The 136,918-nt window shown below is 43.6% G+C and overlaps 1 protein-coding gene across 4 annotated transcripts; it reads right to left on the bottom strand.

The window, feature by feature from the left end:
- Window positions 1-3,913: 3,913 nt before the first annotated feature.
- Window positions 3,914-88,958, bottom strand: ZFTA (zinc finger translocation associated). 4 transcript variants are annotated; one of them, XM_073605409.1, is made up of 6 exons: window positions 88,581-88,958; window positions 57,165-57,362; window positions 54,996-56,354; window positions 54,335-54,883; window positions 13,866-14,291; window positions 3,914-5,349 (listed from the first exon to the last, which is right to left on the bottom strand). In XM_073605409.1, exons 1-6 carry the CDS (start codon window positions 88,756-88,758, stop codon window positions 4,913-4,915), a joined length of 3,147 nt encoding a protein of 1,048 aa, XP_073461510.1. In that variant the 5' UTR covers window positions 88,759-88,958; the 3' UTR covers window positions 3,914-4,912. The 4 variants fall into 4 exon arrangements, with proteins under 4 accessions (XP_073461510.1, XP_073461508.1, XP_073461509.1 ...); XM_073605407.1 differs by having other exon boundaries at window positions 56,913-57,362; XM_073605408.1 differs by lacking the exon at window positions 88,581-88,958 and adding an exon at window positions 68,596-68,662 and having other exon boundaries at window positions 56,913-57,362.
- Between the last annotated feature and the right edge of the window lie 47,960 nt (window positions 88,959-136,918).

Consider the following 136,918-nt stretch of genomic DNA (forward strand, 5'->3'; position numbering starts at 1 on the left):
ACCAAGCATTAGGAGCATGGGATTGCAAGTGGGTGGTAGCTCTTATGCTTCGGCATATTTTTTTACTTTTTTCTGGCTGAGCTTTCTTCATCCACATTGATCAATGTGAATAAAGGAATCTGCTAGGCTCCTTTTTCTTGCAGCCCACAGACTGCATGAAAAAAAGAACATTACATGTATGCCCAACATTAGAAGAGTGAGTGGATGTGTGGCGGAAGCTCCTAATGTTGGGCAAAAAATGCCAGGACAGTTCAAACACCCCCAAAATGACCCCTTTTTGGAAAGTAGACACACCAAGGTATTTGCTGAGAGGCATGCCGAGTCAATGGAAGATTTTTCTGGCATGGCGGAAACCCGCCATGCTGGTCCCGGGTACGCCGATGGGCAAAGAACCTGGAAATCCAGTGGAGGAGAAGCCAACATCGCTAGTGGTGGATATCAGAAAAAAAAGTTCAGGGCTGCTCTGTGCAATACCACTGCCCAGAGAACATTAAGTATAACATGTTTGTTATTTTAATTAAAAAAAAACTTAACAACCGTTTAACTGGAAACAAACGTTTGCTCATCCTCTTGCCTTCTACACAGTGGAACCCACTATGTAGATTTGGGTTCACCGATGGGCACAGGAAGCCCAGAAAAAATGGTGATGGAGCATGTGGGGAGGGAACAGCATTTTCTGGGGCATGTGGAAGAGCTTGGGTGTAACTTTTTTTTTTTTTTTTTACACTTTGTTACATTTTACTTTCTAAACTCTTTTTTCCCATCACATGGTGACAAAAAGTCCCCTACATGATGCATTTTTGGTACAAGGTTCTCTTTAATGAGACATCAGTGGCGTTTTCCATGTCGCTACTGGGTCAGTAACAGGAAAGGGAGATCAGCAAACAGACTTTCGCTGATCTCCCTCCTGTCTACCCATAGCGTCCGCCATACTGGTTCAGGGTCTGGAAATCTGGATGAGGAGAAGCCACGATAACCATCAGGGAACCCCAGAACAGGGGGTTTGTCGCTTCCATGTGTGCATGTGGGGGGGGGGGTATGTGGTGGCGATCCAGCAGAAGAGTGGGTGCAACTTTAATTTTTTACACTTTTTCCATTTTTAGTAAAAAAAAAATTAATCGCATAAGCACAAAAAGTCCCCTATGTGATGCATTTTTGGTGACATGTTCTCTTTAAGGAGATCTCAGGGTCTAAAAGACCCCTGAAGTTCCATCTGCCCTCCGATGAAACTAAGAGAGTGTAGATCACACTCCATTCGATTCTTCCCCAGCTATATTGGCTGCAGAAAGTGACACCAGGACCTAGAAGTGATGTTTTACATTTGGACATTTGTTGATTTCCCTCCCATTTACCTAGCAGTACCCGCCATGTTGGTCCTGGGTTCATGGATGGGCATGAAGCATGGAAATCCAGCAGATGAGGAGCCAAGATCACTGGCGGGGGATCCCAGAAGAGGAGGTTCAGGGCTAGTCTTTGCAATATAATTGTACCCCTGATGTCTCACCTGCCCTCCAATAAAACCAACAGGGCAGAGCCTGCCCGCACATATATGCTGTCACACTTTAGCGTCAAGAAAGGAAAATTACCGCCAATATACAAATTTTCCATTTTGTGCTGGCCAGATTTGCATATTAGGCCAGTAATATTCAGGTTTGCCTTAATGGCACATAATAATGGCTCTAACATCAAGACAAAAATTGAGGCTGGGTTCACATATGAGCACGCGGAGGCTCACAGCAGGAGTCTGGTGCGTCCTCGTTCACCGTTTCAGGTCCGATTTTACCCCAAATTTTTGGCTGAATTTGGACCTGAAACAGACCAAAAGACGCACAGGGCTCCTGTGCAAATTGCATCGGAGATATGTGAACTGGCTCCATAGAGAGCCGGTCACAATCTCTTGCTGTGCGAGTTGGATGCGGGGAAACCTGCATCTAACTCGCACTAGTGTAAACCCATCCTAAGAGTGATTGAGGGCACCCCTGCCATGTGCTGTTGGAGACCGAAAAGGTTGGTTTAATTAATCCATATGGCGCCTATGCGGTGGAATGCACAGCGGAGATCCAACTTAGCAGGTGCGTACCTAGACCCATATAAATCCAATCCATATCCAATCTAAACTGGCATGTATTAAACACATGGTTTTTGCAGACCAGACGAGTGGTGGAATCATGTTTTCAGGCTCTCCATTATTTTGCACAGATGATTTGATCAGTTTCACGGCCTTAGTAATTCCCACAGCCATTTTATCTGAGGGAAATCCTGAAAACAGGACCTGTCGGGGCGCCTTGAGGACTGGAGTTGAGAAACACTGGCCTAAAACAATAGGAAACAGACCTCCACACAGACGTACCTCTTAGGTCTAGCTTGGACTAGGTCCAAAATTTTGACTTGACGTTTTGCTCATTCATCTACAGCAAATACAAGAAATCAAGTTATAAAATAATCACTGGGTGGTATAGCCCCCCAAAAATTCTACATTCCATATATCCGACTCATGTTACAGGTGCAATTGGTCTCAGACAGGCAGATATATTACTTATTCTGGTCTTGTCGCGCTTACAGACATTTTGGACCCAGATCAATGCCTTAATTCAAGGATCATGTCATCTCGAAGATGCCCAGATTCTTCCTTCTTTACCTCAATGACCTCTTCAAGATGTATAAAAGATTAGTCATAATCTACCTGGTTAATGCAACCCGCTCTTGCAAACTGATTTTATGGAAATCTTCCTCGCAACCTACTATCCAACAATGGCTGTGCTGAGTTGACGACATTCAACAAATGGAAGACTTAACTAGCTCCCTTAAAGGAACTAACTCAAAGGTCCGCACCACATGATTTCACTGGGTAGATTTGTTGGGAAATGATAAAAACAAAGTAGTTCCCTGCTTTTACTGCTCTTTCCCCTTCCTTATCCTAAGTTCAATTATTACTCCTGCAGTAAGCATCCAGTTGTACTTTCTGAGACAAGTAATTCCTTTATTTTACCAACTTTCCCATTACTCTAGCTAGATATCTTGAACCCAGTTTAGGATGTGTCCTACACAGTAAATAGCTCTTTACCACATGGGTTCAATGAGATGCACAGTAGAAGTATCCCTGCTTCATGCAATTTCAATGAGCGGGTGGGTCTTGGTCAATGATACTGCCATATATATATATATATATATATATATATATATATATATATATATATATATATATATATATATATAAAACTTGAACTACATACGTCATAGAAGCCTTTATTTTTCTCTGTTATATGTACTGCATGCCTCTTTTTATTGCAAGTGTTCATGAGACCTAGCGTTCTTGACAATCTTACTGTACACTTTTTTTTTTAAATTATTAAAAAAAATTTAAAAAAGGCCCAATGTTTGGATAGTGCGCTAATGGTAAACATATTGTTGTCCAAGTCTGGACCATAAGATTCAGTTGGATGCTAACTAGTTGTTCAATGAAACAAGACATTTTTTTTTTTTTTTTTTGATAGATCCTGTCCACATAACATTCATGAACACAGTTAGCCAAATTGTTTTAACAAGGTAAAGCCTAACCTCGGTGTAATCAGATTTCATGCTTGCAGGTGGATTACTGCTACCCCTTGCAACTTACTACTGGTTTATGGGGCCTCCTTCATATTAATGAGTCAAAAGTAAAGAGCAAGGTGGAGGAGGAAATGTACAGCCAGAGAACATGGAAGCTGTTTGCTTCTATTAGCCCTGGTTTTTGGGTCCTCTGGTGTTCCACAAGCCAAACTACCTTGCAGTAACCCAGTTCATTTAAGCTATAAGTACAATTTTACAGATTTGCTTATTGTTTTAGGAATAAACAATAGACTGCATGACTCCTGGGCCTACTGCAGTTTTGTCCCACAGTACACAGATATTGTGAGCGATTATAGAGACAACCTTTACAAGAATGCAAGATTTATTTACAGAATACAATACCTTGCTTCATTTATTTTATTGAGTACAGTTCAATTGTCTCAACCAAATAATATAATCAGGAAATTAAACTAAAAAGGTCCCCAAGTATGCTACCAAATTTTTGGTATGAAATCCAGTCCATGAAATGCAAGTTTACTGTGGAAAGCTTGTTTAGGCATATGAGCAAAGAAAACAGACTTGCTACAAATCCCTTTCCCAACTGTGTGAAATTCAGGTGCCATATACAATAGCTCTATTTTCCGCTTTATAAAGGACAGTTACATCTAAACACCAGGCATCAACTGTGATGCTTAAGACTTCCACAGGGGTGACATTCCCTGGTCTAGCAAAAATCAAAAAAAAAAAAAAAAAAAAAAAAAGAAGTAGTATGAGTGAGGAAAATACATGAAAACGATAAATTAAAAATTAAACTGCTTGCAATGCAGCTTTTTTCCTGCGATGTAATATCCATCATAGTTTTTCTTTAGCCAATAAAATCATTTGTTTCTGTTTAACAGAAAACCTGAAATAAGTTATCAAAGGACCACAATAGTCGTAATAAACAATTATAATATTTTTGGGGAAATTAAGCCTTACGGTTTAAATTACGGGTTATAAAACGATTGCAATTGCTCCTTTGTTTTCTCCAGAAGACAAAAACAGTTTTGTTGGTAGATGTAGTAATGGTAGATCACACAGATGAAACAGAGGTGCATAGTTACAGCCTGCTCAAAGAAGGTGGCTGAGACACAACTGATTAAGCAATGCGCGGTTAGTCTTTTAGCAAGGGCAAAAAGCAGTCTCAGTAAATGTCTCTGAGGAAGAGGAGGGAATCTGAACCTCTGCCAGTTTCAACATGGGAATGAATAGGATGAACAAAGACAATTTGAATGTGCAATGCACCACAGCTGTAGAAATACATTAGATTAGGCCACAGGGTATAGACAGTTCCCCCTATGTTTAAGTATAATTTAAAGTGACCTCATGCATCCTCCACTGCAGCTGCTTTTCTTTTACGGCCTTTTGCTTCCTCCTGGGGTTGGGCTTTAAAACACTCTTCTGAATGGATGTAATGTAGGGCCATTTCGCTGTAGGCCTCCAAAATCCTTTGACGCTCTTCAGGCGTGAAGTCTACAGAGTAAGGGTGCACCTGGACAATGTGGCGCTTAATTGTGCTGACCTTCAGGGTGGCCAGTGTACCACCACATACCATGCAGATAAGGCCCTGCCGACGACAGTCATAGTCCATCATGAATTCGGTGCGCCATCGGACCTGATAGCTCCGCTTGGCACTATTACATGGTGGAGGTAGAGAAGCAGTAGGCTTAGAAGGTTTGGAGATGGTTGGAAGAATTATTTCAGTACGTGGAGTGCAGGTTGCCGCACTGGTCCCATGTGATTCAGAGGTTGTCGAGTCTTCTGTGTTGAAAAAAATAAAGGAATATCAGAATAAGCAAAGTTGAATTCAAACTGGCATATGAAAACATAATCTCTTTACAACAGACTTAGCTGAGTGCTACAGAACAGCTGCACTAAAATAAAACCCACCCCTTGCTGTACAAAAGGCACTGATACCTTATACTCACTCTACCCTGGCTGCGACTTAGGTCATTGCTGGAGACTTCAGGGATGGTTAAGTATGGACACCAAATGATGCCTACTATAGAGCAAGGGGTTGAGTCTCGAGTTTGTAAGGAACACAAAGTTTATGTCAGGGCAAAATAAAATAAAAATGCAATACATGCACATTTCCCCCTAAAGTACAGAACATTATCTTTTGATGTGTCAAAAATATACTCACCTCCTAAGCCCTGTTAGGAGGTGAACAGCGTTTTTGTGCAGGGAATCATGTTAGCCCTGTCCAACTGTCTTTTGTCAAACTACTTAAAGCCTGAGTGCAGACAAAATAAAAAAAAAAAAAAAAAACAAGAAAATCAGCACAAGCAACTTACAGTCAATAGGATATGTCCCATGTGTTGATTCCTCTGCTATTAGTAAGAATTCTACTCTGTCCTGCCCCCTGCTGTAATCTTCAGGTATGCTGGGTGTTAACAAAACTAAAAGGCTGTCACAGATTCTCATCAAGGCTGCCCATCTATGCTCATCTTTTCTATCCAGCTCTGCCATTCCTATAAGCTGTAGTACAGTTACTATGAATAACGGAGCTGAGCGAAATGGGGCCAGCATAGTGCATCTTGGAGGCACAGATGTAGCGTCCAGCCCTGCTGCCTGAAGCCTGTCAAGTCTAAGCAGACCTAATTATGCTGTGGCTGGATGGGGCTGAATGCTGTACAGAGTGGGACCCGTGTTTAGGGCCCCATGCATTCAAGAAAGTATACATATAACAAAGAATACCTGTGTTATAGGCATACTTCCCTGAACACATATGGCACTAAACATGAGTGAAAGTACTCAGATCCATCTAGCCAAAGTGTATTTCAGCCTGCCATAGACTGAATCCTTGCTTTTTGGGGGTTGATAATTATCAAACTGCTGCTGCAGTGTTTGAAATGTTTTTGGCTCTCCGTTTTCTATGTAGTGTATTTTCTGAACCTGGTCCTACCCCACTGCCGCCATTTTACTTGCACAGCGCTGTTTTTTATCCATTCTCATGTGAGTGTATTTCCTTTTTTTAATAAATTTGGTACAAATTTTTTATACGGGATTACACTATGTGGCCTTTTTTTTGTTTCCCCCTGTCCAATGTAACCACCATTTACCACGGGCATCACCCCTGAGGCTCACACCGTTCCACAGATCATCCCTGGATCTCCTGCCATCTTCCATGGAACTTCATCAGCCGTTTATGACTCAAGCTTGTTTGACCCAATTGAACGTAGGTTTTATTGGGTTCAAACGTTCCGGTAAGCCTCCTTATTGTTGGTGGTGGTGTGTCTTCGGTCCTGATGTTTTCTGCATATCGACACGTTCTAATATGAAGTCATACACACATTGAGGACTATCATCCTATCATTTTTGCATGACACATCCTTTGAGGACTTTCAGGACTTTTATTATCTTTTGATACACTTTTTCATGTCCCCCCTTTTTATATTTCGGATTCGCGGATTTGAGGAACCTAATGGTCTTCATATTACAGAACATATGGTTGTTTCATATTAGCGCTACACTTTTTCTGTTATTTGGATATGTGAATGCTGATTGGGCCGGGGACTGCACAGACCGCAAAGTCACAAGTGGATTCATCTTCCAGTTGGTCAGGTTGGTCTAGTCGAAAGCAAACAACTGTTGATCTACCTTCAACTGAAGCAGAGTACATTGCAGCAGCATACACTTGTCAAGAAGCGATATGGATTTGTCAATTTTTTGCAGACATTGGGATAGACATGTCAAAACCAATTCCCATTTTTGAAGACAACCAGGGATGTATAAAGCTTACGCAATCAGAAAGGGTCAATCCTAGGACCAAACACATCAACGTCAAGTATCACCTACAGAGGGACAGTCAAGAGCAAGGTGTTATTGAGATTCAATACTGCCCATCAGTGGAGATGACTGCTGATGCACTCACCAAGCCTTTGTAGAAGGAATGTCATAATTATTTCCAGAAGAAGCTGAATACAATTTGACAAAGCACATACTGTTGAGAAGGGGTGCTGGAAGAACAACATGTAATGTAAAGCAGCTTTCTAATGTGACTATAAACTATACATACACACACACACACTATACCTTTCTATCCATCAGGTGGCACTGCAGTGTTATAATGTGTATTCTATTGGTAAGGTAACCGGAGGAAGAGTTTGTCTATCCTCTCTAGGGTTGGAACAACTAATTGATTAATCGACAACTAATCAATGAAAATAGTTGTCAACTATCGATTAATAATCAATCGATTAATCGGCCAGTTGGCCTGCATACAGAATGCATTTTTTGTTTAAATAGGAGAAAATACAGTGAAGCACACATACAGCTTAGTACACTGTTCATACATGTTAGTATACACAGTGCAGCACACATACAGCTCAGTACACTGTCCATACATGTCAGTAAGTGCCTGAGAACTTGTGAATGTGTTAGGAGCAATGCCTCATGGGACATGTAGTCTTGGGCAGAAAGTGAGTGGTTCTAAAGGCAGAGTTTTTTTTTACCTTGCTATAAGGGCACTTTATACTATACTTTGCAGCTTGCTATTGGGTCACTCTGAAGGCAGGAGGAGCCAGAAGCGTCAGTGGGGGACCCCAGAAGAGGAGAATCATGGCTACTCTTGTGCAAAACCATTACACAGAGCAGGTTAATATAACATGTTTAAAAAAAAAAAGAAAAAATCACTTTAAAAAGACTGTGTGCAGGGAAGATCAGCATCTGAACCCAGAGACTTTTACCAGTATTGTGCATTATATTTAAAATAAGTCTCAGCTTTTAGTACTACTGTAATATAAAAGATTTATATCTCCCTTCCACCCTTCATATAGTTTCATGCCTGACTCCTAGTTAAAATGCCCATATATCCTACTTCTGGGTGTATTTATTATTTTTAATATATATACACACACATAGAAACACTGAAGAAATGACACTTTGCTACAATGTAAAGTAGTGAGTGCACAGCTTGTATAACAGTGTACATTTGCCATCTCCTCAAAATAACTCAACACAGCCATTAATGTCTAAACCGCTGGCAACAAAAGTGAGTACACCCCTAAGTGAAAATGTGAAAATTGGGCCCAATTAGCCATTTTCCCTCCCCGGTGTCATGTGACGACCACTGCCTTGCTAAAGAAGCTGAGGGTAAAGGTGATGGACTGACCAAGCATGTCTCCAGACTTAAACCATATTGTGCATTTGTGGGGCATCTTCAAAGGGAAGGTGGAGGAGCACAAGGTCTCTAACATTTACCAGCACAGTGATGTTGCCATGTAGGAGTGGAAGAGGACTCCAGTGGCAACCTGTGAAGCCCTGGTAAACTCCATGCCCAAGAGGGTTAAGGCAGTGTTGGAAAATAATGGTGGCTACACACAATATTGACACTTTGGGCACAATTTGGACATTTTCACTTAGGGAGTCTGGGCTTACACTATGTGTAAGCCCAATGATTAGAGGAAAGGCGCCCCCCCCCCCCCCCCCCCCCCCACAGGCAAAGAACGAACATGCAGAGGCAAGCTCCCTGCTAATCTCCCTCTCCGACACAAATTTTCAGCTGCGTTCTCATGTGTCGGAGAACTTGTCAGAGGTGACTTTGCCGCACTTAAGAGTTTTGGAGAGAGATAAGCTTAGGTCAAATTTAATGAATAGGGTTTACAACCACTTTAAAGTCTGTTTATAAGGAATTTCCAGTAGTATGGGGAGGAAAGGCTTCCCCACTGCTAGGGCAGGGGAAGTGAACCACCAAGATAAGGAAGTTCATGCATGGCTGGATAGGAGCATGGGGAGGGAGGGAGGGAGGGAGGGAGAGAGGGAGAGGGAGAGGGAGGGGGAGAGGGAGGGGGAGAGGGAGGGGGAGAGGGAGGGGAAGAGGAAGAGGGAGAGGAAGAGGGAGAGGAAGAGGGAGAGGAAGAGGGAGAGGGAGAGAGAGATCACTCTGCACAACACTCAACCTCATCACTCTGAGGTTGAGTGTTGTATGGTCCCTAAGTAGAGCGAACACTCATCTGTGATTTTGAATTGGTTCTCTTTCGTCTGGTATCTGCCATAGCTACAGGTGAAGGTACTCCTCTGGAGGTACATACAAAGTAGAGTGCGATAAAACGGGTAAGCATGTCTAGAAGGAGTACACAATAACCCAGGTTCAGACAATACTGTAACGCATTCTTGTGGTAAAAGGGCTCTAGATGGAAGTGGCGTTTAAGTGTGCCACCAGTCACATGACGCAATACCTGGTCATCCACCTTAAACTGAGCTTAAATTTTAGTGCAAAGTTTAAAAAGTTCACACTGTGAAGTTACTCTGTTAGCTCCAGTTTTAACAGTCAGAGATCCAGGGTGACCCTCTTACCTGTCCACAATGCTGGACTGTACATAAAGTCCAGGCTATACCTGTCATAATGGGCATAACCCCAAAGGGATCTTCAGGGACTGGATTCCATAGCAATAGACCACAGCCTTGGACTTGCAAAGCACCCTGTGTGTGACTCAACACATTGCACCAAGTGCAAAGGTGGGTGTCCATGCAGGATCCAGTGACTGAAACATTACAGGCAGACCTCACAGTGCATAGTCTGGATACTGGTCCCAAGGTTTTACCAAGGTTACACTGGTCTGTATTACACTGCATCTGTGTGTGCCTTAGAAGACGGTGTCGTGTTGATTGATGAATTCAAAGAAAATAAGAAAAAGAATAATCTAGTGAAGCAGATTTCTCCATCACCTTCAGACACTAGCACAAAACTGAGGATTCATGAGAAAGGGTAGGGTTATAGGGGCATATCAAAAGCTGGCCAGTGTCCAATCATCTGAAGCTAAGCACCTATAACCTATGGTGTTTAAAAATATGTTGCCTGTGTTCTGTACTGCACAATTAAGATAGTTACTATTGCAAGTTTTTTTTTTTTTAAATCATCTGGTTAAAAAACTGGAACAAAAAAAGACTGTTGAAACTAAGTATCCTATTAGAGATAAATTAGAGCTGCACAATTCTGGATAAAATGAGAATCACTATTTTTTTCCTTAGACTAAAGATCACGATTCTCAGAGCAACATCATCTTTCCCCATATACAAAAAAATTGGGCTAACTTTACGGTTTAGTTTTTTAAAATTCATTGAAGTATATTTTTTCCTAAAAAAAATTCTTTCAAGACCGCTGCGCAAATACAGTGTGTCATAAAATATTGCAACGATCTCCATTTTATTCTCTAGGGTCTCTGCTAAAAAAATATATATAATGTTTGGGGGTTCTAAGTAATTTTCAAGCAAAAAATACAGATTTTAACATGTAAGCAACAAGTGTCAAAAAAGGTTTAGGTCTTTAAGTGGTTAAACTGACCTCGTTTACAGACGGAAGTGCATTCCTTTGAGCTAAGACCCCTTTCACACTGGAGACGTTTTTCAGGCGCTAAAGGGCTAAAAATGGCGCCTGTAAAGCGCCTGAAAAAATGCCTCCCCTGCAGCTCCAGTATGAGAGCCTGAGTGCTTTCAAACTGGATCGGTGCGCTTCCAGGACATTAGAAAAGTCCTGAAAGCAGCATGTTTGGAGCGGTGTATACACAGCTCCTCCACCGCCCCTGCCCATTGAAATGAATAGGCACCGCTGCCGAATCGCCTGCAAAGTGCTTCAGCAGCGGTGCTTTTCGGGCGCATTTAACTCTTTCTTTAACCGCCGCTAAAACGACAGTAAAGTGCTGCTAAAACTAGCGGCGCTTAACCGCTAACACGGCCGCGCTGTGAGTGTGAAAGGGGCAGGGCTTTTTTTCAGCGGGAACTCGGGGGAACGCAGTTCCGGCACCTCCACAACTGAATGTATTTTTTGGCAAGGATTGCTGGGGTGTGCTGGAGGGTCTATTGATGCTGGCTGTTGGGGATCTGTTGTCATTGTTGGGAGTCTATTTTTGTGTGGGGGGTCTATTGTTATTGGGCAGGTCTATTGTTGCTGGCAGGGGGTCTATTGTTGCTGGGAAAGATCTACTATTGAGGGAGAGGTCTACTGTTGCTGGCTGCTGGAGGATCTGTTGTTGCAGGTGGAGTCTATTGTTGTTAGGGTGGTATTTGGTTGCGGGGGGATGGTCTGTTGTTGTGTGGGGGATCTATTGTTGCTGGAGGGTCTACTGTTGCTGGGGTGGGGTCTTTCAAATCCCATACAAATTATTTAGTAGCACAAAATAATACTTGGTTTTGTATTCTCTAAAAGGGACGATTTTGGGAAGTGGGTAGGGGTTGGAGCCAAGAGACAGTGCTCAGAGGGGGCAGAGACGAAGGGTGACTCAGGAGGAGTTCCTGCACCTATTTTCTGAGAAAAAAGCCCTGGAAAGGGGTCTAAAAAAAACAAGAGATACTTTGTTTCTCATTATGGCTGTTGATAAACATTTGCCAGCTGAGGTTTTTTTCTCTCTTTTGACAGCTCTGCTCTGCACTTGTTTAACATGAAACAAACAAATGTCATATTGGGACACAGAGGCGGTGTCCATGCAGCCGCTGTCTCTTAATAGACATCAATAGTATTGCCTGCATGGAATTCTTGTGCACTCACATGCAGGTAAACACAGCCCTACACCGGCGTATGGTGTTTCAGCCCTCTGTGAACGCGGCCTTTATCTGAAACTAGTAGCTAAGAATTTTCCCTAAACCACAATGGCACAAAATCTACATCTCAGACTGCTTTAACCACTTGAAGACCAGGCTTTTTCTGGCACTTTTTGTTTACAAGTTTAAATCAGTATTTTTTGCTAGAAAATTACTTATAACCCCCAAACATACATTTTTTTAGCAGAAACCTTAGGGAAAAAAATGGCGATCATTGCAGTACATTCCAGGTGCATAAAAACCAAAAGGTGTTCAATGCCTTACAGTTCGTTTTCTTTCTAAAGTAGCCACAGACTGAGTAGAAAAGCCTGTAGTGTTTTTTCTCCCCACTGACAACGTCGCCAGCTGCTTCCTGGGCTGTCGCTCCGTCCTCCCACAGAGACAGGCTTTGTACCGTCCTGGCTTCCCCGCCAGACTGCGTTGTGTTTGGAGGCATCCCCTGGGAATCGCTAATTGCTTCTTTCCCCCTCTCCCATCTGGGATTATACGTGTCTGCTCTACATACCGCTCCTACATGTAAGTTGATACTTTGATTATATATTGGTGAATAAATGATTTTACTTAGTGGCTCTCCTCTCTTTTTGTTTTTTACCTGGATGGATCTGAGCTGACTTCTCTCTATAAGAAGAGCTGCCTTTTGTGAATCTGGCTACACAGTACCCCAGAAGAAAAGAAAAGTTTTACATCCGGTGTTTTGTTTATCTATGACTTATTCTCCAGGGACCTTCTCCTGCATTATAGACTGTTTCCTGGCTCCTGTCCAAGACTTCCAACACCATCCTGATTACACCATGATTGATCCAGCTTTAAAGACTTTATTATTTTATTAACTTTCATAGTCATTTGCCTTATAGCCTCTGAGCGCCAGCTTTTAGTTTAATCGTTTTTGAGTAGAAAAGCCTGTCCTGTACTAACATACTGTAGAATGTGCTCTCTATGCAGAGGTCTGATGCACTACCTGCTGAGTCAGACCCTATAGCACTGCAGTCACTTTAGGTTCACTTTAAGCAATGAACAATTACCTTCTTAAAATTAAATAATACAAAATAGCCAGCACTAATATCTGGATTTTGCATTGACCAAAAATGCAATTACATCTGAAAAAAAAAAAACAAGCATCTGGTACTTTGACTTTACCAGTTACTGGATTAAAGCGGAAATTCACCCAAAAGGGGACATGATTTTTTTTTGGGGGGGGGGGGGGGGTTTGTAGCGGGTACCTGGTTTTGCCCACTTAGATCGCCTAGGTATAAACAAATTGTGCATGTATGCATACTTGCTGATCTGTGTTACCTTTTGGATTATTCATATGCCATCTTGCCTAGTCTCTTCCTTTTAATTAGAGGAAGGTGATGAGGGTGGTGCCACCATCTAATGAAAGTAATAAATTAATTCCCACAAAGGAAGTTCTCTGTAGGAAAAAATTAAATTAATTATTTGCCAGCATCTGGAAGCAGGACAGGTTGTGTCTCTATCCCTACATATTCCTCCCTGTCTTCTTGCTCTCATCTCTGCGCTGGGCAGCCAAAGGCGCTAAAACCAGAGAATATCGTGTCCTGCACAGCAGCTGGGAAGAACCACAAAAAACACATAGGGGCTTTACAAATGTGCTATGTGCAATCTTGCAGGAATAGAACAAAAAAAAGGAAGCTGTAAAAAAAAAACTGTTAGGCTATAATATGTTGACTAGAGTGACAGAGTAAATGATAATGTACCTCTACACACGCACTCTCTCTCACCTTTTATTTCTATACAGATTTCATCATCTCCGGTTTGGTGACCTGATCCTTTCTTGCTAGCACTCAGTCTTTGCTCCCACTCTTCAATCACTACTGCCTTCTCTTGATCACTTAAGTAAATGGTATCCGGATGTTTCTGCTGGATGTGCATCTTCACAGTGCTGATTTTTGGGTTTATTAATGTCACTCCACATACCATACAGATCAAGCCATCCTTGCTTGGGGTGTAATCCATTAGGAATTCTAGTTTCCAACGGTCATGCTGGTACTTGCGTGGGTCCTTTGGAGCACTTCCTTGCACTCTGCCAAAAGCAAATTCCCAAGAAGCACCTTTCCCTTCTGACAATGCTCCAGCCCAGCTAGGTTCCTGCTCCTCATCCTCCACAGAATCACATTCAGGAACTTGTAATGGAGTTACTCCGGGATCTACAATGACGAGGGGGAGAAACAAATTCGGGAGAATTAACTGTAGACAATCTTCCAATTATTTCACAAAATGAATGTTCAAGGTCACCAAGTATTTTAAAACATGGAGAAAAATGTAAGTGGTTGTGCCCCATAGAAGACAAAAGAGGAATGAAAATCATTAGTTATAAAATATAACCGTTTAAGAGAATTTGCAATTTCTTCTTTTGCTTCACACCCAAATCCCATATGCCTTGTATTCACTGAAGCACATACCCTGCCAATATGCAATTCAAAGACCACTCCTTTACTATATAACCATTCCATTCATCAGAGAAGTCCACACTTCTTCATTTAAAAGGGTTTGTTAACCTATTTATATAAGACTATGCCAGCCCCTCTATTAGAGGCTGGCATAGCACACTGTAAGTAGTTTTCAAAAACGAGCGTTTTAAATACCGAATTTGAGCTGTCTTCAGGCCGGTCACATGACTCGCGGCTGCTGCTTTACAGCTCCGATGGATGTCTTCTGCGGGAGGAACCGAGATCTCCCTCTGACATCAGCCAGGAAGATCACGTGCCCGCTCGTCTCCTCTGCAGAAGCTCTGTCTCGTAGTTGTAAAGCGGCCACGGGTCACACGACCGGCCTGAAGAGGGGCTGGCAGTGACAATTGTACCTTTTTTTTTCCAAGAATAGAGGGGTGCAGATTCTTTAAGGGACCAGGATCTGCATATATATTTTTTGGGGTTAACAAACAAACACTTTAAAGGCCAACTATAGCCATTATTTTGTTTTGGATATAGTGGGGAATGGTAAGAACTTCCATCAGTTTTATTATTGCTGTATCCCCATATGAAATATTTTTTTATCATGTCATGTTCCTGGGAAACCAGAAAAAAAAAAAAAATGAGAACAAGTGTCACCAGGACAGGAAGACCGTGATCAATAAAAACATGACAGAAGTTTATTCTCTTCCACAAGTTTCTATCCTTCTACAGTCTAATTAAAAAAAAGGATTACTGAGATTCCCTATAATTTCCTGTCTCCTTAACACCACTGGAATGGGCACTGAGAAGAAATCGTATCCAGCAGGGACACTAGAAAGAAATACAAATCAAGCGGAGTATCTAACAGGTTTTTAATGTTTACAAAACCAAATTGATTTGACTGGAGTTGGGTTTAGGGTTATGTGAACAAGCCCTAATCCTAAAGGTCAAAAAAGTACAGCATCTTATGAAACAGCCCTGTCTGCATCCAGGGTCGATTATCCGTAAGGAATCACCGTATGTCGCTTAAATGCGAGTGGCAGCGGGTGCGGTCAGCCTCACATTGCATTGAATGGGGCTTCCTGCCCACAGTTGTTCACACGCTTGCTCAAACCTTGCTGGGTTACATACCGTATTTATTGGCATAATATAACACACACTTTTTTCCCCTGAAAACAGAGGGTAAACAGTGCCTGGGTGTTATACACCGATAACATGTTTTACCAACAAGGGGCGGGAATCGGGTGGTCTGCCCCAGGAGCCACCCATGGGGGGGGGGGTGTCAGGCCGGCCACCCCGCCTCTCCTGGCCCTGGGACAGCGCTGCCTGCATAGTCTAAAGTTGAGAAAAAAATCACTTGCCAGCCCCTTCTCCTGCACTGCTCCTCCTGTGTCAGTGTCATTGTAAAACGAAGTTTCTAAAGATCTCAATAGCTCAGTTTTTTCTTGCTGCTCTCCTCCTCCCGCTCCTCGTCCTCGTGTAGCTTTAGATTGGTGGAGGAGAGCAGTCACATGACTATCTATGTAATGTCAGAGGAGAGCAGTCATGTGACCAGGTCAGTGGAAAGAAAACGGCGCTAATGAGGTATATGGAGGCTTTGTTTTACAATGAGTGACACAGGAGGAGCAGTATAGAAGGGGCTGGCAGTGATTTTTTTCTTAACTGTAGAGTATGCTGGCACTGCTATCCCAGGAGACTGGGGGTCTCCTGGGAGTGCAGGGGGAGGGGGGCTGTGAACTGTGCAGGGGGCTGTATACTGGATGGGGGGGCTGTATACTGGATAGGGGGGTTGTGAACTGTGCAGGGGGCTGTATACTGGATGGAGGGCTGTGTATTAGATGGGGGCTGTGTATTGTGCAGGGGGCTGTATACTAGATGGGGGTTGTGAACTGTGCAGGGAGCTATGTATTGTGCAGGGGGCTCTGAACTGTGCAGGGGCTGTATACTGGATGAGGGGCTGTGTACTGTGCAGAGGGCTGTATACTAGATGGGGGGCTGTGTATTGTGCAGAGGGCTGTATACTGGATGGGAGGCTGTGTACTGTGCAGAGGGCTGTATACTGGATGGGGGGACTGTGTATTGTGCAGGGGGAGGGGGACTGTGTGGGGACTTCCTTAAACTTCCCTCTTGAATGAAGCCTTACATTCCACAGCCTGTACTTATCCCCATATAATGAAACTGCCACAGGGCAGCAAAACATAGAATGAGACATATTATATATATATATATATATATATATATATATATATATATATATATATATATATATATATATATATATATATACACACACACACACACACACACACACACATATATACATACACACACACACACATATACATATACATATATATATATATATATATATATATATATATATATATATATATATATATAAAAACCTGGGACCTAACTATTCTCTCAAAATATATTCCACACTACTGACCTAAGATCACTTCTGGACCTTCAACTGTTACAGCTCATGCTGACTCAATAGGCTCTTCTGTCCTCCCTCAGCCAACAGGTCCTGGTGTATTGCATATACAGTATCTCACAAAAGTGACTACACCCCTCACATTTTTGTAAATATTTTATTATATCTTCTCATGTGACAACGCTGCAAAAATAACACTTTGCTACAATGTAAAGTAGTGGGTGTACATCTTGTATAACAGTGTAAATTTTGCTTTCTCCTCAAAATAACTCAACACGCAGCCATTCATGTCTAAAGTGAAAATGTCCAAATTGGGCCCAATTAGCCATTTTCCCTCCCTGGTGTCATGTGACTTGTTAGTGTAATGCAGCGTACACACGGTCGGACTTTTCGCCCAGACTGGACTTTTTAATGAACGGACTTGCCTACACAAGATCACACCAAGTCCGACGGATTCGTACGTGATGACGTACACCGGACTAAAATAAGGAAGTTTATAGCCAATAGCTGCCCTAGCGTTGTTTTTTGTCCGTCGGACTAGCATACAGACGAGCGGATTTCTGGGTCCGGCGGAGTTACGACGTAAAGATTTGAAGCATGTTCCAAATCTAAAGTCCGTCAGATTTTCAACTGGAAGAGTCCGCTGAAGGTCCGATGAAGCCCACAAACGATCGGATTGTCCGTCGGACCAGTCCAGTCGAGAAGTCCGCCCGTGTGTACGCGGCTTTACAAGGTCTCAGGTGTGAATGGGGAGCAGGTGTGTTAAATTTGGTGTTATCGCTGTCACTCTGTCATACTGGTCACTGGAAGTTCAACATGGCACCTCATGGCAAAGAACTCTGAGGATCTGAAAAAGAATTGTCGCTCTACACTAAGATGGCCTAAACTATAAGAAGATTGCGAAGACCCTGAAACTGAGCTGCAGCACGGTGGCCAAGACCATACAGCGGTTTAACAGGACAGGTTCCACTCAGAACAGGCCTCGTCATGGTCGACCAAAGATGTTGAGTGCACATGCTCAGCATCATAACCAGAGGTTGTCTTTGGGAAATAGACATATGAGTGCTGCCAGCATTGCTGCAGCGTTTGAAGGGGTTGGGGGTCAGCTTGTCAGTGCTCAGACCATACGTCACACATTGCATCAAATTGGTCTGCATGGCTGTCATCCCAGAATGAAGCCTCTTCTAAAGATGATTCACAAGAAAGCCCGCAAACAGTCTGCTGAAGACAAGCAGACTAAGGACATGGATTACTGGAACCATTTCCTGTGGTCTGATGAAACCAAGATAAACTTATTTGGTTCAGATGATATCAAGCGTGTGTGGCGGCAACCAGGTGAGGAGTACAAAGACAAGTGTGTCTTGCCTACAGTCAAGCATGGTGGTGGGAGTGTCATGGTCTGGGGCTGCATGAGTGCTGCTGACACTGGGGAGCTACAGTTCATTGAGGGAACCATGAATGTCACCATGTACTGTGACATACTGAAGCAGAGCATGATCCCCTCCCTTCGGAGACTGGGCCGCAGTACTCCAACATAACAACCCCAAACACACCTCCAAGATGACCACTGCCTTGCTAAAGAAGCTGAGGGTAAAGGTGATGGACTGGCCAAGCATGTCTCCAGAGTTAATCCCTATTGAGAATCTGTGCGGCATCCTTAAACGGAAGGTGGAGGAGTGCAAGGTCTCTAACATCCACCAGCTCCGTGATGTCGTCAGAGGAGTGGAAGAGGACTCCAGTGGCAACCTGTGAAGCACTGGTGAACTTCATGCCCAAGAAGGTTAAGGCATTGCTGGAAAATAATGGTGGCCACACAAAATATTGACACTTTGTGCCTAATTTGGACATTTTCACTTAGGGGTATACTCACTTTTGATGCCAGCGGTTTAGATATTAATGGCTGTGTGTTAACTTATTTTGAGGGGACAGCAAATTTACACTGTTATACAAGCTGTACACTCACTACTTTACATTGTACAAAAGTGTAATTTCTTCAGTGTTGTCATATGAAAACATATAATAAAATATTTACAAAAATGTGAGGGGTGTACTCACTTTTGTGAGATACTGTAGAAGAGAACACATGAAACAGTGTTGCTGCAACTTGGACAAAGTCTAAGAGCCATGACTCATACACATAAACTCTAGAATTTTATTAAGACAAACTTCTGTGTTTTGCCAATCCATCTGAATAGATACATTCCATGGGAAATCAGGATAGGGAGCACTACTAGGAGGACTCAGTTTTCTAGGACATATGTCGTTGGAGAAGGAGAAGGAGGAGAGCTGTAGATGGGGGAGGGGAAATACAGATGTGGAAGAAAGAAGTGGTATAGGCATGAAGGTGGTGGAATGAAGGAGGAGCACTACAAGGAGATACAGTGGGGTGCACTAGAGAAGTGCAACAGAGGAAGCATCAAGGAGAGGAGCATTATGTAAGTGGATGAATGGATGGTACAAGTGGAGTTGTGCTTTAGAGAAAGGAGGGGAGCAGCACAAGGAAAGAGGGAACAGGTCAGGAAAAATAGACAAAGAAGATAGCGAACAGGCAAAAAAAACATAGGATGGAATTCTAGAAGAATATTTACAATTCAAATTCTTTGTTACATTCCCCATTATCCCTGTGCCCAAAAATTTAGATTTTTACTATTAGCACTATTAATAGCTGTACATATTCCAGATTTAGAATTCTGGTAGACAGCAAGCATGACAGTCTGCGGCTGTGCTCTTTTACACAAGTTTACAACAACATTTACAGCATTCTGAAAAGCAGTACACATCTATACATAATACTTTCCTATTTTCCAACATGCTAAAGTTTGAGTTCATGTGTGTTGTGCTGTATACCACAAAGATTTGTATGCTGGGTTGTGTACATACAACAGATCCCGCCAGTCTATACACTGTACTATATCTTAAATACTTCACAGCACTTTGTAGTCTCTTCTGTACATTAGAGCACATTCTGGAGTATGTATTCTGAACCATGTTAAAAGACCACTCTATCCTGGACATTAAAGTACAAAAAAGATTCCTGTATGGGACTTTGAAAGGAAGAAACTCCTTAGTAGTTACACAATATTGAAATTATATTCATATTTATTTGTAAAGTTAAAATCATGAAATTTAAACATGATAAAATCAAAAGTGGTAGCATATACAGCTGCGGTGCAATATCAACACATTATACAAGCAACCACTGGACTCTGTTGATATGTAGATGAGACAGAGAATGCCCAACACGTTTCAAGTCTGTAAAAATGAACCTCTTCTTCAGGGGGCTAGTAGTTTCAGTAATGAACATAAGTTGTCCATAATTGAAAAGAAAAAAAACAGTAAGCATTCATAATTGAAAAAAAAAACATACAACAGTATTGTATGCGGACACTAACCACATGTTTTAGATGATAAATCACCTGTATTGCATCCTAATTAAACACACAGGAAAAATTTGCTGCCAAATGTCACCTACATCCAGCCACACGGAGAAAAGAAACAGAGGATCCAAAGACAGGACCAGCCACAGGAGGGCACTCTGTGTCCACCCCAATTCTGTACGCACCACAGGGAAGCCAAGGACCAGGCCTAAGTCTAAGACATAAAGAGTAGGCGAAACAATTACCACACAGATTATTTATATATGCCTTTATGTTAAAAATTAGTACTAGTCACTCAAAAAAATGCACAAACCTTGTGGATAGCTGGTATAGCAGTGGCAAGGAGAAAGAGGGCAGATGATATACAGAAAACCAGATAAGTCACACCAGATCTCAAAAACAGGATGTTCCAAGAATGCTCACACCAGGCTTATGGTCTGATGTATACGGAGTCCAAACTGGCACACAGAAAAAGAGAGAAACCACCAAAAATGATAAAATTATTATAAGCCATATATAGTAAACCAATGCATATGATATATAGGTAAAAATTATCGAAACGCATAAAATATGGATAATATCTAGCTCATATGAGCTCTTCAATGTTGTAGCAAAAAAAATCTAGAAATGACCTGTAGTCTAGTGGACGCTTGCTCGGTCTGTATGACAGTATGAGACTGAGCTGAGAGATGTCTGTGTTTACGAAGGTTCCTTGTATCATTAACTTTACCCACTTCAGCTGTGGTTTGGGGAGGGGTGTATGTAAACATGAGGGAGTGCCCTCCGAGTCCCCGGCACGCAGGCCCGCCTCCCACAAGCATTGTCCCGGCCAAAGGGGCTGGGACAAGGAAACACCGCCGGGGAGCAGCGTCATGACGTCACCTGCCCAATGGAAAGGGGGCAGATATGATGTCCGGGCGATGGAAGTCCACGTCGGTGGCCCGCGGTGCACAAAGGCACCATGGCAACAGGGAGGATCTCCCCAGTCAACGGTGCTCAAATCAGATAGGCCGGCCGCGTCATAACTAATGATGCGGACGGCCCCCATGCACCGAATGGATCACTCTAACCGAATCCACCACATCCTGCCCCTAGTGGCTGATCGGGATACCGGCAAGCTGCAAAGACTTACCCAGATGTTAACAACAAAAGGTCTAAAAAAGGACAAAAAAATATTGGGTCAGAAATAGATGTGTATAATATCCATAAATCATGCATATATGTTAGAAGCATGGAGTATAAAGACATAACAAGTAATCATATTCTTGCAATATACAAAAGATGGTATGATAATAGAGAAAGTGTGCATTGCGAGAGACCGTACAGACATAAGAATGATAATTAAGGGGTTTGCATCATTTGGCTCCCATTCACATCCCCCTGACGTGAAACCTTCCAGAAAGGCCTAAAGGATATAGCCTAGTTTAGGCCGGGAGTTTGGTTGCGTTTAAGCGAAAAATCCATCTCTGTTCCGTTATGGATAGCAATTACATGTCTGCCAAGGGGGGAGACTTGGATTACATGTTTTCATAGATACAATATGTCTGTACGCTCGCTGCCAAAGTTCCTGCATTGTCTTTCCTACATAGTAGCACGCACAGTCGCACAGTAACATATAAACCACACCAGAGGTTAGATACTTTGCATAATGTTTAGGTTGATATTTTTCTCCATTTGGTAACCTGTTTTTTGATGTGTTCATAAATTGACAGTAGCCACACTGCCCACATCTATACGTCCCTGGTCGTTTACAGGGATCCCTCTTCCCACCTCACATGCCAATATTTTTCAACAATGTTTTTTATCGTTTTATGTTGATCTGTAAATTTGGTAATAATACGTATTGGGTTAGTTTTATTTTTAGAAGATGTAGGGTTGTATGAGAGATCATGTCGTGTTCTCACAACAGCCCTTTTAAAGGCTTTTTTCAAACATGTGGTAAAATATCCTCTTGCCAATAATCTTTCTTTCAAAAGATCTGCTTCCTTTTTGAAGATGTTATCATTTGAGCAATTCCTTCTATTCCGTAGGTATTGAATATATGGGATCAAGGAGATTAGGGGTTTTGGATGGAAGCTACTTGTGTGCCATACTGAATTACCGGCTGTTGGTGTGCGGTAAAGAGAACTAGTTAGTAAGCCATTTTTGTCCTTATGGATTGTTATATCCAAAAAGGTAATGGAGTTGTAGTCAAACATCATGGTAAAAGGTTAAATTGAATATGTTAATATTCAATTCTTGTAGGAAACATTGCAGACTGTCCGGCGGTCAATCCCACACAGAGGATGTCATCAATGTAACGATACCATATAAATACACTATTCATGTGTGGGAGCATAGTCTCTGATTGTGAGCATGCACTCCCATTCCCCCAGGTACAGGTTGGCATAGGACAGGGCACAAGAAGTCCCCATCGTTACCCCCTGCACCTGAAGGAAATGGGAGTCATTAAAAGGTAAAGTAGTTGTGGTGGAGTATAAAATCCAAAGCACCTATCAGAAATTCATTGTGGGCGCCCACATGTTTTGAACTTACCTAGCTATATAAAAGGATACCATGCACCTTATCTTATACAGATTATTGACAGGGTATATGTTCCACCGACTGTAATTCTTGTGGCGTTGGATGTAGAAGCCCTATATAGTTCAATACCACACGACAATGGGCTGTCATGCATTAAGCATTTTATATTGCAAAACAGTCTTTTTGAAAAAAAGAATTTCTGATAGGCACTTTGGACTTTTTACTCCACCACTACTTTACCTTTAATGGCTCCCATTTCCTCCAGGTGCAGGGGGTAGCGATCGGGGCTTCTTGTGCCCCGTCCTTTTTGGATATAACAATCCATGAGGACAAAAATGGCTTACTAACCAGTTCTCTTTATCACAAACCAACAGCCGGTAATTCAATATTGAACGCAAGTAGCTTCCATCCAAAAAGCCTAATCTCCTCAATCCCATATAGTCAATACCTACGGATTAGAAGGAATTGCTCAAACGATAACGTCTTCAAAAAGGAAGCAGATCTTTTGAAAGAAAGATTGGCAGGAGGATATTCAACCTCATGTTTGAAAAGAGACTTTAAAAGGGCTGTTGTGAGAACACAACAGGATCTCTTATACAACCCTAGGTCTTCTAAAAATAAAACTAACCCAATACATATTACCATATTTTTAGATCAACATAAAACTAACTATAACCTAAACATTATGCAAACCGTCGAACCTCTGGTGTGGTTTATATGTTACTGTGCATGCTACTATGTAGGAAAGAGTATGCAGGAACATTGGCAGCAAGAGTACAGACATATTGTATCTATGAAAACATGTAATCCAAGTCTCCCCCTTGGCAGACATGTAACTTCTATCCATGACAGAAATTTTCCAAAAATATTGTTTTTTAGTATTAGATCCCATACACCCCAGTATGCATAGAGTTGATTGGAATAAAATCCTCCTGCAACAAACAGAAATAGATTTTTCACTCAAACGTGACCAAATCTCTTGGCCTAAACAAGGCTATATACTTTAGGCCTTTTCTGGAAGGTTTTGCGTCAGGGGGATGTGAATAGGAGCCAAATGATGCGAACCCTTAATTGTCTTTTTTTATGTCTATACGTTCTTTCACAATACACACTGTCTGTATTATCATATCGTCCTTTCTATATTGCAAGAATATGATTACTTGTTATGTCTTTATACTCCATGCTTATAACATATATGCATGGTTTATGGATATTATACCATATCTATTTCTGACCCAATAATCCTTCTCATTTGTCTGCTGTGTATAAATAGCTCTTTTTTGTTCTTTTAGACCTTTTGTTGTTAATGTCTGGGCAAGTCTTTGCAGATGGCCGTTATCCCGATCAGCCACCAGGGGCAGTATGTGGTGGATTCGGTTAGGGTGATCCACTCGGCGCATGGGGCCCGTCCGCGTCATTAGTTATGACGCGGCCATCCTATCTGATTGGGCACTGTTGACTGGGGAGGTCCTCCCTGTTGCTATGGTGCCTTTATGTGCCGCCGACTTGGACTTCCGTCACCCGGACATCATATCCGGTCCCTTTCCATTGGGCAGCTGACGTCATGACACTGCCCAGTGGCGGTGTTTGCTTGTCCCAGCCCCTTTGGTCGTGACAATGCTTGTGGGAGGCGGGCCTGCGCGCCGGGGACTCGGAGGGCACTCCCTTATGTTTACTTACATCCCTCCCCAAACCACAGCTGAAGTGGGTACAGTTAATGATACAAGGAACCTTCTTCAACACAGACATCTCTCAGCTCAGTCTCGTGCTGTCATACAGGCCGAGCAAGCCTCCACTAGACTACAGGTCATTTCTAGATTTTTTTTTGCTACAACATTGAAGAGCTCATATGAGCTAGATATTATCCATATTTTATGGATTTCTATCATTTGTATATATCATATGCATTGGTTTGCTATATATGGCTTATTTTAATTTTATCATTTTTGGTGGTTACTCTCTCTTTTTCTGTGTGCCAGTTTGGACTCCGTATACATCAGATAATAAGCCTGGTGTGAGCATTCTTGGAGCATCCTGTTTTTGAGATCTGGTGTGACTTGTCTGGTTTTCTACATATCATCTGCCCTCATTTTCTCCTTGCCACTGCTATACCAGCTATCTACAAGGTTTGTGCACTTTGAGTGACTAGTATTAATTTTTAACATAAAAACACACACAAATATATTTTATATATATATATATATATATATATATATATATATATATACACATACACATACATATATACATACATATATACATATACATACATATCATAGTCTTAAATGTCATACTTACCTCCACTGTGCAGCTTGTTTTGCACAGAGTGGCCCCGAACATCCATTTCTCATTTCTGGAGTCCCTTGGCGGCTCCTCCCCGCATTAGATAACCCCCTTGGAAAAGCAGGGGGGGGGGGGTTGTTACCTTGCGGGCACACTCCGAGTCCAGCATTCGGTGTCCATAGAGGCCAAATGCAGGACTCAGCCACGCCCCCCACGTCATTAGATTTAATTGACAGCAGTGGGAGCCAATGGCTGCGCTGCTATCAATCTATTCAATCAAGAGCCGGGATCCCGTGGAGAGAGGGACGACGGGGATGCGCCGACGGAAATTCGGGGCTCAGGTAAGTAAAACGGGGGGCTAGGGGGCCGGTGACTGCAAGGTGTTTTTTCACCTTAATGCATAGGATGTATTAAGGTGAAAAAACACAAGCCTTTACAATCCCTTTAAGCTGGGTACGCTGTGTGGTAATTAGTTTCGCCTACTCTTTATGTCTTAGACCTAGGCCTTGCCCTTGGCTTCCCTGTGGTGCGTCCTGAATTGGGGTGGACGCAGAGTGCCCTGCCCTCTGTGGCTGGTCCTGTCTTTGGATCCACCGTTTCTTTCCTCCGTGTGGCTGGATGTGGGTGACATTTGGCAAAGTTTTCCCTGTGCTTTTAATTAGGATGCAATACAGGTGATTTATCATCTAAAACATGTGGTTAGTGTCCACATACAATACTGTTGTATGGGTTTTTTTCAATTATGCACAATTTTGGATGCTTACTGTTTTTTGTTTTCTATTATAGATAACTTATGTTTGTTACTAAAACCACTATCCCTGAAGAAGAGGTTCATTGTTACAAACTTGAAACGCGTTGGGGATTCTCTCTCTCATCTACATATCAACAAAGTCCAGTGGTTGTTTGTATAATGTTTTGATATTGCACCACAGCTGTATATGCATCCACTTTTGATTTTATCATGTTATATTTCACAATTTTAATTTTACAGATAAAATATGAATATAATTTCAATACTGTGTAATTACTATGGAGTTTCTGCCTTCCAAAGTCCCATAGAGGAATCTTTTTTGTACTTTATCAAATTAGGGATATGGGCAGCAACTCCTACTCTATAAATCTCTGGCACAACCTTATTCTTATGCTGGGTATTAGGTATTCCATATTGACCCACTTCATATGCTTTACTTTAACCACATGCTGCTCAGAGGAGCAGTTATACCAATATCATGGCTGTGGCTGCAGCCATGATCCTGGTACCAGTTTTAAACAGGCGATTGGCTTTCCAGTAAAATTGATTCAAGCAGCTTTATAGCCGCCCAATCACTTTTACAATGTGCCCCATCCTCAGGCTCTACCATTCTGCCAGGGAGCCTGCGACTGCTATAAAAGTTGGGTTGGCTGTCCACAGGGGAGATGGAGGAGCACCTAAGCTGGAAGAGACAAGGATTTTGTCGCTTCTGTTTAGTGCTGTCATTTCCTGGCATGTACAGCCAGGGAAGCTTCTGATTAAACAATATCTGTTTTATCAGATGCTTTGAAGGGCAATAAGGAGTACTTGTCACTGCCCAAAGCAATCAAATCAGGCTTCAATCGAAAAGAGATGTATCCCTTTGCTGCTCCTAAAGATACACCATATGTAATTCAGGAGCAGCTGACACCTCTGTGAAATCACCAAACAAAACATAAAATACATAAATAGCGCAGCACTCCTCAAGCACGTTAACTTCAAAACACTTATGAAAATAAACCAAACATATAGACTCAAAACATCCTTGTGAATATGAGTTTGAATATAAAATATTTTTTTTTTTTTTAAATAACGTTAGTCACAGGAGTATGTGCAATTCAATTAGGCCATAATATAAAAAAAAAGAAAACAGGATTGCTGCACAAAAATACTTAAAGTGGAGTTCCACCCACTTTTACAACTCTTCAGCATCCCTCACTAAACTGTGCACTGTAAACGAATTGGATATTTTAAATTTTTTTTCTCAGCACCTACTGTATATCTGCTGTAATCATTTTTCACTTCCTCCTCCCTGGCCGTGGCCCATCGCATCATTTCCTGTTTGCAATGCCTTCTGGGAAGGGGCGGCAACTTCCTCTGACACTGCCATTGCTATGGAAACCTGACCTGAAACCTATTACACTGCTTGTGCTGCACTGAGCATGTGCGAGATCTGCAAGGATGAGATCCAGGAAGAAATACAGTCTGGCTTCAGATGCCCACACTTAAGATGGCCACGGCCTGCTGTAAGTTTATAAAATAACAAACTACTGCTATAAACAAAACAGACCTTAGTTTACAGACTAACTTTACTAGAATACATTAAGTTTGTGTATTATAGGGGTATTTTTATTTAAAAAGTATCATTTCGGCCGGAACACCACTTTAAATGAAAAAGGTTTAAAAAGGCATCAAAGTTGCATGGTATTCATGGAAACAGTTTCAGGCTTAGGCAGATAACGCCCTTCTTCAAGGGCCAAATGCCTACAAATGACCATATACAATGCTGAATATATAGCTCTTATATATCTTTAAACAATTAAGCAACCTGGAATCAATAAGTACTTATACAAAATTCATAACTACATAACATAATTTAATATTGAAGCAAAAAAAATTAACAGGTGTCTCAGACCTCCCACACCACATCAGAACAGTGTCAGCTAGGGATCGTTTGTCAAAAAGAAAAAGAAAAGCAAAAACTGGGAAAAGAAAAAAAAGAAAAAAAAAAAAAAAAAAAGAAAAAACCCTTAACCTATAGCTAAAAATATCAATCTATATGTCATCATCAATATATTAAATCTGAATCATTGGATATTAATCTCCTACTTTCGTATGTATATATTATATATATATATATATATATATATATATATATATATATATAAAAAAAACTAATAATATTTACATACAAAAAACATGACTAAAAAAATAAATTAAATATAGCTCAATAAAGAATCTCTCAGAGAAGTAAATATAAATCAAAATCTGAATTGAACCCTTTAGGATGTAGGGTTTGCAACTGATGAATCCAATTAACCTCTCTTTTTCTCAGCTTCAGTTCCCCATTTCCACCCAGTCTATTCCTGGGCATACCATCTATTACCATATATCTTAGTTGTGATACCGTATGGCCCTTTTTCAATGAAATGTCATATTTATCCAATTTATCCCTAATGAAGCATTTGTGTCTAGCAATACGGTCATTGACCGTCTGTAGAGTTTCCCCTACATACAAAATCCCACATGGACATTTGATAATGCACACTACATAAGAGGATTGACAAGTGTAGTAATCTTTTATTGGTATGTCAACGCCTTTTGTGGGTGAGAGAAACTCTTACCCTTAATACTAATAGTACATTGAATACAACTAAGTCAAGGAAATGAGCCTTTATTGCGTGGACCCAAAAAAGTAATATGGGGAATAGGTGTACAATGTTGATCTGATTTTTTAAGTCTATCATGAATCGCTCTCCCTCGACGATATGATAGCAAGGGATATAGATAAAATTTTGGAACCGTGGGGTAATTACTATTCAGAGCAGGCCAATGTTTTTTAATTGTATGGTATACTCTATTAGAATACGGGTGAAATCAGGAAATTACTGGCATTCTCTGACCTGTGATTTTAGGCTTATTGTATTGTAGATGAATACATTCTTTACGAACCATGTCTCAAGGCTATCCATGCTGTTGGAGCCTGCCCTCCATTTCATCCAATCAATCTGTATATCGTGACCAATGGTAATTCTAGTTACACGTTTAAGACATATAGATAGTCCAGCGCTCAGGCTATAATTGGAAAGCAAAATGCAGCAAACATAAAAGTTTTTGGTTGATTTAATAAACCAGTGATGAGTCAGTAATAAACAATGGTCTAAAATAACAATGATAACTGTAAAGAGACCAGGTACAGAAGGTCTGTTATCAAAGCAAACGCATTGTGGTAAAAAAAGCACACAATAAAACAAAGTTAAAAATCACAATCTCTTGATAATATGTAGTCAAATCAACATCAATAAGGAGACAGAAGCATGGAACAGCAGGAGGCTAACACAGGAGATCCATCCAATGGCGGTATGCAGAAACCACTGAGTGAAGTATGAAGGCAAACACTTGGGCTCAAGGCAGGTGACAAAGGGCAAGGTGATGGGGGTATACCAGGAGTACTCACAGCCAGGTAGAAGAGCTCAGAGTTGCCTCATGCGGTGGGGAGGTAGGCGCCATGTAGATGCATTCACAGGCTGGGATGGATGTGTGATGGCCGCGGTGTGGAGATGTGAAGCTCCGCCGTGCGGAGAGCAGTCAGGCCAGGGCTGCGTGTCAGTGAGGGATGACGTCAGCACGGAGGAGCCGCTGAAGCGTCGGAGGAAGTAAACAGACCGCTGGACAGCTGAGAAGTGTCTCCACAGGAGTGAAGTCTCATCAGTGAGACATGGTGACGCTGCGCTGAGGTCTGAACTGTCACTGGGAGGCCGTCTGAAGGGGGAATTGTGGCGGCAGGCTTATGGAGCTCACATCAGCCTGGCCAGCCTGGGAAGGTAGCCAGCAGCCATGTGAGGAGTAAGTGTTGAAATGAATAATAAAATAAATGATGGTTGAAATTATGAAAAAAATAAAAGGATAAAAAACAAACAAACTTCAACTGGTCACAAGGCGCCAAACCCGGATAGGGTAGTGGAGATGGTGAAGTTTGAAGGACACACTTGCTGGTTGAAGGGGCGGCTTCACAGGAAAGGTGGATGAGCATATGAATGGATGAAAAATCGCAGTGAAGGGCTCAAGCTGAAGCCTCTGTCATGTGGAGGGGGGAAAAGAGAGGTTGCCTTGACGACGCGTTTCGCGCATGAGCGCTTTGTCATAGTCAAGGGTGTAGGCAACTCGCAGGGTTTAAATAGGTGAGTGGGGATTAAGGGAGGGGACATAATGGGCGGGGAGACAAAAAAAAAAAGGGGGGGGGGTTTCACCCATTGGGGAGGGGGGAAGAAAGAACAAAACGGGGAGGAAACAGAGATCTCCAATGTTAACCCCCCGCAGCCCCAAATGATTCACCAATGGGTATACATGCTATACTAAACATAAAAATATGAAAATAAACAGAATATAGGTCCAAGGAACACATAATTTACACTTCAACATAAACTTGTCAATAAAAGGCGCTTAACATTTTTCCATAAAAAACATATTCAAACATATTGAAAACATATTGAAAATCATAACTCTTCAATATTAACCCAGAGATGTTCTGAAAAGTATATATACAAACTCTCATTGAAAATTACACAAAACTACATGTTTCAAGTTCTTCATTCAACCCCTTGGGGGCAAGCGAGTCAAACATGTAGATCCAAAAAACCTCACGCTTGCACAACAGGGAGAATCTTTCATTACTGGTTAGTGTGCCCTTGGGGATCGTTTCGATAACAAAGACCTCCAAGAGTCTAATGTCCTTGTCATGGAAACGCAGGAAATGACGGGGTACGCTGTGTTCATCGCACCCCTTTGAAATTAGTCTGCGGTGGTCACCCACTCGGGCCCGTAGGGCCCGAATGGTCCGGCCAACGTAGACCAACCCACAAGGGCAACGCAAAACATATACCACAAAATCAGTAGAACAGGTGATGAATTGCCTAATCTCATATTTTTTGCCTGTATTGGTAGTGATGATATTAGTGCCATGGGTGATAAATTGGCAAGTAAGGCACCCCCTCTTTTTACACTGGAATATGCCCTTTCTGTCATGAAAATAGGACCTAATATCAATGAAAGATTTGGACGATTTATTTGTTATTTTACTGGGTGCCAGCAAGTTTTTTATAGTGCGTACTTTACGGAACGTCACTTGTGGGATCTCGGGTAGAACCGGGGCGAGGCGTTGGTCCAGATGAAGAATGCCAAAGTGTTTTCTAACTATATTAGAGATAGATTTGTAGTTATCATTAAAAGTCGAGATAAATCTAACTGTCTGGTTCGTTCTTAATTCGTCATTCGGACGCTTGTCTCTAATGGAGGGATTCAGATGAGACAGAAAGGCGTCATTAATGAGATCGGGTGGATACCCTTTCTCTTGGAATTTCTTTGTCATCACTGTTCCCTGTTCGACATAATCCTCCAATTTCGAGCAGTTACGTCTAAGTCTATTAAATTGGCCACTAGGGATGTTGCGTTTCCATAATGGGTGGTGGCAACTTCTAAAATGAAGGTATGAGTTGCCGCTTGTTGGCTTGACATGGTTTCTAGTAAGAATCCTCTGTTGATCATGGAATAGGACCAAATCTAGGAATACGAGTTCCTGGGAGTCTATAACATGGGTAAATGCCAGACCTAGAGTATTGGAGTTACAATGGGCCACGAAGGAGGAAAACAAATCGGGGCTCCCGCTCCAAATGATCACAATGTCATCGATGTACCGCCCGAAAAAGACTATGTGCTCAGCAAACGGATTGTTGGCCCAGATGTTGCGTTCCTCCCAGTAGCCCATAGTAAGATTCGCGTAGACCGGAGCGAAATTCGCTCCCATGGCGGTACCTCTACGCTGCAGATAGAATTGTTCACCGAACGTAAAGTAATTCCGTCTTAGGCAAAACTCGGTGGCTTGAACCAAGAATTGTGATTGTAACTAATTAAAATCACCGCTGTTGGTCAAGAAATGTTGAACGGCTCTCAGACCTATATCATGGGGTATCGAGGTGTAGAGAGAGGACACATCGAGAGATGCCCACCAGTAGCCCTCTTCCCATGAATAATTCTGAAGGGCATTGATTACGTCATTAGAATCTTTGATATAAGACGGTAATTGGCACACAAGGGGTTGCAGACAGTAGTCAATGTACATGGACAGACCGTTACTAAAGCTATTTGTACTTGCTACAATCGGTCTCCCAGGGGGGTCCACCAAAGATTTGTGGACTTTTGGGAGGTGGTAGAAGTAGGGAGTACTGCATTCAGATGGTAATAAGAATTGTCTTTCTTTATTAGTAAGTACTCCATTCAGCCAGGCTTCCTGAACCAGCGACTTTAATTCTAGTTGAAACTCTGGAAGGGGGTCAGACTGTAGTTTCAGATACGTATCAGTGTCGGCTAACAGTCTGCTGGCCTCTTTGATGTAGTCGGTGCGATTTTGTATCACCAAACTGCCACCCTTGTCCGCCTGCCTAATGGTGATTTTAGTGTTGGACATTAGCTCTTTCAAGGCTAAATTCTCACATCTGTTTAGATTCCGATGTTTCCACCTACTGGAATCATCGCATAGTGTTAGGAAATCTTTGTATACCGCTTGGTAGTAGGTTTCAATGTAAGGGCCCTTTGAATTAGTTGGAAAAAAAGTTGATTTGGGCCGAAAGGGAGTATGTATTACTGATGGTTCTAGACAAGCAGAGGGTACAAAGCCCTCTATATGCCCTTCGGCCCATAATTCTTCTAGGGCCTGTAGTGCCGCTTCATCAAGTTCTGTAGAGGATGTGCATTCTGGTGTCGGGTCCTGTGTAGACGTGGCCTCTTTCTTATCTTTTTTATATAAAGCTAATGGGTTAGGGGCATAGTGACGTTTTAGGGTTAATAACCGTATAAAGCGATGTAAATCTTTAAAAAGACCAAACTTGTTTGGGCCTATAGTTGGAGAAAAACCTAGGCCTTTCCGAAGTAGCATTTCTTCGGACGGAGAGTATGTGAGGACAGGTTATATATTTTTATAGTATTATTATTTCTGTTGGTTCCGACCTCTCTGTTTTGTTTAATCTTCCTAGTGGTTCCTCCTCTCCGTCCTCTTCTAGTTTTCTTTTCTCTTTGAATACTCCCTTTGGAGGAGAAAACTGAAAATTTGGAGGGTTGGAACCCTTAGGGGATAAGATACAACAATTGGTATCCTGGGGGTGGGATTCGTCTCTAGTATCTTGGGATTTAGGTCTAGCTCCCAGCAAAATATAGTTTTCCAGGTCTCGAGATAAGGGGCTAAAACTATTATGAGTGGGTATATTGTATGCCAGTTTGAGTTGGGTGGTGAAACAGTGGTCACCTCGTGCCTGTCAGCAGACGGAATAAGCGGTGCCATCAGAGAGGAGGATGACACTCCGGGGGAAGGGTTCAGGTCTAGAATGGTAGTAGTCGGTATGGACCCACCTCTAATATCAGATATTGGTATATTTAAACTAATCGGTTTGGAAGCTTCCCTAGTATGTAGATGGGGGGGTAAACTTGGGAGTGGCTTTCTTGGAATTATTGGAATTTATTGTAGTTTTTGGTTTCTTGTTTTAATCTTGTATATGCAGTATGCTATATATACTTTAACATTTTCTAATGGATGGCACATTTAATACATCTATTTTACCCGTTTTGTTTCAACTCTCTGGGTGGCCTACCACTGGCGCTGGGTTACTCTTCTGTGGCTTTTTTTTCTAGTTACACGTTTAAATTGGCTCCAAGGAATAGATTTGAAAACTCCAGGGGGATGGAAACTGGAGAAGTGTAATAATTGGTTATGTTCAGTGGGCCTTCTACAGGCGGTCCCCGGGTTACAAACAAGATAGGGCCTGTAGGTTTGTTCTTAACCGGTTCCCGACCGGCTCCTGTAGATATACGTCGGCAGCATGGCACGACTGCGCAAAGTAACGTACCCGTACGTTACTTTGAATTTGCCGGCGTGTGCGTGCGCGGCGGTGTCGGCGTGCGCCTGCCGCGATCTCCATGAGTCGGGTCACGGGTCCCGCGGACTCGATCGCCGCGGGCATACCCGCGATCGCCTCACGGAGAGGACGAACGGGGAGATGCTGTTGTAAACAGCATCTCCCAGTTCTGCCTAGTGACATTGTCACTGGATCTCTGCTCCCTGTCATCAGAGCAGAGATCAGTGACGTCACACACCAGCCCATCTCCCTGACAGAATCACTCCCCTAGGACATACCTAACCCCTCCCCGCCCCCTAGTGGTTAACCCCTTCACTGCCAGTGTCATTTACACAGGAATCAGTGCATTTTTATAGCACTGATTGCTGTATAAATGACAATAGTCCCAAAAATGTGTCAAAAATGTCCGATGTGCCCGCCATAATGTCGCAGTCACAATAAAAAAAAAAAAAAAATTATTAATAAAAATGCCATAAAACTATCCCCTATTTTGTAAACGCTATAACTTTTGTGCAAACCAATCAATAAATGCCTATTGCGATTTATTTTTTACCAAAAATATGTAGAAGTCAGAAGATTTCACCCTACTTTCTGTCCCAATGACAATTGGATTTTGAACATTTTGGTTTGTTGTGGAAACAAGCCTTGGTGATAAAGCTTCAGTGGAGGTACCTTTTTCCCATAAATACTCTTACAGGAATGAATTTCCTTTCCTAGGGGTAGATTTTCTCTCACTTCCTGTTTTCCTCCACCGTTTGTAAGTAGGGGGCGTTTGTAAGTCAGATGTTTGTAACAAGAGGACTGCCTGTATATAGATCACTGATAATATGCCCATTCTGTATAGTTAATAATTTGTCTCGTGAATAGTATTGCAATTTTGCTCATGGATACATTAAAATTTCAGACCAGGAATTAAGTAGTTTAAATATGTATTAAACATTGATAGTGATTTAAGGTCGCCCACCCATGTACCAAACTGCACAGTTATCAATGAATAATTTGCAATTATAAATAAACGCATGCTTCTGCATGTCCAAAAATGCACTTGCATGTGGGGGGGGGGGGGGTCACATTCGAACACATTGCAGCACCTGCAAGTTGTAAGTAGTACGTCTCTTTAAATAAAAATACATTTTCCTCCAAAACTATTTTTAACAGGTCCAAAAGAAAAATAAATCTGGGTAGAATTGTATTTTTATGCATTAATTAATAACTGTCCGCAAGCTTCCATACCCAATTCATGTGGAATGGCTGTATATAGATTAGCTATATCCCAAGTTACTAGTAATGAGTCTGGAGGAAATTTCACATTGCTAATTTTACTTCCAGAGTATCTCGTATATATGAACGAGTTGAGTTATTAGAGGTGTCAAACATTTAGGCTGGGTTCACACCATTGCGAATTGGATGCGGAGATCTTGACCGGCTCTCTATGGAGCCGGTTCACATATCCCTGCAGCAGGTCCGATGTGTTTTGCAGAAAAACGCTGAGCATCTTTTGGTCCATTTCAGGTCTGAATTCAGCCCAAAATTCAGGCTGAAATCAGAGCTAAAACGGTGAACCAGGACAACGGACCCCTGCTGTGAGACGGATGCGGGGATGGTGTGAACCAAGCCTTAGATCCCTTTCACACTGGGGTGCTTTTCAGGCATTTTAGCGTTAAAAATAGCACCTGAAAACCGCCTCTCAAGCCACCTCAGTGTGAAATGCCGAGTGCTTTCACACCGAGTCGGTGCGATGGCGGAACGGGAAAAAAAAGTCCTGCAAGCAGCATCTTTGGAGTGATGGAGGAGCAGCGTATACACCACTCCTCCACCACCACTGCCCATTGAAATGAATGGGCAGCGCTGCCAAAACTAGCGGCGCTTTACCGATACCACCCCAGTGTGAAAGAGCTCTTATCTAAATATTTAGCTATAGGCATAGTGACCGACTCAGTACTAGACACGATGGGATGGCCAGGGGGATTTTTTGGATCCTTATGTATTTTTGGCGATACATAAATCCTCCACTGGTTCTTCCACCAATGCCCGTAGAGGATAATTTTTGGATCATGGCCCCCTAAATTCAAACGTAGGAGTAGAGGAGGCAAAAAGAACCGAAGGCGTAACAAGGGGAATTGGTACCAGGAACAGACAGAGGACTTAACTACAAAGTGTGGTACACCATATTTCATCTATCGCTTTAACTGAAACAGAAATGCAAGTTCTGAATAAGAGTTTACATTTCTGTCCTAAGGCTCAAATGGATACTTTTGTATTGAGACAGGATTTGTATGTTTTATTAGACAGGTTTGTTTAAAGGCTTTCTGTTCATCCAGACCTGCTGTGAACAATGTCAGTCCGCTAGCTTTATCTATTGCTAATTTAGATTTACAAAATAAAAGTCGTTTTGTTCCACCCACATCATGTTCTTCCGCTGAATTGTTCACTAGCAAAGTCAAGGAGGATATTAAGCTGTTTATACAAAAGGAGTCTAAGAGGGACCATATACCAAACAATTTAACCACTTAAGGACCGAGCCTCTTTCTGAGAAAACATTTTTTTTTTTTTGCTAGAAAATTACTTAGAACCCCCAAACATTATATATATATTTTTTTCTAACTTTTTGGAAAAAATACACTTTTTTGAATTAAAAAATAAGACAACAGTAAAGTTAGCCCAATTTTTTTTATATTGTGAAAGATAATGTTATGCTGAGTAAATGGATACCCAACGTGTCACGCTTCAAAATTGCGCCTGCTCGTGGAATGGTGACAAACTTTTACCCTTAAAAATCTCCATAGGCGACGTTTAAAAAAAATTCTACAGGTTGCATGTTTAGACTTACAGAGGAGGTCTCGGGCTAGAACTATTGCTCTTACTCTACCTAATTTTAATTTATATAATTTTTTTTTTCCTAATTTGTTTTACCTTTTATTTTTTTGCACTGTTCTTTTAAAAAAAAATTGTGTCACTTTTATTCCTATTACAAGGAATGTAAACATCCCTTGTAATAGAAAAAAAGCATAACCTCTGTTATGCCTCTGTTAACCCCTGCGTTTCTCCGTAAAAGGCATCGACTGGGAGAGGAGGCCTCCTCTCCCAGTCAATGCCTTTTATGGAGAAACGCAGCGTCGGGTGGAGCCTGAGGACCTGACATCACCACATGCCAGCTGGTCGGCTTCAGCCACGGCTGTGTAGTTTTCGTTTTGCAACTGTGTTTGCTCTGCTTCTGATGTCAGTTGTCTGTCATGTGGAATAAAGGATTTTAATCTACTACACCTAGAAGCGTCTCTCTTCCCCTTCTTAAATCTTTTACTATATGTCAGGAGTGGCATTGTTGGAGCTGTGGAGATAAGGTGAACATTCCTGGCTACCAGACCAGCGCTGAGAAGTGCCAGACGTGGAGGGAACTCTGATCAACTGTTTTCCGATAACAGAGACAATTATCCTGAGCCTGAAAGATCTCTGTAGTAGGGATCCAGCATATCTGGTAAGCAGCCCATCTTTACCTTTGTTTGATCTGTGAAGAATTGTGGTGAAGATGGCACCGTTTTAAGTGAAGAATTTGTACTTAGAACACCTCCCAGAATATCACTCAGTTTTTTGATGGACTGTTCATTTATTCATTCATTTTTTATTTTTTCATTTCTTTATTCACAATTTATTTCATTTCACTATTGTAGGTAGCGCACTTAGTTTTTTCTTTACATCTTGGAGGTGTGTTTGGGGTCGTTATGTTGGAATGCAGCCCTGCCGCCCAGTCTCCGAAGGGAGATCATGCTCTGCTTCAGTATGTCACAGTACATGTTGGCATTCATGGTTCCCTCAATGAACTGTAGCTCCCCAGTGCCGGCAGCACTCATGCAGCTCCAGACCATGACACTCTCACCACCATGATTGACTGTAGACAAGAGACACTTGTCTTTTTACTCCTCACCTGGTTGCCACCACACACGCATGACACCATCTGTTATCTTGGTCTCATCAGACCGCAGGACATGGTTCCAGTAATCCATGTCCTTAGTCTGCTTGTCTTCAGCAAACTGTTTGCGGGCTTTCTTGTGCATCATCTTTAGAAAAGGCTTCCTTTTGGGACAACAGCCATGCAGACCAATTTGATGCAGTGTGCGGCGTATGGTCTGAGCACTGACAGGCTGACCCCCCACCCTTTCAACCTCTACAGCAATGCTGGCAGCACTCATTCGTCTATTTTTCAAAGACAACCTCTGGATATTACGCTGAGCACATGCACTCAACTTCTTTGGTCGACCATGGTGAGGCCTGGTCTGACTGGAACCTGTCCTGTTAAACCGCTGTATGGTCTTGGCCACCGTGCTGTAGCTCAGTTTCAGGGTCTTTGCAATCTTCTTATAGCCTAGGTCATCTTTATGTAGAGTAACAACTCTTTTTTTCAGATCGTCAGAGAGTTCATTGCCATGAGGTGCTATGTTGAACTTCCAGGGACCAGTATGAGAGAGTGAGAGCGATAACACCAAATTTAACACACCTGCTCCCCATTCACACCTTAGATCTTGTAACATTAGTGAGTCACATGACACCAGGGAGAGAAAATGGCTAATTGGGCCCGAATTGGACATTTTCACTTAGGGGTGTACTCACTTTTGTTTCCAGCGGATTAGACATTAATGGCTGTGTGTTGAGTTAATTTGAGGGGACAGCACATTTATGCCCCGTACACACGGTCGGACTTTGTTCGGACATTCCGACAACAAAATCCTAGGATTTTTTCCGACGGATGTCGGCTCAAACTTGTCTTGCATACACACGGTCACACAAAGTTGTCGGAAAATCCGATCGTTCTATACGCGGTGACGTAAAACACGTACGTTGGGACTATAAACGGGGCAGTGGCCAATAGCTTTCATCTCTTTATTTATTCTGAGCATGCGTGGCACTTTGTCCGTCGGATTTGTGTACACACGATAGGAATTTCCGACAACGGATTTTGTTGTCGGAAAATTTTATCTCCTGCTCTCCAACTTTGTGTGTCGGAAAATCCGATGGAAAATGTCCGATGGAGCCCACACGGTCGGAATTTCCGACAACACGCTCCGATCGGACATTTTCCATCGGAAAATCCGACCGTGTGTACGGGGCATTACACTGTTATACAAGCTGTACACTCACTACTTGACATTGTAGCAAAGTGTAATTTCTTCAGTGTTGTCACATGAAAAGATATAATAAAATATTTACAAAAATGTGAGGGGTCTACTCACCTTTTGTGAGATACTGTATATACAGCCATTCCACATGAATTTGGTATGGAAGCTTGCTGACGGTTATTAATTAATTCACAAAAATACAATTCTACCCAGATTTCTTTTCTTTTGTCCTGTTAAAAATTGTTTTGGAGGAAAATGTATTTTTATTTAAAGAGATGTACTGCTTACAACTTTCAGGTGCTGGGATGTGTTTGAATGTGCCCCCCCTCCGCCCCCCACATATGCCAATGCATTTATGGACATGCTGGGGCATGCATATATTTATAATTGCAACTTATTCATTGATAACTGTGCAGTTTGGTACAGATTTATCGAATCACTATCAATGTTTAATACAGATTTGAACGACTTAATTCCTGGTCTGAAATTTACTGCATCTATGAGCAAAATTGAAATACCATTCTTGGACACATTAACAACACAGAATAGGCATATCATCAGGGATCTACCATATATACTCGAGTACAAGTCGTTCCAAGTACAAGTCAAGGCTCTGATTTACCACAAAAAAATGGGAAAAACTTATTGACCCGAGTATAAGACGAGGGTGAGAAATGCACAGCTACTGTAAGTGGAAAAGAGGGTCAACAATGCCCATTTGCATGCCTCACTGTGCCCATTTGCAGCCATAGGTCCCCTGAACTTCAAACTCGGTAGTAAAGGGTTCCTAGATGCCCCCTAGCTGCAGCCAAAATTTGGGGTCTCTGAACCCAAAGGGTCCCAAAATGACATTGCTGCAGATGGACACAGTTGACTGAATTTGGGGCCCCGTATCTTGGGGCCACTTAGTGCTAAGAACCCCAGTTGTGCAAACCCAGTGGAACTAGCACCATAAAATATCCAAAGCTGGGGTTTCTAGCACCAAGTGGCCCCGAGATACAGGGCCCCAAAAATCGGTTCAGAAAATGTCAAGCACTTTTCTGTAGCAGAGAATGACATTTTCCGAACCGGCTTTGGGGCCCCGTATCTCGGGGCCACTTGGTGCTAGGGACTCCATCTTTCCACTGGGTTTGCACACCAAATTTGGGGTTCCTAGCACCAGGTGGCCCTGAGATACGGGGCCCCAAATTTGGTTCGGAAAAAGAAATTGTTTGCTGCAGAAAAGTGCTTGACTCGAGTATAAGTTGAGGGGGGCACTTTCAGCACAAAAAAATGTGCTGAAAAACTCGACTTATACTCGAGTATATACGGTATATAGAAAGCCCACTGATCGAAACCAATTACTACACTTCTCCAGTTACCATCCCCATGGAGTTTTCAAATCTATTCCTTGAAGCAATTTTTTTTTAATCAAAAGAAAGTTTACTGAAATAAACCACTGAAATACAATCATTTTAGGTACATATACACAACATATAAACAACATGTATGTTGAGATGTTAGGTATAAAAACACAGAAAACGTACCCACATGTGGCAGTATAACAAGGAAAGTAATCATAAAGAGAATGACCCATACACTACAAAATTGTACGTCACAATCCAGCTACAGTGGTTACTAGATCAGTAAGCAGATTACCACAGGTACCATATAATGAAAAACAAAAATAAAGAACTGAAAAACAGAAAAAAGGAAAAAAAATAAATAAGTACTAACAGAACTTAATTACCATGGCCGAGACATAACTATTCTAAGTTATGATTATACACTTTTCAGTATGGTCTCACTCTTCTATGGATTCACAGTTGTATTAGTCTTTCACCAGTTGATGTGGGGCCAAACCAGGAACATCCAGTAATGGCTGCCACATTGAATAAAACTTTTTAAACCACATTTCTATGTTGATAAGTAAGTTTTTCACGTATTAACGTTCGGAGCCAATTTAAACATGTAACTAGAATTACTAGTAATTCGGATACTTGTGAAGTTAGATTGGATGAAATGGAGGGCAGGCTCCGACACAGTGTGGATATCCTTGAGACATGGTTCGTAAAGAACGTAATAATTTACAATCCAGTAAGCCTAAAATCACAGGTCGGAGAATGCCATTAATTTCCTGATTTCACCGTATTCTAATAGAGTATACAATACGATTAAAAAACATTGGCCTGTTCTTTATAGTAATTACTCTATGGTTCCAGAATTTTATCTTCCTCCCTTGCCATCATATCGTCGAGGGAGAACGATTAATGATAGACTTGTAAAATCAGATCAACATTGTACACCTATTCCCCATATTACTTTTTTGGGTCCACGGAATAAAGGCTCATTTCCTTGCTTTAGTTGTATTCAATGTACTAGTATGATCAAGGGTAAGAGTTTCTCTCACCCACAAAAAGACTATGACATACCAATAAAAGATTACTACACATGTCAATCCTCTTATGTAGTGTACATTATCAAATGTCCATATGGGATTTTGTATGTAGGGGAAACTATACAGAAGTTCAAGGACCGTATTGCTTGACACAAATACTCTATTAGGGATAAACTGGATAAATTACCACTGGCGCAAAATTTCATTGAAAAGGGCATACGGTATAACAACTAAGTTATATGGTGATAGATGGTATACCCAGGAATAGATGGGGAGGAAGCAGGAAACTGGAGTTGAGAAAAAGAGAGGTTAATTGGATTCATCGCTTGCAAACCCTACATCTTAAAAAGGGTTAAATTCAGATTTGGTTTAGATTTCTCCGAGAGAGATTCTTTATTGAGCTATATTTTTCTTTTTTTTTAATTCATGTTTTTTGTAATATTTTGGCGTATATACTGTATGTACATATTAGTTTTATTTTTTATATAAGAAAGTAGGAGATTAATATCCAATGATTCCAATGAGATGTTTATATTCCCCCTGGCCATAGCTAGTTAAAAAAAAAAAAAAGGAGGGATGGACTGTATCTGAGGGGTTAAGGAAGGATGCTGAGAAGTAGAGGTCAGAGGACAGTGAAGTTGAGGTACTAGGGGAACCCCAAGTCAGACTTTCGTGGCCCTCTGCATATTGTGTGCTGGCCTTTTCCCTTGTCTTAGTGCTCTTGTGCCTGACATGCACCATGTGGGTGAAGGAATGGTACCCTTGACCCAAGCTTTGGCAGAAGGGCCGCAGCTGATCTGCATCTCATGAGTGAAGGCTGTTGGATAACCCAATAAAGGCTTGTGATAACCCGAGAGCCCAGCAGTGGAGGAGAGATTGCTTCCTGAAGAGTCTGCTGAAAGCATATGCCTAAAATGGTGCCCGCAGCTAAGGGAGAACAGGAAGCACCTCCGGGGCATGACCTAGTACACAGCATGGGCTACAGTATGCTCAAGTCTCTCATGTGTAGCAGTGCGACAGGATTGCTACAAAAGAATGTCCCAGTAAAAGGGAAAAAGTCTCAGAGCGCTCCATGGGGGCCACATATGTTTAAATTGGCTCAGCTGCTGTGCAAAACACTGTTCCTAGCTAAAGGATTCACACCTCCCATCACTCATCACAACAGCAACACAGGGATAAAGAATCCAGGGACTAGCCAAGTATTGGGAACGACCCCTATGCAAGGGAAGGAGCTCAGTCCCAGCCTAACTAGCTGATATATACCCACTTTATCCATTTTGAGAGAGCATACCCTTCCACCATGGTAGGGGTCTTAGGTAGGGGACCTAATAAGAAGAAGAAGGGGGGGGGGTTCCATTAAGCCAAAGAAATAAACGGATGATAGCCTTGTAAGGATTGTCCCAGCATGAAGAGTTCTCACCTGGTTCCCTGTATATGTGTGTCTCCTTCCAGTGTTCCACTATATATATATATATATATATATATATATATATATATATAGTAACATCGGGGGTTGGTTTAGCTTAAAGGTAGAGCTTACCAGTGAGCCGAGTCCACGCCAGATACGCAGTTTTAAGGGCTTGTCGGCCCACTTTTATTAAAGAAAGAAAATGTCCGATAACAGAAGTGTTGCCCACACAGGGGTTTCAGCTTTCCACAGCAACAATGTAAGTTCAATCAGAAATACCAAGCCACCTGGCTCTCTTTAGCAGCACTGCTGCTCAAACTTATGCTTCAGCCCTCTCGGCTCTATAACAGATTTCCTGTACACATGCTTCAGCCCTCTCGGCTCTATAACAGATTTCCTGTACACATGCTTCAGCCCTCTCGGCTCTATAACAGATTTCCTGTACACCCAGTACCTCAGCACTCTTTTCCAGCTTCCTTTTCCAGCCCATAGGCTTGAACCCTCTGTCTACTCTGACAGACCTGTGCAGACATGCACACTTCTCCCTTGCTTGCCTGGACTCCTCGGGAGGGTGGAGCCCAGAACTATGGTCAGGTGTCTACAAATAGCCCAACACACACCTGACCAGTCAATCTGCTGGTGGATCTCAAAACCTGGAGAAAGCTGCAAAAGCAGTTTTCTCCAGTCCACATTTATGCTCTGAAGCCTTGCCTCAAGCAAATGTGCATACCCCATGTCCACTTTAACCCCATTTTTATAGCGACAGGGACACTCACTATTACATATCCCCCCCCTTTGTTTCGATCCGGAGGGAGGAACACCAGCACCCGTCATGGTTGGGACACCTCTGTGCTGGCTGTCAGCCACGTAGGCCCAACCTTTTTTTCGGGTGCGCTTCCAGGTACGTCCCACCCTGGATCTTAACAGGGTCCTACATTTCCCTATACTCAGCCTTCTCCCTCTTCTTTTTGGGTGCCTGGGCTTATTTATCTTTCTAAGGGAAACTCTGCTTTTCCTGATCCTTTCTTTCAACTCACTGACATCAGCTTTAACCTTCACTATAGGTTCTAATACCTTTCTCTGGTTGTCTACGGCAACCACGTCATTATTAACAGCACCAATCATCAGATCACCAATTTTGAGATTCCAACTTCCGATACCACCAGTGCTTTTTTCAGAGTTTGTTAGGACCTGTCCTGAGGAGGGACCACACACAGGCGAGTGACTATGCTCCATGGAACTATCACCAAGCTCCACCTCACCTGCTGTCCAACGCTCCATGGGCGGCTGTCCTAACAAACACAGACCCAAGCACAAATCATTTCTTACTGCGATAATGCCAACTGGTGTACACATTACATTGCTACAGCAACCTTCAGCACTTTCTCCTACAGTGTCTCCGGGTACCTTAACCTGTACCTCTTGGCCAGTGACAGAAAGCATCTCGACTACTGCCGCGTCCATTCTGGGCCCTTCCTTTTCATGAGGTCTAGCAGGTGAGACAGTGTCTGCGCCCTCTACTGACCACTGCTCAGCCGCACCTCGGACTGCACCAGCAAAGATGTTCTCAGTCACTGCACCAGGCGGAGAGACCTCTGATATCTCCAACAGTTCCCCTGAGCGACCTCCATACCAATCAACAACTGGAAGTACTCTCACCGGGAATCGAGAGATCCTGTGCCAAATGGTTAATAAACATTGGTTCCACCAATTCCACTCTTGGGCAAGGTTTTCCAGCACCGCCTGTATCACCTGGCTCCACCCATTGGTACTACGCAGCACCACCTGGTCCGACCACGATGGAGACACCCAAGTGTACAGTGAGCGTGTTTTTGCCAACTCCAGCATTTCAAGTAAAGTTTCTGTCATTTCAATACATTCCAAGTCTAAATTTGTGACCTCTTTAGGGACCTTTCCCTCCTCCGAGACATGGAGGGGCTCATCCACTGTAGTCTGAGAGGTTGAGACCTTGGAAGAGACCGCCACCTCTTTGGAGGTACTCACCATCACTGCCTGTTGCTCCCCTGGAGCACTGTCAGCCACATGTCTCCTCTTCCCCTCCAACTCAACAATGAGCCTCTGCAGGTCAACAATAGTCACATTGTCACCTTGACACTTGCTATTACTTAGTTGCTGGGCTGTGGACAACCCATCTGCCATGCCTGCGCCCAGAACCGTTCCTTCAGACTGGAGGGCCTCAGTCTTTACAGGGGCTAGCGTACCCATGAGCATCGGCCATTCTGTGACCCCTCCAATGGGCATAGCAGGTATCCTGTCCACACCTTTGTTACACATCATTGTTTCGTAAGTCTTTGTCACTTGGTCTAGCGCTGCAAGTGTTTCCTTGCACCAATCATCCCAGTCCCTTGTGGTTCCATCACCAGTGCTCCACAGCGCTGCATCAACTGCTCTAGAAGGCCCCACAGGACCCTGGGATTCACTAGCCAAAACAGCACACTTGTCACTTCTATCTACCTCACATTGTGACAATATTTTTTTACTCACATCAACTTGAGAAATTGCATCCTCAACCAAGGCAATGTGCAATGCCTTATTTTGACCACCTTGCTCTGGTGGCGCTACAAACACATCTAGCTTTGAACTCTCAGCTTTTACAGGCTGAATTAACCCCTTGCCAACTGGGCTACACTTAGGGTTGTCAGGTTGTGCCCACACACACTCACTGTGTGACTCAGTCCAACCTTGTTCCACCAGAGTAGGACCAGAACCATCCTGGACAGACTCTGGCTTCATCACATGGAGACCCCCTGAGACCTCCATGGACAATCCTATGCCTCTGCCTGTCACGTGAGATCTACTCTCATCATTGGTAGTGAACACATTACCAACCTCACTCTCAGATATGACATTACAAGAAATACATGTTTCAATGTCATTACAATCCACACCACTTTTACCCATAGTAACACTTTTGTCAAAACAATCATTAGCCTTTTCATTGCATGTAGACACAACTGCCGTTTTTATGGGTTGTCTATGAGCCACCATAACCTCTGAATGACTCTTCACAGCGCCTGCTCTCTGTAAAGGGGCACTCTTACCTATTTGGGCAGCTCCATAGCTGACCTGGGAAACTCTCTGCTCCGTCACTGCGAGCTCCTTGGAAGTTTCCCTGGGCAACCCTGCAGCACCTGTAACTAGGGAACATGGCACCAACACTGTTTTGGTCACCCCTAGCTCAATTTTTCCAGCCATCTGCTGGATTATAGCAGGCACTTGCAGAGTCCCCATGTCCTTTCCAGTCTTTAGCCCTGCAGCTACTTGGGCTTTACACTGTGCCTCCCCACTGCTCTGGGTAGCACACTGCAGCAAGTCTATGTCCATTTGTACTGCGGATCTCCCCACTGGACATACTCCCACTTCACCGGGTTCAGCATCATAAACTGAAACAGTCTTACCAGTTCCTGCAGCTGGTGTCATAGCCTTCACTTGAGTGCAATGTCTTTCATCTGTGGGGTCTCCACAGGCTGACGCCCCCATGTGGTCACGGAGCAATACTGCAGCCTTTCTAGACCCACTGATGCCCCCTGTAGGCAACACACGATTCCTGTTGCTAGGGATAACAGCAGACTTGCACTCCAAAACTGGTTGGCTATACCTCATGCAGGATGTAGACTGTTGCACCCTCCTTTCTGGGCTGACCACTTTCCCTAAGCGGCCATGACACGAAACTTTGCATTTCTCTGCATTTCCAAAATCTTGGTCTTCCGGTGACACCTCTCCCATCCTGGAGCATTGCTGGTGGCCCATGATACGCTGGAACACTCCTCTAAGAAGAATTTCCTCTTTAAACTTGCAGTAGTCATCCTGTTCCCAATCCATTAAATGGTAAACCGACCGGAACTCTATCCGTAACAAGGGTTGCAGCAATTTTGGCCACCGATCCCTAGGCCATTTTCTCCTTACAGCAACTTTTTCAAATTTTTTCAGGAATTCCCCAACCTCCTCTGTAGGTAGCATGGGTTGCACATAGTCAGAGGCCACAATCTCAGCCCCTTGCACTGCGGCCCACTCTTTGCGATTCCGCTTGAACCATTCATTTACTGCATCGCACATCACTAGGCCTTCTGGACTGGCCCTCCTAGGTGGCGACATCTTCTCAGGCCACGCTGAGCTCACTTCCACCACAAAATATAATAATGAAGCACTGTTACTTTAAAGCAAGTTGCTTTTCACTTCATGCAAGATTTCCTCACCTGCACAGTGCACACACAGATTGTGCTGTCTCATGCACACAAACACAGTTCATAGCAGAAAAAAAATAAGTTTGACTTTTCATTCACAGGTACACCACCTGCAACACGCAATGCCTTTTGCCTGGCTGCACTTCCACACACAGCCAATAGTTCCTGACTTGAACTCACTGTGGAGCAAGGACCCGGATTCCACCGTCTTCTGCCCGCATCCAACAACCACTTGTAACATCGGGGGTTGGTTTAGCTTAAAGGTAGAGCTTACCAGTGAGCCGAGTCCACGCCAGATACGCAGTTTTAAGGGCTTGTCGGCCCACTTTTATTAAAGAAAGAAAATGTCCGATAACAGAAGTGTTGCCCACACAGGGGTTTCAGCTTTCCACAGCAACAATGTAAGTTCAATCAGAAATACCAAGCCACCTGGCTCTCTTTAGCAGCACTGCTGCTCAAACTTATGCTTCAGCCCTCTCGGCTCTATAACAGATTTCCTGTACACATGCTTCAGCCCTCTCGGCTCTATAACAGATTTCCTGTACACATGCTTCAGCCCTCTCGGCTCTATAACAGATTTCCTGTACACATGCTTCAGCCCTCTCGGCTCTATAACAGATTTCCTGTACACCCAGTACCTCAGCACTCTTTTCCAGCTTCCTTTTCCAGCCCATAGGCTTGAACCCTCTGTCTACTCTGACAGACCTGTGCAGACATGCACACTTCTCCCTTGCTTGCCTGGACTCCTCGGGAGGGTGGAGCCCAGAACTATGGTCAGGTGTCTACAAATAGCCCAACACACACCTGACCAGTCAATCTGCTGGTGGATCTCAAAACCTGGAGAAAGCTGCAAAAGCAGTTTTCTCCAGTCCACATTTATGCTCTGAAGCCTTGCCTCAAGCAAATGTGCATACCCCATGTCCACTTTAACCCCATTTTTATAGCGACAGGGACTCTCACTATTACAATATATATATATATGTGTGTGTGTGTGTGTGTGTGTGTGTGTGTGTGTGTGTGTGTGTGTGTGTGTGGAGTCCGCCCGGATCACAGATCCAGGTTCTGTGGGATCCGGAGGGAGGGGGGAGGGCTCATCTGTCCACTGACATGCCAGGTGAGGTTCACATCACTGCCATGGCGTGTACCTCCCTTGAATCCATCTTCCAGGTTTGCAGGTATCCCAGAGGAGGTGTGGGTGGCAGCAAGTGTGGCCCCAGCTGACAGCTATCAGCAGAGGGGAATCAGGGCCGCACCTGCAAAGAAGGGGAGGATCGGAGCTACCCGAGCACCGGAAAAATAATAAAAATTGCTAAAATATCTTGCCTATCAAGAAGGTACAAACAGTCAACAACCTAGAGATGCTCCTGACTTCCCACAGCCAGAGAAATCAGAGTGTGTGGAGTATGGGCTATAAGTTATCAGGTTGGCGAGGAACGTTTGCCCAGATTAAAACAGCAAAGAAAACTGCAGGGAATGCCTACCTCTAGACTCTGTGAAACAAGGAGCAAACCACACTCGCGTGTGCAGATCCCGCAGGGTCTCTGGAGCATTCTTTTCTAATGCCAGAGGCTTCTTGCTTCAGGAAACTTGCTTGTTCAGCATGCAGAAGGTCCATGGTGTCATGGCGTTTCTCCCAACTTCCATGCAGAACACACCCAGATGACTGGATCACTCCCCTATGTCTAGAAGAAGCCAGTTGGAAGAAACTGGCCTTCTGAAGATCGCACTTGAAGTGAGCAGAGAGGACAGGGCTGGAATACAAGGTTGCTTCCCAAATCAGGATCAAAACTATTTTTCTTGACACAGCCAAACTCCTGTTCCTCCTCAATGGTAGAGACATGCTAGCACCATGATGTTGTTCAACAGTATTCATATCTGGAGACTTATCCAAGTAACAGGCCTGCAATGTAGTAAGAAACACCTACTTGGGGACTACAGAATGTAGATGTGAGCTCCCGATGACAGGACCTTCTGGACAAAGGGAACAGAAATCTTCCCCAATAACAAAGACTGATTCACAAAGACATTAACTACCTGTTACTCAGGGGCAGACGGTTTATTATGCGGAGAAACCTGATCCACAACAGCAGAGGAAGGGTCTGAGGTAATCCTAGAAGAGACTGGGTTGAAGGTGCTTCAGAGGATGGCCTTTCAGCATACTATGCTAGTGCAACAGAGTGACAGGCAACTTCCTGACCAAGAGAAAGGGATATGAGAGGGAGTTAACTATAGATTCCCCTGCCATAGAACCATTCTGTTTTGGGATGTGTGCAGGCACTGAAAAGTTTCAAGCGCTACTTTCTGACAAGATCTAGCCAAATCTTAGGAATGCTTAGACCATCAAGAAGACATTGTCCGCTAGGATTTACATTACCTGTTCTATCAACGGGAGGTCACCCGAGTATCCCACAATGTGGTTACCATGAGAAGGCATAAGGGAAAACCCTGGGGGGGACAGTTCCCTGACAAAAAAAACTCAGGGCACAGGGGTGAGGCTGGCGAGTTAGAGCTCTAGGAGGGAAGTGGTTAGCAAGTACATGTCTTGGCTGACCAAAAAGGTCAAAAGGTCCCTCTGGAAAAGCACAGGGGTGGTAGATCTGATAGATACCATGTCTCAAAAGAGCCAAACATCTTCTGTAAGAGAAAAATCCCAAAGGCAGGTTGGGACACAGCTCCAAAGAGAAAATGGTTACAGGACATAGGTCAAGGATCTTTAGACAGGTCTGTTAGTCTGTGCTGCGGCACTGGAATGTAGAAAGTGAGGGGCTGAAGAGAGTGCTGTTGGTGAAGGATTCATGCTAACCCTGAAAGGGCACTCTCTGCACTTAAAACAGAACTTCACTCTCCCAATCAACATTGATTATTTTTTTATCCTCATGCTGCTAGCATTAGTAAATAGATAGGAAAGTATATTACATGTATATCATATGTACTTGTTTTAAACTTTTTTTTTTTTTTTTAACATTTGTCACTTACTGGTTTCTTGCCTAGGCAAATGAGGCCATATATCCCAGGAGTCTTCAGAAGGGGAGGAGAGGAGGAGAGGAGGAGGGGTTTTCTCAGCCATACACACTCTCATGCATGCATGCTTGAGCTAAGGGCAGATGGATTCCAGGAGGTAAATGTTACATGAATCATTTGCCCTTACTCGAGATAGTCTCAACCAGAAATGCTGGGGGGTTGTTTTCAAAGTGATTTCTCACCAAAATAAAGCATAGAGACATGGATGGATGGGAGAGTTTGCTTTCAATATTAAAAATGAATCAAATAGTGTGCTCAGATCTGCTTTAAATGCCTAAATCCAAGGTCCCACAAGGATTAATAAAAGCCCCCCACTTAGGGCACCTTCATTCTAATGAAGACTTTCCTGAAGGTTTAGCAAGCTTCCTCCTCAATCTTGCAGCTTGCCGGTGTCTTGTCGAGAAAGTTCCCCCAGCAGATAAGGACCCCCCTGTACTACACAGGCACAGCGCTTGCGCAGTACGAACGACTAAGGAGCCGCCGAAAACCTTCAATCAGCTGTACACGGCGCCTGCGCCCTGGGTCCAGGTTCAACCCCCATCATCCAAGTGGACCTAGAGGGAGAATAAAAAAAAGTGCCAAGCGAAGCGAGGCCGTGCCCGAAGCGTGGCGAGCGAAGCGTGGCGAGCGAAGCGAGCCCGCGAGGGGCCCTCTAACAGGCGCCGTGTACAGCTGATTTCTATTCTATTCGGCTATTCCCGCCAGCTCCTACTGCGCAAGCGCTGCGCCTGCGCAGTAGAGGGGGGTCCTTATCCGCAGAGGGGAACTTTCTCAGCAGAACACTGGAAAACCAGGCTAGATAGAACTGAGCACGCCTACTCCAAGAGCAGGGAAAAGCAGGGGATGTAGCTGACTTTTCTCTAGATTTCTTATGCTGAGGCATATGGTCTTCAGTGATATTCCTTATAACACGCTCTTTGGATGCAATGCCTGCAGCTCAGCACTTTGACCAGAGTGCTCTGTGCATTTGTATAGACAGCAGACCCATAAGGGGGAAAAGCCTAGATCAAGGGTCTCAAACTGACAGCCCTCCAGCTGTTGCGAAACTACAAGTCTCATGAGGCATTGCAAGGCTGACCGTTACAAGCATGACTCCCACAGGCAGAGGCATGATGGAACTTATGGCCTAGATGCTTCCAGCAGGCCATAACAGCTAAACTGTAAACCTCCAGACATCTGCTCTACACACTCAATAAGGTAAGGATTCACTGCAGTGGTGGGGGTGAGTCATTTAGACAATTCCGCCATGCTCAGACAAAATAGGGCTAAGGGCAGGGCTCACCAGCAAACACTGGTTTTTGCAGGGGGATTCTAACTGTTGGGTGGGAGAATCCTGGAATGAGGAGACATCCTTTACTTGCCTAGTCGTTTCCCTGTGGATGTAGACTACTGCTTATCAAAGTCCTTTCCAAAACCCAGTTAGGGCGCAGGGGGTGTCCAGGACCCGTCAGAGTGCTTTCAATCTACATGGAATACCCCAAAGAGCGGGTCTAATGGGTGGGTCTTTGCAGTTATAAGAGCTCTGAAAGACCCAATATTGAAAACAGCAGGCTGACCCTTCAGAAGCAAGTAGAATCTACCGCATCAATAGGAGCTGAAATGCTCTCCTTTAACCACTTCATGCAAATCAGCGTACCCGTACGTTGGTACTTTGACGCTAAAAACCGGGGTTATGGCAGCAGCTAGCTGCCTAACCCCGGTATTTTTGGGAAACGGCGTGCGTTTCTCTTTGTGATAAAAGTGGTCTTCACGGCAGAATCGCCACAAGATCACTTTTAAATCGGCAGCGGGAGAGGTGCCCCCCCTCTCGCTGTGCTCCAGTTGTCTCCGCCGCTTACCGGACCCACCGGTAGCGGCCGAGATGATCGCGTCCTCTCCCGTGGATGCCTGGCTACCGACTGAGGGGAAGATGGTCCCTGCTCGGCTCCATAGCATGGAAAAAAACGTCACTTCCGCTCATAGCTCTTAAAAAGGAGAATTTCTTTTTTTTTGCATTTTAGTGTAAATATAAGATCTGAGGTCTTGTCATGTTTTTTTCTATTACAAGGGATGTTTACATTCCTTGTAATAGGAATAAAAGTGACCCAATTTTTTTTTTTTAAACTGTCAAAATAGAAAACTAAAAGTAAAATAAGAAAAAAAAAAAATAAATACAATTTTTAAAGCGCCCCATCCCGACGAGCTTGTGCGCATAAGCAAACGCATACGTGAGTAGTGCCTGCATATGAAAACGGTGTTAAAACCACACATGGTGATCGTTAGAGTGAGAGCAATAATCCTAGCCCTAGACCTCCTCTGTAACTCAAAACTGGTAACCTGTAGACATTTTTAAACATCGCCTGTGGAGATTTTTAAGAGTAAAAGTTTGTCGCCATTCCACGAGCAGGCGCAATTTTGAAGAATGACATGTTGTGTATTCATTTACTCGGTGTAACATTATCTTTCACAATGTGAAAAAAAGAATTTGGCTAACTTTACTGTTGCCTTATTTTTTTTATTTAAAAAAAAGTGTATTTTTACCAAAAAAAGCGCTTGTAAGACCGCTGCGCAAATACGGTGTGACAAAAAGTATTGCAACAACCACCATTTTATTCTCTAGAGTGTTAGAAAAAAATATATAATGTTTGGGGGGTTCTAAGTAATTTTCTAGCAAAAAAAAATATTTTAACTTGTAAACAAGTGTAAAAAAGGAGGCTCAGGGCTGAAGTGGTTAAATATGGGTTAATAGCAGAAGACTGTGATTCATCAAATACAGGTCTCATCAGGGAGAGACTGAGGTGACCCATAGTCAGAAATTGTCACTGCGACCATTGGCCTTACTGCCTCTAAGGCTGTGAGTAGATAAGCAATTGACACTGCGAGGAAATGGATGTGAGCATGCTTAGAACCTCTGTGGTCAGAACCAGACAAAAACTGGGTGAATGTGGCCACAAGGTCTTGTGTAACTGTAGTAGAGACCCCAATCGATAAGGCAGGGGATGCAGCCTCACCCAGTGGAGGTAAGGAGGACTCTGATGACAAGGTAAACCCTATAATTGTAGGGTCACAGAATTCTAGACCTCAGTACCATTGAAAGGTAAAGAGCAAATGCCCCTACAACTGTTAGGGGAGTGTGAACTGGGGTTACCTGTTGCAGTGACTAGCAAGAATGTAATGAAGATCAGCTTTCACAGATTAAACTAACCTGTCAGTAATTTTTACACATTTAAACAGTCTGTATATGTACAGAACACAAAGCATGCCTGCTAGAGCTGCACGATTCTGGCCAAAATGAGAATCACAATTTTTTTGCATATATATATATATATATATATATATATATATATATATATATATATATATACACACACACACACACATACATATACATATACAAAATATGTTAGGGGGTTATAAGTAATTTTCTAGCAAAAAATAAATAAATAAATAATTTTAACTTGAAACCAACAAATGTCAGAAAAAGGTTTAGTGTTTAAATAGTTAAACTTTCCTCATTTACTCATGAAGTCTATTCCTTTGACAAATTGTTACAATGTTTATACTTAAGTTCCACTGCTAAAGAATGTTGTGATTCTTGGCAGACTGCCCTGTTTTTTTCTTCCTTTCTTTTGAAGGCTGTGGCTTCAGAAGAGCAGAGAGAATTCTTTGCATAGAAAGAATCATGAAACACTTTTGTCAAGATCACAACGGGACAAAAAAAAAAAAAAATATGCGATAACGATTCTTGACGATTAATTGTGCAGCTCTAATGCCTGCTATTACATTTATTGGCCAGAAAATCTTCATGGGTGCATCTCTTTGAATTACTATCTCCAATGAATGGTTTGGTGGCAAATAGAGGCAATCACAATGGCCAATGGATACGGTTTAGTCCAGAGGCTGGAGAAGGCAAGCTTTTTATAAAACAAATAAAACTATTAACTAACCTTCTGGTGCCTACTATTGAGCGGGACATTTAGTTTTAAAAGTTCACTTCATTAAAATCGCCAAAACTACCAACTTTGCACAAAAAATAAATTTAAAAAATACATCTACAAGTCTTAAAATCCCCCCCATCACATCTGGACACACTTTTTTTTGGGGGGGGGGGGCACCCCGGTTTGACCACAGCCTTCTAGGCGACGCCACAGGTCCCAGAAGAATGTGGGATTATTCACAAAGCGCATGCACGGACGGAGGCCAATTGTGTAGCCACAAGGAGTCACATCCAGCTTTCCACAGTAAAAATACTGGTGCCAGGGAAAGAACTGGATCGGGCACAGACGGCACCTGATCCTTGTATAGAAAAGTGTCCTTTTATTAAAGGTCAACAGCTACAGTATTTGTAGCTGCTGACTATTACTTATTTTTTCCTAAGGTAAAGATCCTCTATAAATTCATTCTACGCACATAAACAAATACATTCTCAATGTTCCTCTTACCTCCTAGAACAATTCCTTCCATGTTATGCTTTGCCATCAGTTTCTTTACTTCAGCCAGCTTATTTTCCCAGTCAAGAAGGACAGCTGCCTTTTGCTCAGCAGAGAAGTTGGATGTATGAGGGTGCTTCTGTACAATGTGTCTTTTTATGCTACTATCTTTCAGTACAGTTAGTGAGGAGCAACAGTACATGCAGACCACACTTCCTCGCAGTCCATTGTAGTCCATCAGGTAATCTGAGCGCCAACGCATTTGATAAGCCAGGCCCTGGAAATTTGTAATGGAATTACCACCATTATCTTGCCACAAACTAACCTCCCATATGGCAGGGTCAACCCCTGCAGGCCACAGAGAAGGCTCGGTGTTAACAGAGGATGATGGCTTTTGTATCTGGAGGTCTTCCGGAACTGCAACAACTTTGGGAGCAATAACCCGATAGTTTTTTGAAGCGTCAGAAGTGGAGGTAGAGGGCTTTGGTTTTGGAGGTGTAATCACTGTATTCTCTGGTAGAACGGAGACCCGTGTGATAAGAATGGGTGCTGGAGTTTCCACTGTAAAGTGGGAAAACAAACAGAAAAGCATATGAATGGACATACAGTAAAATAAATATAATACTGATACTTATCAAATTGCTGTAGCTTCACCATTATAGAAGTCACTCACTTTTTAACAGGGGAACTCCAATTCCCAACACTGCTGGAGCTTGCTGTACTTGTGGAACTTGTTGCACCTGAATTATACGTTTCTCTGGAGTTGACAGCTTCTTCCCTTCTTCTATCAGCTTTGCACAATTATGCTTCTCCTGCTCATTTTTGATATTCCCAACTATCGTCTCCACAGCTGAAGCAAGAACCGGTCCTTTAAGTCTCATGATTGGTTCAGTCTGTTGGCTCCCTATTTTCATGTTTTCTTGCACACACTGCTTTTCCTTTGACAGTGTTTGGACCGCTTTAACAAGTTCCATATGGTTAGACACTTTTACTCTATCATCTTCCAACTGTGCCTCTGCAGCCTTACATTGTTCTTCTTCAAGTGTTTGCACCTTTTTAGCTTTTAATTCCTCACTCCCCAGCAATGGTGCTTCAATACTCATAAGCTTTTCTTCCTTCTCCTGTGCCTCTTTAGCTTTATGCATCTCTTCTACGAGCAGCTGTGCCCCTTTAGTCTTCCTTTGCCCCTCTTGTAAGAGATTTGTTTCTCTGGCTTTAAGTTTCTCATCCTCCAACAGTTGTGGCTCATTACTTTTCTTTTTCTCTTTCTTCAGCTGTGCGTCTCTAATCTTTTCGTGCTCCTCTAGCTTCTTCACTACTTCAGCTTTCAAGCCCTCATCTTGGAGCTTTGCCTCTTCAACATTGGTTTCTTCTCCAATCTTTTCTTCCTCCAATGATGTCACATTTCTGGACTCTAACTTAGTTTTCTTCAACTGTTGAGCATTGCTAGGTTTGAGACCATCTTTTTCCAAAGCCTCAACATTTTTTTGCTGTCCATTTTCCTTGGTTTCTCCATTAACATTTTCTTTCCCCGCATTTTTTTGCAGTCTAGGATCTGTAATTGTTTTCTCTACCAAATAATCCTCTTCATCTAAATAATTTTTTGTCAGATCAACCTCTGCATCTTCTTCCTCATCTTCATCCATTTCATCCTCGACATCTACAATCTCTTCTGGAGCCGCCTTACGATTTATCCACGACTCTACTATAATACCTTTCTGTGCGGTGTTGAAATAAATGGATGTGGGATGATTGTCTAATATGTGCTTTTTAATATCATTAATACTGAGAGTTGGTAAGGCTGTTGCACACATCATACAATACAATGTGTCCCCTTGACAATCATAATCCATCAAAAACTCTAATCGTAACCATTGTTTAAAGGACTCATTCATGTACTGTTCTATTTGGCTTCTGTCTGGAGGTGGAGGCAGAGAAATCTCAGATCCTAATAGAGGACGCCATGATCCTTTTGATGCCAGAGGAAGACGACGACGCTTCTTTTTTGGACCAGGTGTAACTGTATTATCATCTGTAGAAAGAGAAAGGGAGGAGTTTACACATACACTAATGAGGATGCACATATATAAAATTATATATAGAGATGTAGATGGAAACACATTCTAAAACATGAACCAAAATATGAGACTGTTAATGGTGGAAAGGAATTCTTTACAAGACAAAATACACAAATGCTTAACATAGTGACAAGACAAAAAAAGCCTAGTAAAACACATGAGCTTTCTGCTCTTTCATACTGAGCACTCAAAATTTCACTCAAATGTACTGACATGGTCCTACTGTTCTGCCGAGTGTGTGCATGCAAGGGTTCTCTGTGCAGGTGAATGGACTGTTGCTTTGATTGTCTGTTGAACCTCATAGGCGCTTTTAACTGCAGAAGTAATGGTAGCAAAGTAAACACTTTGCTTACCATCTGTGTGCGTTTGGGCCATAGGCCCCCACACCATTTAATAATGGACCCCCGGATTTGGCTTCCAGGAATACTAGGCCTGTAGTTTTGAATATTGTCAATGAAAAGTATCCTGGAATTGACCACTGCCAGACTTGATATTTGTAGACCAAGATTTACCTGCCCCCTGCTCTTCGCCTCCTGTAAGGGTCTGAGCATCAACACATAGATGGGCATCCCAGCCACCAATGATGACCTCCTTTTCACAGGGAGTCCAAGTGAGGGAATAGGGGTGTTTCTGCTGAATGTGTCGTTTGATGGTGCTGAGTTTCAAGGTGGCCAGGGAACTGCCACACACCATACAGATCATGCTATGAGAACGTGCATTGAAGTCCATCAAATACTCAAGCCTCCAGTGACTGTGATAGTAACGCCGGTGGTCTTTTCCAGGAATGCGACTGTTCCCTGGCCGGGAAGCCCGCTCCTCGCAGTTCTCTTGCCCTCCTTCATGGTTTCTCCCCTCTCCACTACTATCTGGGGAACTCCAGTCAAAAGAGGTGGAACCTGGGAAAAGCCCACCGGTATATGAATCTGATGGATCTGGATACAAGACATCTATTGAGCTTGAATCTATAATAAAGTGAAAGAATAAGGGGTTAAAATAACAGGGCAAAACAAAAGCTAAAGCTATGTCTCAGCAATGTTTAAATTAAATGTATGTATTTGGTTAAGAAGGATCAACACCCCAAATTCAAAATGTAGTTTTGAATGGAGCTTGGCAAGTTAAAATGTCTTTTCCACCTGCTAACACCATATTATATAACAACATTATTGGTGGTTGTTGGAATACAAATTCCAATACCTGACAATCATTCCCTACAATTTAGGCTGCCACTTGCCCGTTACACATTACTGGCCAGACTCTGATGAACAATTACACTGTATGCAATCATGCTCCTTTGTTCAGAGGGGCCATGAAAAAAAAAAAAAAAAAAAAAAAAAACAGTTGGTGTGCTAGTGAATGAAAAGTTTTAAAAGACAACTAGAAAAAAAGAAAAGTAACTTGCAGATGATGATCAGTCAGTGAAATTTAGGGGAAAAAACCCTTTCCTTTACTCAGCTAAGAATATAGCACTTTTGGCTTCTGTGTCAGACGTCTTCTTAGGTTAAAAAAGTGATAGCTTTGCAAGATTTTTAAAGGTTTTGTAGTGTTTTCCATTAGCTTGCATGCATATCATATACTGTATGTGTGCATGTGATTCTGATTGCAGATATCAATTTTTCTCATACATAGAAAAATGTGGAGTTTACAAGTACTTCAAAAATGCTATCGTGGGGTACAGTACAGGATACAGAAGTTAATGCCATTGGTTATATGCCACTACCTTCAGGTGTTTAGACACTGGCAAAAGCTCTCCTGAGAACCACCCTACAGTGTGTCCATATAACCTTGCACACTTCGTGAGGCTCCAGTTTAAGCAAGCAGTAAGGAGATCAGAGAAAAGGGGAGGGACCTCTATCTTGTACTGTACTGCAAGATATGGAATTTACAGGTACATCAAAATTCCTATTATCTTTATCCTACAGTACAGGACACAGGAACTGATTCTTAATACCATGTGAGGTCCCCAAGAAATAAATTGAGGGGTGGGCAAAATTGCAGCAAGGGGCCCACACAAAGAAGGGTCAATGGACCCAAACACACAGACAACAGCAGAAGCACCTTATAGCCGAAGCATGAATAAGCAGAGGCTCAAATAACCAACTGCCAAGAGAAGGTTTTAAAATTGGATAAGAAGAACAGGCAGTGGCTCTCCAACCCTTAAAAAAAGGACTGAAGCTAGATGCTGTAAAGGAATCAAGAACCTCAACCTCCAGGGGAATGGGTGCAGGTAAGAACGAGGGACTCGTTTCCAGAGGGAAGAAGCCCTAAATAAATGTAAATTAACCACGTAAGTAAAAGAAGCAAAAAAGGAAAAAGTGAAATCCCCTAGACTAGAGGGATCACCCTGAGAGACATGGAAAAGGGGTCAGTTTGAAAGCTGATACATGGCAGGTAGCCATACATGACATCCAGAAGACATCCTCAAAGCAAGACAGAGGGAGGAAGAATGACATCCCCACAGAAAGTAACAATAAAGTCCAAGGGAAGCAAGAACGACCAACTTCCAGGAAGCTTATTCCTATGTCATGTAAGAAAAGGAGGCCCCAGGTAAAATGCAAGGGGAGCCAAAGCAGAACTACTGCTGTTTGTGGTGAGATGGGCAGACAAAATCTGAAGTATCTACAGACCACATATTGAAAGAGACAGGCACATAAAAGGGAAATTGACGATTGATGCTATGCATTCTTTCCATGCATTAAATCGGCATAGAGAAGAAAGCAGGCAATAGCTTTCCCAAAGGAATCTGCCATAAAAGATATGGAGAAATGGAAGTAAAGCCTCATCACATTACGTTTGCCTTTAAAGTTAGAAGATCTCTCATATGTGAGATATAGTGGTAGGTCTATAGAAGACCTGGCAGAAGTCACTCTGCTGCAGTTGACCAAATGAAAAGTCTACAGGATACCTATGTTAATAGATGTCCCTCGGGCACTATTTTTTTTTCTTCCTCTCTTTTTTTAAGGAGTGGGTGCATTCTTTTATGTGAAGATCTCTGAGCCGGTCTGGTGGGCTCAGCTGTGAGGGGTCTGCCATGACGGGAAGGACATGCAGTAGATGATGACTCTCTGAGGGATGAACAGATGTCATCTGCATGGTAGGGGTGGCCTGTAGAATGGGGAGGCGAGATTAAGGATAGAGGGGTAGGAGGCCCCTTTCCTCAGAGGGCGTCTTGATGTATTCCTCAAAGGTGCTTCCAAAGAGGAACGCAATTTCAAAAGTCATGCCCAGAAGTATTCTTTTTCGAGTGCATTCTGCCGACAAGGCTTTAAGCCATAAGTTTCTGCACCTATGCACAAGACTTGATCAAGTTCTCCATCCAGAAGGGCAGTGCTGATGTCAAGAACTGTCATTTTGCAACAAGGTTAGGATTATCAATTGTAAAAAGTTCACCATAGATTTCTCCAGCCCAGTTTTGACATGGTCTGGGCAACCAACAAGGTGGCAATAGCCAGTTGCAAGGCTGGTCCTGCCAAGGCAAAGGAGGACACCAACTGAATCCATAAAGGATGCAAATATTTAGTGCAAGAATGGCTGAATCCACAGTGGGAACAGTCTTCTCTTTAAAGTGGTTGTAAAGGCAGAAGGGTTATTACATTACTGCATTTTATGCAGGAAGATAAACTTTCTGCATGCAGCTCCCCCCCCGCACCCCTTGGCAGAGAGTACACAAATTCCCCCATAGCAAGGGGGAGCATTAGGGCTGCTCTGTGCAAAACCATTGCACACAGCAGGTAAGTATAACATGTTTGTTATTTTAATAAAAAAAAAAACTTCCCTTCCATCGGGTACAAGGCATCAAAAAGTATCACAAATAGCTTCTCTGAGTTGCGCCAATCATTACATAAGGCTCATTAAACTTGATCCACATAAGAGAAGGGCTTCCAAGGAATAGCCTTCTTTTTCATGCTTAAGAGTATGTTGGGGATAAGCAGCACTAGGTGGAGCTATCCAGAGACTTAGAGGAAGTAAACCTCACTAAAATGATTTTTATGCCACAACTTCTGTACATCTTACACAACACACCCATGGTGCTCCCGCTTAAAATATTCTGCACTATTAATTCCATGTTTTGTTCCTTCATATGGCTTATCAGACCTCCAAGGATTGGGTTAGAACTGCAGAAACCTAAAAAGAGGTAGGTGGGCTAGCCTTACCCAATCCTTGGCTCTACTATTTGGCAGCTCAGCTGCAGCATATTGCCCGAGCTATGCCTATAGAGTCTGTTGCTGAGGGGGGAAAAGAGGATCCAACCACGGCCCTTTTGAGATATGTCACGGAAATGCATAATGTAGCCACGGGTCTGGAAGCTTTAGCTTTTACTAAATCAAATAAACTTTTCCCTACATATATTTTATTGCAAAAGGTGTGGAACAAACTTGGACAGCTACAGGATATCACTGGCTTTACTGGGTATAACCCTATTTGGGACAATAGGCACTTTAAAGAACATCCCTGACATGTAGAGCACAATGCAAATCACATGGAGTCACATACTTGGTACATATCTTTTAAAGGTAAACTGTGCTCCTTTATGGAATTACAGGCTAAATTTGGGTTGCCAAAATCAATGTACTTCCCTTATTTGCAGCTGCACCATGCAATTAAGGCACAATCAGGCGGAGCTTTATGGATACAATCCCCAGCTCCTGTTTTTTATTACATGACAGAGGTATCCTATTTCAAGGGATTTATATCCACTGCCAGGTCTTAGTCTATGCTATTGTCTACATTCCTAAACAGCTTTCCAGCTAGGGTGGTGACCAGATGGGAGAGAGATGTGGGCACATTTGAGGAAGACCAACGGGAGGAAGTGTTACAGACTATACAGTTGTGCTCTCTCAATACAGCACGTTTTTCCCAGCTGTATATTGTGTTGCGGGTACATCTTATGCCCGCAAAGCTATATAGGATGGGCATAAGAGAAAATTCCAATTGCACTAGGTGCTCTAGAGACCATAAGGACCTTATTCATCTTTTATGGCGCTGCCCAAAGTTACATCTTTACTGGTCGGTTGTCATTGCAACCATTAATAAGGTATTCCAGGTCCACGTTCCCGTGGACCCCAGACCATGTATATTGGGAATCCTTGATGATCTTCAAATTGAAGACAACCCTAAACGGGCAATTGCCAGGTTTTTTTCTGGCCTGTAAGCTTATTCTTAGATGTTGGAAGGCGACCAAGCCGCCTACCCTGAAGGAATGGATTGCCCAGATGGGAGTCACCCTACGATTGAAAAAATATATTTTCCAACACCGTGGCCGCCCTGATAAATTTAACGTATTATGGTCCTCATAGTTGGACACCTCTGGCCAATCTCCAGTAGATTTAGTTCTAGACAGATTGCTTCTTTAATGTGGATGTGGGAATAACTTAAAAGGTATAATTGATTGCACAGCGACGCAATGATGCTTATATTTTGAGGCATGAAGGGTTGGCATGGTGGGGGACCTGCTGTTATAATCCGTGGAAATTAAGATCTTGTATGTATGTATGTACATGACAAAGTTTTAACTGGAACCTATATTGTTCCTGTGTTTGTTCTTTTTCATCTCAATAAAATCCTTTTTGAGAAAAACAAAACAATTCTCATCTTAAACAGTCACTGGAATCCGCACTGAATATTTTAAAGAGGTTGCAAAGTCAGGTTTTTTTTTTTATCTTAATGCATTCTATGCATTCGGATAAAAAGCCTTCTGTGTGCAGCAGCCCCCTCACACTTACCTGAGGTCCCTCTCTGTCCACGAATGTCTCAGCCATTCAAGATTCTCCTTCCTGGCTGAGACACAGCAGCAGCGCCACTGGCTCCCGCTGCTGTCAAAGTCAGCTAGCCAATCAGGGGAGAGAGGGGATGGGACCAGGTTGGGGCTCCGTGTCTGAATAGATACATGGAGCTGTGACTCAGCTCCGGTGCCCCCATAGCAAGCTGCTTGCTGTGGGGGCACTGAACAGGAGGGAGGGGCCAGGAGCAGCGAAGAGGCACCCGAGAAGGAGGATCCGGACTGCTCTGTGCAAATCCACTGCAACAGAGCAGGTAAGTATAACGTTTTTTTTTTTTCCTATAAAAATAACAAACATAACACTTTACAATCACTTCAACTTTAACTCTTGTTTTGGTGACAACTATAAAATCTTGGGATTTCCCTTCACTTTCCAGTTTTATGCACAGTAATCACCAGGACAAATAGAAGCACCAATCTCCTCTGTGGAGACACAAGCAACCATAAAAAAAAAAACAAAAAAACAAAAAAAAAACAAACACACTTTACAAAGGGTTTAACCTCTCTCCACTGAAGAATTAAAATAAGTAATTTCCAGAGGAGTCTGGTCTTCCCCAGTCACAGACCCCTCTTTGTCCCATCTTCTCTTTCTTCTAGAACTTATCTTTTCTCACATGTCCCAGAGGAATATATTCTTTAACCACTTCAAGAATTTACCCCCTTCCTGACCAGAGCACTTTTTGCGATTCAGCACTGCGTCGCTTTAACTGACAATTGCGCGGTCGTGTGACGTGGTACCCAAACAAAATTGGCGTCCTTTTTTCCCCACAAATAGAGCTTTCTTTTGATGGTATTTGATCGCCTCTGCGGTTTTTATTTTTTGCTCTATAAACAAAAAAAAAAAAAAAGCGACAATTTTGCAAAAAACAAAACACATTTTTTTACTTTTTGCTATAATAAATATCCCTCAAAAATATATATAAAAAAAACTATTTTTTTCCTCAGTTTAGGCCGATGTGTATTCTTCTACATATTTTTGGTAAAAAAAAAAAAAAAATCACAGTAAGCGTATATTGATATTGATTGGTTTGCGAAAAATAGCGTCTACAAAATAGGGGATAGATTTATAGCATTTTTATTAGTAATGGCGGCGATCTGCGATTTTTATGGTGACTGACATTATGGCGGACACATTGGACAATTTTGACACATTTTTGGAACCATTGGCATTAATACAGCGATCAGTGCGATTAAAAATGCATTGATTACTGTAAAAATGTCACTGGCAGTGAAGGGGTTAACACTAGGGGGCGGTGAAGGGGTTAACTATGTTCACTGGGAGGTGATTCTAACTGAAGGGGGAGGGACTAACTACAGGGAGTGACAGATCGTGGTTCCTAGCTAATAGGAACACACGATCTGTCACTCCTGTCAGAACAGGTAAGTGTGTGTTTACACACCCTCGTCCCTGTTCTGTCTCTCCTGGTCACGATCGCTCGTGGCCAGCGGTCATCACGACCGTCGGCCACGACCATCAGCACCCCTGCTGTGCAGCGGGCGCTCACTATACGGACCTTGCAAGATCACTTACAGCAACGGGTTTTTGCGCAGGGGAGCCAGCCTACCACAGTAAAACTGCGGCGACTGGTCCGGAAGCGGTAAAAGCATTATATTGATACCAATATACCCACTCCGCAGGGGCTTATCCTATTGCTTTGACTGTTCCTGCTACATCAATAAAAATTATTAAAATAAAAAAATAATGTGTTTTTATCTACATTAAGTGTAGGTTCACAGCTAGGCAGCTCTGCATGCCATGTTTTGGCATAGCAGCCCCTGCATTTCCTGCAGGGAAAAGGTCATTGCAACTTTTTTAAAACGTGGCTGCATGAAAACAGCATGCTCTATGTTTTTCAGTGCGTGGGGGTGTCATTAAGAGTTAATGCAACCCATGTGTTTTCTTTAACCGCTTGCCGACCGGCGCACGCCGATGTACGTCGGCAGAGCGGCACGGCTGGGCAAATGGGCGTACCTGTACGTCCATTTGAATTTCCCGCCGTGCCCGTGCGTGCGCGCCTCCGGCGGCGCGCACGCGCGCCAGCCGGGAGCTCCGTGAGTCGGGTCGCGGGTCCCGCGGACTCGATCGCCGCGGGGATACCCGCGATCGCCTCACGGAGCGGATGAACGGGGAGATGCCGTTGTAAACAGCATCTCCCCGTTCTGCCTAGTGACAAGTGTCACTCGATCTCTGCTCCCTGTCATCGGAGCAGAGATCAGTGACGTCACCCACACAGCCCATCCCCCTACAGTTAGTAATCACTCCCTAGGTCACACTTAACCCCTCCCCGCCCCCTAGTGGTTAACCCCTTCACTGCCAGTGTCATTTACACAGTAATCAGTGCATTTTTAATCGCACTGATCGCTGTATAAATGACAATGGTCCCAAAAATGTGTCAAAAATGTCCGACATGTCCGCCATAACGTCGCAGTCACAATAAAAATCGCTGATCGCCGCCATTACTAGTAAAAAAAAAAATTATTAATAAAAATGTCATAAAACTATCCCCTATTTAGTAAACACTATAACGTTTGCGCAAACCAATTAATAAACGCTTATTGCGATTTTTTTACCAAAAATATGTAGAAGAATACGATCGGCCTAAACTGAAGAAAAAAATGTTTTTTTTATATATTTTTGGGGGATATTTATTATAGCAAAATGTAAAAAATAATGCGTTTTTTTTCAAAATTGTCGCTCTTATTTTATTTATAGCGCAAAAAATAAAAATTGCAGAGGCGATCAAATACCACCAAAAGAAAGCTCTATTTGTGGGAAAAAAAGGACATCAATTTTGTTTGGGAGCCACGTCGCACGACCGCGCAATTGTCAGTTAAAGCGACGCAGTGCCGAATCGCAAAAAACGCTCTGGTCAGGAAGGGGGTAAATCCTTCCGGGGCTGAAGTGGTTAAAGCTCCACGATATGTGTGCGACTGAATGTACGTGCGGGAATGCATGCAATATAGATGCATTCCCACACCTGCTCATATGTGAACCCAAAAGGCAGAATGGGTTTGTCCAAAGGGGTTTTCGAGCCCTGGATAAAAATTACTAACATAGTACTCTTGATCATGTGACTAAAGCGTTTAAAGGCCAAGTCCAACTTTAGCATAAATTCAATAAATCAACCCGGTTTAACCGGTATAATACAGGGCAATTTCACCCCATTCCTTCCCAGGCCAATTTTTAGTTTTCAGCGCTGTCGCACTTTGAACGTCAATTGCGTGGTCGTGCGACGTTGTACCCCAAAAAAATTGACGTCCTTTTTTCCCCACAAATAGAGCTTTCTTTTGGTGGTATTTGATCGCCTCTGCGGTTTTTATTTTTTGCGCTATAAACAAAAGAAGAGCGACAATTTTGAAAAAAACACAATATTTTTTACTTTTTGCTATAATAAATATCCCAATTTTTTTTTTAAAAAACAAATTTTTTCCTCAGTTTCGGCCGATACGTTTTCTTCTACATATTTTTGGTAAAAAAAAAAAAAAAAAAAAAATCGCAATAAGCGTATATTGATTGGTTTGCGCAAAAGTTATAGTGTCTACAAAATATGGGATAGATTTATGGCATTTTTTAACCTCCCTGGCGGTATGATTATTTCGGATTTTAGGTGCTGAAAGCGGTACAATTATTTTGCATGGAAATTTGGCGTTTTATATTGTAGGTCTGTAATTCTTAGGAATAACACACTTAAATCTGTCCAAACAAGAGTCTAGTAGATATCCCGGGTATGATAAAGTTTGAAACACAAAAACATAAATTATAATATAATAAATAAAAATAAATAATTAAAAAAATAAAAATAAAATAATAATAAAATAAATTTCCCCACGATTCACCATCGCTCAATTCTGCAAGTGTTCTAATTTACTATCGCCGTTTTCTAGCTGGTCTAAAACCATTTTTGACGTAAAGGGACACTTTTTGGTTGCTATGGACAATCTCCAGTTTCCAGCCAAAAAGAACAGTATATATAAATATAGAACTGCATGCAGGGCATAGGACAAAGCACTGGGGACAAAAGGGATGTGAAATAATTTCATACAGTACTGTCTGTAAGATTACAGTACTGTATGTGTTATGCTTTTTACAGTTTTTTGAATTTGCCGCCAGGCTCCGCCCCCGTGCGTCGCGCCGCTCGCAGGGAACGGAGCCTGGCACAGAGAGGCTTCGGGCAGAGGACGGAGCCCTCGGACACTGCGGGGGACATCGCAGGATCCCGGGGACAAGGTAAGTAACGCCGCCCCAGGATCCTGCAATGCGATCCCGAGTGTGGCTCGGGGTTACCGCTAATGGGACTGAATTTTAACCCCGAGCCACACTCGGGAAAACCGCCAGGGGGGCTACAAAAAAATATTTTATTTTTTTAGCGGCGATCGCGATTTTTTTTCATGACTGCGACATTATGACGGACACATCGGACACTTTTGACACATTTTTGGGACCATTCACATTTATACAGCGATCAATGCTATAAAATTGCATTGATTACTGTGTAAATGTGACAGGCAGTGAAGGGGTTAACCACTAGGGGGCGGGGAGGGGTTAATATGTTTCCTAGGGAATGATTCTAACTGAAGGGGGAGGGACGCTCAAGGGGAGGAGACTGATCAGTGTTCCTCCGTTCTGGGAACACAGATCGCTCTCCTCAGAGCTGACAGGCTGTGGATCTGTGTGTTTACACACACAGATCCACGGTCCGGCCCGGTTAACGGGCAATCGCGGGTGCCCGGCGGACATCGCGGCCGCCGGGCACACGCACCGGGTCCCGAGCAACGCGGCGGGCGCGCGCCCCCTAGACGGCCGGGAATCCCAGGACGTCATATGACGTCCACCCCGGATGGGAGATCCCATCTGTGGACGTCATATGACTATGGCTGGGTAGGGAAGTGGTTAAGTAAAAAAAATATTAATTGGATTTATTATTTTTTTGTTAAGGAGTCGGGAAAGCTTTGCAACCTTGATCAGTGGATTACATGTGCAATGTTCTGGCTCTTGCAGACTCTTTCTGCATCTGCTAAGTGTCAATGGATTACAACTGCGATGTCACCGCACTTGTGCTCCATTGAGATCCATGAGTCTATGTCGCGGTGGCAGAGGGGACTTTTATTCACAAGTTCATGTAAACGAATGATGCAGCTGCGTCAATTTTACAGAAGCTGTCAGGGAGAAGCATCACTGGCTTCTGTAAGAGGGGGTGGTGGTTTGAGAGTGGGGGCTGCAGATTCTGACCATACTTCCCGTTAAACCCTAAATATAGGTGTATTGTGTAACACTCTCCGAAAGGAGGAGTTGGTCTTTAAAATAGTATTACTTTAGCATTTGCACTATTTTGCACACAATACTTTAGGCCTGTTGATTACTTAAAACTATATAAAAAAAATAGATATACTATATTCTGAAAGCAGATACCCTGGAGAATAAAATAGCGGTAGTTCAAATTTTTTTTATGTCACACGATATTACTGCAACAGTTTATCAAGCACAAAATGTCAGAAAAAAAACAAACAAAAAAAAAAAAAAACAACACACCAAGGTTAATTTTAAATCACACAAAACACAATACAATACATTACCAATTTGTTGGTAAAATATAAAAGACGAGGTTGCGCAGAGTAAAGAGATATCCAACATATCAAGCCTTGAAAATTGCGTGCCCGTGAAACTTTGCTACCCTAATATTTCAATAAGATGTGCTTTCACAGACCTAATCATTTTATTGATATCCATGAATAATGGGCCTAGAATTAATGTTCTCACTCTGGTGTGTGCAGTGATATGCAACATGTGTAGAGTAATCAATGTTTTAATGCACTGGCACCCCGACACTTGCGTTTATGATTGCATGTACATGTATGTGGGGTGTGGCTATAAATTTTTTTTTTTGGGGGGGGGGGATTTTATATACTTTGGCGCAACTTTACTTTTCACAGTGAAATTTTTTTCATCACATAGGAGACATGAAGTCTCCCATGTTCTCTTTAATGAGACATCAGGGGTCTGTTGAGCCCTTGATGTCTCACCTGCCCTGTTGAATCTAACAGTACAGATCTGCTCTATTATCTCCTTCCCCAGCCAGACAGTCTGGGAGAAGTAATAGGTTGACCTGGAAATTACATTTTACACCTTGCTTTGGAGGTCTTAGTAGAAAGAGGACATCAGTGAATGGACATTCACTGACCGACTGTTGTTGGGGTGTGTGCAAGCAATCAGGCGTTTGTACATCTGAGAGTCAATTTCTCAGATTTGCACACATTTACGGGACTACAGAAGCTGGGAGTGTGTGTAAAAACCCCAGCTGCTGTTGGCATATGGCATACGTCAGTGGCAGTAAAATGCTTAAACCCTCCACTTTTTTTGTTTATTAATTGAGCACAAAAAAATAAACATCACCTAGTAAACAATTTGTTAAAATTCTTACCCAAGCAATTGCAGTTTACAACTTTCAATGCTGCCGGCTCCTGCTCCCTCATTGCTGCTTCCCTGTACTTCCGGTCTTCAAAGGAAATGGGTAACAGTGGACAGCGCTGCCTAAAATCAGTCTGTCAACTTGGAGAGGAGGGGGGGAGCAGGGGAATGTCTTACCATATTAGGCTATAGCGTTGTGCATTTCTACTGATGCACACACTGTAGAGAGAGACACAAGTCTAGTTCCAGCATCCAAGAGTGGCCCCATAGGATGCTAGAAAGGAAAGGAACCACCCTGAAACGGGAAACCTGGGGCAGCGGTCAGGACGGCAGCTTAAACAGGAACGTAGGCACAGATTAAAACATGAAGAAGCTGCATGCTCAATAAGTGATTAAATTAGCTGCTGAAAGTGCTTAAAAATCCGAGGGTTAAATATCACTTATGACATGTGACTTCTACCAAAGAGACTGGAGCAGCATTTTTTTTCTAGTAAATGTGGATATGTCAGTCCTTCTAAAATATTGTATCCATCTAATTAGGACAATTGTTAGAGCTGTTAGAGCTTACAGTGCCTTGAAAGCATTCATACCCCTTGAAAATGTTCCACATTTTGTCATGTTACAACCAAAAACGTAAATGTATTTTATTGGGATTTTATGTGATAGACCAACACAAAGTGGCACATAATTGTGATGGAAGTGGAAGGAAAATGGTAAATGGTTTTCAACATTTTTTCAAATAAATATCTGAAAAGTGTGGCTTGCATTTGTATTCAGCCCCCTTTACTCTGATCTCCCTAACTAAAATCTAGTGGAACCAATTGCCTTCAGAAGTCACCTAATTAGTAAATAGAGTCCACCTGTGTGTAATTTAATCTCAGTATAAATACAGCTGTTCTGTGAAGCCCACAGAGGTTTGTTAGAGAACTCTAGTGAACAAACAGCATCGTGAAGGCCAAGGAACACACCAGACAGGTCAGGGATAAAGTTGTTAAGTTTAAAGCAGGATTAGGTTATAAAAAAAATATCCCAAGCTTTGAGCATCTCACGGAGCACTGTTCAATCCATCATCCGAAAATGGAAAGAGTATGGCACAACTGCAAACCTACCAAGACATGGCCGTCCACCTAAACTGACATGCCGGGCAAGGAGAGCATTAATCAAAGAAGCAGCCAAGAGGCCCATGGTAACTCTGGAGGAGCTGCAGAGATCCACAGCTCAGGTGGAAGAATCTGTCCACAGGACAACTATTAGTCATGTATTACACAAATCTGGCCTTTATGGAAGAGTGGCAAGAAGAAAGCCATTGTTGAAAGAAAGCCATAAGAAGTCCAGTTTGCAGTTTGCGAGAAGCCATGTGGGGGACACAGCAAACATGTGGAAGATGGTGCTCTGGTCAAAGGAGATCAAAATTGAACTTTTTGGCCTAAAAGCAAAACACAATGGGGGTTATTTACTAAAGGAAAATCCACTTTGCACTGAAAGTGCACTTGGAAGTAAAGTCGCTGTAGATCCGAGGGGGACATGCAAGGAAAATAAAAAAACAGCATTTTAGCTTGCACATGAATGGATGATAAAATCAGCAGAGCTTCCACTCATTTCAGATCTACCCCTTAGATTGGGAGCGACTGCACTTCCAAGTGCACTTGAAGTGCAAAGTGGATTTGCCTTTCATAAATAATCCCCATTGTGTGGCAGAAAACTAACACTGCACATCATCCTGAACACACCATCCCCACCGTGAAACATGGTGGTGCCAGCATCATGTTGTGGGGATGCTTTTCTTCAGCAGGGACAGGGAAGCAGGTCAGAGTTGATGAGAAGATGGATGGAGCCAAATACAGGGCAATCTTAGAAGAAAACCTGTTGGAGTCTGCAAAAGACTTGAGACTGGGGCGGAGGTTCACCTTGCAGCAGGACAATGACCCTAAACATACAGCCAGAGCTACAATTGAAAGGTTTGTATCAAAGCATATTCATGTGTTAGAATGGCCCAGTCAAAGTCCAGACCTAAATCCAATTGAGAATCTGTGGCAAGACTTGAAAATTGCTGTTCACAAATGCTCTCCATCCAATCTGACAGAGCTTGAGCTATTTTGCAAAGAAGAATGGGCAAATGTCACCGTCTAGATGTGCAAAGTTGGTAGTGACATCCCCAAAAAGACTTGCAGCTGTAATTGCAGCAAAAGGTGGTTCTACAAAGTATTGACTAAGGGGGGCTGAATACAAATGCACCCCACACTTTTCAATTTTCCTTCCACTTCACAATTATGTGCAAAGCTGGTAGAGACATACTCAAAAAGACTTGCAGCTGTAATTGCAGTGAAAGCTGGTTCTACAAAGTATTGATGTGTAACATTTCAAAGGCTATAAATACTTTTTCAAGGCACTGTATATACAGGGCCTCTGTTTCAGCACTACTGCTTCCTTTAGTGTCTTCAGTGAAATTTACCATAGTTCCTTCCTCCAACCCCTACTTGGCCACCAGACTCAAAAGTGACGTAGGGGTCAGAGGAAGGGGACACAGGTAACAGACACTCCTGAAGTACTGAATGGGAAAATCACTGGTGGAGGCAGCAGACACTGGCTGCTGGGCAGAGGATTAGAAATTGATTATTTTTTGCAGGAGATTGCCAGGTTAAAGCAGAACTAAAGTCCCAATACTTACTCTTCCATTACCGGTCCAAACGTAGCTCACTGGCATCTTCTACTTGGCTCTGAGTGCCGGGCTGTGGCCATTTTCATTGGCCAGCGCAGGATGACATCACTCCTGAGCATGTGAGTTCAGTCATCCTGGCACACAGGCACTGTGCTGGAATGTAAAGTAAGATGCATTTGCAGTGCAATAAAGAGCCTGCCACATGCAGTCTTTAAACACTTGCTGTCCAGGGCAATTTCTATTTTTCATAGGCATGTTAAAAAAAAATCAGCATTTTCTGCTAGAAAATTACTTAGAACGCCCAAAGATTATATATTTCTTGAAAGCAAAGTACCTGGAGAATAAAATGATGGCTGTCTCAATTCATTTTGGCATGCCATATTTGAGCAGCCATTTAGCAAATTTTCAGAAAAAAAAAAACCTATATTATATATATATATATATAAAAAGTATCTCACAAAAGTGAGTACACCCTTCACATTTTTGTAAATATTTTATTATATCTTTTCATGTGACAACACTGAAGAAATGACACTTTGCTACAATGTAAAGTAATGAGTGTACAGCTTGTATAACTGTAAATTTGCTGTTCCCTCAAAATAACTCAACACACAGCCATTAATGTTTAAACCGCTGGCAACAAAAGTGAGTACACCCCTAAGTGAAAATATCCAAAATTGGACCCAAAGTGTCAATATTTTGTGTGGCCACCATTATTTTCCAGCACTTCCTTAACCCTCTTGGGCATTGAGTTCACCAGAACTTCACAGGTTGCCACTGGAGTCCTCTTCCACTCCTCCATGACGACAGCACGGAGCTGGTGGATGTTAGAGACCCTGCGCTCCTCCACCTTCCATTTGAGGATGCCCCACAGATTCTCAATAGGGTTTAGGTCTGGAGACATGCTTGGCCAGTCCATCGCCTTTACCCTCAGCTTCTTTAGCAAGGCAGTGGTCGTCTTGGAGGTGTGTTTGGGGTTGTTATGTTGGAATACTGCCCTGCGGCCCAGTCTCCGAAGGGAGAGGATCATGCTCTGCTTTAGTATGTCACAGTATATGTTAGCATTCATGGTTCCCTGAATGAACTGTAGCTCCCCAGTGCCAGCAGCATGCATGCAGTCCCAGACAATGACATTTCCACCACCATGCTTGACTGTAGGCAAGACACACCTGTCTTTGTACTCCTCACCTGGTTGCCGCCACACACGCTTGGCACCATCTGATTCTGAACCAAATAAGTTTATCTTTGTCTCATCAGACTACAGGACATGGTTCCAGTAATCTATGTCCTTTGTCTGCTTGTCTTCAGCAAACTGTTTGCAGGCTTTCTTGTGCACCATCTTTAGAAGAGGCTTCCTTCTGGGACGACAGCCATGCAGACCAATTTGATGCAGTGTGTGGCGTATGGTCTGAGCACTGACAGGCTGACCCCCCCCCCCCCCCCACCCCTTCAATCTCTGTAGCAATGTTGGCAGCACTCATATGTCTATTTCCCAAAATCAACCTCTGGATATGACGCTGAGCAAGTGCGCTCAACTTCTTTGGTCAACCATGGCGAGGCCTGTTCTGAGTGGAACCTGTCCTGGTAAACAGCTGTATGGTCTTGGCCACCGTGCTGCAGCTCAGTTTCAGAGTCTTGACAATCTTCTTATAGCCTAAGCCATCTTTATGTAGAGCAACAATTCCTTTTTTTCAGATCCTCAGAGAGTTCTTTGCCATGAGGTGCCATGTTGAACTTCCAGTGACCAGTATGAGAGAGACAGAGCGATAACACCAAATTTAACACGCTTGCTCCCTGTTCACACCTGAGACCTTGTAACACTAACGAATCACATGACACCAGGGAAGGGAAAATGGCTAATGTGGCCCAATTTGGACATTTACACTTAGGGGTGTACTCACTTTTGTTGCCAGCCGTTTAGACATTAATGGCTGTGTGTTGAGTTATTTCGAGGGGACAGCAAATTTACACTGTTATACAAGCTGTACATTCACTACTTTACATTGTAGCAAAGTGTCATTTCTTCTGTGTTGTCACATGAAAAGATGTAATAAAATATTTGCAAAAATGCAAGGGGTGTAATCACTTTTGTGATATGTGATATATATTTATTTTAAAAATTAATAATTATTTTTTTCCCCTCAATTATGCAGTTACGAATGGGGTGCTAGAGTGATCTTTATAACTTGTAGTTTTTTTTAAATATAATATAACGTATTTGCCGGCTATTTTTCCAGTGAAAACGTAGGTTTTGGGCTATACTCGCCGTATAAAAGACTACCCCCCTTCCGAGGCAACGCCATTTAGAAAAAATCCATCAGAAACTTAAAAAACCATCAGTCTTAACATCAGAAAAAGGAAACTGATGAACTACAGGTCCCGGAAATCCCACAATTGGTAGGCAGCAACAATGAATCCTCTCCTCCAAAGCACCATAAATCATACCTGTATTTTAGGGGAGATCTGGAGCTTGATGTGTAGTACAGGATGCTTTGTTAATATGCGGAGCGCCAGGTATACACAGTATATGATGCTGTGTTAGTACAGTAGCCCCAGGTACACTGCAGAATACAGTGTGCATACAGTGTGCACTGCTGAGCCAATCATGGCAGGCAATGTATTTTACTAATCTGTTGTTGGACACAAAGCCTGCTCAGATTGGCAGAGGCTGTGACATCATCAGCCCGCGCCGCTCTGACTCATTGTAATGTATCCTGCTCGGATTGGCAGAGGTTGTTACTCCAATCCGAGCAGGCTTAGTAGGCTCTGTATTCATCAACAGAGTGCAGTGGGCTGAAATCCATCACGGCCGCTTCATACCCGGCGTATAAGACGACCCCCGCTTTTTGGCTGTGTAATTTAGGTGTAAAAGGTCGTCTTATACGCCGGAAAATACTGTATTTTTTTTTTATATATATTCATTCTATAGTCAGACTTTACCGCTACAGAGGAGTACACACAACTGATTAAAGTTTTCAACAAGACATTGGGCTCCATTTACAAAAGCATATCGCATTCGGTATTTGGGTAACGTGACACTTTTTTCACAAATACACCGGGTGAAAAAAATATTGAACACGTCACCATTTTTCTAGGTAAATATATTTCTAAAGCTGCTACCGAGATTAAAAATTTTCACCACATGTCGGTAACAACCCATGTAATCCATTCATACAAAGACACCAAAACAAATACGTTCAGATATTAAGTTGTGTAATAAAATGGAATGACTTCGGGAAAAAGTATTGAACATGCTAACTGAAATGTATTTAATACTTCGTACAAAATCCTTTGTTGGTAATGACAGATTTAAAGCGGGGGTCCACCTATCTATCGTTTTTTTTTTTTTTTTTGAGTTCATTCACAAACTTTTCTTCTCATGATTATCTACTCACATGTTCTGTGTAATAAGTCCGCCTGTGTCCGATTTCGTTGTAAAGAATAACTTATAAAATTCACTGCAGGCGGTTTCCATCTTCATTGTGGGCATTTGAAGCCCACAAGCATGTATTTCCTGGATGCGGTGAATGCTGTGCTCCCAGCATTCACCGAGATGTTGTGATGACACTGTTGCACAATGCATGCTGGGAAGCCTGAGACTAGCTCCCAGGGGACTGTGGGAGGTCTGGGAGAGGCTAGAAACACGCCTACTCCCATGGGAGGAAAACCAGGAAGTGCAAAGAAGATTAGAAAAAAAAAAAGGTAATTACGGCGATTTAAATTTTTTTTACACAGCATGTCAGCATCTAGGCAAGGAAGAGAATGCATAGAGATAATGTTCAAAATTTGGGTGGAACCCCGCTTTAAGATGGCTCCTGTATAGAGAAACTAGTCTCATGCATTGCTCAGGTGCGATTTCGTCGGCCCATTCTTTCACACAGTCTTCCAATCTTGAAGGTTCCGTGGGCTTCTTCTATTAACTCTGATCCATAACTTTTTTCCATAGATTTTCTATTGGATTCAAGTCAGGTAATTGGCTGGGCCATTCTACCAACTTTATTTGCTTTCTTTGAAACCAACTGAGAGTTTCCTTGGCTTTGTGTTTGGGATTATTGTCTTGCTGAAATGTCCACCCCCATTTTATCTTCATCATCCTGGTAGGTGGCAGCAGATTTATCAAAAATGTCTTGGTACATGTTTCCATTCATCCTTCTTTCAATGACATGAAGTTTGCCAGTACCGTATGCTGAAAAACAGCCCAACACCATGATGTTCCCACCTCCAAAACTTCACTGTTGGTATTGTGTATTTGGGGTGATGTGACGTGCCATTAGACCTCCAAACATGGTGTGAATTATGGCATCCAAAGAGTTAAATTTTGGTCTCTCCTGACCAGACTATATTCTCCCAGTATTTCACAGGTTTGTTTAAATGTTGTGCAGCAAACTTTACACAAGATTTACCATGCTTTTTCTTCAGCAAATGGAGTCTTGCGTGGTGAGCGTACATACAGGCCATGGCGGTTGAGCGCATTACTTATTTTCTTTGAAACAATTGTACCTGCTAATTTTGGGTCTTTCTGAAGCTTGCCACAAGTGGTCCTTGGCTCTTGGACAATTCTTCTGATAATACTTTTCACTCCTCTGTCAGAAATCTTGTGAGTCTTAAACAAAGAAACCATTTTTGACAAGTCCTTTGATAAAAAAATGTCCCCTGAAGTAAATCCAGCGTCAATAACACTGAACACTGGCCACTGACCCACATGAAGAAAAAAAAACCCATCCACACACGACGCTTGGGTCTTGCCAAATAGCAGCTCTGCTACTTACCTTCCACTAGCTAAACTAAGTGATGTCACCAGTTGACCCCGCCCCTTACTTTATTCAGCAGCAGGTAGGTGGTGCAGCTGTCATTCGGCAAGAGCTGAGCATCGGGTGCGGATCTCTTTTTTTTTTTTTTTTTTTTTTTGTGCAGGTCGGCGGACAGATCGGAATTTACTTGGGGGGGGGGGATTTTTTTAAATAAAAGGACTTGTCAAACAGTCGCTTTGTTTTTATTTATTTTGCCCATTTTTTTGGTGAATAAGTAGGGGTACTATGCGGGCTAGAGGCCGCAATCTGGGAACCCCTTGTTAAAGGGGGCTTCCAGATTTCGATAAGTCAAACCCCGCACTCCCACAACTGCCGGGCCAGGGTTTTGAGGGAAGAGGCCCTTGTTCTCATCAACTTGGGTGGCGGGGGGGGGGGGGGGTGGCCTGGTATGGTTTGGGGGGGGCCCCATTTGATCATTCCCCCCTTTCCTGGCTTGCCAGGCTGCAGGCTCGGTTTAAGGGCTGGTATAGATCTTGGGGGCCCCACACCATTTTCTTTTTTAATTTTGGCCTGGGGTCACCCTCAAAATCTATACCAGACCCAAAGTGGTTATTTTTTTTTTTAATGCCGGTGTTCTGTCGATTACTGCAGATCGTCGGATAATGCGTTTGACGATCTGCACATGCGCAGTAGTGACGTCACTCCAGCTGATCTGCTGGCGTGATGTCAATACTGTGCATACGCAGATTGTCGGAGGCATTATCCGACGATCAGCAAAGCGTGGAGGCAGAATCTGACAATCAGATTGTGCCTTGCTCTCTTTCGACAACATAAATCACTTGATTTATACCCTCTCCCTGGACTGACATCACTACTGCGCATGCACAGATCATTGGAGGCATTATCCGATGATCTGCAGTAATTGACAGAATACCGCCTTTTTTTTGCTTACATTCTGTTGTCAGAGTGGAATCCTGTTGACAGCAGGTGAGTTATAGTTGTTAAGGATGCGTTGGGTGCCGGCTCCTTAATAACCAGCTATTTACTGGTTAAGGATGCTGGTGGCTTTTGACATTAAAATATAGTAAGATTTCACTACTAAAATACTGCATCACTTCAAGAAATAGCGCAGTTACATTTTCTATTGAGTTGCAAAAAAATGTTTGAAAAAAAGCTATGAGGCATGTTACCACTGATCTTAAAGCAATAGATACCACTTCGTGAATGGAGCCCTTTAACATTTACATATACTGATTAAAATTCAATAATCCTAAAAGCAGCCACATCTTATACAGGACTCCCTTGTTCAAGAAAAATAGCTACTAGCTAATCACCAAGTAACTTGCCTATAATATTTACAGTGTGATATACAGATAGTAACAAATGCCCTTGGAGGTATCCTACTTTGCAAGTGCATTTCACAAGCATCTTCTTCAGGACAGAATGAGGAACATATGAGGAAATAGCAATAGTAATTAAAATGTAAATTTGACCCATGGCTGCAGTGACTGAGCCAAAATACTTCTGGGGTGGACATTAAGACCACAATATGAGATGAGGGGCAGGCAGAGTCTAGAGACGCTCCTTGTGACTGATATAAAATGCAGCAGGTATATTAGGTGCTAGAAAGCCACCAGCAAACCTCTTTTATATATTATTTATATAGGGAAGGACCCAAATCTCCATAATAGTTAAAATACAAGAGCCTAATCGTGTTTAGCAATGTATTCTCCAGCTACAATGGAGGCAAGATGTTGGGTGCAACCATTACCATATAAGCTGCAAACAAAATATTGGAGTACTGAAAGATGCCTACTAGTCCCCAGGGAGTGCCTCCAAGGCCATTTATCCGTATATTATATTGTAAATATTATAGGCTCCACTGTTGTCCCCCGGATAGTCTGGCATAGACCCCTAGCCAACTTATGGCAAGGTTATACGGCCATGTTGGCCAGGTACTTAATGTTTTATTTTTTTGTTTTCTACTATGGCCCTTTTTGTTGTTCTTTTATTCCACCTTGATGCCTTACTCCCAGCTCTAACGGATCGTCTATTGAACTTGGGGTTCGCTGCTTCTCGCTGGTATAGTCACTTGACAGTATACTATTCCATTGCCCTGGAATTGGGTCGTATATCAATTACAGGATCCACTTCTGCTTTTACTGTAATACTAATGCAATGTCTAAACTAACCAGAGTTATGTCCTGGAATGTCTGGGGCTTAAACAACCCGGTTAAGCAATTGGCTGTGCTCAGCACGGTCAAGCGTTTAGATGCAGATGTGATTTGTCTACAGGAGACTCATCTCCCCCCCAACTTCTACTCCTTTATTTGCCCAAAGACAGTTTTGTCACCAATTTCATGCTACATATTCGGTGTATTCGAGGGGAGTGAGTGTCCTGATCCGAAGGGGTACACAATTTTCCTGCATGGTAGTTAAAATCGACCCAGATGGTCGCTATGTGTTTTTATTGTGTTCTCTTTATGGGACAAAGTATATAATAGCAGGGATGTAAATTCTTCCACCGTTTTTAGCTTAAAATACTAGCTGACTTTGTAACCCGCTTTCCAGGCATACCAGTGTTGGTCCTAGGGGACTTTAATAACTACATAGACTATGAGAAAGAAACTCTCTGCTTATGCCAGAGGCGGCTTAATAAAACAGGGGCTTACACCCTTTGCCCGCCTTCTCTTGGAGATGGGCTTTACAGACGTTTGGAGGATTCACAACCCAGACGCCCAGGTGTACTTATGTCAATCTGCCTCGATTGGGGGACTGTCCCGGACTGACTTGGGCCTGGGGAATGAACTCCTGCTGCCTATGGTAATCTCCTCACATTACTAAACTAGATAGGTCTCTGACCACTCCCCACTTCCGATAGACATGGAAGCTAAACCAGTTCTGGTTGTCACTCTTACCGGACCCTGATTCGAACCCAGATTTACAACGAATAAAACCAATGTATGGGATACAGCTAAGGCCTACTTACGTGGACAGTTCATTAGATTAATATCTCCCATAAAAGGCAAACACCAAGGAGTGGGAAATGTTGGTTTGATCAGAGGCACAAAGAACTGAAGCATTATATGTTGCTGACCCCACTGATGATTCCAAGAGAGCATGGCTGGCTTCACATTCGATGCTCAGGCAATTATTACACTTAGCAGAAAATAAAAGTTTCTTTAGCTCTACTAACTAAAACACAACAACCCCCCCCCCCCCCATATAGTGGCTGTCACAGATGAACAGGGCACACCGTGCTATTCCACTCCAGCTATTATGAACATATTTAAGGATTTTTTTTAAGGATGTCTATACATCCAAAGTACAACCCTCATCTGATGACCCCCACAGCTTCCTAGATAGATATCCTATACCACGTCTGTCCACTGCGGACGCAAACCTGCCTAATGCCCCATTGTCTGAGGAAGAGCTCACACGCAAAATGGCCTGAAGCTCACGGTTTGCAGTCCAAAGCCAAACGATAAAACACACAAGTAATCCTGACTCTCCTTCAAGTCTACAATAATGCATTTGAAACAGGGAAACTTCCCCCCTCTATGAGTGAGGCACTTATAGTTGTCCTCTTAAAACCAGGAAAGGAGGTCCTCTCACCAGACTCATACAGACCTATCTCGTTACTTACATTTGATGTCAAACTTCTGGCTAGGGTACTGGCTAATAGGTTAGCAAAATGCATCCAAAAAGTGATTCACAAAGACCAGTCTGGTTTTATACCAACGAGGTCCACGTCCAAAAACATACGCAGACTATTTTAAATTTACAACTACCAACCCCCGGTAATAGGGCCATCTTTTCTTTAGACGCGGCTAAAGCGTTCAACAGCTCTGAATGGCCCTATTTATGGGAAGTATTGACAAGATTTGGGGTAGGCCCCTACTTCCTCAGATGGATAAAGCTGCTGTATACCACTCCTTCTGCAAGAATGCGAGTTAATGGGGACATATCAGAACCCTTTAGGCTTTTTAGGGGCACACAGCAGGGGTGCCCACTTTTACCTCTGCTGTTTGCCATGCCCATGGCCATCCATGTCAGAGCCTTGCAAAATATCGTAGATTTCCTTCGGGGTAATCAAAAAGATGTCATCTTCTTATATGCGCATGACACTCTGATTTATCTGGGAGACACTGACAGTTCTTTGAGGAATGTGATGCAACTGATTGCTGACTTTGGGCATTTGTCAGGGTTCACCATTAATTGGAATAAATCAGTGCTCATGCCCCTAGACCCACTGTCACAACCCATACCCGACAGTGCAGTGGATGTTCAAAAGTAACTGAGTTCCGGTACCTTAGAATACAAGTGACTCAGGACCCAAACCAATACATCACGTTAAACCTGGTTACGTTGCTTTGCAAATTCCGACCAAATGCATGGCATGGACTAAACTTCCACTGTCAGTCACTGGGAGAGCCAATTTAATTAAAATGGTATGGACTCCACAACTTTTATATATATTCCATAACGCTCCCATATGGATACCACATAAATGGTTTTCCCAAATAGACTCTCAGTTTAGAACTTTAATATGGGGTAATAAAATAGCACGTATCAGCTTATACACACACTGCAATTCGCCAAAGATCAAGGTGGATTGACAGTCCCGCACTCTAGATTCTACTTTGTGGCCTCCCAAGTCCAACAAATAGGTAACTGGGGGCGTGAAGATGTAACAGACCCCATCAGGTCTTTATTAGTACCAGGCGGCTCTTTAATCCCGGCACTATCCCACTTAGAGGCAGGATTCTCACATTTATCACAAACACTCCCCACAATACTCCTCCTAAATACCTTATGGAAATATATTAGAGCCATTTTGCATATCCAGGGATTCTGCTCATTTACCCCCATATGGCAGAATAAATATTACAAAGAACTGATTAAACTTAAGGATTTTCAATTCGGGGAGAGGGCGGGCGTTCGATATATCTCCCAGCTATTCAACGGCACCGCATTTAAATCGTTTATGGAGCTACAAGAGGAGCTTGCCCTCCCTAGAACCCAATTTTACAATTATCTGCAGCTAAGGCACGCCATTCAGAGTGAGACTAGAACCTCTTTGTTCGCATCAACAACACATCCCTTGATGACCGATGTGCTGTTGATGGAGGACAGGAAGGGAATGATCTTGAGAGTCTTTTCTAGACTGTTACAATCCACACAGGGTGGGAGGGTGGTTAAAGGATTTGGGATCTATAGATGGGGAAACATGGGACCTATGCCTGACCTCCGCCCCCTCGGTGTCGGTTTCAGCATCACATAAATTATATCACCTATTATTACTACACAGAGTATATAGGGCGCCAGTTCTACTTCATAAGTGGGGATTCAGAGACACGCCACTACTATGCCCAAAATGCAGCAGAAATAACTGTGATTTGTTGCATATGTTGTGGAAATGCCCAAAACTGTTTTGTTACTGGCACTTATCCTTTCTACTATCTCACCCGTATTTCAATTTCCACTGCCACATGATCCAGTTATTTGCTTGCTCGGTGCCTTGGAGATACCCTCACTTTCGCCAAACGGTCATACTGCAGTATTGCGTCTATTGTACATAGCACGCAAAATGATCACGAGGCACTGGATAACTCCACAGGTATCAACGAGGAAGCAATGGGTTGATGGGGTAAACAGTACATTGATGCGCGAAAAACTCACTTAAGGCGGTAGTAAACCCGCTGAATTTTTTTTCTTTCCCTACACCTGTAAGGGAAAAGGCATAATGAGCTAGTATGCACCGCATACTAGCTCATTATGAGATACTTACCTTAGAACGAGGCACCGGCATCTCACCCGGTCCACGCCGAGGGAGCTGACATTACCCCTCGGCGTGTCTTCCGGGTATCGCGGCTCCGGCGCTGTGAGTGAGAGACTTCTTTCCGGCAAAGTCCGGAGTTTGCCGGGCTTTCAGCCGAGAATCCCCTGTGCACATGCGCCACTGCAGTCAGCGGCTCATTGCGAGGGGAATATCTCCTAAACCGTACAGGTTTAGGAGATTTTTTTTTTTACCTACAAGTAAGCCTTATTATAGGTTTACCTGCAGGTAAAAGTTTTAAAAATAGGTATACAACCACTTTAACAACAAAAGAATGTTCTTAAAAAAAAAAAAAAAATCTACTCCCTGTGGCAACCATGGAGGGACACACCTGGACTTGGTCCAATGCAGTTGGTGAAGGACAGACTACTACAAATGTGAATTGGTAGATGTTGGGGTAAAACTGTAACTCAAGGAGAGACAAGCGGTTCTCATTTTAAGAATTGTCTACTGGGCCATGGTAGCCAATTTTGAGTATGAGTAGACGTTTCTAATATACTTGGGTGTAGGATTTTTGTTTTTACAGTTTCTCTGTTCTATCTTGTCTCCTGTACGCACTAAGGATATGGACATACAGTTCTGCATAGTTGCACACTGACGATGTAATGCTATGCGGCATCAGTTTAATGGATGTTTCAGTAACTCCACTCAATATGCTGGTATCTTTTGACCATTTGTGATTTATATACAATATATTACCCTCTGTACTTGGATTTATTGCTGCACATAAGATCTGTATGGATGTGTATTTTTGTTTTGTTCTTTGATAAACTTTTTCTGATTAAAAAAATATATTATAATATATATAATAGGCCAGTTAATTGGTGATTAGCTAGTAAATATTTTTCTTGAATGAAGGAGTCCAGTATAAGATGTGGATGCTTTTAGGACCAGTGGCAATCCATAACAGCTTTATTAATTAATAATTTGCATTGTCTCGTCTGTACAGTCCGACAAAATAATTTTTTTTTTTGTAAGTACACGAAAATGCATTTTAGAGCACACGAACATAATATAAAAGATGGGTTGGGTCGAGCAAATAGATACCAAACATGTCAAGATTGCGCGCACCCCAGAAATGGCGACAAACTACTGTGCCTAAAATTTTTCATTGGCAATGCTTTATAAGCCTTTTACAGCAGGGGTGTCCAACCTGAGGCCTAACACACAAAACTTAATTCAAAATGTTGAAGAAGGTTATTTATGGGAGTTAAATGTGTAGGACTGCCAACATCCTTAAAACATGAGAAAAAAGGAGCATGCAACAAGTGCAACAGGGGACATCCCCTTGGACTTTTAAGGCAGAAATAAAAGGTAATGGAGTAAATAAAATTCAACCATGTGCCACTTTTATTGAGTACGTACACAGTATCTGACACATTTTGTAGTCATAAACAATCACATTAAAATATACAAAAAGTACACCAATGAACCAATATATAGACATATATATCAAACCCGAAGCTAATAATCTAGGCCCCATTAGCTGTATGAAAAACAGCTGAGCCCAGAATTCAGAGCATTTCTCTGATGTGGAGGTGCGTGGCATAGCCCCGCCCCTCGGGGAGTGATGACGTCATTCACCGGCGAATGGAAATCCCCACCTGTGTTAGGCCCCTTTCACACTGGGGCGGTGGGGGCGTCGGCGGTACAACAGCGCTATTTTTAGCGCTGCTGTACCGTCGTTCTTGCAGCGGTATTCGGCCGCTAGCGGGGCGGTTTTAACCCCCGCTGGCGGCCGAAAAAGGGTTAAAATCCCTCGTACAGCGCGGCTATAGCCGCGGTATTGCCGCGCTGTCGCATTGATTTCAATGGGCAGGAGCGGTGAAGGAGCGGTGAATACACCGCTCCAAAAAAGCGGTTTGCAGGACTTTTTTCACCGTCCTGCCTGCGCACCGCTTCAGTGTGAAAGCCCTCGGGCTTTCACACTGAACAAACAGCGGAGGCTGTTTAGGGGCGGTTTGCAGGCGGTATTTTTAGCGCAATACCGCCTGCAAACCGCCCCAGTGTGAAAGGGATCTTAGAGAAATACAGTAGGGACAGGTAGGAGCTTCTCCCTGCACATATGGCCCGCATGGAGACAAGGAGAACCCCGTCATCCATTTAGCCATGCATGGGTGGAGCCTATCCGCCAGGTGTTTGTGAAGAAACAGCGCAGCCCAGGGAGCACACCATACGCTGGGTGGCGTATGGTGTGCTCCCTGGGCTGCTCTGTATTAATCTCCCCTGATGAAGCAAATATGTACCAATAAAATTTCCCAAACACGTCAGGATGTATGCTACAAATCTTCATGGGCTGACCTCAGCTTGACTCTTGCAGTGCTTGGATTATTAGCTTTGGGATTGATATATATGTCTATGTATTAATTGGTTCATTGGTGTACTTTTTGTATATTTTAATGTAGGAGCTGCACGATTCTAGCTAAAATGAGAATCACGATTTTTTTTGTTTAGAATAAAGATCACGATTCTCGCGGTGTAACATCTTCTTTCACATTATACAAAAAAAAAAAAAAAATTGGGCTAACTTTACTGTTTGTTTGTTTTTTTTTTTTAATCAATTAAAGTGCATTTTCTCAAAAAAACTGTTTGAAAAACTGCTGTGCAAATACGGTGTGACATAAAATATTGCAACAATCACTATTTAATTCTCTAGGGTCTCTGCTAAAAAAAATATAATTTTTGGGTGCTCCAAGTAAATTTATAGCAGAAAATAATGATTTTCCCTTGTAAGCAACAAATGTCAGAAAAGGTTTGGGCTTTAAATGGTTAAAATTCCCTTATCTACATGGAGTTCTTTCATTTGATAAAAGAACGAAAAGATACTTTGTTTCTACTTATTCGCTTATGGTAGTAAAACTTGGCAGGCTGCCTGGATTTTTTTTTCCAGCTGTGAGAACTCTCTGCACTTGTTAGAAAGATGGCGACATGCCGTTTTGAAGACCGGGAAGGGAAAAAGATCGCAATTTTGATTCTTAACTATTAATCGTGCAGCTCTATTTAATGTGATTGTTTATGACTACAAATGTATCAGATACTGTGTACTCAATAAAAGTGGCACGTTTGCCAGGGCACCCGCGATGTCCTCACCCAAAGCCGACCTGTCCCTCGGCTCCCGGGTGCAGGCGCCGGCATCTTCAGTAAGGGAATTAGGAAGTGAAACCTTGCGGCTTCACAGCCTGGTTCCCTACTGCGCAAGTCGCGCTGCACATCCTCACTGGTCCCTGCTGTCTTCTGGGACCTGTGTGTCACCAAGAAGAAAGCTGGGGGGGGGGGGGGGGGGACATGGCGTAGTTCGCCACGGAATCTGCGGCGATCTATCGCCAGAAGTGGGAGCAAATACCTGTATTAGACAGATATCTGCTCCCCCCGAAAAGTGCCAAATGTGACACCGGATGCCGGCTGTTTACTGCGGACCGGAGCTTCCCAAAATAAACAGGAGAGCCAAAAACCACTGCAGTCAGAGGTGGCTCTTCTGCAAAAATGCAGATCGCTGGCTGTAAAGAATGACACCAAGATCATGGTTGCAGCCATGATCGGTATAACCACTTGCTCATATATACATACAGCTGACAGCAAATGGTTAAAGAGGTTCCAAAGGCAGAAGGTTTTTTATCTTAATGCATTCCATGCATTAAGATAAAACACCTTCTGTGTGCAGCTCCCCCATCAGCCCCCCTAATACAGTGCCTTGAAAAAGTATTCATACGTCCTTGAAATTTTCCACATTTTGTCATTTTACAACCAAAAATGCAAATGTATTTTATTGGGATTTTATAAGTTAGACCAACACAAAGGGGCACATAAAATTGTCAAGTGGCAGGAAAATGATAAATGGTTTTCCAAATAAATATCTTAAAAATGTGGCGTGCATTTGTATTCAGGCCCCTTTACTCTGATATCCCTAACTAAAATCTAGTGGAACCAATTGCCTTCAGAAGTTCCCTGACTAGTAAATAGAGTCCACCTGTGTGTAATTTAATCTCAGTATAAATACAGATGTTCAGTGAAGCCCTCGGAGGTTTGTTAGAGAACCTTTGTGAACAAACAGAATCATGAAGGCCGAGAAACACATCAGACAGGTCAATGTTAACGTTGTGGAGAAGTTTAAAGAAGGGTTAGGTTATAAAAAAATATCACAAGCTTTGAACATCTCACGGAGCACTGTTCAATCTATCATCCGAAAATGGAAAGAGTATGGCACACGTTGTGCGGATGCTCTTCTTCAGCAGGGACAGGGAAGCTTGTCAGAGTTGATGAGAAGATGGATGGAGCCAAATACAGGGCAATCTTAGAAGAAAACCTGTTAAGAGTCTGCAAAAGACTTGAGACTGGGGTGGAGGTTCACCTTCCAGCAGGACAACGACCCAAAACATACAGCCAGAACTACAATGGAATGGTTTAGATCAAAGCATATTCTTGTGTTAGAATTGCCAAGTCAACGTCCAGACCTAAATCCAATTGAGAATCTGTGGCAAGACTTGAAAATTGCTCTTCACAGAGGCTCTCTATCCAATCTGATAGAGCTTGAGCTATTTTGCAAAGAAGAATGGGCAAAGATTTCACTCTTTAGATGTGCAAAGCTGGTAGAGACATCCTAAAAAAGACTTGCAGCTGTAATTGCAGCGAAAAGTGGTTCTACAAAGTATTGACTCAGGGGGGCTGAATACAAATGCACGCCACACTTTTCACATATTTAGAAAAAATTTAGAAAACCATTTATCATTTTCCATCCACTTCACAATAATGCGCCACTTTGTGCTGGTCTATCACATAAAAGCCCAATAAAATACATTTTCGTTTTTGGTTGTAACATAACAAAATGTGGAAAATTTCAAGGGGTATAAATACTTTTTCAAGGCACTGTACTTACCCGAGCCCCATCTAAATCCAGCGATGTTGTACAAGAGACTCATCTGTCCAGGACTCTACTTCCTGATACACACAGCGGGTGCCATTGGTTCCCACTGCTGTCAAAGTCGTGAGGAGAGAGGGGGGCGGGGCAGAGCCACGGCTCTGTGTCTGAATGGACACACAGAGCAGCGACTCGGTTGCCCCCATAGCAAGCTGCTTGCTGTGGGGGAAATCGTGAGAAGGGAGGGAGGGGCCAGGAGTGCCCCCGAGAAGAGGAGGATCTGGGCTTCTCTGTGCAAAACCACTGCACAGAGCAAGCAAGCATAACAAGTTTGTTATTTTTAAACAAAACAAAAAAAGAAAACAAGACTTTAAAGAGGTTGTAAAGGCACCTGTTTTTTCACCTTAATGCATCCTATGCATTAAATTGAGAAAACACCTGTCAGTGACCGCCCCCCCCCCCCCCCCCGTTTTACTTACCTGACCCCTGGAACTTGACCCACGGAGACGCGCTGTCTCTCTGTCCGGGGTCCTCGGCTGTTGATTGGATAGATTTATAGCAGCACAGCTATTGGCTCCCACTGCTCTCAATCAAATCCAATGACGCGAGCGCTGGGGGGCGAGGCCAAGTCCTGCATTCGGCCATTAAAGATGCCGAATGCTGGACTCAGGAGCGCGCCCGCAAGGAAACCCTCCGGGAGAGCACTTCTCCCAGGGAGTTATCTGATGCGGGGAGGAGCCGCCGGGGGACCCCAGAACAGGATGTTCAGGGCCACTCTGTGCAAAACGAGCTGCACAGTGGAGGCAACTATATGTTTGTCATAAAAAAAAAAAAAAAAAAAAGGAACCCTTTAGTGTCACTTTAAAGCGGAGTTCCACCCAAAAGTGGACACTCCGCTTACCTACCTCCTCCTCCGGAGCCACATTTGGCCCCTTTCGGGGGAGGGGGACAGTTACCGGTTTGACAGGTACCCTTCCCCACTTCTGGGAGACCTCGCCGCGGCAACCTCTGCCCCTTCGAGCATGCGCAGTAGGGGACTGGCTAGGGAAGGCTTCACTTCTTGTTTCTCTGACCACAAATGGCGGCGGCAGCACCCGAGAGCCAATCAGAGCCGACATCACGGGATCCCTGGACAGGTAAGTGTCCTAATATTAAATATTGATATATTTTAATTTGATGGGGGGGGCAAACTCCTTTTTAATATCATCACTTTAAATCCAGGACTTCAGTTCTGCTTTAACATATTTAAAGATCTGACAGGGTCTCCTTAAAGCCTTAATATCCTATGAATTATTTTACATGAGGATACAACCATTATTCTCAAAGATCAATCAATGCCGGATACTTTAGAAACTCTTTTTTCCCTGGAAAAGCTCAGATGATTTATGGCAATGGTTGGATGTTTGTTAAACTGGGTAAAAGCCTGGCCATAGGCACTGTAATGTTTTACAGGTTGCATTGTTAGAGCCACATCCCATCCTCAGATATACTGCTGTCATTCATGAAGTTGAGTGTGTAAATAATGACAATAAGATGCAATGGGCAGGACGTTCAGATCAGAGGGTTGGCCCTATAACCGGACAATCCATGCTGGGAGTACAGAACGGAAGCAGAGCGCGGCTTTGGTTCCGCTGAGGAAACACATGTCCTGGACTGCCAGTCAGCATATGACTTGTAGTCCCACCGCACTACAGCGCCCCATGTGGTGAGACGCTGCAGTGACGGAAACGCCGCGCTTCCTCCCACAGCTTGAAACATTCTGCATTCTACGATCCACCACACAGCCTGCAATACCGGACACAGCCAGCGAGCGCCGCTAGAGCGCGCATCCTGTAATTACGTCTGTACACCGCCACGAGGCACTCTTTTCCCCCCAAGAAGCTCCGCCACTCACCCCCTGCGGCCTCCTCCTTCCCTATCATCATCGGACTATCATGGTCTATGCTCCCGCTCCTCGATGGAGACTCTGTGCCCGAGGTGGTGTTGGTCCCTAGCGTCAGCTCCGCATCTTCCTCGCTCAGCGCAGAGCTCTCCATATCTCCTGACGTGCGTTCCTCCTTCGCCGGCTTCATTTACGTCTGTCCGCGCTCTTACTGCAGGAACGTGAACGGTACAGACGGCGGCGGGGGCCCCCCCGAGATAAGCGCCGTCAATAGCACCGCACGGGAGGGCGGGGCCTTCACTTGACGCGAAGGAAAGGACGGTGTCACCTACCGCCGAGCGCCGCACAGGACTGGGGGGCGGGGAAAACGACGTTGTGGGGGGGTGGGCGGAGCTTGGAGCCCTGCGCCGCACAGGACTGGGAAGGATTGGGGTGGGTGACGTCACGTGAAAGGGGTTTGCGGAGGATTTCGGCGCCGCACGTGAATGGGGGGGGGGGAAGCTCCTCATTGTGGGGCGTGTCCCCTTCTTCCTTTCCTCAGGGCGCCGCACGGGACAGGGGGAGGAGACGTGTGGCAGCTCGGGCGGGGACAGCGTGGCTGCGACATGTTCTGTGTGCTGAGTTCATGTACGCGGCACCTTGTCCAACCCAGGCTGTACACGGAGCTTCCCCGCCTACTACAGAGCCCCGTGCTGAGCGGTGAGGGCTCCCGCATCACATCATACACCGCTATGGCTTTATAATACAACTACTGAGGCGTCCAATGAGCTGCGAAGAACCGCTCTGCCCGCCCACTGGGCGCGTTTACTGACGTCACTCACGCAGAGAATGTAGCGGGATCATAGTGCCCCTGGCCTGTCACTATGGCAACGGGGCCCATGGGAGGGGAAGAGGCCCCCGATTTAACTGCTTATCAGCCAATGCGCACAGTCAGGATCTCTGCCTCACGTCCTTTCAATGTAACTGCAAGAAGCACTACATATATATATATAGGTTTTCTAATAAAGTCATTCTAATATACAAAACAACAGCACAACAATATTTTAATAAAATGTGACTGATTTATCAAGGGTTTGTGGCTTGTTTGGTAAATTGCGGATGTAGTTCGGTGCCTTTAAGGTTACGCAAGAGACGTGTGCCATAGCTGTATATCCCGGGCACAGAAATATGCCAACAACTTGCACAGTATGCCCAAAGGTACATCTGTATGAGTTTGAGAGGAATTTGCAAAATGAATGTTAGTAAATAAGGGAAACCGGAGTTCACTTTAAATACCCAATTATGTGTGAGAGAAAATAAAGTGGCACTTTATGGCTAATGTGGGCACACAGGCAGGGGCGGATCCAGAGTCTAGTCTCGGGAGGGGCACTGCCAGAAAATATATATATATATTTTTTTTGGGGTACATCTATCGGGGAAATGGCGGGTGGCGCTTCAATCATCACGGCACCATGGTTGTTATGGTGTCAGAATGATTGAAGCGCATTATTACTATTATTACATTGTTATAAAAAATTAAATAGTTTAACTCACCATAATGCAGAATCAGTGGGAGCCCCGAGTGTGTCACTTGCCACGTCACCTGTCACCAGATGCAGATTGTCACTTGCCAAGTCGCCTGCCACATGTTGCGGATTGTCACTTGCCACGTCGCCTGTCACCAGATGCAGATTGTCACTTGCCACGTCGCTTGTCACCAGATGCAGATTGTCACTTGCCACGTCGCCTGCCACGTTGCGGATTGTCACTTGCCACGTCACCTGCCACATGTTGCGGATTGTCACTTGCCACGTCACCTGTCACCAGATGCAGATTGTCACTTGCCACGTCGCCTGCCACATATTGCGGATTGTCACTTGCCACGTCGCCTGCCACATGTTGCGGATTGTCACTTGCCACGTCGCCTGTCACCAGATGCAGATTGTCACTTGCCACGTCGTCTGCCACATGTTGCGGATTGTCACTTGCCACGTCGCCTGTCACCAGATGAAGATTGTCACTTGCCACCTGCTAACGTGGTCTCTTGTGTCCCAGAGACAGGCAGCAGAGAGGTGATGTAATCTCTCTGCTGCCGCAGCTGCCTGCATGGTGAGGGGGGAACTGCAGGGATGCAGGGCGGGCGCCGGGCTTTGAGAGATGATGTCATCTCTCTGCTCCCCCGCCCGCCGGCTCCCTGATTGGCCAGCAGCCCGCCCACAAACACATTGAGCGGCACATGTCACCAACTGAGCCGCCGGGCCAGCCTGCTGTCTCTCTCCTGCAGAGCCGCCCGTCGGCTCTCTCTCTCTCACCTATGGAGCCGCCCAGCGTCTCTCTCTCTCTCACTCACGGAGCCGCCTGGCGGCTCTCTCACTCACTGAGCCGCCCGGCGGCTCTCTTACTCACGGAGCCGCCCGGCGGCTCTCTCACTCACGGAGCCGCCCGGCGGCTCTCTCACCTATGGAGCCACCCGGCAGCTTTCTCACTTACGGAGCCGCCCGCCAGTGGGCTCTCTCACAGTCACTCACCCGCATTTCTCGGAGGGAGCAATTGCCCCGTTGCCCCCCCCCCTGGATCTGCCCCTGCACACAGGTAGGATTTTTATTTCAGAAGAGATGTTATGTCTCTTCTGCATTAACCTTTTTGCCTACAGGGCACATGTACCCCCTTCTCTGCCCAGGACAATGATCATCTTTCAGCACTGTCGCACTTTGAATGACAATTGCGCGGTCATGCAACACTGTACACATATGATATTTTTATCAATTTTTTCACACAAATAGAGCTTTCCTTTGGTGGTATTTAATCACCACTGGGGTTTTATTTTTTGCTTAAGAAACAACAAAACACCAACAATTTTGAAAAAAACAAAAAAAAAAGCATTTTTCATATTTTTTTTTAATAACATTTTGCAAACGGCTAATTTTTCTCCTTCACTGATGTGTGCTGATGAGGCGGCACTGATAGGTGGGGGGGCAGCAAACCCCCCCAATCTGGCCTGTCGGTAGGTCGGGTCATCAGCAGCCCCCCCCCCCCCCCGGTCTGGCCTGTTGTGGTAGGTCGGGTCATCAGCAGCACCCCCCCCCCCTTTATGTCAGTTACGAGCCCGGCACTTACCGCATCTGTGGTGCGGGCTGCACAGTGGCGCGGGCAGCACAGTGGTGTAGTGGTTAGCACTCTCACCTAGCAGCAATAGGGTTGCTGGTTCAAATCCCGACCACGACACTACCTGCCTGGAGTTTGCATGTTCTCCCTGTGTCTGCGTGGGTTTCCTCCGGGTACTCCGGTTTCCTCCCACACTCCAAAGACATGCTGGTAGGTTAAAAAGCGCCCTGAGGTGATTCAGTTTGCATAGGTAGCGCTATACAAGTCACTCATTCATTCCCTCCAGGGCGATGGGCAGCGGCTTCCGCCATGAGTCTCCTCCCTCCTCCTCCTAGGCCAATTGGAACGCTTCTCCTTTCGGCCAATCAGGAAACTGGTCTCAGACCCACCTGATTGATCAGGATGAGAATCAGTGTGACAATAGCGAATATTCATTCGCTATTGTCACACAACTGGGTGGGGGTGTTTTGTAGCCTATTAGAGCCTGGGCCCACCCTTTTTTGTAGCCCATTAGAGCCTCTGGCTCTAATCACGTGCTTCAAAAAAAAAAAAAAAAGACCCCCGATTGGAATCCATGCGTCCACATGTAGATTAGTGGGCCAGACGCATGGATGGGGGGCGGTGCCCATGCGCCCTGCATTACAGGCCCCCACTGCTGCAGTATTTACTCGATGCAAGCTCATCTTTTAGATGTTACCAAAAAATTGGGTAATTTATTAGGTTTGTGTGCCCTAAAATTAACTTTTAGTGTATTTTTTACTGAAATTTTACGTTTCCTAGACCTTACCTGTGGTAATATCGTGTGACATAAAAAATTGGAACTACCACTATTTTATTCTCTAGGGAGCCTGCTTTCAGAAAATATATAATATTCTGGGAGTTTTATGTAATCTTGAGGCCTAAAATGATTTCATAAGCATGTGTGCAAAAAAAACCCCCCAAAAACGACTCTGGCAGTGAAAGGGTTAAAGTGTATCTCTAGACAAAATCCTTTTTTAATTTCGGGTTGAGTAGGGAAGGGTTAAAACCCCTGGCAGGTTATTATTATATTTTTGTTTATTGTGTATCATTGGGAAAAATTTCCCTTCAGTTCTTGTCCCAGAGACCTAACAGGAAGTTAGAGGAAAATGAGGGGAATGCCCCTCTTTAACAGTTTTCCTCGAAACGTGTTCCCATTAGAAGATTTCCACTTACCTCTAGTTCTAGGGAGAACTCTACCATTTTGGATCTCCCCTCTTTTTTTTTTTTTTTCTCAATGACAGTGGTCCCCAGTACCGTATTGTGGACTCGATGTCCACTGGCACCCGCCGATTACACAGCACACAGGCAGAACGTCAATCTGCCTATGTAAACAAGGCAGATTGTCGTTCTGTCAGAAGGGAAGGCATTGATCCTGTGTTTCTGCAAAGTAGGAACACAGATCTTTGCTTTCCCCTAGTCAAAGCACCTCCCTCACAGTAAGTAAGCACAACCTAGGCACACAGTTAACCCTTTGATCGCCCCTGATGTTAACACCTTCCCAGCCAGTGTCAGTGCATATTTTTTAGCACTGATCCCTGTATTAGTGTCACTGGTCCCCAAAAAGTGTCAGTTAGGTGTCCGATTTGTCCGCCGCAATATCGCAGTCCTGCCATAAGTCGCTGATTGTTGCCAATACTAGTAAAAAAGTAATGAAATATTTGCCCTTACTCAAGATGGCCACAAGCAGATATGCTAGGGGTGTTTTTCAAAGTGATTTCTCAACAAAATAAAGCATGGAGACATGGATAGATGGGGGAGTTTGCTTCGAATATTAAAAATGTATTTAATAGCATTTTTGGTTTGTGGTGCTCAGATAAAGTGTAGTTCCACTTTAAGGACAAGAAAATAAGGTAACGTCCACAATAGGACATCGACGGAAAAGAAGAAAAAACCTGACAGAAGTTTTAGCCGCTCCCTACTACTTCCAAAAATTTAACATTTTCACTCGTGTAAGGGCACGTTCACATCATACACTCCCTGCATGCCGCGTTTGTGGGGGCACAGCAGCTCATTCATTTAAATGGATTGCTGCACCTGCATGTTTCATGCATCTGAAAACACAAGGCGTTTTAGATTTGTGAGGTGCCATTAGGAATTAATGGCACCCCTGTGCCTGCTAAAGAGCAACGCGTTTTGCCTGCGGGTGCCTGCTGTTGCGGAAACGTGGGATTTGCACGCATTCCTGCATTGCATAATTGTAAACCTGGCCCTAATAAAACTGTACATATCTTTTCTACTACTTAGCGTATCCAGGTAAATTATACTTTGTTTTTTTTTTCCAGGACCAATTGGGCTTTCCTTTGGTGGTAATGGTGGTAAATGTTAATGGATATCTCATGAGTGTTTTTTATTATTATCAAAAGAAAAACGACACAAATAATTAAATATATATATACCTGTATGTATATATATATATATATATATATATATATATATATATATATATAAATTTTTTTTTTTTTTAACTTTAGCTGTACATTTCTTGCCATTATGATAACTTACCCCAAATAAATTCTCCTACTCTTGAAAATTGCGGGGATACCACATAAATATATTATTTGTTCTTTATACCCGTACTAGGGCCCAAAAACAATAGTGCACCTTTTGTGTTTTCTTTTCTACCTAAAGTGCGCGGGCACTAAATAAAGAAACCGTTTTTTTTTAATATTACTTATCTGTCTCCTCCCCCCCTCCAGTGCCACATTTGGCAACTTTCAGGGGGGAGAGGGGTAACGGGTACCTGTTTTTGACAGGTACTGTTTCCCACTTCCGGGAGACCAGGCCGCGGCCTGGTCTCTCGGAAGTTGGGCCCCCTCCTCGCTACTGGACCAATTAGAGAGCGCAGCACACTTTGCGCATGTGCAGTAGGGAACCGGCTGTGAAGCTGAAAGGCTTCACTGCCGGATTCCCCTACCAGGAATAGCGGCGGCTGCACCATCAGCCGATCCGAAGATCGGCTGGGGTGCCGACATCGCCGGCTCCCTGGACAGGTAAGTGTCCATATAATTAAAGTTAGCAGCTGCAGTATTTGTAGTAGTATTTGACTTTAAATTTTTCGGGGGGGGGGGGGGGGGTGGGGTTTGACCTCCACTTTAAAATACACTGACCCTGATATTTGACCCTGATACTTACCTAGTTTTTTTTTTTTCACAGACTTTTATGTTTACATTTTTCTGCACTAGCAATAAGAGAAAAATACAATGTATCTTTTACTCTATTCAAGAGGATAAAGAACTCTTTCACACAGGTCCGCTTGTCAATTTTTTAGGCGGACCTGATTGGACCAACCATTGCCCTCTGTGAATGTCAACAGACATGTGTCCACTGATACCCGCCAACATCCGATCCTGTCAAGTTCAAACAGACGGATGGGAGACCCATTCCTCATCCATCTGGTAGATCGGATGGAAACAGACAGGCGGAGCGGACACAAACCTGTCATACGCCTGCTCAGCGGGGATTAGCAGACAGATTTCCTGCAGAGCAGGCAGATCCGCTGTCGGAGTTCACCCATCTGAAAGGGACCAAAGAGTATGGGGGTGGGCTGTACAGTTATTAAACACAGTGATAGCATAGCAGTTGTAATTGAGAGCTGGTCCTCCCTTGTCCTGACATTTAGTACAAGAACCAGAGCTGACGGTGGCAGATCAGTCTCTGTGCTGGGAGCACTCGCAGCACAAACACAGCTATTTACATATGCAGTCCCACAGAAGAAAACTTCCTTCAGTGGGGCCGCATATGTGCATATGCTCGGCGGCAAGGGGTAATGCTAAATTATCTTTAGCATTTAGGAGCTCATGCACTTAGACATACAGTGCCTTGAAAAAGTGTTCATACCCCTTGAAATGTTCCACATTTTGTCATGTTACAACCAAAAACATAAATGTATTTTATTGGGATTTTATGTGACAGACCAACACAAAGTGTTACATAACTGTGAAGTAGAAGGAAAATGATAAATTGTTTTCAATTTTTTTTTACAAATAAATATGTGAAAAGTGTGGCGTGCATTTGTATTCAGCCCCCTTTACTCTGATACCCCTAACTAAAGGCACCAATTGCCTTCATAAGTCACCTAATTAGTAAATAGAGTCCACCTGTGTGTAATTTAATCTCTGTATAAATACAGCTGTTCTGTGAAGCCCTCAGAGGTTTGTTAGGGAACCTTAGTGAACAAACAGCATCATGAAGGCCAAGGTACACACCAGACAGGTCAGGGATAAAGTTGTGAAGAAGTTTAAAGCATGGTTAGGTTATAAAAAAATATCCCAAGCTTTGAACGTCTCAGGGAGCACTGTTCAATCCATCAACCGAAAATGGAAAAAGTATGGCACAACTGCAAACCTACCAAGACATGGCCGTCCACCTAAACAGACAGGCCGGGCAAGGAGAACATTAATCAGAGAAGCATCCAAGAGGCCCATGGTAACTCTGGAGGAGCTGCAGAGATCCACAGCTCAGGTGGGAGAATCTGTCCACAGGACAACTATCAGTCGTACACTACACAAATCTGGCCTATGGAAGAGTGACAAGAAGAAAGCCATTGTTGAAAAACAATAAGAATTCCCATTTGCAGATTGCGAGAAGTCATGTGGGGGCACAGCAAACATGTGGAAGAAGGTGCTCTGGTCAGATGAGACCAAAATTAAACTTTGTAGCCTAAAAGCAAAATGCTATGAGTGGTAGAAAACTAATAATGCACATCACCCTAAACACACCACCCCCACCGTGAAACATGGTGATGGCAGCATCATGTTGAAGGGATGCTTCTCTTCAGCAGGAAAAGGGAAGCTGGTCAGAGTTGATGGGAAGATTGATGGAGCCAAATACAGGGCAATCTTAGAAGAAAACCTGTTAGAGTCTGCAAAAGACTTGATACTGGGGCGGAGGTTCACCTTCCAGCAGGATAACGACCCTATGTCTTCTGCTGAGATGTTTTCCATTTCTGATGCTCCTTTAACCCAATATAGCTTGTTGGGGAACAGAGCTAGAGGTCATCAGGACAGTACTGGATGGCATTGTCTCTAGCCATCCAGGCATAAGGCAGGGTCATGGACTGTGTACATGGCAGCCAATATTATCATAGGCGCCCCTTTAAGGCTTCATGTACACGGGACGTTTTTACAACCTCTCCTGAAAGATCTAACTTGACAAATAGTAACCGACGTTTAAAACATTCGTTTTGCCGCGTTTGCGCTTAGAAGCGTTTAAAACATTTTTTTTTTTTTCAAAATAGCCAAAAGTGAAAAACGCCTGTAAACGAAACGTGGCTAAATGCGAGCTACTGCATTTAGATGCGTTTAGACACGTTTGACACTTAAAATGCCTGTAAACTCAGCTTCTGAACGCATGTTTTTGCGTTCCAAAAAATGCCTCTGAACTCAACTGCCTAGAAACGACTGTAAATGACCCTGTGTACATGGACAGATAAAATAATATAAAGGAGAGTTCAGGAGCAGTTGAAAAAAATGCCCATTTGCTCCAAAACGTCTGTTTAGCAGCAGTAGTGTACATGAGGCCTAAATATACAGCCAGAGTTACAATGGAATGGTTTAGATCAAAGCATATTCATGTGTTAGAATGGCCCAGTAAAAGTCCAGACCTAAATCCAATTGAGAATCTGTGGCAAGACTTGAAAATTGCTGTTCACAGATGTTCTCCATCCCATCTGACAGAGCTTGAGCTATTTTACAAAGAAGAATGGGCAAAAATGTCTCTCTCTAGATGTGCAAAGCTGGTAGAGACATCCCCAAAAAGACTTGGAGCTGTAATTGCAGCGAAAGGTGGTTCTACAAAGTATTGACTCAGAGGGGCTGAATACAAATGTACACCACGCTTTTCACATATTTATTTGTAAAAAACGCTGAAAAACATTTATCAGTTTCCTTCCACTTCACAATTATGTGCCACTTTGTGTTGGTCTATCACATAAAATCCCAATAAAATACATTTTTGGTTGTAACATGACAAAATGTGAAAAATTTTCAATGGGTATGAATACTTTTCCAAGGCACTGTATTTATTTGCAGGCGTATGGGTGTACAGCATAAAATATGCCTGTATTTTCTTTGCCCTGGAGCCCCAGCTGCTGCCAAATTCTGTTTATAGGAATGAATTACAAAATACACTGTAAATGGGTGTACGCCTGTAAACACCTGAGCTTGGCGTTTTCAGGCAGAAAATCACGCAATTTTACAGCGATTTTGCTGCGTTTTTTGCGGCGGTTTGTACCGCGATTTTGCGGCGTTTTTTTACCATGATTTGCCGCAATTTTGTGCAGGGCAAAAGGCCACCAATGTAAAAAGCAGAAAAACGCCCAAATCTGCCCGATTCACGTGACAAAAAAGGGTCCAGAACTTGTTTGAGCTTCAGGTGTAGGGCTTCAGGCATTTTGGAGTGGAGATGTGAACCATCTCCATAGAGAATAATTGATTTTTTCCCCTCCAGCGTTTTGTAGCTTCAGGCTTCAAGCTACAAAATGCTCAGGTGTGAATGGAGCCTTATACCTGCATTTATGCACAGATTCCTGCATACAGTGTGCTTTGTAATTCATTCCTAACAGAATTACACAACAGCTGGGGTTCCCATGTACAGCAAATACAGACATATTTTATGATTTACAACCATGTGTTGTGGTCCTTAAGATTCAGGTCATGGAGTTCAAGTATGGCTAAAGCTAAAACTTTATTTTTCTAGAATTGGTCAGAACTTTGCTGTATTCCTTCTGGGGAGGTTCACTCTCTTTGTCTTCGGGACTATTGTCACTGGACAGAAAATGATGGGAAATCAAAAATTTTACAGTTGTCCTATGAAAAAAAGGTTTTGAGAAATCTTCCAATGTGACTGCCCCATCTGGTGTCTGTTGTTAAACCCCTTTACGGCTAAGGGTAAAAAAATCAATGCCTAAGCACAATTTTGCAACTTTGACATATGTTAGTAAAACTGTACTTATCACTACTTTGTTCATCAAAGTGGATTATGCCTTGTTTTTTTTCAGGACAAATTGGGATTTCATTTGGTAGCAGGGCTGGACTGGGACAAAAATTTGGCCCTGGACTTCATCCAGACCGGCCCACTTTAATTGTGCAAACAAGCACAAAAACAGTATATAAACTATACGCAATTGTGCAAAAAAACATAAGTAGCATAACATAAGGAGTCCTCACTAACCTCTTTTATTATTTCACTTATTCTCCTCTGTATTTTTCTCATCTTTCTCACATCAATGTGTGAGGTTGAGGGCGAACCGTGCAGCCATTACTTTGACAGGCTGTCACTGAAACCGGCCCACTGAGCCATCGGCCCACCGGGAAACTCCCTGTTGTCCTGATGGCCAGTACATGCCTGTTTGGTAGTAAATGGTTATGGATATCTCCTGATTTATTTTTATTATCAAGTGAAAACTGGCCCAAAATAGCAAAAAAAAAAAAACATTACATTTTGCTGTATATTTCTTGTTACTACCATAACCTACCACCGAACAACAACTCGAAATAAATTTTCCTGCTCCCGACGATCACAGTGATGCCACATACTGTATGTGTATGTTTTTGATGTTTGTACCTGTAGAACAGCCCAGAAAGAACAGTGCTTTTTTTTTTTGTCCTACTAAAAAAAAAAAAAAAATCCTGCCCAAAATATACTGACCCAAACACTAACCCTGGCACTAACCAAGATCAAACTTTGATCTAGGTATTTTTTCTTTCTTTTTTATTATTTTTTTACTTTTTTTTAGAATATTTACGACTACCGTAGATGGGCAACAACAATACGCTGTCATGGCTCCAGCTCCATGGGTGGACTGACAATGAGCTAGCTCACCTAGAATACCCCGTTAACCCGGGTTGGTCTGTTAGGATGTTGAGGAGAGCCATCATATATCAGAGAGGTCAGCTAGTTTGTTGCAGCAGTGAAGGGTTCCGCTAACCACTTACTCCAGACTCTGTCATGTTTTTTTCAGACAGCCTCTGTGTGTATAGGTGTCCCTGTAAAGGGGTATCACATTGTTAACAAGTGTTTTCCATAAGCCTATAGAGGGAGGAGTCTTTCGCTTCCAGAATAGGACAATGGATTTCCTGGCATAGAACAGCAGGAGACTCAACAAGGTTCTCTCAGCCACTCTGGGCACAAAAGTCTTCCACCAGCCGTAGCAGGCATATTCTTAAGGATGGATCAATAGAGATACTTAGCAGATCATTCACCTCTGAAAGAATTTGTGACCAGAAACCTGTAATTACCGGGCAGGACCAAAAGATGTGGATAAAGTCCCCGGGGGCATGGTCACAACGCCAGCATTCTGGGGTGAGAGAAGACCTCATCCTGTGCACCCGAGCGGGAGTAAGATATGCTCTATGGACAATCTTGTATTAAGTGAGGCGTTCTCTCAAGGAAACCAGTATTTTAAATGGGAAGTCCCACACATCCTCCCAATCCTCCCAATCCTCGGAATCCATCTCCGGAACATCCCGGCCCCATTGCTGATGGAGCCTGGACAGTTCAGGAGACGAGACCCGGAGGAGATGTGCATATAGCACTGAGGTGGGTTTTTTGGTACAATCAAATCGCAAAATCCGCTCTAGATCGGATTGCACCATCTGCCTTTCACCTGGGGGGAACCGAGCCCTGAAAGCATGGGGCAACTGTAGATATCTGAATTTGTGCGAGAGCAGGGCGTTGTGATGAGACATTAAGTGATCAAAGGAGAATATCGTTAGGTCTGAGGTGATGTCTGAGAGAGCCTTGATATGGAACCTGGCCCATATCACAGGGTCTGGAATTTCGGAAAGTGCTGTAGATTGGGATTGTTCCAGAGGGGGAGTTCGGGGATGAAGCAGTCAGAGGATACTTTTCACAGGCCAGGCCTTCCTTCCAAGCCCTAAGGGTGGTACACATGGAAGGAGTTAGGTCGTATGGAGCCTTTGGACCCTGCAAAAGGAGATTCCACAACGCCTCTGTGGATCGCAACACCGCAGCCTCAATGGCCCAAGCCGAGTTGGATCTATCTGGAACAAGCCACCAGAATGCAGTAACCAATTGAGCCGCAATGAAGTATTTGTGACAGTCCGGGAATGCTAAGCCCCCCTGCGAACCAGGGCGCATTAGGGTGGTTAATTTAAAGCGGGGGGGACGTGAACCCCAAAGAAAGGAGGAGAAAATTTTGTTTAGTTGGGAAAAGAATGATTTGGGGATCCATTGAGGGGAATTACAAAACAAGTATGTAAACTTGGGGAGGATTTTCATCTTGACAAGGTTAATGCGACCCAGGAGGGACAGAGGGAGGTTCTCCGATGCTTTTAGCTTGGCTTTGACTGAGTTGATTACTGGGGACAAGTTTATTGGAATGAAATCAGTCACGTTGCCTGAAATACACACCCCCACGTAGGTAAACTCGTCCACCCATTGTAGCTGAAGAGAAGCCGAGGCCTCTTTTTTAGCATCGGCATCAATAGCCAGCAGCTGCGACTTTGCCCAATTAACCCTGAGCCCCGTCACTACAGAGAATTCTTCCAGGATTTACAATGCCCCCTGCAGGGAGGAGCCAGCATCATTCAGGAAGAGGAGGAGGTTGTCTGCATACAAGGCCACCCTTTCCTCCAGACAGCCCAGCCGTAGACCTTTAATGTGTGGCGAGACACGTAGTGCCTCCGCCACTGGTTCCTTGGCAATGGCAAAAAGTGCCGGAGAGAGAGGGCAGCCCTGTCGTGTACCCCTAGAGAGTTCAAAAACAGGAGACAGATGACCCCCTAAACGACAGCTGTAGGCGAACGATATATAGTCTGTAACCAGTGAATGAATACCAGGGGAAATCCAATTCTCTGCAGAATCTCCCACAGGAAAGGCCACTCAATCGAGTCGAAAGCCTTCTCAATATCGAGAGAGGCAACCACTCTAGAACCCTGATTGTCATGTCTTGCATGGAGGTTAGTAAACAATCTATGAAGATTGATGTCTGTAGACTTGTGGGACATGAACCCGGTCTGATCCGAGTCAATGAGAGAGTAATGAACTAAGTCTAGTGGTGAGAAGTTTAGTTAGGATTTTGAGGTCAGTATTAAGGAGTGCTATAGGTCTATAAGAGGCCCATAGTTTGGGGTCTTTATCCGTCTTGGGGATGAGGATAACATGTGCGTGTGCCATGGAGGGTGGGAGAAAGCCCCGTTCTAGGCAATGTGTAAATAGGGCGGCCAACGTGTTACCATGTGCTACATAGAAATCGGTCGGGAGACCATCTGGGCCAGGAGCTTTGCCAGTGCATAGGGAGTTAATTACATCATGGACCTCTTCCGTGGTAATTGGAGCAACTAGTTGAGATCTTTCGGAATCGGAGAGTCAGCCAAGGGCTATCGGATCCAGGAAAGATGCCAACCTCTCTGGGTCAAAACACGAGGGTAGTGTGGTGGTATATAAAGATTGATAAAAACCATGGAAGGTTTGTAAGATAGCCTCTGGGGAGCAGATGGTCTCACCTGTGGGAGAGGTAAGTTCAGGGATCACGGTATTAGGGGTGTCATGGTGAGATATCATTGGCAACAGCCTGCCATTCCTGTCCCCCTGTTTGAAGAGCTTTTGCTTCGTATTATACATTTCAAGTCTAGTAACATCTGTTAAGTGAAGATGAAGACTGCGTTTAGATGCCTGCAACGCATCAAAGTTTGAGGCGGAGGAATCCAATCCATATTGGTCAGAAGCCAACCCCACCTTGGTCTCCAAGACTGTTGTGGTAGCAGTTTGTTGCAACCTGACCGCCTTGATGGCCGAGATGTAATGGCCTCTTGTAAATGCCTTGAAGGCGTCCCATACTATTTCAGCAGAGGATGACCCTTCATTAGAATCCAAGTAATTGCGTAGGGCCAGTGAGGTTTGATCGGCTATATTGGGTTGGAAAATCCATTGAGCACCTATACGCCACATAGAGCCACTACGAGAGGCAGAAGTGCACAGGGTGATCTCAAGGGGGTGTGGTCAGACAGGCCGCTGGGCAAATAGGCAGCTTTTAGAACGTCTGTCAGCATAGAGGGGTTGGCAAACGCATAGTCAATTCTGGAGGCGGTTTTGTAGGAGTTAGAAAAACATGAAAAGGTCTTGGTGGATGGGAATTTTCACCTCCAGACTTCCATGACCCCTGCAGATAACGCCCAGTTTGACACCTCCCCGGTGAAAGACTTAGGTGGTACGGGTACGGGTCTATCTAGGTCTGGGGAGAGGATGGCCCAGTAGTAAAATTTTTGCAGGACAATAGGGGGCGATCCTCTCCAATATAGTATATAGAATTTCAGCTTTAAAGGGCGGTGGCACATATATGCCAGCAAAGACATACCCAGCGGATCTGTGTGAACTGCTTCTATGACACATGGGAGAGATCTATGCAATAATATGGAAACCCCCCTCGCATATGTCGAGTAAGAGGCATGTAAAGCCTTTTGTACCCAAGGCCTGTTCAGAGCCCTTAGCTTACTGCCCACCAGGTGTGTCTCCTGCAGAACCAGAATAACTGGATTATATTGTTTGATATATTGAAAAAGAAGCGCCCTTTTAAATTTATAGTTGAGGCCACGCACATTCCAGGACACCACAGAAAAGGTATCCCGATCACGTGATGCCATGTTCACATCGGCCATAGTAGTTAAAGGAGATTGGTAGTAGTCAAGCAGATGACACCCAGTGAGCAGCAGTGGATCAAGAGCCATTGCATGTGAGACACAAAATAAACATATATAAAAACAATTCAACCAAACTAAAATTCCCCAAGCATCTGGTGCCTATCCGACCATTTCCCAATGCCCCCCAGAACATCATGGGGGGGGGCCCGGGAAGTAGTCTATACCCAAAAACAATGCCTGTGATAGCAGTTCCAACCTTTGTAAATAACACCCTACTACTTCGCCAATACCCCAACATAACCGGGCTTGTAGTTTAATCCCTAAACTTTTATAGCAACAAAAATTGCCTACGTGAGGCTCAAAGTTCCAGGGAGGGTCCCTGTCTTTTTCTGGCCTTTACGTGGATCCTATCACATCCGGAGGGGGACCGGATAATCCACCAATATCCTACACGGGCATCGTGTCTTCGAGATAGTGTGTTGAATTTGTCTTGCTATAGCTCCGATCGACAAGATTCAAGTAAGATCAGGAGAGAGCATTGCCCCAAGTAGGGGGGGGGGTTGTGCCACACCCGTCGCCCGCCATGGAAGGGGCCCGCAGTGAGACTCTGGGAACAACATGAGCCAGTTAATGGGAGACCAGTCTACCCCCCAAATCGGGGGCACTATAGATGACATTCAGGCAGCTCCATTAGGTGGTCTCAAAAAGGGAGAGGAGTGTCAGATGACTGGTTAAAGAATTCTCCTGCATGTCCCATCCGCAGGAGAGCTGCATCGCTCCACACAATTGAAATATGCAGAATTGGGCAGACCACTATGAAACATGAACAAATGATCCCTGGAACAAAAAACAACAGCCAGGATAGTAAGTTGGAGAGGAGGCATAAAGATCAGTGCAAAGACAGTAGCCAGGTATCTGCCTCTTCAGGGGATTCAAAAAATTTCACTGATCCACCATGTTGAACTCTCAGGCGACTTGGGTAGAGCATGGAGTATTTGGTGTCTCGTTCCCGGAGTCGTCTTCTGACATTAGTGAAGGTTTTGCGACGTCTCTGTAAATCCGCGGAGAAGTCAGGGTAGGGATGCACCGCTGTATACTCATAGGGGAGAGATGGGATGTTTGCTGGCCTCGCTGAGGATGTGATCACGGTCTCTTTAATTAATAAACCTCAGCAGGAAGGGTCTTGGTGGGGCCCCGGGGCTACTCCGGCCAGTTGGGACTCTGTGGGCCCTTTCCACCACATAGGTCGGGGGGATCTCAGTCAGATTCAGGAGTGACTTAAAAAAGGCCTCCGCAAACTCGGCTGAGCAATCCCCCTCCGCCCCCTCCAGGAGACCCAGGACCCTGACATTATTCCTCCGAAGGCAGTTTTCGGCCTCATCAGATTTGGCCACTAAGGATTGGATGGTGTGCTGCAATGTATGGAGGGCATCATCACGTCGGGCAGTAAGATCTTCTGTGGTAGAGATCCGCGACTCAGTCTCTGAAAGTCTGCCCCGGAATTTATCCAAGTCTGCCCTGATGAGGTTACATTCCTCAGCCAGATGGTCAATGCGGACCAGTAAGGAGGTTCTACTTTGTTCTATGACTGCGAGGATAACATTGCTAATAATCATTTGCTTTCTGTGACATCTGAGGGGGTGGAGAGGACGTTGGGTTTGCTGTCTGTTCCATGTTTGCTAGTAACACTCTAAGCTGGTCCAAAATAGTGCTGGGACACTGGGCAGGTTGTGCTGGCGCCTTCTTGGTTGCTGTTTTGCTCTTTGAGTAAGTGCTCTGGGGAATTTTTCGGATAAAATTGCAGGGAGGCATGTATGTCCCTTTAAGAGCCTGTGGTGTGCAGTGTGGGAGACTTCTAAATGGTGATGGCAGGTACCTGAGGCTGGTGTAATGCTGATCATCCACACTGAGGCCCAGCTGAATGTCTCTGGCTATTGTGTGCCCTGTCTGCCCCCTCCAGATATAATGACCCAGGGCCAGGGGTGTGGAGCGGCCTCTGTCCCCGCAGTACAAGGCACTTGAGCAGGAAGGATGTTGCAGGTTTCATAGGCCTCAAAATGGTGGCAGCCGCGGGAGTGTGGAGCCAGCATTTGGGACCTTCTGGCAGCCCCCCAGATCTGTGCTCCTAAACAATTCCCTCAGGAGATGATGCCATGGATGGGTGAGGAAGGGGGTGGATGCTGGTACAGTCGGCCGGCCAAGCTCCGCAATTTTTGCTGGGATAGAGGCAGGGGATGTCCAGGGACAGGTAGGGCTGTTTTGGAAGCTCACCAGTGTGTCTAGTGTACAGGATGGCAGTGGATTCCTTCAGGATCAGTGGAGCTCTTGTTCAGCACGTCCTCCTTGGTTCACATCCGGACACGCCCCCCCCGCCCACCCTAGTACAATTTGATTTAACTTTTTTGTTTTAAGAAAGTGTCAAGATCACTTAAGTGCGCCTGATCCTCATTCCAGCATCCGGGTTTTGGCTGTTCCATTCTCCCTGTCTGTGTCCACCTTCTGGGTGATTGATGTGGTCAGTCACCTGTTATAGGCAGGCCAGGTGCTTTGTCCTTTGCTTGTGATAGCGGATGATACCTGTGTTGTTCCTGATCGAGCTCCCTGTCTGACTGCCCTGCTTTACTAGTTTGGATTTCCCTTTGTATGACTTCAGACCGGATTATTGGACTATTCCTTGAACTCATTGTGAGTATGCTGTATACTCACAGTGGGTCTTTTTATTATCGCTTGTAGATTATTGTTATCACTGTTTATCTATAGAGATATCTCACTTTCTAGTGCTACACTAATTATTTACACATTTATCTGGACTTTGAGTGTTGGCAGCTTTTCTTCACATATTATTGGTTTAGCGCAGTATTTTCCCCTATTTTACATATTCCTTGAACTCAGCCTGCCTTTTACCTGGACTGTCATTGAACCACGCTACCAGTCTGCTAACTGCAAGTATCTCTTGGCTTTGCTCAGTTTGCATCTGCCCTGGTGTGGTGGCCAGTCACTATAGCATTGTGTATAAGTCCTGGGGGCAACCAAGTACAGGTAAGCCTGCTTCCCTAAGGGAAAGGGGGCTGCTTTAGGTGAAGCACACTGTAGCTAGCTATAGTGTCTGACCACCTGCATTGGGGTAGACGTGACATTATCACAAGCCTTTAACAAAAAATCAGGTGATACGGAGGGCCAAATTACACAGCACAAGCACTGTGCTGTACATAATGCTTTAAAGGAACAGGATCTTTATTTTTTTGGGGTTAACAAACACTTTAAGGACTTTTTTTCTAAAACCTAGAGAGCATAGGGCATGTCCACCATGTGTGGAGTACATCTCCTGGAACAGAACAACCCAGGAAACAGGTATCGGGAGAGGGCAGGTGGATATGGACCAAGCAAGACGGGACCATGAACCACCTTGAGACAGTTTTAAAAGCTGATTCCCAAACAAATACATTTCTAACAGTGAACGTGTTTTTTTGGGGGGGGAAATCAATTTACTCCTAAAATGAATGTTAGAAGCAAACTACATTTTGAAGTACATTCAAACAACATTCATCAAGTCATTGAATGTACTGAGAGTTTTCGCACAACGAATGTTTGTTTGAATGTCTACTAGTGCAGGGGTCTCCAAGTTTTCCAAACAAAGTGCCAGGTTACTGTCCTTCAGACTTTGGGGGGGCAGGCTGTAAGTATAAAATGCCCCAACATTGGTATTAGGGTAAGGAATAGTGCCCTATCAATAGCATTGGTGGGAGGAATAGTGCCTCATTGCTGGTGTCAGTGGAAGGAATGGTGCCCCATTGTTGGTGTCAGGTGGGGGGGATAGTACCTTGTATTGGTAGCAGGAATAGTGCGTCAAAGGCTGGATAAAGGCAAGCAAAGGGCCGCATCCAGCCCCTGGGCCACAGTTTGGAGACCGGCGTACTAGTGTATGGCCAGCTTAAGAGGAGATTTCCACTCATTTTAGATATATTTCTCCCAATTCCAGTTATGTCTCATGGTCAGAAAGTAAAGATAAATTTCCCCAATCGAACACAGACAGCAAAAAAAAAAAAAAAAATGCTGACATAAATCGTAACCATTCCCTATCCAAATCCAAAACCAAAAAAAGGTTTAGGTTAGGATAAAGCGTAAGTCCAGCCAGCATTTTGTTTAGTTTTGTATGTAAATGAGGGTTTCAATTTTTTGTCAGGCTTTTATATCTGTCTGTGAACTCATTGGGAAGATTTTCCCTCCCTGCTGGTCGCTCTGACATCACTACAAAATAGCGGCATGGTTGTACCTGGGACAAGTCATGAACAGCAATGGAAACCTTTAACTCTTCCATCAGCTCATCCCCCACAGTTATAACCTTTTGTACCACTTGCCTCACCCTATTAGATTGTAAGCTACGAGAAAGCCCCTCTTAACCCTCTTGTATTGTAATTGTACTGTCTCCATTTTACATTGTACAGCACTGCGAAAACTGTGTACTATACAGTCAGTTATGTACTGACTATATAAATCCTGAATAATCAATAATAATAATATTAATAATAATAAAACTGTGTGAAAAGTTATATCTTATGGTTCGGCCGGAAATTTTTCACTTGGTTCCTTTGATTTACCAGTCAAAGTTTGTCAAGCCAGGTGGTGCAAAACAGGGCCACCTATGGCACAAATTTTGCCAGATTCAGCATGAATTGGCTGAATGCGGAGCTGTGTATGGCAGACGTTAGGGCTTGTTCAGACATATGGCTATCGTTGCTGCCCCTCTGAAACAGTGAATCGCATTTCATAGAACATTTAGCAGGCAGTGAGGTGACAATTTGTTCCCTTGTGATAGCTATACACTTCAGGTAAACCACAAAAAAGAAAAAAAAAGTTTATAAACATAACAAAATCTAACAAAATAGATTAAAAAAAAACTACCGTAATTTGAAGGACCCTGTAAAAATGTAAAAATATGTGAACCCAGGACACATGCATGTATGTAAATGCTGACTGCAAAAACATGCATTAGGTACCTCAGTGCATGCCAGAGTGAGCGGAATAAATCTGTCACCATCATTTACAGCAGTGGTTCTCAACCTTCTAGTGTCGTGACCCCTTGATTAAAATTTCCCAAAATTACTGTTAGAGGACCCCTAACAGTAAAATTATCTTTGTAGCGTGGGTTGTCAGCACCCAAGGCAAGACAAGTAATTTGCGCCCCTCACCCGCGGACATTTAGCGCTCCCTGAGTCCCTTTAATGGCAACTATAATCACAGGTAGTGTTACTCACTGTGTCACCGACTTTGTGGTGTCTCGTAGCAGTGACACTTATGCCGAAATCAGAAGATAGGATCTCCTCCAGCCCTTCCCACTTCACATTCCTCACCAGTCAGCTTACCTCTAGTCTCTGCCCCCCAGTCATGCCGTGAACTGAATGGGCGCCTGCGAAGAGGCTGAGTGGGCGACCGCGGGCTCCAGGGATAGCCCTGCTGGGCAGCCGCAAAAAGGCTGGGAGAGCGGTGTGGGCTTCAGAAACAGCCCGGGATTCGGTGACCCCTGGCAAATCATCATTCGACCCCCAGGTTGAGAACCACTGATTTACAGCAACGGTGGAAAACCCTGGAGAGGTAAAGATCTAACTGAACAACATGGAAAAGATAAAAGATCACCAGGGCATAGCACCCTTTTTTTTTTTTTTTTAAAGGAGATAACCTATCAAAGGCTCCAATAAAATTAAGGTTTGCAGAGTTCAGGGGTCAAGAGTTAGGAATGAAGAGTTCAGAGATGTGCAGTATGTATCACAGGTGTCAGGAGTAACACAGAGTTCAGGAGTCAGTACTGTGTAATACAGAGTGCAGGAGTAAGTAACGCAGAGCTCAGAAGTACAGGATGTAAAGTAGAGTTTACACATCTGCAGTATGTATCACACAGTGCAGTGTTTAGGAGTTAGTAATGCAGAGTTCAGGAATCAGTATTAGGTGCAGGGGTCACAAGTACTGTAAGTAATGCAAAGTTCCAAGATCAGTAGTAAATAATGCTAAGTGCATAGGTCAGAACTATGTAATGCAAAGTACAGGGGTCAGGAGTAATGCAGAGTTTAGAGATCAACAGTATGTAATGCAAAGTGCAAGGTCAGGAGTAAGTACCGCAGAGTGCAGGGGTCAGAAGTAAGTACCGCAGAGCATAGGGGTCAAAAGTAAGTATAGCAAAGTTCTAAACGAAGCAATAAAGAGTTCATAGGTCTGTAGTATGTTACGCAGAGAGTATGGGTAAGGAGTAAATAACACAGAGTTCAGGGGTCAGTAGTATGTAATACAGAGTGCAGTGGTCAGGAATAAGTACCGCAGAGTACATGGGTCATGTACTGGTCCAAATCATTTGGTGGAGGGGTTATGGTGTGAGGTTGTTTTTCAGGGGTTGGGCTTGGCCCCTTAGTTCCAGTGAGGGAAACTCTTAAGGCATCAGCATACAAGGACATTTTGAACAAATTCATGATCCTAACTTTGTGGGAACAGTTTGGGGATGGCCCCTTTCTGTTCCAACATGACTGCGCACCAGTGCACATAGCAAGGTCCATAAAGACATGGATGGGCTAGTTTGGGTTGGAGGAACTTGACTGGTCTGCACAGAGTCCTGACCTCAACCCGATAGAACACTTTTGGGATGAATTGGACCCCTTTCACACTGGAGGCGTTTTTCAGGCGCTTTAGCGCTAAAGATAGCGCCTGTAAAGCGCCTGAAAAAAGCCTCATCTGCAATCCCAGTGTGAAAGACCGAGTGCTTTCACACTGGGGTGCTGTGCTGGCGGGACGTCAAAAAAAGCCCTGCAAGCAGCTTCTTTGTAGCGCTTTAGGAGCGGTGAAATCAATGGGCATGGCCGAACTAGATGGACTTGTGTCTTTTTTTATCAATACTAACTATGTAATTAGGACTGATTAGAGTAAACTAAGGGTTAATAAGGAATTAACAGGGGAACATTTTATAAAAAAATAAACTAACTTTTTTTTAAAACTTGTTAGGTTGCTTTAACTGACATCATTTGCAGGACTAATATTTTTGATCTGCAGATGAACAAAAAGATACAAATATAACAATTTGTTACATTGCATCTTTGTATAATCTCCATCTAGAACAGCCTTTTTCAACCAGGGTGCCCAGGCACCCTGGGTTCCTTTCAGGTGTTTTCAGAGGTGCCTTGGCAAAATGCCTAAAAATTGGCCAAAAATTGTATACAAGCCAGCAGGTGGACTAAGCCTGCCTTTTATAGTTACAGCAAGCCTCAGATTTTCATTGCACTATTACAACCTTCTAGCCGCTGGCGTTCTAACAACCAATGATGTCATCGGCTGATAAAGAGGACGTTAGGCACCTACACAACATCCTTGTTTGGCCCTCCCCTGCACCTCTCCATCAGTACTGGGGTAAGATTAGCTGAGTGAGGAAGAGAAACTGAAGGAGAAGAGAAACATTGGAATACTAGTCAGTACCAGTGTACAAAGGTGTATTTGGAAGAATAAATCACGCCTATCGTGGGGTGTCCTACACGTGTGGATGCTGCTGTGTTCTGTAAAACTAGTAGTTGCTTTTTTTACATTTTGTAACGGAGTGCCTCAAGATTGTGCAGTGTTTTAAAGGGTGCCTTGTCTGAAAAAAGGCATTGTAATGCAGGCTTTCATCAATCACAGTCGAAAATGACATTATACTGGAAAGGGGTGGTTACAGAAGCAGGGCAGAGACATTGGATGTGCTAAACACGCCCTGTGTACTATGACAAAAAAATTGGGGCGTGTGCAGCTCGCCCAAAGTCTGCAACTAGTTAACCACTTGACCTCTGAATGGTTTTGCCCCCTTCAGTGCTATTCAGCACTATGCTGCATTAACTGGCAATTGCATGGTCATGCAACACTTTATGCAAATTAAATTTATATACATTTTTCACACAAATAAAGTTTTTTTGTAGGGGTATTTGATCACCACTGGGTTTTTCATTTATTGCTATATAAACACAAAAAGAATGAACATTTTGGAAAAAAAAAAATATTTTTTACTTCCTGTTATAAAACATATCCAAGTAAATCAAATTTCTTCATACATTTAGGCCAAATGTATTCTGCTACATGTTTTTGGTAAAAATAAAATCCCAATAAGTGTATATTATTTGGTTTTTGTTAAAGTTGTAGAGTCTACAAACTATGGTGTCTGTATATTTGAAAATTAATCAATCCTGATGTACTGACAGCCTCATTTCTTGAGGCCCTTAAAATGCCAAGACAGTAAAAATACCCCTCAAATGACCCATTTTTGGAAAGAAGATAGTCTGAGGTATTTAGTAAGAGACATGTAAGGTTTTTTTGAAGTTGTCATTTTTGCCACAGTTGTTTGGAAAATTAAGTAATTAAATAAAATGTGTTTTTTTTTTCAATTTCTTTTTATTTATTTTTTTTTACATAATGTCACCAGTGCAGTAAAGCATTATCATATGACTGGTGTGGCAGTGATCAGGGATACTGAATGGTAATAGTATTTAAAAAAAATTAAATACATTTTAAACTTTTTTTAACATTTGTTTTACTATGTTTATTTTTACATACAGTACTTTCATCAAAGTATTCAGTGTTCACTTTAACAGAAATGTTTTGAACTATCATGAATGGGTTTCATTCATAACAGCTATGACTACTAGTGATCTTTGATTGATTAAAGCTAATCACATGGTACAGGATGCTATGATTGACCCAGGTACCGCTGTGGGCTAATCATAGCATCACAATACTAAACGCACAACTGTTATGAATGAAACCCATTCATATGTAAGCTCTAATGAGCAGGGCCCTCTGATTCCTCCTGTATTGAATTGTATTGTACTTGTACTTGTAACGATATCAAGTACGGGACATGACAAGCTGTAGCTAGCTGCCATCTTGTGTGGAAGTAGCCATGACAGTTTTTGCTAACCATGTAACCTCACAGAGAACTCTGAACTCCGTCTTTCCCACCTTAGGAATTCAAAGCTTTTTAAGTTCAACAGAAAAGGTTATCTCAACAGAGAAAACAGTTCAGGCCTGTCGTAAAACTGTCACCCTCCCCATTCAGAGACCTAACAGGCCTCGGTCGTAAAAATGTCTGAATACACCTCAGTGGAATAAGTATGAAATTTCATCATGTTTCATAACTCCTGACTTAGTAATCGCACAGCCATAATCTGGACATATTTAGCTTCCTCAGATAATAGGGAACGTTTCAAGTCCAGACACCCCTATGTCAGGTCATATGGGAAACCCCTGGGACCACTTATTCCTCCAAAGCAGGCTATACGTTATAGACATAGCATGTTTAGACTTGTTTTGAAGGAAATCTCAAGTTGAATAAGAATATGGATATTTGGAGTCTGTAAACACTACAGATGCAGATATATGAGTATGTATTACAAAGTCACCTGGGACGTGGTAATGAGTGTAGACACCTCCCAGCAACCAACCCCTAAAACCAGCTGGCCAGATGATTGGTTACTGGTCGCTGTCAACACCCCCTTTGATTTGACAGAAAAGAGGAGATGCCAAGACAATGGGGAGTTCTCCTTTTACCATCCAAGAAGAAACATCTGCCAAGTCGAGAACCGATTACCTAGCTCATCGATTGAACTCTGATCAACCCTCGGACATTAATTGCAAGTATTCTCTCTTCCCAATTCTACCTTATTGCTTTGTGGCTGTATATTGTCTTTATATTTTGAAACATCTTTTTTCTGTAAATATTTTATTTGCATCAACTTTGACCTTTTCATAATAAACCCTTATGTTGAAAAGTGTTAACCTTGTCTCTAAAGCTCTTAATGCAAGCTATAAACGAACCTGCCTCTTGAAGGGCGCTACTGTTGTAGAGTAAGACTCTGAGCAGATCTGTCTGTAGTGGCAGTGTGTGTGTCAGACGCTTATTCTAAAATTATAATTGGTATTGCAAAATTACGAGTCTCCCCCGGCTCGGTCTTGTAAACGGGGGTGGTGGCAGTTAAAGGGTTAATTGTGTAATTAGCCCAGTGACAATCACTCTCAGGCTGCTCGCACCTAGATTGTGGTCCCGCAAGCTGGAAAATCTTTGTGCTGGGCGCAGCTGAGAGTGGCATTGTTACGTAAGTGACAGCGTGGTGTGAGGTTGGCCGGTCCTTTGTCGCGAGTTAGCGAGGAGGGCAGGGATCTGACACCCGCGTTCGTCACATATTGGCTGGCAGCGTAGCGGGATAGTTTCGCATTAAGAGCATTCAGTGCATTGTTAGGAATTAGCTCTGCACTGAAGGATTGTAACCTTTGTGGAAACAGTCCTTAGAGACAAGCTGGTGCATATTTTTTTTTATTTTTATTTTTTCAAGAGAGACATACAGCAACAGCTCCTTCCTACACCTTCTTCCTATTTCTTCTTTCTGTTCTATCCTTTCTGCTTGCAACATGTCTGGGTTATCAGCATATAAAAAGATGAGCAAGAATGAACTGACTGCTGAGTGCGCAGAAAGAGGAATTGATGTCGGTGGCAAAAATCGTGAAGGCTTGATACATGCCTTACAGGAGTTTGATATCCGTGCAGACCAGAACCTGGGGGAAACTGGACCAGAAAGGGTTTCCGCTACTCCAGAGCCCAGTGGTTCAGAGGCAGCCTCACCAGATGGGCAAGCAGAGACTGACACTGGAATACCGCGGATGGTTACCTCCAAGCCACCACAAGAGCAGGCCAGCATCAGATTGCCTGAAAACATCATAGACTCTCTTCAAATGCAAGAAACTCTACAAAACCTCAGGGAGACGGATCCTGTGGTGTACCTGCAGTTTCTGGAACGCCAGGCTGAGAGAGAGGAACGCAGGGCTGAGCGAGAGGAACGCCAGGCTGAGAGGGAGGCTGATCGTCGGCACGAATTGGAGATGGCTAGGCTCCAGCAGCAGCGACAGGCTCAGAACCTCGGATCCCTAGAGCACAGGGATGCCTCTCTGCCAGTGATCCCGGCAGCCAAATTTCCAGTTATGGAAAAGGACAGTGACATTGACGTGTATCTACTGTCGTTTGAAAAAACTTGCCGTCAGTACCATCTGCCCCCAGCACAATGGGCCCGGTACCTGACGCCAGGGCTACGAGGCAAGGCCCTGGATGCTTATGTCGAACTGTCAGAAGAACAGTGCGACGATTATGCGGCCCTAAAAGCTGCAATCATCCAAAAGTTTCAGCTAACCCCGGAAGTGTACCGGAAGCGTTTTAGGTCCTTGCAAAAGGGGCCTGGGGACTCATACATGGATGTGGTAGGTCGCTTACGTACCACATTCCGGCAGTGGACTAAAGGCTTGGAAGCCGATTCTTTTGAATCCCTGGAAGATCTTATGATTGCAGATCAACTTTTGCACATCTGTCCTACAGACGTCAGACAGTTTGTGCTGGAGCGAAAGCCAGCCTCTGTCAAAGCAGCAGCAGAACTGGCAGATACCTATATCCACTCTCGGGTATCTGACCATCGCAAGGCTCCTCTGAATGGCTGGAAAGGAGGGAAATCGCACACGGCAACCCCTCCTTTGCTTACCAAACAAGTTCCTCAGCAGCCGGAACCTGCAACTCCTGGAGCCAAGGCCTTCCTAACTGACAAACGCAAATGCTACAACTGTGGGGGAGCCGGACATCTCAGGGCGCAGTGCCCTGAGCAGAAGAAGACGACATCACCTGGCCATCCGGCTAGCAACCCTTCCGCTGTGCTGCTCGTCAGTGGGAAACCTCCCGGAACCAATGCCAACTTGCAGCCAGTCATCGTAGGCCACCGGACTGTAACAGGCTTTCGTGACACCGGAGCCGAAGTCACATTGGTCAGACCAGAGATTATAGAAGAAACAGACATCATCCCAGAGAAGTTCCTTACCCTCACCGGAGTTGGGGGGACCCGTTCCTGTGTACCCCGTGCCTATGTTTTTATTGATTGGGGTGCCGGAAGTGGGATGAGAGAGGTGGGTGTCTCGGAGGAGATCCCCACTGCAGTGTTGTTGGGTTCTGATTTAGGTACCCTTGTTTCATACTATGCCCCTGCTAAAAGCACCCCAGATGCTCCCACGGATCTCTCTGGACCTCCCAAGGTACTGTTTACAGATGTTGGGGTAATATCTGGGCAACCTGTAGATGGACAGAGGGAGGGGGAGGGTGGAGTGGAAGTGCAAGGTCCTCCTTCTTCAGAGACAGGAGAGGAGGCCCCCTTGCCAGTGAAGGTAACTGATGTATGTTCCAATGATGCTGAACTGATAAAGGTTAAATGTGATGATAATGATGATGAGGATAATGATGATGATGATAATGATGATGATGATAATGATGATGATGATAATGATGATGATAATGCATTGCCAGTACTGGTGGTCACTCGCAGTGCTGCAAAGGCAGCCGAGGTGCAGGCCCTGGTCGCAGAACAGCAGGAGGAGGTCTCTGGGCCCTCTCCCTGTTCTGACCCAGTGGACTCCACCTCTGTTGAGCCTCAGCAGCTGTCCATGTTTGCCACAGGACTGCTGGCTGGGACCTGTGGTTCCGCCTTTGGAACAGCACTGCAGACAGACCAAACACTAGCACAGCTCAGGAGTCTAGCTGATCGCCCCCCTGCAGAGAATGACAAACAAAAGGTCTATTGGGACAAAGGTAAACCGTACAGAGAAAATATGCCTGCAGAGGGGAATGAGGCTGACCTAGGTAACAGGCAGCTGGTTGTACCCAGTCAATTTAGGGGACCGCTGCTAAAAGTGGCTCATGAGATTCCCCTCGCAGGGCACTTGGGGATCACTAAGACCCGAGGGCGGTTGATACATAACTTTTATTGGCCTACAATGCTCGCTGACATAGCTGACTACTGTCGGTCCTGTGTTACCTGCCAGCGAGTTGGCAAGGCAGGGGATGTACACAGGGCTCCGCTAAAACCTTTGCCTGTGATTGACGAACCTTTTAAGAGGGTGGCAGTGGATATCATTGGGCCTTTGGCCATCCCTAGCAGTTCAGGCAAACGTTTTATCCTTACAGTTGTCGACTATGCCACGCGTTATCCAGAGGCGGTGGCTCTCTCCTGCGTCCGGGCAGACAAGGTCGCTGATGCTCTGCTGGGAATCTTCACAAGAGTGGGATTCCCGGCTGAGCTCATTAGCGATCAAGGCCCTCAGTTTGTGTCCGACTTGATGCAAGCTCTCTGTCGGAAAATACAGATGACGCATATCATGGCCAGTCCTTATCACCCACAAACGAACGGTTTGTGCGAGCGTTTCAATGGAACTTTGAAACAAATGTTGTGCACCTTTGTGCACTCCCAGGGTAAGGACTGGGAACGGTATCTGCCTCATCTGCTGTTTGCTTACAGAGAGGTGCCTCAGGAGTCCACAGGCTTTTCGCCATTTGAACTTTTGTACGGACGGAGGGTAAGAGGACCCCTGGACCTAATCCGTGAGAACTGGGAGGGCAAGATTGCCGACTCAAAGGTCTCTGTTGTGGATTATGTCCTAAAATTCAGAGATAAAATGGAGACGCTGGTGGAAATTGTGCAGGAGAACATGACCCAGGCCCAGACTAGGCAGAAAGAGTGGTATGACCGTAATGCTAGGGAGCGGACCTATGACATTGGTCAGAAGGTGTATGTTCTGCTTCCCCTGCGGCAGAACAAACTCCAAGCAGCATGGGAAGGCCCGTACACCATCACCCAGCGTCTGAATGATGTCACCTACTTGGTCAGGTTGGGAGAAGGGCGTAGACGGCAGAAGGCCATTCATGTTAACATGATCAAAGCCCATCATGAGCGCACGGCCTATGTCATGCCGGTCTGCAGCAGGCCAGAGCCCGAGGAGGCTGATCCACTTCTGGACCTGCTAGCAGAAACCAGGGAGGTAGACTCAGAACTCCTGATAAACTCCAATCTTACCCCCACCCAGGTACCTGGACTGAAGCGAGTGCTGGCAGTACATGGTAGCAGGTTTACGGGAAAACCTGGGAGGACACACCTCGCTGTCCACCAGGTGGACACCGGGGCACATCCCCCCATTAAACAGTCGGCCTATCGCGTCTCCCTGGAGGTGCTGGCCGACATGAAAAGGGAGGTGGAGGAAATGCTGCAGCTGGGGGTGATTCAGAAGTCCCACAGTGCCTGGGCGTCCCCAGTAGTCTTGGTCCCCAAAAAGGACCAGACGACCAGGTTCTGTGTGGACTACCGGAAGCTGAATGCCATCACTACTGCAGATGCCTACCCCATGCCCCGGATTGATGAGTTGTTAGATAGGCTGGCGGCCGCCCGTTATATAACAATCATGGATCTGAGCAGGGGGTACTGGCAAATTCCTCTGGCCCCTGAGGCTCGGGAAAAGTCGGCCTTCATCACCCCATTCGGATTGTTCGAGTTTACCGTCATGCCGTTTGGGATGAAGAATGCCCCAGCTACCTTCCAGAGAGTCATGAATGACTTACTGGAGGGGCTGGAAACCTTTGCCGTAGCCTACTTGGATGACATCGCCGTGTTCAGCCCTACCTGGGAAGAACACCTGGTGCACCTGTCACAGGTCCTAGACCAACTGACAGCTGCCAATCTGACTGTAAAACCCAGTAAGTGTCAGATTGGCATGACTGATGTGCAGTACTTGGGACACCAGGTAGGAGGAGGTACCCTGAAACCCGAGACAGGGAAGGTTGAGGCCATCCTGGCCTGGCCTACCCCTCAAACCAAAAAGCAGGTTATGTCTTTCTTGGGGACCGCTGGCTACTATAGGAAATTTGTATGTAACTATAGTAGCCTGGCCAAACCTCTGACTGACCTAACCAAAAAGAAACTGCCCAAGGTGGTGTCTTGGACACCAGAATGTGAGCAGGCATTTCAGGCCTTGAAGGGGGCGCTGGCCAGCGCACCTGTGCTGCAGGCTCCAGACTTCACCCGCCGTTTCCTTGTGCAGACGGATGCCTCTGCCTTTGGATTGGGTGCAGTCCTGAGCCAGGTGGACGAGGCCGGAGAGGAGCATCCCATCCTCTACCTGAGCAGGAAGCTGCTTCCCAGGGAAGTAGCATATGCCACGATCGAAAAGGAGTGTCTTGCGATCGTGTGGGCTCTCCAGAAGTTACAAACGTACCTTTATGGACGGCACTTCACTGTGATCACAGATCACAATCCCTTGAGCTGGCTAAATCGTGTTGCTGGGGAGAATGGCAAACTACTTCGGTGGAGCCTAATTCTTCAGCAATACGATTTCACCATCCAGCATAAGAAAGGCAGCGCCCATGGCAATGCTGATGGGCTGTCACGACAAGCCGAGCCCGCAGGAGTCGGTTGCGTCAGGAGGGAAATTGTAGTTCCCTCCCATGCAACCACCTAAGGGGGGAGGTGTAACGATATCAAGTACGGGACATGACAAGCTGTAGCTAGCTGCCATCTTGTGTGGAAGTAGCCATGACAGTTTTTGCTAACCATGTAACCTCACAGAGAACTCTGAACTCCGTCTTTCCCACCTTAGGAATTCAAAGCTTTTTAAGTTCAACAGAAAAGGTTATCTCAACAGAGAAAACAGTTCAGGCCTGTCGTAAAACTGTCACCCTCCCCATTCAGAGACCTAACAGGCCTCGGTCGTAAAAATGTCTGAATACACCTCAGTGGAATAAGTATGAAATTTCATCATGTTTCATAACTCCTGACTTAGTAATCGCACAGCCATAATCTGGACATATTTAGCTTCCTCAGATAATAGGGAACGTTTCAAGTCCAGACACCCCTATGTCAGGTCATATGGGAAACCCCTGGGACCACTTATTCCTCCAAAGCAGGCTATACGTTATAGACATAGCATGTTTAGACTTGTTTTGAAGGAAATCTCAAGTTGAATAAGAATATGGATATTTGGAGTCTGTAAACACTACAGATGCAGATATATGAGTATGTATTACAAAGTCACCTGGGACGTGGTAATGAGTGTAGACACCTCCCAGCAACCAACCCCTAAAACCAGCTGGCCAGATGATTGGTTACTGGTCGCTGTCAACACCCCCTTTGATTTGACAGAAAAGAGGAGATGCCAAGACAATGGGGAGTTCTCCTTTTACCATCCAAGAAGAAACATCTGCCAAGTCGAGAACCGATTACCTAGCTCATCGATTGAACTCTGATCAACCCTCGGACATTAATTGCAAGTATTCTCTCTTCCCAATTCTACCTTATTGCTTTGTGGCTGTATATTGTCTTTATATTTTGAAACATCTTTTTTCTGTAAATATTTTATTTGCATCAACTTTGACCTTTTCATAATAAACCCTTATGTTGAAAAGTGTTAACCTTGTCTCTAAAGCTCTTAATGCAAGCTATAAACGAACCTGCCTCTTGAAGGGCGCTACTGTTGTAGAGTAAGACTCTGAGCAGATCTGTCTGTAGTGGCAGTGTGTGTGTCAGACGCTTATTCTAAAATTATAATTGGTATTGCAAAATTACGAGTCTCCCCCGGCTCGGTCTTGTAAACGGGGGTGGTGGCAGTTAAAGGGTTAATTGTGTAATTAGCCCAGTGACAATCACTCTCAGGCTGCTCGCACCTAGATTGTGGTCCCGCAAGCTGGAAAATCTTTGTGCTGGGCGCAGCTGAGAGTGGCATTGTTACGTAAGTGACAGCGTGGTGTGAGGTTGGCCGGTCCTTTGTCGCGAGTTAGCGAGGAGGGCAGGGATCTGACACCCGCGTTCGTCACAGTACTGTCTGCCCTAATGTTGTAAAGCGCTGCGTAAACTGTCGGCGCTATATAAATCCTGTATAATAATAAATAATAATAATATCAGGTGTGTTGACACTGAGATCATGTGATTGCATAACAATCATGTGACATCCCGGCTGCTCAAAGCAGTCAGATACCAGAGTTCAGAGTTCGGAGGTTCATTATGTACATAGTGCGCAGTTCAGGGTACACTGCATACAGAGTGCAGAGTTCGGGGGTGCGCTGCATACAAAGTGCAGAGTTCGGGGGTGCGCTGCATACAGAGTGCAGAGTTCGGGGGTGTGCTGCATACAGAGTGCAGAGTTCGGGGGTGCGCTGCATACAGAGTGCAGAGTTCGGGGGTGCGCTGCATACAGAGTGCAGAGTTCAGCCCTCTTCCATAGCTGCTTACCTCTGCATCCTCATGCATCAACATCTCACATTCACCCCTCTTCAGCTCTGACCTCTGCATGCAACCCTCCTCTCCACTGCCCCCATAATCTCCCACCTCCTTAAAAGCTCCACCATCTTCCACATGTCTTACATTTGTTGTCACGTTAAGCACCCAGTTGGCTCTAGTACCTCCCTGAACACTGTATCTCTGCCTCTCTCACTTGTGAGGAGATCACCCAGTGGGGATGTCTGCATCTGCACTGCACCCCAAGCACCTGCATCTCCCTTGTCCCCATCCTGCACTTAGTGGGAGCCACTCAGGAAATCAGATCTGTGGGTACCGTTGGGAGACAAGCTGTCACTTGTAAACACAGAAGCTGGACTTCTGTATTTACAAGTGATAATGGTGAGCAGGGAGCAGAGGGCCAGAGCCAGAGGTGGTGGAACTGAGTTCCACCAAGTTCCAGCTGAAAAAAAGCCCTGTACCTATATCGTAAAAGGTGCAGGGAGTCAATAAGTGAAAAAATGATGGAATAACACTTGTCCAAATGACAGCAACAATTTAAGGTGATCACAGATTTCAAGCCATGTAAATGCAACGCCCAAATGGAAGAGGGAAGGCACAGAAAAGTCTTAATTGAATGCAGGTCTATTGCATATAATTGTAATGACAAACTTGAAATGAAAAGCTGTGGTAGCACATATCTATGGAACTTCATTCACCATACAAACATGACATCTCACAAGCCAGCTCACATTGCACCCAGCAGGGTGCAATATTCTGCAGATCTGTGATAGATGATGATCTCAGATGCAATCAATCCAGACAATTAACGGCTTGTGAGATGTCATTTTGGAGTCTCTGCTGTATCCTCCGGTTCCTGCCGCAAGCAGTCCAGAACGCCAGTGGATTTCTCATACTGCCATTGAATACAAGTTGTTGTTGGCTTGCCTTGCGGTAAGCGCATTATTTGCCTGGTGGTGGATCACGCAGTGTGGTGTGGTTAACTGATACTGAACACAAGCTGCTGTTGGCTTGCCTTGGGGTAAGCGCATTATTTGCACGGAGTGTGGGGTCTCATCTTCACCACAGAGTTTGCTAGCGTTCACTCTAGGGTTTTTTCCTGCTGTACTTTTATGCACTGGTGTAATTTTTCTACCTTTTTCAACTTTAATTAGTTTGGCAGTATTACACTATGGCCAGTTTCTTTTTATTTACATGTCTATGAGATGGAAGTCTGGTGTCCTCATTGCATCCCTTCAGCTATGATGTATACAGTTTAGGAGTACCATCTGGATTCTCTATACCAAAACGTGATACAGGCTGGTGTTCGCTTGCCTTGCGGTAAGCGCAATTATTGGGTATTTGCGAATACTGTATGGGGTGTCACTCATAATTTTTACACCACTGACTCTGGTTGGATTCACCTAAGGGGTCTCTTTTGGACTGATTTCAGATCATTACCTCATATTTTCATTTTCTGTTACTATATATAGACATTTATTTTGATTCGCAGATATCATATATGGACACTCATGTTAGATTCATGCGCACATGTGTAAACCCATGTATTTTTCACTATTTAATTTTCAATATTCTTTAACGTTTTTGCATTTATATATGTACTTCCTAACGGAAGCCTGCGAGATTGCTTCACGTGGTTCACTTATATTTAGCTTTAGTTATTTCTTTTTTACTAGTTATTTTGGTGCACATCTCACTGTTTAACTGCTGCTTTTTGGGGGGTTAGTTTCTATAGATAGCGCAGTATTTTTTTGTTTTTTGTGTTTTCACCATACAAACATGATTAGCAAAAAAGATTTATTGGTGTCAAAAATAAGAAAAAGACATTTAAAAAACATCATATATACATTAGAATTTAAGCTATAAAAACAAAAGGACCATCTCTGGACAGGTGGTGCAATTCCACCCAGGTTGCAGGTAACAAGTAATAGTCCTTTCCCAAGAATGGTAAATCTTTTGATACATATCAGCTTATGATCAAGTCCACAGGTCCAGGATTCCGGGGTAAGTTCCTCCCTTGTCTTTGAAAACAGCAGTCTTGCAGTCTTGCAAAGTATGTAGAACCATATACATGTCAAAAGCATGTAGTCCAGAGATGGGCTAGCATGGTCCATCTCTGGACTACATGCTTTTGATCCATATATGGTTCTACATACTTTGCAAGGCTGGTGTTTTCAAAGACAAGGGAGGAACTTTCCCCCGGAATCCTGGACCTGTGGATCATAAGCTGATAAGTATCAATACATTTTCCATTCTTGGGAAATGACTATTACTTGTTTTGAAGTAAGTGGATTGTATCTCTTATATAACCAGGAATACTAAGCACATGAGGGCGTAAGTAGCCATCGATAAGTTTGCTAAGATTCCAGATATGATGGGCCTACCCAATGGGTGTGACAGACGCTTATGCAGCTTAGGAAATGAATAGAAAGTGGGTGTATGGGGAAAAGTAGTACGGATGAATTCCCACTCATCTTTGGAAATTAGATTATGGTAAAAGGCTAAATCAGTAAGCTGATAGAATTCCTGTTGGAATCTATCAATTTTGGTTGTAGTGATGCATAATTACCAAAGTTTATTGTTGAGGATTTTGTTACACATTTGTATGTATTTATCTTTATCCATGATTACTATATTCCCCCCTTTGTCGGAGGGTTTTAAAGATTGTGAAGTGTATTTTGTTTCTCAACTGAAAGATTGGAATGAGTATCGTGTTTGATTTTTATATTTTTGATTTCATTTGTAGTGAGTTTGACAAATGCCAGAACATTGGGATTCAATCCCAGTTTCGGGAATCTGTCCGACTTCTTTTTGTTTTTAGGTACTGAGTCCACTGGCGGAATAGAGGATGTGGATTGATCTAGCTTCTGGAGCGAATGCTCTAAATCAATGTGATGAGGTCTGGAGGAGGATCATTTTCATCCAGTAGCGCAATGAGATGATCTATGGCCTGCACCTACTGAGGTTTAGGTTGCGCTTACTTGTTTTTGTTCTTAGAATACAGTTGTTTGAGGATCAGTTTCCTGGCAAACATTTGGATGTCTTTAATGGCCTCAAATTTATCGATATCTTCATTAGGACAGAAACTAAGACCTCTCGCTAATAATTGTTTTTCATTATCATTTAGTTCGTATTGGGACAAATTAACAACATTGAATCCTCCTGTTCAGGTAGTGCCAATTATACATTTAGATTGGGACATTTGTGCTCATGGAGATGGAGGGTTGCTCCTGACCTGGCACTAAAAAACTCCCTTGTGTGGAATTGGATGGTAGGGATAACTTACGTAAAATCTTGGGGGTTCCAACTGAAGCAGTAGAGCGAGATGCCACCATAGTGTTGGAAGTGGAAGAAAAATAACCATCACCCAAAGGGTTACCTAACACCACGTGATTATTGGGATCACCAGTGCATCCTGGATCTGTAAGTTGGATGAATGACTTTTCATGAGAACCACCACCTTGTGAGTTTCTTTTTTTTTTTTTTGGTTGATTTCTTGAACCTGTAAGAGTTTTGGGAAAAAGCAGATAGGGATGAAATAGATGAGGCATCTGACATATGAGAGTCTGCATTCTTTGAACTTGTGAAATGACTAGGTTGAAATGCTTTTTAAGGATAAATTGGACTCCAATTAAAAGCTTTGCCTTCCTGAAAGGCCATTTTGTCTCTTTGTAGTTTTTTCTCTTTTTTAATCAAAATTTGGCAATTAAAATTTTCCAAATGTTCGCTCATATCTTTATCTTGTTGTGTGTATAATGAGTAGTCTTTATGTTGGGAAAGCAAAGTATAAATGGAGTCCAGGTCCTTGGCAATCTCCTTGGTCCTTTTTGCATACTCCTCCCTCAGGAGTGACATCATGCCCTTAGAGCAGGGGTCTCAAACTGCCGGCCCTCCAGCTGTTGAGTAACTACAAGTCCCATCATGCCTCTGCCCATGGGAATCATGATTTTAACTGTCAGCCTTGCAATGCCTCATGGGAATTGTAGTTCTGCAACAGCTGGAGGGCCTCCAGTTTGAGACCCCTGCCTTAGAGCATGATAGCAAGTTTTCCTCCCATGCTTTCTTGAAGGAAGGACTTATATTCTCCATGGTAGGAAAAATCTGAGGTCGTAGCCCAAAAAGTTGCAGTGTTATTGTCGGTATATTGTTCAAAGGAATTAATGTGCCAATGGAGGGAAGATTTATTCTCTAATAGTTTCCTAAGACTGAAGAAGATGGATGACAGCTCAGTGACCTTCTGTTTTTTGAGAGAGAAGTCCTTAAAAAACCCAGTCATAAGGGTTTCCCAGTTTTGACCAGCATAATTGGCCATGGTCAGTAAAGTAAAAGTTTATTACTATTTTAATTTATTGTGTAAATAGTTACTTAAACCAGACAGTTATAGGCAAAGAAAAATGAGGAGTGGGTATTAACTACCCTAATGAGATCTGAAAAAGATTTTGCCAACTGTCTGGATAGCTGTTTTAGGTCCACATCCCTGATACATACAGTGTAAAGAAATTCCTCAAAAAGTGGAATTTTAACAGACCATAAACAGTAATGTCATAAAAGTACAAAATTTATTGAGACAAATATACAATATATGATATAAAAAGAGTTGATCAATAAAAACAAACACATGGTATGATGAACAACATGGAGTCAAACCGATGGAATAACCTAGAAATCAACTGTCAAAAATGAGACAGAAGAAATCCAAACAAACTCGTACAACTTATGTAGGAGGATTTGTTTCATTTTGTGTATCACCTGAGGGTAGTCACTTCACTGGATATATGTAAGGGTTTATAACTTAAAATAAACGCAGGTCACAACTAGGGCACATAGAAAACATTTGTTTTGTATGCACCCCATTTACACTATAATGCTGGTGTGATGTGTAATGCGGTATTGTGTGCAAGCTTGCATTTTTCATCTGTAAAGTGGATGGCACCGCATGTCACCACACAGCTGTGCAGTGATATTACTGAAGTCTGTCTATGTGAGCCCTTTCCAGAGTCAAACCTATACCTCTGCAATGTTGATTGTAGAGCTGTAGATCTGATTTAGCAAGGGTTGTGCTAGACCTCTACAGAGAGATCACTGTTTCCACACAAAAAGCAAGGATCCTTCTCTTCTGCATGTTGGCAGGGGACTGACATTTCTTCCTTTTGTTTTGGTGTACCAGGAATGTATTAGCTTATTTAAAATATCTAAACAGAAACCGTTCTGGCAGGGGGTGATGTCTACCATTAAAGATCTGACCAATTTTGATCTAGCAGGAAACCCGGCGGCGTGTCTGCTGCACCTCACAACACGGCCCATCAAAAAATATAAGGCCTCTCTCACAATCCAGTTGTTGAATGCTGCAAAGGCCCGTATTCCTCTGCGCTGGAGATCTGTGATTCCGCCCTCAAGGTCTCTTTGGTACTCCAATATTAATGAGCTTAAGGACATGGGGGATCTTGCGGCGACCTTATACAATCGGGAGGAGACCTTTTGGGACACTTAGAGGCCATGGCAACACTTTGCATACATGGATGCCTATCTGCGGGAGACTTCGCAACCCGGGTGAATTCCTGAGATTTGCCTGATTTTGGCCCTGGGCGAGTGACCCTGCTATCCTACTTTTCTGGTTCTATGTCTCTTCACTTTCTCTTTTTTTTCCCCTCCACCCTTTCTTTGCCATTTTTCTTTTTTACCCCCTCTTTTTTCTCTTTTGTAGCTAAGTGCCCCAAAGATACTTTTTTTGGCCCCTGGGGCCCCCTGAGTGGCCCCAAGACTTTTTCTATTACATCTGTTGGAGGTGCTATCTGTTGCCTCTAGCTAAGCTAGTAGTTTTGTTGGCTGATAACTGATTTAAAGTTTGTTCGATCTCTAAGACCTGACTTGCTGTTTGTTTTACCATTATATGCTTACTATAGCTGAGCAGTCGATATTGTAAACAATTTACATTGCATGTTGGTTGTCTTTGTACCCCTTTATGCTCTTTCCTGCTTGGCTTGTATTGTGCAATTCTGGGTACATTAACAAAATAAAAGAATTACAAAAAAAAAAATCTAAACATTTGGCCTTAAATTGTTTTTCCTGCCACTGTTGTATGCCATATGCCGGCAGCAATGGAGGATTAGCTGCTACAGCAACCAGGAGTGCATGTAAATCTGACAAGCTGACTGTCAACTTTCAAGTGGAAGCAATCTGTCAGCATTACAGCCACCATATTACTTCCATGGACCCCTGATACACCTGCATCTGCAGCCCCTGTACCTCTACGGTGGGTGAAACTGGGTGGATGGGAGGGAGACCAGTGAATATCTGTTTATTGATCTCTTCTAGCTTGTAATAACCCGAAAGCAACATGGATTTTGGCACTACCAGTTTTGGCACAATCAGCTTTTCTCCTCCTTTTTATGGGGACCCCAACACCCCAGGTATAGGAGATCCACATTAATGCGCCCTGCTTCTCAAGGGGGCCTGGCACTTCCTGATTTTTATAAATATTTACTAGCCACCCAACTGGTCATGGCTGCCTGGTGACTGAACCCAGACCTTAGTAATCCCTCCACTCTAGTGGAAGCTGCGATAGTAAATTCTCTTGAAGCATTAAAATTTCTATTATTTTGAGGTCCTCATGCCCCATATCCACTGACACCTTTCATGCTCACTACACTCCATGCCTTGGGTGCGGGACTGAAATGAGAGCACTATTACAAACTGGCAATTTCTCCTAATGCCCCCTTATGGCTGAGCCCCATGTTTGGACTAAATTCAACATCAAGACGGTCTCCCAGGTGATTGTCAATCAATCCCTGGGTCCAATATCCCTATTGGTTTCTGATTTTAATGTCCCACTGTCCTACATTTTTCATTATGTTCAATTCTCCCATGCCTTCAGCAGCCAGTTCTTCCGTTCTGCCCCTCAGGTTTCACAGTCAGCACTGGAAGATGTCCTCAGATCAGACTGTGCGGAAAAACCCACCTCCCAATTATACGCTCATCTTGTTATGATATCCCTACCTGTTCTAGAGGGCCTCAGAGCTAGGTGGTTGCAGGACATCCCAGACCTTGACAATGATGATTGGGATTATTTATGGGATTTCCCCTTTCGATCCAGTTTAAAATAGTCCATCCTGCATATTTTACCCCCTATAGATTGCATAAAATGAATTCAAGCTCTCCCCCTGACTGCTGGCGCTGTGGGGGGACCCCTGGAGATTTTGCTCACATTTTTTGGACCTGTCCGGTTATTGTTCGGTTCTGGGAAGAGATATTAGCTCTCATAAATTTGGTTACTGCCCTATCTTTACAACCCTCCATGTCCATCTGTATTGAGGGCCTAATTGAGCAACTAATACCCACTGTGGTGGGGCACACCTTAGTCGGCCTACTTCTCTTTTATGCCAGAAAAGCTATAGCACTTCACTGTCAAAAATCGATCCCCCCACCTCTTGCTTACTGGAAACAACTGGTCAACAATAGTTTACCCCTCTACAAAGACACCTATACCAACAGAGGTTGCCCTAAAAAATATGATAAGATCTGGTCCAAGTGGCTAGCAGATCCCTCATCAGCTTCTGAAGTGCCCTCAGGCTAAATTGTTACTATTTCATAACCACTGCTTAATCAAATGTCATGTTATGAGTATGCCTGATTTACTTATTTTCACTGTATATTGCGTCTCCTGCGAGGTCCACATCCTTGTACCTTTTAACTGTTTTGTGTTGTTACATGTTGTGACCTAAAACTCAATAAAAGCAAGTCAGAAGGCTTTTTTACCTTAATGCATTTTATGCACGAAGACAAAAAAAAACTTCTGTGTGTGGCAGCCTCCCTAATATAAGGTGAACAGATTTTTAAAATGAAATCCGGGGACATATATATATATATATATATATATTTTTACTAGTAATGGCGGTAATCAGTGACTTATAGCAGGACTGCGATATTGCGGTGGATAAATTGGACACTAAGTGACACTTTGTGGGAACCAGTGATCAGTGCTAAAAATATATACTGTCACTGTACTCATGACACTGGCAGGGAAGGTATTAACATCAGGGGCAATAAAAGGGTCAAATGTGTTCCTAACCAGTGTTTTCTCACTGTGGGTAGGTGCTTTTACTAAGGGAAGGCATAGATCCCTGTCCCTGCTTTGCAGGAACACAGGATCAATGTCTTCCATACTGACAGAACGGTGATCTGCTTTGCTTACATAGACAGACCGTCGTTCTGCCTGTGTACAGAATGATAGTCGTGTACCAACGGACATCGTGTCCGGCGGACCCGCTGATCAGCTCCGATACCCAGAAATACAGAATTATGTACTGTATATGTACATGATCCTGCGCAGCACAACCACCCTGTAGCAGTAAATCTGCTATGGGGCAGTCGACAACTGGTTAAGATCATCAGCATTATGATAACTCACAGGCAGCAGGCACTCTATTATGGCTCTGGGTGGCTCTGTCACAGTGTGTCACATAACATGGCTGCTGATATTTGTGACTAGGGATGCACCAATACCATTTTTGTTATGAGCACGAGTACCGATACTTTTTTTTTAAAGCGGGGTTCCACCCAAATTTTGAACAATATCTGTATGTATTCTCTTCCTTGCCTAGATGCTGACATGCCGTTTAAAAAAATTTAAATCGCCGTAATTACCTTTTATTTTTCTATTCTTCTTTGCACTTCCTGGTTCTCCTCCCGTGAGAGTAGGCGTGTTTCTAGCCTCTCCCAGACTCCTGGGAGCTAGTCTCAGGCTTCCCAGGATGCCACTGAGCATGTGCGGGAATGAGCGGTGAATGCTGGGAGCACAGCATTCACCACATCCAGGAAATAAATGCTTGTGGGCTTCAAATGCCCACAATGAAGATGGAAACCGCCTGCAGTGAATAATATAAGTTATTCTTTCCGACGAAATCTGACACAGGCAGACATATTACACACAATATGTGAGTATGTAATGCTGAGAAGAAAAGTTTGTGAATGAACTAAAAAAAAAAAAACGATAGATAGGTGGACCCCCGCTTTAAGTACTCGCCAATACCAATTACCGATACCTACCGCAACTGTTTTTGTTTTCATTTCAGCTGTCAGCAATGGTACAAAGCATTGAAAAGTTGTTTACAAATGAAATAAATAGATTTTTTTTTAAATGTTGCATTTTTTCAATCTGAAATTTGTAAATACTGTATATGTGTAAAAGTATTAACTAACAACGCAAACAAAATTTTTTTTCAATTCTTTATCGTTTATAAAATAGATGTGGACAAAAAAAAAAGCAGGAAAATAATAATTAAATGGAGGAGAATAGAGCGTTAATTAACGCTGATTAGAGTAAATTAGGGGTTAATAAGGGGTTAAACAAAGGAACATTGGTTCACCCCTTTTGATCTGCAGATGAAGAAACAGAAAGATACAAAAAGAAACAATGTTTCTTTTTATTATAGTGTTTTAGCAGCTGAGCAATGTTGTTAATAAACAGTACTGATACTTGTGCAAATATTCTGTATCAGCACCAATACCGATACTAGTATGGTTGCAACCCTAATTATGACCAATAAGTTAACAAAAACAGCACCCAGCAGCCATGTTATGTGACACACTGTGACAGAGCCAGCCAGAGCCATGATAGAGTGCCTGCTGTCTGTGAGTCCTGATACCATCCATTATGCCAGAGAGACAGACACAGTGCAATGTAGTCTATTCACAGGCACCCCCAAAGCACACGTGTGTTGAAGCCTTGAAGGCACTGGCAGCCCCACGATCGGATCCACTTCCCCTCTCTGTTCCTGCTGCTGGACACTGCCAGCTGAGCTCAGCTTCCTCTCTCTGCCTGTCACCGCCACCTCACAGCCTCTCAAGTCTCGCTCTCTGGGCCCCGGGTTACTAATGTGTGGGGAACGGAGCTGAGCGGAGGAAGATCACTCCTTCGGGGAAGGCAAGGATATAGGCAAGCAGGAGGCTGGCCGGGACAGGAGCCAAGGCAGAAGAACATGCGAGAGGGCGCAGAATGGGCATATGACAGAAATTGAAGAAATAGTCCCTCTGCTCCGACCAGCACATCATCAGAGAGGGGCACAGATGATGGAAAAAATACACCCCACTAAGCTAGTAGGATTTATTTTTTTTTTATTCTGCACTGACTGTCTTTGATATTGCCTGGGTCCCTGTTCATTTTCAAATAAATTTCAATGTACAAAATGAACTAAAGAATATACGTATTAATATTTATATAAATAATTGTTTTTTTGCCTGCCATCATTTTCCAAATAACGTTTTATTATCATTCGTAATTGCAATACATTATGTAATAATAAATGGTAAATGTAAAGGTGGTACATAAATGCAAGTTGTTGTATATAATGCTGGTATTAAACATCTATACACTAATATTAAAACATTGTTAAATGCCAACAGTGATCCATTGTCTATCTTTTAGTATATCTGGTGGCAAGTTTATAACTTTAGTGCTGTTGCAAGACTGTAACTTTATTATCTGTAACTGTAGGAGTCACAGGAATATATAGTATAGGAGAGTAGAGGGGGTTAATAGAAAGAGAAAAGGGTAGAGGGGGATATAGTAGTTATATCAGTGGTGGTGTTACCTGATCATGGTGGGTCCTCCCGGAGGCACCACAGCTCCCAGACCCTGTTATGTTCCAATCTGTCTTGTATTCTGGCCGTCATCCTCTCCATCACTTCCACATCCTTAATTCTGGCATAAAGATCCTCAGCAGAAGGAGGGGTAGAGCGTTTCCAGTGCAGTGCTATGAGGCATCTTGCCGCTGTTAGAATGTGACGTACTAGCTTCTTATATGGGGTGGGAAGTTTAAGTGGTAATAAGCCCAACAAGAAGAATTTTGGGGACGCCTGGACCTGTGTGTCCAGGAGGCGGGCCAGTGGGTCCCTGTTCAAATCCAAGCCAGGGACAAAACCGGGGACAGACGGTTTCGGGGGTTTCTGGGAACGTCTGATCACCCTACCCTAATACTTACCTGAGCCTATCTCGATCCAGTGATGTTTCAGAAGAGTCTTGGCTGAGACAGCAGCATGGCGCCATTGGCTGTCAATCAAAGCCAGTGAGTGAGGAGAGAGAGTGGGCCGGGGCAAACCACGGCTCCGTGTCTGAATGAACATACAGAGCAGCGCCTTGGCTTGGGTGCCCCCATAGCAAGGGGCCAGAGAAGAGGGGGATCTGGGCTGCTCTGTGCAAAACCACTGCACAGAGCAGGTAAGTATAATATGTTTGTTCATTTTAAATGAAAAAAAACTGAGACTTTAAATAATTTTATTTTCGTAATAGGACGAATTAATCCACTGACAAGAACTATAAAGATCTGTCAGTGGCCAGTGTGAGACACTAATGATCCAAATAAAATCTGGCTCCCTCTTCCTGCTTATACAGTGCCTTGAAAAAGTATTAAAAATTTTTCACATCTTGTCATATTACAACCAAAAACGTAAATGTATTTTATTGGGGTGGCACATAATTGTGAAATGGAAGGAAAATGATAAATGTTTTTTTATTTTATTTTTTACAAATAAATATCTGAAAAGTGTGGCGTGCATTTGTATTCAGCCCCTTTACTCCGATACCACTAACTAAAATCTAGTGGAACCAATTGCCTTCAGAAGTCACCTAATTAGTAAATAGAGTCCACCTGTGTGTAATTTAATCTCAGTATAAATACAGCTGCTCTGTGAAGTCCTCAGAGGTTTGTTAGAGAACCTTTGTGAACAAACAGCATCATGAAGGCCAAGGAACACACCAGACAGGTTAGGAATAAAGTTGTGGAGAAGTTTAAGGTTGGGTTTCCCAGCATCCAATTTGCATGTCAGGAACATGTGACTGACTCTCAATGGAGTAGGTTCACACAGCTCCGGGATGGATGCGGAGCGAATTGCACAGGAGTCCTGTGCGTCTTCTGGTCCATTTCAGGTTCAAATTCAGCCAAAAATTCAGACCGAAATCGGACCTGAAACGGTGAGCAGGGACACACCAGACCCCTGCTGTGAGCCACTCCGCACAGAGATGTGAACCCTTTGAACATCTCACAGAGCACTGTTCAATCCATCATCTAAAAATGCAAAGAGTATGGCACAACTGCAAATCTACCAAGACATGGATGTCCACCTAAACTGACAGGCCGGGCAAGGAGAGCATTAATCACAGAAGCAGCCAAGAGGTAACTCTGGAGGAGCTGCAGAGATCCAAAGCTCAGGTGGGAGAATCTGTCCACAGGACAACTATTAGTTGTGCACTCCACAAATCTGGCCTTTATGGAAGAGTGACAAGAAGAAAGCCATTGTTGAAAGAAAGCCATAAGAAGTCCCGTTTGCAGTTTGCCAGAAGCCATGTGGGGGACACAGCAAACATGTGGAAGAAGGTGCTCTGGTCAGATGAGACCAAAATTTAACTTTTTAGCCTAAAAGCAAAATGCGTGTGTGGCGGAAAACTAACACTGCACATCCCCCTGAACTCACCAACCCCACTGTGAAACACGGTGGTGGCAGCATCTTATTGTGCGGATGCTTCTCTTGAACAGGGATAGGGAAGCTGGTCAGAGTTGATGGGAAGATGGATGGAGCCAAATACAGGGCAATCTTAGAAGAAAACATGTTGGAGTCTGCAAAAGACTTGAGACTAGGGTGGAGGTTCACCTTCCAGCAGAACAACGACCCTAAACATACAGCAAGAGCTACAATGGAATAGTTTAGATCAAAGCATATAGAAAGGGAAAGTCAATGTCCAGAGCTAAACTGTCCTAAGACCTAAGTTGTCGGAAAGTCCAACCGTGTGTATGCTCCAACGAACATTTGCTGTCGTAATTTCCGCCCACAAATGTTTGAGAGCAGGTTCTCAAATTTTCTGCCAACAAAACTTGTTGTCGGAATTTCCGACCGTGTGTACACAAGTCCATCACACAAAAGTTCACGCATGCTTGGAATCAAGCAGAAGGAGCCACACTGGCTATTCAACTCGTACATCTTGTATGTCACCGCGTTCTCACGTTCAGAATTTCCGACAACATTTGTGTGACCGTGTGTATGCAAGACAAGTTTGAGCCAACATCCTTCAGAAAAAAATTCACGGTTTTGTTGTCGGAAAATCCCATCGTGTGTACGGGGCTTTATAACTACTCAAACTAAAGATGTCATGAAGTTCATTCACTGAAGACGGATGCGGCACATATGTTATACAGAGTATTAAAGCAGAGTTCCACCCAAAAGTGGAACTTCCGCTTTAAGCACTCCACATTTGGCATGTAATTTTTTTTTGAGGGTGGAGTGGGTACCTAGCAAGGCTTTGGGCGGCCGCATCTCTGGACCGTGGGACAGGTGAGTGTCTGTTTACTAAAAGCCATCAGCTACACTTTTTGTAGCTGCAGACTTTTAATAAACTTACAAACGAGTCGAACTCCACTTTAGTGTCCAGTTATATGAGGAAATTGCTATGTTAACACCTTTGCTGTGACGAAGGCTGGGTTCATACTGGTGTGGCCATGGGTCCCAGCAGGGGGTCCAGTGCATCCCTGTACACCGATTTAGAAGCAAATCAGGTCTGAATTTCTGCCTGAATTCACACCTTAAACAGAGCCAAAGATGCACAGGACACACGATCGGATTTTCCGACGGGAAATGTGTGATGACAGGCTGTTGGCGGAAAATCTGACCGTGTGTATGCTCCATCGGACAAATGTCTGTTGTCGGATTTTCCGATCGTGTGTACACAAGTCCCCGGACAAAAGTCCAAAGTACAAACACACATGCTCGGAAGCAAGGACGAGCCAGAAGCGGTCGGTCTTGTAAACTAACGATCGTAATGGAGAATTAACATTCGTGACGTGGCAAATTATGAAATCTCTAAATGCAGCGCACAATTCTCTTCTTCTTTAATGGGATAATAATGAAGCTGCTTTGCTGGTGATAGTGATGGAGTTATTGCAAACAAATTTTCAAAGGCTTTTTTTTTATAGTGATATCAAGAATAATATTATTTTTTTTTTTTTTTTGGGGGGGGCAAGTTACCACAACACCATTATCCCGTAGTTTTTAAGATCAAAGATACAACTATGTTGGTGTCTCTTGTCAATTTTACATTGTGTTTTTTTAAATGTAACTGCCTACTCCCAAACTGTCATTTGAAGTAAAACACATAGGGGGTTATTTACTAAAGGCAAATCCACTTTGCACTACTACTTGGAAGTGCAGTCGCTGTAGATTTGAGGGGGACATGCAAGGAAAATATAAAACAGGAATTTTGCTTGCACATGATTGGATGATAAAATCAGCAGAGCTTCCCCTCAGATCTACAGCGATCTACAGCGACTGCACTTTCAAGTGCACTTGCAGTGCAAAGTGGATGTACCTTTCGTAAATCAACCCCACTTGGAAGTGCAGTCGCTGTAAATCTGAGGGGTAGATCTGAAATGAGGGGAAGCTCTGCTGATTTTAACATCCAATCACGTGCAAGCTAAAATGCTGTTTTTTTAAACTCCTTGCATGTGCCCCTCGGATTTATAGCGACTGTAATTCCAAGTGCACTTGCAGTGCACTTGTAGTACAAAGTGGATTTGCCTTTCGTAAATCAACCCCATAGCCAAGTATTATTCTATACAATTTTTTTTATTGTGCATTAAAAAAAGAAAACAAATAAACTTACACATGCTATCTGCCAATAGAACTTAGCCAAAAAGTGCATTCTATGCATCCAAAAATATAGAAAATATACCAAATCAAATCATTATTCAACCATCAAAAATAATGTCAAAGCAATAACTCCAAGGCCAATAATAAATAACACGTTATCTCCTCCGATTCCGCAACATGTCTGGTCAACGAACGGCCGTTCAGAAACAAACTGAAAAGTGCGAAATGAAAAGCGCGAATCAACACTCACCAAACTAACACAAAATTAGCAGAAGGAGCCCAAAGGGTGACGCTAAAGAGCTGAAAAACCACGAAGTACGTCACTACGTTCGTGATTGTTGGCCAACAATTGTGTGCCGTGTGTATGCAAGACAAGTTTGGGCCAACACCCTTTGTGTGTACGAGGCTTTAGAGTTACAACCAGGAATGATGAAAATAGATGTCACATGGTATATTAGTGCATTGTGTCATATATAGATCAGAGATAAGGAAATTGCAGCAATATGCAAAGGTGAAAGCAATAAGTACATACATGATCTGTTGTATATAATAGCATTTGCAGGAGTTAACAGGAAAGTATTGAAGCCGATTGTGGCAGTGTACAGAAGTACTAACATTAACCGCTTGCCGACCGTCCGCCGCAGTTATACTGCGGCAGAATGGCACAGGCAGGCGAATCGCCTTTGTGATACGTCTGTACCATAGACGGCCATTAGGGGGCGCACGCGCGCCCGTTGCTCGCCCACGGAGCCGATGCAAGTGCCCGACGGTCTCGATCACCGCCGGGCTCCCGCGTTCGCTTGGGGCACACGGAAAACCGGTATCTGTGTGTGTAAACACACAGTTTCCGGTTCTCTGAGAGGAGAAGAGACAGATCCTCTGTCTATACAGAGTATGAACAGGCGATCTGTTAGTTTCCCTGCACAGTCCACATCCCCCTTCATTTAGAACACAATGGTCCCAAAAATGTGTCAAAATTGTCCGACGTGTCCGCCATAATGTCGCAGTCATGATAAAAATCGCTGAACGCTGCCATTACTAGTAAAAAAAAAAAAAAATTGATAAAAATGCCACAAAACAAAATCTCCTATTTTTTAGACGCTATAACTTTTGCGCAAACAAATCAATATACACTTGCGATTTTTTTTACTAAAAATATGTAGAAGAATAAGTATTGGCCTAAACTGAGGGAAAAAAATTTTTTTATATATTTTTGGGGATATTTATTATAGCAAAAAGTAAAAAATAATGCGTTTTTTTTTCAAAATTGGCGCTCTTTTTTTGTTTATAGCGCAAAAAATAAAAACCGCAGAGGTGATCAAATACCACCAAAAGAAAGCTCTATGTGTGGGGAAGAAAGGACGTCGATTTTGTTTAGGAGCCACGTCGCACAACCGCGCAATTGTCAGTTAAAGTGAGGCAGTGCCGAATCGCAAAAAGTGCTCTGGTCTTTGGCCAGCCAAATGGTCCCGGGCTGAAGCCGTTAAGTAAAGGCTGAACTATATTGCTGGGTTTGAAGGGATTAGCAGGTAAGTAAACAGAAAATACAGTTTGAGCAGCTTATCTCCCTTCATGAGAATGGATATACTATACATATAATGTCAGACATTGTATGAGCTTCGGAGCCATTTCAATCCGTGGAGCATCAAGCTCATAAACTGTAAGGCTATGTTTCCACTATTGCGTCCCCAAAGTCGCTCAATTTTGCTACGTTTTTTGCTGCAATTGTACCGCAATTTTTTTCCGTGACTTGAAGCAATGCCTGTGTAGTCTTGAGGTATATGGACCTCAAGTCGCTGCGACTTGAAGTCGCACAGATATGAATGACACTCATTGTCATTCATATCTGTGAATCATGGGGTACGACTTGTCATGTGACTTTTCAGTCCCAAATCGCATGAAAAGTCGCACTAGTGGAAACCTAGCCTAA

The sequence above is a fragment of the Aquarana catesbeiana genome, linkage group LG11, assembly GCF_042186555.1.
Source record: "Aquarana catesbeiana isolate 2022-GZ linkage group LG11, ASM4218655v1, whole genome shotgun sequence".
Lineage (NCBI taxonomy): Eukaryota > Metazoa > Chordata > Amphibia > Anura > Ranidae > Aquarana > Aquarana catesbeiana.

What these genes read in the sequence shown, in the direction of transcription:
- ZFTA (XM_073605407.1), bottom strand. Translation starts at nt 88,758, where the DNA reads ATGAAGCCGGCGAAGGAGGAACGCACGTCAGGAGATATGGAGAGCTCT. An exon ending in AGGCGAAGAGCAGGGGGCAG is followed by an intron (nt 56,355 to 56,912) that starts GTAAATCTTGGT and finishes CTCTTTCTACAG; the next exon opens with ATGATAATACAGTTACACCT. An exon ending in GGAAGGAATTGTTCTAGGAG is followed by an intron (nt 14,292 to 54,334) that starts GTAAGAGGAACA and finishes TCGTCATTGTAG; the next exon opens with ATCCCGGAGTAACTCCATTA.